The following is a 144179-nucleotide window of genomic DNA, read 5'->3' as shown; positions in this document are numbered from 1 at the left end:
GCCAATCGTGTGCTAACCTGTCCAATCCTAGGGGCGATGGAGGGCACAGGGAGAACCGTAGTGTTCGTGGTCGTGCTCAACGGGAATAAGTCCACTTTTGCTTCTCCAAACACTCGCCATATACGGCTCACCGTTTGGGGATGCAAATTCCATTACACTTCCTCCAGGCTCCTGTCTTGAGAGCAAATCCGCTCTGAAGTTCAAGTGCCCGGGTACATGAACCGCTCGGATCAACAGAAATCTGTTCTGAGACCAAAGAAGAATATTCCTCGCCGGCCTGCCAGGGAGCGAGAGCATAATCCTCCCTGCTGATTCAGATACGAAACAACTGATCAGCAGTCTCGAGAAATATTGGAGAGCAAAAAAAACTGCCAGCCATTCCATCCTGTTTATATGCCAGCCGGATTGTGTCCATACTCTGTGAGCTGGGTGTCCTTGACAAACAGCTCCCCAACCCGTCTTCATGGCAAAAACAAATCCCCAACCGGACTCCAGTTCGAAGGAATTTGTTTGAGATCCAAAGTTTTATTGTCATAACACACCTCCGTGTCACCGAAATTGTTTGATGCGGGAAACGATGAAATGGGCACATGTGAAGCAAGCCCAGACGGATTACAGGGGGATGCTGCTGCCATTAGACCCAAAAGTCTGAGGCACAATCTCACCGTCACTGAGCGACCTGCTTTTAAGTGGTGCAGGCATGAAGTGAGAGACTGAACGCGTGGCAGAGACAATATTGCCATCATCGCGTGAGAGTCCAAGTCTTTTCCCAAAAAGGTTATCCGCTAAGAGGGGATTAAACACTTTTCAAGAAATTTGTACGTAAACCCAGGCTGCTTAGATGATTCAGTACAAGATCCCGATGAGAGTGTGCTTGAGTCTGTGATTTTGCTAACATCAGCCAATCGTCCAGGTTATTTAATACTCAAAGGGCCTGGAGCCGCAACAGGGCCAGAACTGCGTCCATGCATTTACTAAATGTTCGAGGAGCAAAGGCTAATCTGAAGGGAAGAGCGCAAAATTGATACGCTTTGCCTTCTAAAGCGAACTTCCTGTGTCTCTTGTTGATCTGTGTAACCGCACTGGGTTGTACATAATAATTAAATCAAATTATATAGGGAATTTGGGTAATTAATCAGGAATATGATTAATTTATATATCATATTACAGTTGCATTAAAATGATTGAAGATGAAGAATAGGTCAATTGTATATATTAATAACTCATCACAAGGCAATGTAATTTACTCATTAATATTTCAATATTCTATATCTTTTACTAGAAATTAATGTAAATCAAACGTGGTTCGTCCAGCAAACGGCCGTAAGATTTGTTTTATTAATTCTCAGTAACGCTATCACTTCCTATAATTCCAGGACGAATAGTTTCTGGCCATGAAACCCTTCTCCTGTCCTTATAAAATTTATATTACTTAAAAGTAACAGATGAGCTTTGTAGTTAAGATCAGCATTTCATTGACTTCGTAACATGAGCAACTTAGACAGACAATCTGGAGTATATGGAATTTAATAATTGAACTAATAATACATCAACTATGATTTATACAGAGTAAATACGTGTACGACAATATATATATATATATATATATATATATATATATATATATATACAGTAAACTTTGTACAAGACATAACGCAATCCAAATGAGGGAGAGGGAGAGAAAGAGAATGAGAGAAAAGGCATGATAAATGAGAGCAAAGGCGTGATCAAAATCACGCCCTCAGTTATGTAAACCAACAGACATTAACCATTGAGAGACAACATAGAACTCAGATTATAGACAACTTTAGCAGCATTTAAGATCTTCATAGAGAATGAATACTTGCATGGGGTTCTCTTTGTGTATGCGAAAGCACGTGGGCGCGTAGCGTGCGTCAGTCTGGGCTTGTCCTCTCTGTGTCCGGGCTGCTGCGGAATCGCGCGATATTTGAAAGTTCAAAGAAAGCAATGTTTCAGAGTTCGTCTTCCTCGTGTGGAGAGGCGAATAAACTTAGTAAAGAAAATAAATAAAACACGAAAACGAAAGCTTCCGAAGGAGTCATGAGAATGGCTGTCCTCTCAGCCCCTGTGCTGAGGGGGACGGCGGCCGCGCAGCACGTACGAGAAGAGCGCGATCAGAGAAGAGAGAGCGAAGAGCGAAGAGAGAGAGGCTGGACCTTCCGGGGTCAGCTCTTATGGCTTGAAATGGTTCACGCCTCTGTTCGCGTGAACAACCAATGAACGTCCCCGATCTGAAGCGGGAAAACGTTCCTTTGTCTCTGTGGAAAAACCCACCCTAATAAATTAGGGTTTATCAGATTTCAACAGTGATATCCTAGCACGTTCATAATTCCAGATTAATACATTTTTCATTAATTTGCTTTAGATAAATGAGTTCGTCAAAGCATGACGATTACACAGACATCAAGAGTGACATATATAAATTATCAAAACATGAAGTTACATTTTAAATGCAGAATTACACACATTTAAAATTTGATTAACACATGATACAATTGCAGATACTCCAATTTGATATGGGGAGACATCTATGCACAAAAAGCGATATATTTTATACACTTAAAAGGGTGCTTTTCCCTTTCCTTATAGAAATTCCAGCGAGAGCTGGCTTCCCTGTTTCTCCCAGATTCAGAGTCATACAGTTTACGACTCTGGAGGAGTTGGGTTACAGCTCATGATTCCATTTGAGAAAGTTAAAATGAGGAGAAACCTTTCCTATTTACAAGTCATAATTATAATCCTCACATCACAGGATTAACCATTTTTATGCAATACACAAACCTATTCAAAATACACATTATTAAGGATTTACATGATGAGTGTAAGATAAAACATTTGTGGGTGTGTGTGTGTAAGTTGAAAGGCGAGTTAATTTCTTTTTTGAAGCTGCTCACGTGACTTTGGAATGTCTCATCCTGTGTCGTAAATAATTTAAATCCAGCCAGGCTGGCGCCAGGCCAGGCATTTAGCTTATAAGGAGTTGGGTTTATATGCTTGGATTCAAAATCTACAAACTTTGGGGTTTGCATTGTTTTAGATTCAACGAACCGTGATTCATTAGTTCAGAACCCATGAATCGATGACCTGCATATTCGTTACATCCCCCCTTTCCGTCGGATGTAGTCCCTGTGTGGACATCATCGGACGGCAATCATCAGGATGGGCAGATGACAGGAGAATCATGATGGTTGTGTAGCAGGTGGATCATGATGGTAGGTGGTTCCTGGAGCTGAGGATTCAGCTTGATGAGGTTCGGTGGTGTCTTTGACTTGGCACCCCCTTTCCGGGGATTCCATCGGAGACCTCCAGCCACGGCTGTTGTGAGTTTGGCTGTAGAGGTTTGCATCTCCTTGAGTCTCCTGTATAGGATGAAGGTCACGCCAAGGGTCAGGGCGGGACCAATGACAGTGGAGATGCGCCGTGCAGTGTCGGCAGCAGTCCGGGCTCGGACCGCAGATGACGGGTTCAGAAAGGGCTGTCGAGACAGTGCTTGGAGGGCTGTGTCGACGGGAGTAATGTCAATGTGTTGGGTGGCACCTTTCAGTACTTGAATCCACATGCTCTGGTTAAGCAGGTTGACATGGGTGGCCGTGTCATGCTGGTCGTAGGTCAGTGTAGCTGTGCGCACAGGAGTGTTGACGAGCCATCTGTCACCTACAATCTCTGCTTGCGTTTCTGTGGCTTGTGTACGAGGCTTGGCTTCAGCAGGGCAGCGTGTGTCGCTGACCAGGGGTTGAAACCCGCAGATTCCTTCAGCGTTGTGTCTGAGGAAGGGTTTGCTAAAGCAGAGATAATGAATGTCTTTGGTCAAAGTATACATGTGCAGGTTTGGGGCCAGGTACAGCTGTGTGTCGCTGTCGTGGTAGGCCACCACATCTGGAATGTGTGTCTTGGTGTGGGTGTTGCTTTTCCACAACCTGACACTGACAATGTCTTTATGTCTGTAGACTTGGCTTGACTCGCTGATGGGTTGGTTCAGGAGCACATTCACTTCTCTCTGTTTGGGGTTGACGTCCAGTAGGATGGTGCTATCCAGAGAGTTGGCCAGGTGTATTTGCAGCAGGTCAGCTGGCGTGGTGATAATGTAAGCCAGCACAGTTAGCACAAGGCTTAAGGGTATCATGTATGGTGGGGTTTTACCTGTTGTTAGGCTGTCATTGGAGGAGGTAACCTCCCACAGCATGTCTGTTGTTAGCGCTGTTAGCAGCTGAGTCTGGGTAAAGTCATTCTGGAAGACAGTAAACAGCGGTTTCGTGGAGTTTACGGTCTGGTTTGCTGCATTGACACTGGACATACCAATGTTAAATGTTCTGGCGGCAGCAGCGGCTCTGAGCAAAGCTCCCGGGAACTGTTTGGAGCGGTGGTGGTGTCCACCTAACTCCATTTGTGTAACAGTCACTTTCTCATGTTGGCTGAACATGTGTTTGACATCGGCCTCAGTGTGAGTGAGGGAGTCCTCTCTCCATCGGACACCTGTCCAGCTGTATTGGGTTACAGTGCTGGGGTAGTGTGCTCTGTCGTCGGTGATCAGGAGTCTCAGTGGTTCTCTCGGTGGCAGCTGTCCTCTCTTTGGCTGACAGCACAGCACTGCAAACCACAGCAGCATCCTGGTACAGATAACAGGTAGAGAGAGAGAGAAAGGGGAGGAAGAAACAAGCGAGGACTGTCTATGGTTGGACAGGGTAGTCTCTTTGCTTCGTGGGCGGCAACTGGGTTTAGCTCGCCCTGGCTCATGTTTTGCCACATTTTGCTGCTGGCATGACGCTTGCTTCAGTGTTTTGTCAGTGGCTCTGGTGCTGCGTGGTGCAGCACATGATGCGTCATGGAAATATATTGGCTTTATCCCCCTTTTGCTCCGTAGCATTACAAGCCCTGGCATTGTGATGTCAGACGGTGCACAAATCACAATGTTTTTCTGTGCACGCAGCATGTCCTTTGTATCATGCAGTGGTCTGGGGCTTTGTTTGTCAGTGATTATAGACTGGTTGCTAGGGTGGATGGAGGGGTCTGAGAGGTGGTAAAGCAAAGTCATTATGGAGGTTTCAGAAGCCTGCATGTCCGCTATGTTGGTCTTTGTAGACAACGGAGCCAGCATAAGCGTTTCTGAGGTAGGCAGTTTAGCTAGCAAAGTTCTTATGCTGTGTGTAATCAGTTCAACTCTGAATGTGGGTGGGTGGGTTGGGAGTGACCACAGCCTGTTGTTTAGTGTGCCAGTTTTGTTAATAGTGTCAGTTTGATCTTTTAAGTCCTTGTCTAGACTTGATAGCTTCGAGTGTCCTTTTATCTTCTTCCAGTACACAGTCATATTGTGTGTTTTTGTGATGTTATCACACTGCTGGAACAGGTGTTGGTGTTTGACTGGCTTGTTGTTTGCAGTTTTGAAACCATTCTGTTTACAGCATGGAAGATGGCACACGAAACTGAGTCTAGCATAGTTAGAGTCTGTACAGGCTTTGTTCAAACAGATGTTGAATTCAGCTGGTGAGTCGGCATAGTCGAACAGACACCTGTTGAAGGTGAACTGTCGGTTGCCAAGTGTAAATGCCAGTTTGTGTTGGTTTTCCGGGTGCACCGGAATGGTCCAGAATCCAGAGGCCACATCCAGCGTAGGGAGGATTGTGGCTCCTCTGATTCGGGGCATTTCTTGTTCCAGCTGTGTCTTCTGCCATTGTGACAGCGGTACCTGTTGATTCAGTTTCCTGTAGTCAATGGTGGGTCGCCCCTCGCAGTTAGTTTTGAGGGCGGGCCAGATGAGGGTCGAGTAGGTGCTGTTGCATGGATAGATGACACCTTTCTCCAGCATAGATTCGATGATCTCCTGCACTGGTTTGTGTGAGGCGATGGGAATCTTGTACTGTTTGACAGAAGTGGGAGGAGCATCAGGGTGCGTAGGTATGCGCACCGTGTGTAGGTTGGTAAGACCACAGTCTAAAAAGTCTTTGGCACAGGATTCTTTGAGCTTATAAAGAATTTGTCTGAGTCTTTGGCGATCTCTATCACTCTGAAGTGCATGAGCGTCTTGTAGAATTTGCTGCACTTGAGATTGACAACCTGTGTAAGGCTCCTCCGTCGGTGTGTCATCAGTCAGTTTGGTATTGAGAGTTGTAGCAGCTTCATCAGTCTCACTGACATTCTGGTGGGAAACTGTGTATACTGCAAGGTGTTGGTCATCTGTCAGATCCATTCTGCATACCTGGTCTTTGCTCACCAACATGACAGATGTGATGGTGACAAATTTGAAGGGTGCAGTGAACAATGTGTTGTTTGTACCTTCGGGTATCAGTGCAGGTGGAATGGGCTCAATGACAGGTAGTACAAGTTTAAAGTCATTAAAGTCATGGCTCACTAGCCATCACAGCCCGTAGGACTTGGGAATGTTAATGTCAGTTGCCATGCAGTTGTTGCACAGGATGTAGGCTATACAAGATGACACTTCAGTGAGGGGTGTGGCTTCAAGTGTGAGTCCGAGTTCCACACATTCAGGTGAGGAATGGAAGAAACCCAGCGTGTGGTTTAAGGTTTGACCACATTGCAGGTTGAGTTGAACAGTGACTCCTTTGGTGTAAGCTGGTATCACCGTACGCTGTTTGTTGACTAAGGTTCAGAGGCTTGAATTTGAACTTGGGCCACGGCTGGGTGCTGGGGTTCCCGTGACCTCTGTGACCTGACGGTCTGGCTCTGTGGGAGTTCCCGTGACCTCTGTGACCTGGCAGTCTGGTTCTGGCAACCTGTGTGGCTGGAGGGAAAGAGGTTCTCGCACTTGAGCAAAGTCTTTTAGCTGTTTGAAGTTCAGAAAAGGGTCAAAGTGGTCTAGCAGGTCTTTGTCGATGATAAATGCATGAGTGTTCATTGGTGAGACATACGTGGGATGTACTAGACTCATCAGACCGATTGTCACATAAATGGAAGCAACCTGTTCAAACCGGATGTCATTCTGGTTGTACGACTGTACATTCAGTTCACAAGTTTGAGGTGTAAGAGTTTGATCTTGTCTCTTAGCTTCAAATTGGAGTCTTTTGAAAAGGTGAGATGAGATCACCGTAAGGTTTAATCCTGTGTCGATCAGGTCTTCCATGTTCACTCCTTTTCGGCTCACCCCCTTTTCGACAAGGCTGTCCAGGAATGTTGGCATCAGGGCAGGTGTGACGATCGATGGGTGGTGAGGACCGGTCTTGTGTAGCTTGCTGCGAAGGCAGGTAGGCAAAACAGCATTTTCTGGTACCTTGTGTTTGTGGTACCTGGTGTGAGGACCTGTGCTGTCTCGTTCAGGGTGTGCAGCTGTCAGCTGTGGAGCTTGGGTGATGCGGTCACCTTGTGATGTGACAGCTAGCTCTGTGGTCTGTGGATGACGAGCAGTGTTTTGGGTGCTTGGCTCATACAGATGGCAGTTAGACAGGGTGTTGGTTTCAGTTCTTATGCTTAGACATAAGATGTCTGGTTCATCTTCCTTGTCTTCCTTGCGAGGTTTCATGTAAAGAAGCTCTTTCAGCACCCTCAGGATCTCTGCTGTCTCAGATGTGGCTGCTTTGTGTTTTTCTGAGGTGGGCTCAGGATTGAGCTTACCAGTGTCATGTCGAGAGTGGTTCCACTTCCGGCGGTCGGGGCTTTGTGTTCTGGACGGTGGGGATCGGCTCTTTTTGGGTTGCCGGTCCCAGAGTAGCTCGCTCTGGTGCGTTGGATGAGCACCACCACGATTGTGTTGCCCTCTGCTGGCTTGGAACGGTATTGACTTTCTGTAAGAATGTCTGTGACTGTGGTGTTGTAGGGCGCCATCTAGGGTTAACTCCAAGCAGTGCTCAGAGACAGATACTTTGGGGTTTTTCACAGTCTTTTCACAAATAGTCTTTTGCTTGGTGCAAGCTTTGTGGGCTAAGTTCCGTAACTCTTGTGTAGTTCTGTTACGTGGACACGCTGGGACTCTGAGATGAAAACTCCAACTGGCATGTAGGTTTCGGAGGAACAGAGTTTTAAGTTGACATCCTGTTCCATACCTGGTTCGTTGCATGCTCCTAAGTAGGCTTTTCTTAGCTGACTATAGAAAGTCTGTGGGTTTTCAAGTCGGCCCTGTTTGAGGTCCACAGCTATAAGGAGCCCATGGTCTGAGTCTGGATCAGAGAATTCAAGAATCAAAGTCTGTAGCAGTTGCTGGTAGTACGCTTTGACAGTCTCTGGTTGACGATCCAGAAAACAATGCACATCATGGCTTGACGTGATTTTTAACAGGTACAATGTGTTCACATCTGTCACGTTGATGACAGTTTGCAAGTGAAAGTCAAAGTCTTGTAAAGAAGCATTAACGTCATGTCCTCCTGCAGGATCAAGTTCTCTGTGAGCCGTGCAGGGTTTAATGGCATGCGTTCTCTGGAAGGGTTCTCCCCCCTCCGTTGTTGACAGGTGTTCTTGTAAGCTGGCTGGTGATTTCTTGAGCCGTGGGCTTACACCCCCTTTTTCAGCTCTGGGTTCTTGGCTGAAAGGGTTGGAGTGGCGGGCCGGGAGAAACTTTGTGCTGTGTGTTTCTCCGATGCAGCCACTCTGTAATCTGTGAGATTGTCTCAGTTCTGTGTGAACAGCTTCAAGTTCATATTGGAGCTCGTCTCTTTGCAGAGTAAGCTCGTTGATTTTAGCTCGGGCCGCTTGCAAGTGTGTTTTGCAAGCCCAGGTTTTATAGTCTCTTTCTTTTAGTTCAGTCTCTGCTCTTTTTAGGCGAGCGTCACCTTGCTGGAGTTTTTTTTGAGTTCTTTTCTGGATTCTCTCTCCAGCTGTTCTCTTTGATCTGTGTCGAGGCGAAGATCTTGCAGGGCATTGTGAAGTCTTTCCACTTCTTTCTGTAGCTCTGGATCTGTGTCGTCCCCTTTCTCGTGCTAGTTCTGGGTCTCGAGGACGAGCTGATCAAGACGACTCTGGGTTCGGGCCTGGTCCGTCCAGGCCTCCTCCGCTTGAAGCTTAAGTGTTGCTGCTTGCTGTTCAAGGTCGATGTTGCTCCCTTCACTGAGCCATGCCTGGGCGACGAGAATGTGAACGAGGCTTCCGAAGATCCTGGCGAGTTCTTTGTAGTAGTCTCTTTGAGTTGGATCGTGTGCCATCAGTTCATCTAGCTCGGTGTCTAGTTGCTCTGGGTGCTGCAGGTTACTGGCGTCCTTGGGCAGGAAGGGGGTTGTCACTGCTTTCAACCATGTCGAGAGGTGGTCCCCGTGGACTGCTGGACTGGATGACTGGAACATCCTGACTCACTGTCGGTGAGAGAAGCACAGCACACACACACACAAAACGACCAATGCAAGTTCGTTCTACGGTTAACGAGCTATATTCATACGGCTGTGCCGTTTATGAGAATTTTGGGGCTAACTGGTGCAAACAGTCAGACAGTTCAGTAGCCAATTAACTTGGGTCAACGAAGGACCTGAAATGGAGATTTGACAGGCAGTAGCCTAGCGGTTCGCGTGATGACACCGGCTGCTGGTTGTCACTCTATTTAGCTTCTCTGGTGGCTCTCACAGGTTACTGTCTCTATGTGAAATGAAAGAAACAAATCACAACAGAACAGAGGATAGAAAAAGATCAAAGTGAAATACAACACTTGAAATTAGGTAAAACAATAGTAACACAATGTGTTAGTGAGAATAAGGAGGCCTAAGCCTACTGCTAGATTTTAAGATAGTGCCAACAGGTGAGTGGGGCTATCTGAGTAGAAAACCTAGAAAGATGGTGCGGCTTGAAGAAGCAATGGGTCAAACACTTAAAATATATCCAGGGGAATATATAATATTCTGTGGCTTATAATAAGTGGATGGTTTTATCACATTTGGTTCACCTGGGTGCATTGAAGTCATTCAGGTGGAAACCAGTGGCTTGGTCAACCTCTCCAGCGCTTCCCAAACACTCAACCGCAGTGTCCCCGGCCCTCCGTTACTCTGGCGCTGCGCCCTCTCAGACAGCTTGTGACTTTTAGCACAACCGGGCAACACCAAGATGTCAAACGCCAGACAGCACTACAAAATTGGGCTGTTCCCTAGAACCCTCTCTTAAAAGAGAGTGGCCCCGGTTTAGGTACTGGTCCCAGAGATTGTGTCGTGTGTCGGCTGGACTGATTGACTACCGTTGGAGTGCCAAATTGCTGATGTCTTGGCTGCGTGCCGCAACAGACAGGGATAAGAGGAACCGAGTTTCACTCACAGCCAGTGTCGGTAACACCGGTCGGGCAGCCTTGCTCACTGGAGACCTGAGATGACTGTCCAATCACCAAGGGAGTTCTACAATCAAATACACAAAGGATGAACAAAGAAACTTAAAGTTAATTAAGGTTTGGTTTGTTTAGCATCAACTGAGTAAATATATATGTAGAAATGAGAGGTAACAGCTTTACCTAATAATGATAAAACAAAAAGGGCTTTACCTAATAATGATAGAACAAAAGGGAATTATGATAATGATGGTAATTATCAAGAATATCTTAAGCCAAAAGACAGAAGAAAAATAATAAGAATCAAAATAAACGACAGGAATGAACCACGGGAGAAGAAGTAGCTGGTTTTCACCACAAGGGGCGTACTGCCTCTCCGTGCTTAACCTGGTGAGCCGAAAACTTAAAAATTCAAAACTGGTTTAAATCAAAATTTAAAATAAGCATGTGAGACGAATTAAAAGGAAAATCTGAATAATATCCTATAATAACCAATGATAACAGTAATGTATCATTAATAATTATGAAATTAATCAGAAAGGGTAAAATAGACGTGCAATTCAAAACAGAATTGAAAGAGAGCAAAGAGCTTTTAGTTGATATAACAGGAGACTGCCACTAGATGGCTTACCTTCTAAGTGGGTCAATCAGTTTCCACTATTACACAATTACATTTTAATTCAAATCATGTTTGAACCAAACTCAAAGTAAATGTAAACAGTCTGAAATTGTCTAACCTGGAATAATATTCGCATGAGCAAGGCTGTAAATGCAAATAATTATTGAGAATTTAGACTATAGTTCAATAAATCACAGGGGGAATAGAGATTAGCAATTAGAGCGCATTATCTGAAACGGCCACGGGATGGCCGACTTGCACTCATGCAAGCTGGAATCAGAAGGCAGGGCGTAATTTTGAACTTCTAAACAAAAACCCACCTCTGGTGTTTAGTAAGCGGAATTACAGCTGACTTCAATGTGATCTAATCTCTGTGCGCTCGTCAGGCTGATTCTCTGCATTAAAATCACAAGTAACAAACAGAAAAAGTTTTATGACCTTTTGTGGTGCTATATACTGCACAAGAGTGTAAGGACAGGATTCGTTTCACTGCCAAGACACAAATGTGAAAAACAGGAATTTTTACATCTGTTGAACTCCCATAAACATTTATCAAAATAGCACTTATGATTTGAATGTTTTAGGTTTAGAAATCGGGTAGCTAAGCCAATTTTGGACCAGGAGTTTTTATCGTTTATTTTTGAATATCACTGTGGTTCACCACGAATTCAATAACGATATTTAATAAGCAAGGCCTTTTTAACTGAATCAGAGGAACATCGCTCATGTTCAGATTTACATGTTGCAACTAATAAAAGATTTCTTCATCTTTTAATTATTCAAATTAAAAATGTTCTCACTGTAAAAAGATCTTGGTCTTTCTTAACAGGAGACTTTTTAAAATTTTTACTGCAGTTTACCTTCATTAAAATAACAGTGACTATACTGTTAAGTTTCTATAAATACCTAACGTGCTGACTGATCAGCTTTTGCCTCAGTCAGTTAGGGGTGAGTTCGCGTCTTGCGACTTCTCACAAGTACAGATTTCATAGCGCGCGTGCAGAAATTATTAATAACCATATACACAGATTGAACTGGATTGCTCACAAAACAAAGTTTGAAATGGTCGCGTTTCTCCACCAAAACTGTAACCGCACTGGGTTGTACATAATAATTAACTCAAATTATATAGGGAATTTGGGTAATTAATCAGAAATATGATTAATTTATATATCATATTACAGTTGCATTAAAATGATTGAAGATGAAGAATAGGTCAATTGTATATATTAATAACTCATCACAAGGCACTGTAATTTACTCATTAATATTTCAATATTCTATTCTTCATATCAATTATTGTGATATCTTTTACTAGAAATTAATATAAATCAAACGTGGTTCGTCCAGCAAACGGCCGTAAGATTTGTTTTATTAATTCTCAGTAACGCTATCACTTCCTATAATTCCAGGACGAATAGTTTCTGGCCATGAAACCCTTCTCCTGTCCTTATAAAATTTATATTACTTAAAAGTAACAGATGAGCTTTGTAGCTAAGATCAGCATTTCATTGACTTCGTAACATGAGCAACTTAGACAGACAATCTGGAGTATATGGAATTTAATAATTGAACTAATAATACATCAACTACGATTTATACAGAGTAAATACGCGTACGACAATATATATATACAGTAAACTTTGTACAAGACATAACGCAATCCAAATGAGGGAGAGGGAGAGAAAGAGAATGAGAGAAAAGGCATGATAAATGAGAGAAAAGGCGTGATCACAATCACGCCCTCAGTTATGTAAACCAACAGACATTAACCATTGAGAGACAACATAGAACTCAGATTATAGACAACGTCAGCAGCATTTAAGATCTCCATAGAGAATGAATACTTGCATGGGGTTCTCTTTGTGTATGCGAAAGCACGTGGGCGTGTAGCGTGCGTCAATCTGGGCTTGTCCTCTCTGTGTCCGGGCTGCTGCGGAATCGCGCGATATTTGAAAGTTCAAAGAAAGCAATGTTTCAGAGTTCGTCTTCCTCGTGGGGAGAGGCGAATAAACTTAGTAAAGAAAATAAATAAAACACGAAAACAAAAGCTTCCGAAGGAGTCATGAGAATGGCTGTCCTCTCAGCCCCTGTGCTGAGGGGGATGGCGATAGGAGCGTGGCCGAAAGGCCGCGCAGAGGGACGAGCAGCACGTACGAGAAGAGCGCGATCAGAGAAGAGAGAGCGAAGAGCGAAGAGAGAGAGGCTGGACCTTCCGGGGTCAGCTCTTATGGCTTGAAATGGTTCACGCCTCTGTTCGCGTGAACAACCAATGAACGTCCGCGATCTGAAGCGGGAAAAAGTTCCTTTGTCTCTGTCGAAACACCCACCCTAATAAATTAGGGTTTATCAGATTTCAACAGTGATATCCTAGCACGTTCATAATTCCAGATTAATACATTTATCATTAATTTGCTTTAGATAAATGAGTTCGTCAAAGCATGACGATTAAACAGACATCAAGAGTGACATATATAAATTATCAAAACATGAAGTTACATTTTAAATGCAGAATTACACACATTTAAAATTTGATTAACACATGATACAATTGCAGATACTCCAATTTGATATGGGGATACATCTAAGCACAAAAAGCGATATATTTTATACACTTAAAAGGGTGCTTTTCCCTTTCCTTATAGAAGTTCCAGCGAGAGCTGGCTTCCCTGTTTCTCCCAGATTCAGAGTCATAAAGTTTACGACTCTGGAGGAGTTGGGTTACAGCTCATGATTCCATTTGAGAAAGTTAAAATGAGGAGAAACCTTTCCTATTTACAAGTCATACTTATAATCCTCACATCACAGGATTAACCATTTTTATGCAATACACAAACCTATTCAAAATACACATTATTAAGGATTTACATGATGAGTGTAAGATAAAACATTTGTGGGTGTGTGTGTGTAAGTTGAAAGGAGAGTTAATTTCTCCTTTGAGGCTGCTCACGTGACTTTGGAATGTCTCATCATGTGTCGTAAATAATTTAAATCCAGCCAGGCTGGCGCCAGGCATTTAGCTTATAAGGAGTTGGGTTTATATGCTTGGATTAAAAAACTATAAACTTTGGGGTTTGCATTGTTTTACATTAAACGAACCGTGATTCATTAGTTCAGAACCCATGAATCGATGACCTGCATATCCGTTACATCTGATTATGAAAATATGCATCCTTCAGATCGATCGTGACGAACCAACTGTTTGGTTGAATCTAAGCCAGAATAGACTTTTGAATAGAATAGAATTTGCTCGTCCAGAGTGTAAGATTCAATTGGTGTAAATCCAACATTGGTCATAAACCGCCACCTCTCGTGTACAAAAATAGCGGCTGTATAGCCCCTTTTCTCAGCAAAGATGACATCTCTGCCTTATACAACATTAGGAAGATTAGACCCTTCCTGTCAGAGCAAGCTACCCAACTTCTTGTCCAAGCTCTTGTTCTCTCCAGACTGGTCTATTGTAATGCTCTCCTGACGGGCCTTCCTGCATGTAATATCAAGCTTCTGCAACTGAAGCAGAATGCAGCAGCGGGGGTCGTCGTCAATGAGCCAAAAAAAGCTCACGTTACTCCTCTCCTCATTAGGTTACACTGGCTACCAGTAGCCGCTCGCATCAAATTCAAGGTACTGATGCTTGCCTACAAGACGACCACTGGCATGGCACCAATATACCTAAACTCACTAGTTCAATCTTATGTGCCCTCCAGAAGTTTGCGCTCTGCAAGTGAATGACGCCTTGTGGTGCCATCACAAAGAAATTCAAAAACACTGACCTGTTCCTGGAGTTTGTCCAGCTGGTTGAATGACCTCCTAATCTCAATTCATACAGCAGAGTATTTACTCATTTTCGAGAAACATCTAAAGACTCAACTTTTTCGCCTGCACTTAACCAACTAATACTAGCACTTTTCATTTTCTTCTTGTCTTTTCCAAAAAAAAAAAAAAAAAAAACCTTGGCTATGCGTTCTGTCCTAGACTAACTGAGACTTGTCATGGCACTTGTATACAGTTGTTGTTCTTTAAATGTAATGTAAATGTAAATGTCTTGATGCAGCTCCACAATTTCCTTTGAATTGACAATCATGGGTATAATTCCGCGTAAAGTGAATGGTGTCCAAAACTGAATGGTGTATCAATAACGAATGGTGTATAACACCCATTGCGAAATGTCTGAGATGCTGAAATGTGAGAGTGTCTGACGGGGCGGTCATAGTGGTAGCTCGATCCATTGCTGCTCGGGGGAACTTTTTGGAGAGACAGTCAATGTTAGAGCGTAGGGACTGCAGTGATAGGGTTGGATGGATATTAGCCGCCCAACAGCGCTCTCAAGTGGAGGGCACAGTCCCTGACAAACAGCAGAAGGCCTGAGGACGAGAGGCTTTGCCGTCGAGCTCAATTCAAATTTTTTTTTGTCGCTGGTGAACCAGTTGTAACGGATATCATCGCTGTCCGATGAAAACCACGTATGTCCATTTTGCCGATTTTGAGATTTTTCGACGGATTGAATGTCCAGTTTCATTTCCATATACAGTATGCTTCACATATCTAAATGGCCAATGAAATGTTGTGAAATCATGTCATCTGATATTCACATATATCCATTTGGTGTCAAAGCTGTCAATCACACCGCGTATCTCCCGCCCTGTGGAAGCATCTCGCTGCTCTCGTGAAGTTTCATCGAAGCTCAGCACTGGATAGCCGATGTTTGTTTTTGACAACTGTTCTCAAGTTTATTATATATTCAGAACTATTATTTATCGGTAAATGATCTAGATGAAGTAATTGTCACTCAATATTTTTATTTATTTTTATATTTGTGAACCTGGCTGACGAAAGTACGACATTGAAGCTCTCCACAGTTTAGTTCTAATCTAGTTCTTCACAGATTAGTTTGCTTGCTAGTATGTAAATAAACTTGGTCTCATTGATAAGATTCGAGTCAGATTCTTAGTCAAACTGATCAAATTATAGCCTGTAATGCTACTGTCATGATTGTCACTAGAACATGACTCACTCATACTTCTATCACCGCTTGCCAGAGGTTGAGAATGTCCAGCACTAGATTTATCTTGCTACGTTTTTATTGTGAAGATGCACGGATTTCCGAAGTGAAGTGAAACAATGTTGACTGGGCATAGCGCTATAATTTTTTCTAATCTGTTTGTCTCCCTTCCTTCAGGATGTCGGTCTCTGTAAAGGAGCTGTGTGAATTGATGAATGTTAACTATGATAGGGCTGTTATTGAGGCGATTGCGAGGGTCAACAATGAGGAGGAAGGTTTGTAGGAAAATAGAATTGAGTCAGCCAAACAATTAAGTCTACATTGTATTCATTACTGAAATGTTAACTAGTTTTCCTCTCTGTCATTCTTAGATTCACTTGAAAGTGGCAGTTCTCAGACAGCTGCCAATGAGGGTAGGTACTTTAGGCTTAAATTATTTTCTCCCAGTAGCAGCTACCTATACAGCAACCTAAAGCCTATTGATGTGTTGCACATTAAGATGAAAGCCTGTCACACATGTTATTTTGGTTCCCTTGTACTAACCCATCAAATTGTATGTGGCTAAATTAAAACACTTTAAAGGGATAGTTCACCCCAAAATGATATTTAAGCCATGATTTACTCACCCTCAAGCCGTTCGAGATGCATATGTCAATCTTTTTTCAGACAAACACACTTTCAGTTATTTTAGAAAATGTCTTCAATCTTTCAGTGGTTATAATGTCAAGTTATGGGGTCCACATCGTTGAAGTCCCAAAATGTGCATCCATCCTTCACAAAAGTAATCCAGGGGGATAAACAAAGGCCTTCTGAGGGTAATCCGTGCGGTTTTGTCATAAAAATATACATATTTAAAACTTTATAAATGAAAATAACTGGGCTACGTCCTACGTTATACGCCAGCATCCATCTCCATGAACGAGCGCCGACCGCCACCGGAAGCCAGTTATTTTCGTTTATAAAGTTTTAAATATGTATATTTTTAATGACAAAACCGCAAGGATTACCCTCAGAAGGCCTTTGTTTATCCCCCTGGAGCCGGATGGATTATTTTTGTGAAGGATGCAGGCACATTTTCGGACTTGAAGCAGCCGGACCCCATTGCTTCACATTATAACCACTGAAAGATCTAAGACATTTTCTAAAATAACTGAAAATGTGTTCGTCTGAAAAGATGCATCTCGAACAGCTTGAGGGTGAGTAAATCATGGCTTAAATATCTTTTTGGGCGAACTATACCTTTTACCACAGAGAATTCAAAATGTATAGTTACTGTGCTGGTCAAAGCTACTGATGCCATATCAGTTCTGAATTATTCAAACATTGTAGGCTATTCAGTGTGCTAAATGCATTTTATCTTCATTGTTGTTAGATTCTCTGGAAAGTGATAAAGAAAATCATTCCGAAATAAGTAAGTATTCTTCTTCTTCTTTTTCTTCTTCTCAGATTAGACTATACTATAGCCTCCACCTCACATTAGTTTTGAGTAGGACTTAAAGACTAAAGCCCATTACTAATTACAAATCTAGCATATTTAATCAATTACCAGTCAAAATGAATGCAATCTTATATCTGAATGATGTGAACAGTGCATTCGTTGTACTAAATGTGTTCCTCTTTATTATTCTAAGATTCACTTGAACATGATCCAGAAAATGAGCCAGATGACACACCTGTCAATGAAGGTGAGTAACTTATTGTCATTATTTTTACATTTCTGTCAGCTACTAGTGGGCTCAGCTGAATGCGCACACACACACACACACACACACACACACACACACACACACACACACACACACACACACACACACACACACACAAACAAACAGCAATGCCAAACTTAAATGCATGCCTACACACTGACACACACACATATATCCACATATATCCATACATAGAATGAGGGGCCAATCTTATCTTGAACGGAAAAAAAAATAATTTGTCATCAAAGAAGAAAGAAAAATGGGCGGCCGGTGCAAATCTGTGTCCTGCAAGAAATCAAGCTAACTACACTGCTCCGAAATTGATAAAGGGAAGAGGGAGGAAATTTTCAAGTATTTTGGGGGGAAATTGGAATGGAAAGAGAGGAGAATGTATGTGAAAACATCGGTGGAAGTGAGGTGAATTCATCGTTTGGAGTGATGGGTGTGGCTATCAAAACAGAAATCTGGTCCTGAGCAATGCCCTCTTAAAGTTTGCTACTGAGAAAAAGAAACGTGTGACACAGAAGTACCTTGAAAGAGGTCACACACAAATGGATTGTGACTCTCAGCACAGTGTGATTGAGAGGAAGTTCATACATGTTCCAGCTGAGTATGCTGCAGTTATTCGAGAAGCTCGTTCCAGTCCAAAACCATAGGTGAAGGTGAAGTGACATTCGGCCAAGTATGGTGACCCAAACTCAGAATTTGTGCTCTGCATTTAACCCATCCGAAGTGCACACACACAGAGAAGTGAACACACACACACACTGTGAGCACACACCCGGAGCAGTGGGCAGCCATTTATGCTGCGGCGCCCGGGGAGCAGTTGGGGGTTCAATGCCTTGCTCAAGAGCACCTAAGTCATGGTATTGAAGGTGGAGAGAGAACTGTACATGCACTCCCCCCACCCACAATTCCTGCCGGCCCGGGACTCGAACCCACAACCCTTCGATTGGGAGTCCGATTCTCTAACCACCAGGCCACGACTTCCCCACTAAAATTCCCCACTAAAATTCCCCACTAAAATTCCCCACTAAAATTCCCCACTTGTATGTTGGTTACAGCTTTTTCCAAGACTTCAGCAAAGTCAACATCTGTAAGTCAGTCCAACCTGGTAGCAAAGTTGGAGATCCTACGGTGCATGACCTTCGAGCAGTCAGGTGTTTTTTGTTTTTTTTAACACACTTTTTCACAAATACATGAAACATTAGCCATATCATATTAAAATATTTGGTTTCATAAATCTAAACATGCTTTTGGTTCCCTCTTATCTCTGTGACCTATGTCCCACGACACCCCTCCCCCCTTCTTTTCTTTAATCTATCTATTAGATACAATGTGGATGGCAGTATGGAGTTTAAATTACTACACTCTGACAACTGGCAACCCTTCACATCCCCATCCCTGAGGAAGACGTGTGTCATCGTGGCCCCACTCTATACATCTGCCCCAAAAATTAAAACCCTGAAGTTCAAGCACCTTCAAGAACTGAAACATGTTTTACCCAAGGACTTTCATCCATTTTACAATGCACTTGACCATGAGTGATGCAATTTCACTACCTGGATGAATGGGCTGTCCTGACTTACTGATTAATTTATTAATTAAATGTTCTATTTATTGTGTATTGTCATGTAATTGTTTATGTGCATTGTTTCAAACCTGTATGGATTTCTTTTTCTGAAAAGAAAAGATATTTTGGAAAATGTCTGTAATCAAACAGTTGACAGACCCCATTGACTTCCATAGTAATTTTTTTTCCTACTATGGAAATTAGTGGGGTCCATCAACTGTTTGGTTACAAACATTTTTCAAAATATCTTCTTTTGTGTTCAGCAGAAAAAAGAAATTAATACAGGTTTGAAACAACTTGAGAGTGAGTAAATTATGACAGAATTTTCATTTTTGGGTGAATTATCCCTCTTAGGCCTGTTACTACTTTATAATTTCACCTGTAATGTCAGTATTAAGTCTGATTAGTTGGTACTGCTTGAATCACCTGAAGAATAAACATGAACTGGTAAATGGTGTTTACTGGAACTGCATCTTCATTTTCACTTTTCTTTTCTGCAATACATTGCCAAATAAACATGACTCCTGACGTACGTCTAGGAGTGACAAAATTACGGTAGGACTGTGCAAACAAAGTATCTGTCTAGCATTACCATGTCAGTGTATTGATTCATTGTCCCTTCATAGTTTGCAAGAGATATTTAATAAATGTATAAATAATATTAAATACACTAAGCGTATTTAATAAACTAAGACGTATGCTAGTTAATAAACTGAGCGTATTCATCTGTCAATATGAAACGCGACTTGGCCATTCTAATTAATGATCGGAAGAATGAGTATCGACCACCGTTACTGTAAAATATGCACGTATGTCCATTTAAACTCAATTTTGGTCAAATGTGGATTATATCATTACACTGGCAAGAATATGGTTACATTTAAAGATGCTGTACCAAGTATGACAACGCTACATTCAACTGCTTTTGGAAATAGTGTTTTTTTCACTTCCTGAAAAGTAACCGTTTTGGACACAAGTGAGTTTCATCGGGCAGCGACGATATGCAGTTCATCGATTCATTGGTTCTGAACTAATGAATCACGGTTCGTTGAATCTAAAACAATGCAAACCCAAAGCTTGTAGATTTTGAATTCAGGCATATAAACCCAACTCTCTCTAAAGTAAATGCCTGGCCTGGCGCCAGCCTGGCTGGAATTAAATTATTTACGACACTCTGGACGAGAAATTCCAGTCACGTGAGCAGCCTCAAAGGAGAAACGAAACACCCATTCCTAAACACACACACAAACTTTTCTTTACGCTCTTTATGTAAGTCCTTAATAAGATGTTTTTTTAATGGGTTTGTGTGTTGCATAGAATGGCTAATCCTGTTATGCGAGGATTATAAATTGCTGTCTTGTAAATTGGAAATGCTTCTCCTAATTTAATGTTCTCAAATAAGAGTCATGATTCTGTAACCCTACTCCTGACCAGCTCATAAAACTTTATGATCCCACTGGGAAACAGGACAGGAAAAATTCAGCTCACTGGTACCTTTTCTCAATGTATTCTAAACTGGTACCTTTTCTCAATGTATTCTAAATGTATTGAGTATTGCTTTTTGGTGCATTAGATGATTTCCATAATCAAAAATTGGAGTATCTACTATTTTATCGTGTGTTAATCAAACTTTAAATATGAATATAACGTTGTGTTTCTATCAGTTATATATGTCATTTTTGGTATCTGTGGAATCGTCATGTTGTGACCAAACTATCCACCTATAGGAAAGGTGTGTAAAATGTATTAATCTGGAATTACGAACTTGCTAGAATATCACTGCTGAAATCTGATAAGCCAGAACTTATTGGAGTGGTTTCCCAGATACAAAGGAAATTTTTCCCGCTTCAGATCGCGGACGTTCATTGGTTGTTCACGCATACAGAGGTGTGAACCAGTCAAGCCATAAGAACTGAAACCAGGAAGTTCCTCCCTCTCTTGCTCTTCTTCGCGCTCTTGGTCCGCTCTTCTATCGCCGTTGATCTCAGCATGGCGGCTGAGAGAAAAGCCTGTTCTCATGGCTCCCTCGGGAGCTTTCATCTCCGTTGTTTTCATTTCTTTTACTTACTAAGTTCCTCTCTACACGAGGAAGACAAATTCTGAATCATTACGTTTGTTGGACCTTTCAAATATTGCGCGATTCCGCAGCAGCCCCGGAAGAGAGGATCTAGTGCGGGTTGTATCCAAAAATTTGATTGATGAGGGTCATAAAAGCCATCTGTTCTGGACACCTGTTTGTACACCCCCCTCCCCTCCCTGTACAGCCAGTGACCTTAATATGAACTTATGAACCCAAGAAGGAATTTCGGTGGGGGGGAGAAGTGTTGGGAAGCTATGTGCTTTTTTTTAAACTCTGAAAAGGGCGAAATCATGAAAATGGTGTAAGGGAAGATTTTATTAAGGTTTTAAATACACAGTGTATTTCAAGAAAAAGGTTATAAACGCATAGCAGCAATGGAAACAATGTAATGATCGTTTTCGTAGTTGGAAAAGTGTAAAAACGTTGTTAAATTTGTTACAAATGAAATAAAAATAAAACTAGGTTAGAAAATAAAGAAAACTAGGTAATAGAGTTTTAGCATTTGTACCTTACCTCAAACTGAAAAAAAGAAACGAATGTAAAGCAGCGATACAAACCAGAAAAGTAGGAGTTTTGTCACGATGTTAGAAAAAGTTAAAACAAAAGAAAAAAGATGGTAGGCATTTACGCGGATCTAAAATAAAATACACCAGACAAGATACTTGTCAAATCTATGCAATACTTTACCACTAACTAAAATTTTAAAAAGCGAGACTGTTAGACGATAGAAAAAAAGATCCTCCGGCAGACTTGCGAAGCGTCCGTAAAACAACCTCACAGCACGAAGACACACTCAGAATGAGGTTCGGAATGCTCCGGAAAAAAAAAACCCACACCTACAGCGCTAGAGAGGGCCGGGCAGGAGGCGTGATAGCAGCATTAAATAGATTTAAATGTTACAATAATTAAACTAAGTAGTTTTTAATAAATAGACATCAGTCCTTAATTAGTGAAAACTTTATATCCGTTTAAACATATGGTCAGTTTTTACTTTTTAAATGATGTAGGCCTATACGATTTTTATTTACTTTTAGGCTAGTCTTAAAAAAAAAAAAAAAAAAAAAAAAAAAAAAACATAGTTGAAAAAGCGTTATTTTTTTTTAATGTGTTAAGTTAATTACTTTAATCTATGACTAGTCTAAATCTAGACTATCTCCGTCGATATATCTTTTATTTTTGTCAAGCTTAATTTCTCAAGCTGTCAATTTAATGTCAATTAACACACACACACACACACACACTTTCCTTCTGTCAAGCTTGTGTTGCGTTATCTAGTAAATAAACCAGACGTCATCTCAAGCACCGAAACGTGAATGTCTCCGCTGTCTGGCATCTGTGTGATTCCTGGCGCTTGCATATCAGTTACACATCAAGCGGTTGTAAAAACATCTAACGGGTTTTGAAATGCTTGTAACTGGCTTGTGAAACTAACTAATTTCAAAGGGTGTTTTTTATATATATATGATTTTTATTTTAATTACTTTTATCATTTTTATTCACAAGGTGATTTTTTAAACACAAATGCACACAGGTCATACAAACAAGCGTAGTCTACCTTGCTTTTTTCAAGACTCAATACACACACACACACACACACATGCAAACACAAATATTAAACAGGAATGAATGTGATATGTCAAGGTGTGCTTTTCTTGCCAAAGAAACTTTTACAATATTACAGGAAAGGGTAAATATCAGAGGTGTCAAGTAACGAAGTACAAATACTTCGTTACTGTACTTAAGTAGAAATTTAGGGTATCTATACTTTACTTGAGTAATTATATTTCAGCCGACTTTTTACTTCTACTCCTTACATTTTCACGCAAGTATCTGTACTTTCTACTCCTTACATTTTAAAAATAGCTTCGTTACTGCTATTTCATTTCGGCTGGTTTTCATTCCGGCTTGTAATCATTCAAAAAAAAAAAAAAAAAAAAACCTATCCAGATAAATCGCGCCATCCGGCATCATACCATTCCGACACCCTATTGGTTTGTACGCGATCCATCGCACCTGCACATTACACAAATCACATCACACTCTAGCAAGGACATAGCCAGTTTTGGGTTCGTTTATCAAAAAATATATTTCTTAAAAGTAGGGTTTGGTATGGAACCGGTATCCGATCGGTAGTCCTCTTAAATTTCATATGAAACCGGCGTCAGACCGGTCTCCTCTCCGTCTTTCAGCGCGCTCTTCAATCCGCAGACCGCGGCAGAGCAGTGCGAGCGGAAACAAACACAGAGGACACAAGGTGTGTGCTTATCGATAGATTGTTAGAATATCTGTATCTGTGCAGTTCTTTGTCATAAATACAGTTTACAAAAGGTCACGAGGGAGCAATCGGTTTCTCATCTTCTGTAAAGTTTTCGCTTGTCACCGCTCATCACAGCCGTATCCTCCAGCGAAAATCTAGCCCTTAACACATATGAACGAACACATACTTTAATTACACTTATTTAAATATACTTAATTTAATCATACATACTTTATACATACACGAGCTACAGTGCAAAAGTCTTAGGCACGTTAATATTTTCACTTAAAAGAATGGTGTTCGGCTATTTATATATTTGGTGTAGTGTGTCAGTAGAAAATATCAGTTTACATGTCCAAACATTCATTTTGCCATTGTCAAACTGCTTGTGCATTCAAAATCGCACTAGATTCTTATTAAAATTAATGGCAAACTGATATTTCCTATGGACACACTACAGCAAAAGATATAAATAACTGGCTTAAAACCCTTTTTTGGGGTGAAAATAAAATTTTTTCTTTTCCCTAAGACTTTTGCACAGTACTGTATTTTAAAAACGACATTGTTGCTACTTTATAAAGAATGACCATACAGTCAATCACAAAACTGATTAAAGACAGTGACAGACAGCACTCATTTTAACTAAATATCAGAGTGAGTGACAGAGATACAGTAGAAACATTACGTGTGGTTTTGTATTAAATAATGACCCAGATTGTGAAATACATTTATTAGCCTTAGAGTAAAGGAAGCACAACTTGAGAAATGAGAGCATCCAAGGTGAAAGCTATGGATTTATTTTAAATATTTGTAATGTTCTTTAAAGTTATCCATAGTTTTTTTTTTAGGTTCCTTTTTTTTTTAAGTATCGGTTCAGGCACCGTTTAGGCGCCGGTACCGTTTTAAAAGTATCGAAAAGGCACTGGACCCCACTTAAAAGTTATTATTTCTCACTGGCTCATTTACCAAATGGGTGCTTTCTCTTCGTCCTCCGCAAATTAAGCTACTGTAGGTAGTTCGGTAGCGAGAAGTTTTAATAAATTATCTTTTGCGATTGACGACGCGATTGACAATGTTGTGATAGGCTTTACCAACTTTGTAACTCGTTACCCCCCGAACACTGGACATAGCAGACGTATGTACCGAATACAAGAAGCTATCAATCAAGGAGGTATCAGGTTTGAGTTATTTTTTTATTTTTAGTTATTTTTGATTAATCACTTGGATTAATCATTCATTTTGACAGCACTATAATGTTTATTGTAAATAGACAACCATACAAGTGTAATTGTTACTAAGCCTGCACTAATGTTCTTGTCCATTGCCCTCGCAGATTCCTGCAGCTAAGCTTGGATGTACATTTACATTCCATTAAAGGTTATTGATAACATGCCTCTGAAGTTTGACTTTTTGCACCATAACAATACTTATAGGCAACTAGTCATCATATCTCTAGCTCTATGTATTTGCATTGTACTAAAATGCATTCATTTTCAATGGGCATATATGCGGCTGAAACAGGTAGCCTAGTGCATCCCAAATTTTTCAACATGAACATTTTAATATAACATTATAGTCATTATGGCCTTTAGAAAAAAATGTTTTTTGAGGAGGTGGGGTAGTGCACAAAAGGCCCCTGTGGTGCGGCCTAAGCTTTTGTTCTTAATGGCATTTTTTTTCCTTACATTACTTTTACTTTTATACTTTAAGTAGTTTTTTAAACCAGTACTTTTACACTTTTACTTGAGTAAAAAGCTTGAGTTGATACTTCAACTTCTACAAAAGTCTTTTTAAACCCTAGTATCTATACTTCTACTTAAGTAATGAATGTCAATACTTTTGACACCACTGGTAAATATTTCATCTCAAGTAGTGCGTAGAAACGCGTCTGGTGTCTTTGAGTTTACTTTTACGACCATGTCAGCGAAGATTGTAAAACATCTAAAGGTTTTTGGGGTTTAACACTCAACTGTAATCTAATTAGTTTTCCGGGGTTCTGGTGTTGTGCATTCAGTGATCAAAGGGTGACAATTTCAACTTTATAACTTAGGTCTCTGATCGCAAGCTTAGCTGAAAGTTCATCTACTGGTCAAAAGGATGTGAAATCTTTTAACAAGTCAGACCATAGAAAAATTCGAATTAATTTAGTTTATTTTAGTTACATTTATAATTTTATTAACCCCTAGATCTTTCAACCTCAACATAGACGTACTGAGAATGCAAACAAGTACACAAACACAACCATACAATCATAAACACACACACACACACACACAGATAGAAATGTAAACATACAGAAAACATAAACATGTAACCAAACAAATACAAAAATACACTCAAACAGGTACATAAATACACAAACAAACAAGCGTAGTCTACCTTGCTTTTTTCAAGTCTCAATACACACACACACACACACATACTTTCCTTCTCCTGCGCTTATGTTGTGTTATCTAGTAAATAAACCAGACATACGTAGTTAAAAGTAACCCCATTTAACAATATAGCAGGAAAGAAATATATCGTCTCAAGTTGTGCATCGAAACGTGTCTGTGTCGGCGTCTGGTGTTGTGTCATTTAACCGCCAAAACCCATCCAGCATACATCCCAATGTTAGGATTAACAAGACAGAGGGTGTTTTATATATATATATATATATATATATATATATATATATATATATATATATATATATATATATATATATATATATATATCGTTAGTTTTTTATTTTAATTACATTTATTATTTTTATTCACAAGGTGATTTTTTAAACACCGATGCAAACATTAATGCAGGGCTCAACACACACACACACACACACATACTTATGAGGTTTTTAACTTATTAAGACTTTGACTTATTGACTTTTGACTTATTAAGATCTTTGATTTCCAATGTGAGACGGAATCACTTTTAAACGCAAACGATACACAATACTTTGTGGGGAGAAACGCTAAACAGATATCATCGCATTGATTTTGGAATTGTTAAAAAACCAATGCATTTCAAACAATCAAAGTTAATGCCGTATCTACCCCGTCGAGATGAAAGACCGTCTTTACGCAGCAGGATATAAGATAAAGGCCAGATAGTGTCTGGCGTAGATCATGCCGGTAACAGATACATTCAGTCAAGTTGTAAAAATAATATACATAAATCAACGTGTATGGGTATTAAAGATTTATGTTATTAGGGTCTGCTCCACTGAAGTTTATTATATTTTAGAGGTGTTCTCAAGAGACGCCGACAGGGCTATCCAACCTTTAAAAACTAAAAGTTGTGTCATGCTCATTACCTGCAAATTATCTTCAAGCCGTGCTACATTACAAAACCAACAATAAACGAAAACAATGGCAGACAACTACCAGGGTGAGTTTATATATATATATATATATATATATATATATATATATATAAATGATTTAAATATATTTTAAAGTGAATATTTGTTTAATGTCTCGTGGATGATCTCTAGGTGGTTTTGAGAATCAGGATTTCGATGAAGGCTTGGAACAGATCCTTGAAGAGTTATGTGAGTATTTTCCAATTTTATTTTATTAACTCAATGTCTAATAATCACATCAATAACTTTTGCTATCATTCTTACAGTTGATGAGGGCGTGTTGTTTGCCTGTGATGAACCCGGAGCTGTTAATAACGGTAAGCCTTTTTCTCAATAAGTTAAAAATTAATGTTCACATAACATGATTAGACTACCAGATAAATAATAATAATGAGATATGTTTTTTGTTTATTTTTATTTTTTTTGACAGACGAGCAAGTTGTTGGCGACAATCAAGCTGTGAAAATTGCGCCAGAAAACGTTGCACAAGAGGTTATGATTAGTACCGAATCACCGCGTGATCTAGGACACATCACGAATCCCGCCCCCGCCGACGCTCTGGCTTACGAAGGAGCTTCTCACAATCTCCCAGATTTCTCAAGCGTTCGCACTGAAGCTAGCGTTACGTGTAGACCGCGCCACTCGGAGGGTCAGGGGGTAAAACGCTTGAGGCTACCGGAGCGGGAAACGGACGATATTCTAACCACCAGTCGTTTAAGGACTTCGGAGAATAACGGTATGTATTAAGGCAGAAAACTTGTTTGGAGAATTTCAACAGTTTCAACAGCGCATGAGCGGTGTACCGGGATGAACAAAATCTGTCTGTTAATGCTCTTACTCTGATCACGGAACGTTTAAATCTAATGCAAAGAATGTTATCAGATTTGTACCGGCGTGATCACCCTTGATATGTATTATATTGTTGTTTTATTATTATAATAAATTTTTTATTTTTTATTTTTGGCTTCGATTCGTTATTACCACCAAATATTTCTTGCATTATTGTTTGTTATTTCTTACATGTAGTATTGTTTTGTTCTTGGTAGTGAATTATCATTAGTTTCTTTCATTTATTTATATTGTTTGTTGTTGTTGTCATTGATTTATACCTTAGCTATTGCATGTTATTGTATCCCATATTAGGTGTTGTTTTACTTACGGAGAAAAGGTGTTTTGAATTTATACCTGCTGTATGTTTCTGTTTTTCGGTGTCAGTGTTTTCAGGAGTGTGTACGCTTGTCTTTAAAATAAAAAAAGGTGTGTTTTCGATTTAAAATAAATAAAAAATAATAATTCAAAATGAGTAGTAAAAGATGTCACGATGATTTACATACCCACACTTCAGAATATGATCAGAGACCATTAAGACCCAGATATGATTTTCAAAACAATACACAACAGTTACATGAAATTATTAACAATCATTTATAGATGTTACCGCCTAATCCTCTTAACATGATAGATTACACAAACTTATAGACGAACAACACGAATGGTTGGGTGCCGCTATAGACAGCGATGATCAGGTCGGTGCAGGACCTTCTAATAACGGTCCCTCAGGATATGATCCGACAGCTCCAGATATGGGTCTCAGTCGGTCTTACATAGATATACTGGTGAGAGAAGGAGGTAGTGTGGGTGATTTTACGATTGTCCCAAGACCTCGATTTAATGGATTAGAAATTCGCAAAACTTTAAATTTTCGTGAAATAGCAACAGATGATTTTGCCGCTTATAATATATTTTTACACGGCATTTTGAACGAAATTGTTACGCTTTCCAGATTATTAGCTGGTGAGGGGGGGTTTTTTAACATCTCTCTGCAAGGTGCAAGTCTACCCACAGATATTAATGCTGTTCTAACGCCTGATAACAATCACGACGTTAATGTATTTGTAGACCAAATCGAACGAACCGTTCAAAGCAATACGGATGTGAGTTTTGATACCGCTTTAGAGTTATGTGTCTCTGTAGCTCGAAACAAACAAGGTGGTGTTGGTGCGCGTAGGAAGTTGACAGACCTGGCTCATAATCAGGTCATACAGAAAAATAGAATGCATTTGTTTGCCCCCAAAAATTTCACAGACAATATGTGTTTTAGCATGTGCATAGCTCACTTTCTAAATCCACAGTGTACCGACGCAGAATTGATGACATTAGCCAGAAATATACATACTGATCTGGGGTACGATCCACAAGATAAAATTGCGTTGCATGATGTTTCTAAATTTGAAGCCTTTCTAGACTTGAAAATAGTTATCTTTCACAGATCTGATTCAGGTAAATTGGAAGTGTATAAAAATATGGATGAGCCGCATCACAAGACGTTGCATTTGTACCTGCATGAAGATCATTTTTATGGGATAAAAAATCTGAAAGGTTTCTTAGGTTACTCGTATGTTTGTGAGTACTGCTATAAAGGGTTTAATGATCGTAGTCTACATTATTGCAAATTTACATGTAATGTGTGTGCGAACATGTCTTGCTACACGCATCCGAAGAAATCGGTGCAATGCGATGATTGTTTGAGATACTGTAGATCTGATTTCTGTTACGAAATGCATAAACAAGCAAAAAGTGATGGTTCAAAGTCTCAGTGAGATAGCATAAAATACTGTGATAGATGTTACACACAGTACAGAACAAAATGGTCCAGTGATAAGCTATTAATGCACAAATGTGCACCATCCAGATGTGTGCACTGTGCCGAAGTTCTCATGGGTGAAGACCAGCACTGTTGCTATATACAACCATCCAAGCCTAGAGAACATAGCCAAGACTATATTTATTTCGACTTTGAGACGATGTATGAAGACGGCCGTCATAAGGCAAATTATATTTGTGCATCAACGCAAGCTGGGGATTAATTTTCGGCGGAAGGGTTAGATTGTGTAGATCGCATGATCAAGCATTTCAGACGACCGAAATTTTAGGGTTACACATTTATCGCACACAATTCATCGGGTTTCGACTCTTTTATACTGCTCGAGTATTTTACTAGTCAGGGACTAACTCCAAAAATCATACTCCAAGGCTGCAGACTTGTTTACATGTACGACCAAGCCTTTAAACAGAGATACATCGACAGCTATAGCTTCTTGCCCATGAAAATGTCAAAAATGACCTCTGCTTTAAACCTAAACACCAGCGAAAAAGGATTCTTTCCACATCATTTTAATCGCTTGCAGAATGCAAACTATATCGGCCCGTATCCATCAAAAGATTATTATGGATATCAGACAATGTCTGACGCTGAACGTGTGAAATTTGATTCATGGTACGAGGGCGTAGCAGGAGAGGTGTTTGACTTCAAAAAGCAATTAGCTTTGTACTGCAATAATGATGTTGTTTTGCTACGTGAAGGATGTATGAAATACCGAAAAGAGTTTATAGAATGTACAAACGTGGATCCTTTTGGATGTATAACATTAGCCGGATGTGCTATGAAAGTGTTCAAAACCCTTTTTAAACCAAAGACACAATTGCCTTAACGCACAAAAATGCCTACATCAATCAGTACAAATCTTACTCAAACCCTTCCATACAATGGTTGGAATACATTAAAGCACACAGAAATGTCGATGTTCATCATGCTTTAAATTATGGCGAAGCCAAATTTGAACCGTATCATGTGGACGGCTATTATGAGGCTGATAATGGCGATAAAATAGCTTTGGAGTTTTTGGGGTGTTTCTGGCATGGACATTGTTGTCGTTTTAATCCTAACGATTTGAATCCGGTATCAAAAACACCTTTTGGCCTGCTCAGAAGACAATCTGACAATAAGCTGAAAGTTTTGCGTGATACCTATAATCTCAAAGTGCACAAGATTTGGGAATGTCAGTGGGAGTCCGCTAAACAAAACGATACTAGTGTCATTGCATTTATGAGTAATTGTAATGCACCAGCGAGACTGAATCCTAGAGAAGCACTTTACGGAGGTCGCACGAATGCACTCCGCTTGTACCACGAGACCGCTGAGGGCGAGCGTGTGTCATATCTGGATTTCACATCTCTATATCCGTATGTACTGTCGTGTAAAACCTACCCTATTGGGCATCCTGAGATCATTTTAAAAGATTTTGAACCGGTCAAATCTTATTTCGCCCTTATTAAATGCAGTGTACTGCCCCCACGTAAACTACTGCATCCAATATTGCCTGTTAAATCCTCTCAGAGTAAACTACTATTTGCCCTGTGTCGCACCTGTGCTGAGGCACAGTATCAGGGTCAGTGTCACCACAGTGATGACGAAAGGGTCATTTCAGGAGTTTGGACCTCTGTCGAGCTCTCCAGAGCTATTGATAAAGGTTATTCGGTAATCAGAATTGAGGAAGTCTGGCATTTTCCACAGACATCAGACACTTTATTCAGCGGTTATGTTAAGACGTTTCTCAAATTCAAACAAGAGGCTTCAGGTTTTCCATCACACATAGTGACAGATGCTGAAAAGGAGTCTTACGTCAGAGATTATTTTGAGAAGGAGTGAGTTCAGCTCGACCTTGACAAAATAGCACTTAACCCCGCACGCAGATCTATAAATAAATATTTATTGAATTCGCTTTGGGGTAGATTTGGACTTAGGTGTAATCAAGCTACAGCGGAGCTTTTAACAGACCCTGAAGATTTCGCCCGCTATATCTTTGGAAACGGACGCATCATTAAACACTTCTCATTTGTGTCGGACACTGTGGCTTTAGTTCAATGGTGCTATGCCGATGAAGACCCCGCCCCCGCGAGTGATGTTAATGTGTTCATCGCAGCTTTTACCACGGCTTACGGGTGTTTGGAGTTATATGATCTCATGGATCAGTTAGGGCCACGTGTTTTTTACGTAGATACAGACAGCGTTATCTTTGTATCGAAAGATGGAGATTGGGTACCTAAAACAGGTGTATATCTTGGTGAATTGATGGATGAACTTGATGATGGAGATTTCATAAGTACTTTTGCGTCAATGGGACCGAAAACATACGCGTTTAAAACCACAAAAAATAAAGTAACTCTTAAAGCTAAAGGGATCACGCTGCATTCTGCTAATGCGAAAATTGTAACTCTAGAAAGCATGATATGCCTGATACAGGGATATGTAACATCACGTGACACCAGCCACCTGCTCACGCGCACAGAGACCATTGTGCGGAATAAAAAGAAGTTCACTCTGCATAATAGAGCAGTTTTGAAAAGATTCAAAGTGGTATATGACAAACGCGTGCTACTTCCTGATTACACCACACTTCCTTATGGGTACTAATGGTATTTCTAGCATACAAAATGTGTATGTTGAAGAGGATTTTGACTTTCGTTTCCAATATCCTTTCTCGGCCTTAGTCTCCGGGCCATCCGGAAGCGGAAAGATTGTTTTTGTCAAGAATTTATTGTGTAATGCACACAAGTTGATCAATGTAAAAATTGACAGTATTGTATTTTTATACAGTTGTTGGCAACCTTTGTATGATGAACTGTTGTCATAGTATGATATAAAATATATTGAAGGTATTCCAAACTCTTTAACTGATGAAACTTTAATAAAGCCTAATGTCAATGTGTTGATTATCTGTGATGACCTGATGTCTGAGGCATTTTCAAACGATGAACTCTCGCGAGCTTTCACACAATATGTTCATCATATACCATTTTCTATCATATTGATAACCAAGAATCTGTTTTTTCACGGTAAAACCAGTAGGACTATCTCTTTCAATACTCACTATCTTATTTTGTACAAGAGTCCGAGAGACTCGATGCAAATAATGACTTTAGGACGTCAGATTTACCCAGGAAACACAAAGTTCTTTATGGAGTGTTATAAGGATGCTACTAATCAACCTTACGGATTCCTTTTGATTGACTTTAAAGCTAAAACACCAGAGCGTTTACGTCTCAGATCAGAATTGTTTTCAGATCAACAGGTGGTGTATGTACAGAAAAGACTACGGTAAATACTGTTGTTGAAAATGAGTGATAGGCTCTGTAAAAACTTACCTCTTTTAAAACTATTATATAAGGCTTCACCGAGACAACGCCGCGTTATTTTACAGTCAGCGTCAGATCAGCTGATTCTATCCCTGTGTGAGATAGCTCTTAATGTACTTCAAGGTAACATACCTCTAAACACCAACCAGTTCTGGAGGTTAAAAAAGAAAAAACAGGAGATCAAATACGCCGCTAGTAAAAAGATTAACATCCAAAGAAAAAAGCGGTTGATTAATCAATGAGGCGGTTTTCTTGTACCTCTGTTAAGTGTGGCAATACCATTTATCACTAGTTTAATAACCTCCAGACAGCATTAGGAATGGAATATGCCGAAAAACTTTACCTAATCCCTCAGAATCAGATGAATAAATTAAGAACTGCCGGTGTTCGTGAGACAATTCAACAAACTGTGGAGAACGATTTAGATACGGCTATAAGAAACGTATTGCAGAGGAGTGATTTAGATTCGCATGGGAAGGCTAAACTTTATTCCAGCGTCTTACAGAGGTTTTTAACTATAGTAAAACAAGGTGATTTGGAGAGTAGTACTTTAACTCTTTCACTACCGAAAACGGACGCTATTCACGCCGATGAACCTGCAAATACACCTGCTAATACACCTGCTACTGCACCTGCCACCGCACCTGTTAGTGCAACTGCCGCTGCACCGTCGCATGATGAAAGCGAGGATCAGATTGTCAATGAAATCTTAAACAATGTGCCTCAAAGAAGTTTAAAAAACATAAAACTCATTCTGAATAAAATGTCTAATGCCAAACAAGTGTCTTCATGGACATCTTCTGGGGATTTTGTATTTAAAGGGAATGTAATCGTAGATTCACACATGTTGGATTTGGTTAAAAGTATAACGGCACCTCACACGTTCCGTGATGAATACAGACCGCGTGGTTGGGATGAATTTCTGGATGCTTTTTCAACTTTAAATATACCATTTTCCACTATCACGAATCCGCAGGTTAAACGCATGGTGAAACCCTTAAAAGCAAATCGCCTAACCCCATGAAAAAAGGGATTCGTAAAAAGCACACGTCAAAGACTATGCCACGATCTACTGCCACTGATGGACAGTTGTTTAATTCACCCTCACTCGATACTACTGCCTGGTTATCTTTTTAAATTATTATTATTATTATTTTTTTTTTTTTTTTGTGTGTAAATATGTTTTTGAAATAATTGTGTTGTGTTATGTATTAAGTTTTGATGTTAATAAAAAAGATGGAAAAGAGATCTGTCTATACATTGTCTTTATTTATACAGTACCACCATATTGTTAATACATTCAAGATTACATAGCATTTTATTTATTATTAAACATAAAATAATAGCACAGTTCTAGGCGTACTACAGACACCTTTTACAATTTTGTACACACTCAATACAATTAAATTTATCACAGAGAGAAGGTTTCAGTCTCTTTACAAATTGTGCAACCATATTATAATTTTTAATCAGATCATCATGATACATTTTAACAACATTTTCATAATCATAACCCTTTGACATGTGATACAGAAAAAACACACAATGTTGTCCACAAGTGTCTGATGTAAAGTCTTGAACCTGTTTGTTAGAGTATTGTACACAGAAAGAATTGTCTTTTTAAAAGGTTTGTACGGTCTTTGGAAAACGGTGGTCTTTTGGAGATCCTCCAAAGGTATCAAAAAAGCAGCTCACGCCATCCTTGGTTATGTAAATTGCTAACCAATGCAATCCCCATTTTGTGGAGGGGTCCGAGTTAAAAATAAGCATAGACGGGGTATTCTTTACGGTCACTTTGGGTAGATAATCACTGGGAAGCACTCCTAAAAAACTTGTATTGTGATCAATTTTATCCATAACAGACGTTAGTTGAACCGTATTCATTTTCCCTCCTCCTCAGTAATAATCCACTAACACCTGTCTTCGATTGGATATTTCAACAATTGAATCAAAAATCGCATATACGATAATGGTTATGGATTGTCTGAGAGGTTGTCTGAATCGTGCTTCTAGTCTAATATTTCCCGATTTAATTAGTGAAACAACATGATTCGAACAATCTTCATCAGGGGACAAATTAAAGGCATAGAGCGTGTAGCCGTTTAGAAAATCCTGACGATCTATTACAAGAGGTTGATTTTTAAGATGTCTTCCGGTAGCCGTCACGAGTTGATAAAAGTCCCTAACGGCTGATCCGCTTTCATATTCCGGTTGAAACGGTTTGGATGGAATTTGGACGCTGTCTTGATATAAAGCCAAAAACTCCAGGTTAAAATGTTTAAAAGCAAAGGGGTTTTTATCATACGCTCCTGAAAAGGCTGAATTTTCGGTCATTGCTAAAATTATTGATTTTGGTAGTGTACCGAGAAAAGGATTTTCTTGATTAGATACGCGAGAACCAGCTGGGATAGAAAAATTCTTCACACACACACGGTCTATGGGGTATTTAGCAGTAATGCCTAGAAGTGCCTGAGCATGCCCCAACCGGACTCCTGGTGAAACAGTAACTTTTTTGACAAAAAGAGATGCTGACACAATATTGAGTTTATAACCAACAGCATCATCTCGCATTGGGCAGAACTCATCTTTAGCTCTTGTCATTCTTATTTTTATATCTACACCATTCAACATTATTTTTCTGGAAGGAAAATGTCGCTGTGAATGGGGGATAGTAATTCTATCACATTACTAGCATTGGTAAATGCAGCTCTCTTCATTAACCCCGTATTTTCTCAAGCAGGGTCAGTAGCATCCATGTGACTCGGTGTATCTTTGTAGAACAAACCGGCTGAAAAGACACTTTCGAGTGTATCTTTTCCAAAATTAATCAGAGCTTCAATCAAACATCTGTAGGGGTAGGTAATGGAACTCTGGGTTAACAGACGATCCCCCAGAGAGACATCCACCTGTGAGAATATACATGCTCCCGGATAGTTTATTAAACCAACAGGCGATCCGTCTGGTATATTAGAACCGTCGGGTCCGGTTATTTTGAGTCTAGTGTATAAAAGAGTGTTATTAAGATCCAAATAATCCTCTCCCGTGCCAGCGATAAAAAATTCTAATGGTGATGAATCGGTTATTGCGGATAGAGGCGGTATTTCGACGTAAGTATTTTTTTCAATGGACGTCTGTGTCATGGGGATCGTGAATAAATCTAACTCTGATTTAATACACTCCTCGGACATGCGATGGAATAGAGCCATGTTTAGAAAATAGTGTTCAGAAATCTTTTGGTACGGACGGTTTTCTTTACACGTTTAGTGCAGGGACGCCGGTTACGTTTTGGGGCTGCGCGTTTGTTACTGCGACGTTTAGCTTTCTTCACACGGCCACTCCCCCTACGTAGACGCTCACCCGGTGGTTTAAAAGAACCTTGTTACATCACCATTAACCCGTTGCCATTTTGTCCATTATTATTATTATTGTCGTTATACGATCTTGATAAAGTGCTGGTCACAACATCGCTAGCTATGTTTCTAGCAGCAGTTTTTAGATGTGGTTTTACTATACTAAAACCTCTTTTCAACAGCGGTAGCGCCGTCCTAAAAAGAGATTTGAAGATGCCACCTATGCCTGCTCCGCCCGCGTATCCTGGTAACCCGTTACCCGCCTGGTTCCGGTAGTATGTAACATATCGCTCGGGATCCATAGTTGCGTAATAGTTTTGCTAAAACTAAAACTTATTTCACCGGTCTGAAGTGAAGTTTAGCCACAACTTTACCATACTTGAAACGCACGTGTTTGTTCTGATCGTCTTTAACCTCAATGCAGATATCTGTAATATCAGATTTATTCACAGGTGCGTAATGCGGCTTGTCGAATCTAACACTGACGCTGTCATTAGATGTACCGTCTATATGTACAGTTCTCAGTAGCGGTACGTACGAATCACCTACTGATTGATATTCGATCATATCACTGTATATGTACATGCTATAAAATGCACCTCTTATGTCAGCTTGATGCGGTGCGTATGTGACGACAGGTGCGCCGTCAGAACTATTTTCGGTGTGCTGTTTTGCAGTTCCTAGAGACACACCAGACTTTAATCCTAGAATAATAGCCAACTTCCCATAAAATATCAAAGATGTGTTTGTCGGTGCTTTTAGAAATATCCTGTTTTTGATGTGATCGTAACCAAGTGTGACTTTCGGTGGAAGGTTGGCGTTGATTTCTCTAATCAGAAATAGTACATCTTCATAATAACCCGGTTTTAACGTATTGCACACTTTAGATACATTTTGTAGATTTCTTTCTTTAATATAGATAATCACATCACTGTCATCTTCGTAATGCCTCTCATCATATCCCAGTATATTAGGGTTGGTGTTAATAATAAAGGCGGCATCCTCCTCAATAAATGTATACCAGGAAATAGGATAATAAAACTCGATTAAACCGACTTCCCATTGACCTTTGAGGTTCATACTTCTGGCTAGTCTCGTTTTGTAATTTGAGATACGATTGTCAGGGTAAACATCCATAGATGCATTACAAGGTAGCGTGATATAAAAGCCGCCCTCACTCATGGTGTAGTTTTTCACAAATGCTACTTATGACACCTCCGGTTGTTACTTTAATGGATTCTGTATGTCCACGATCTCCTTTTCTGTTAACCATGAGGAAAACTTAGTAGAACAGCCCAGCCACTTGACAAGACAAAGCACTTGGCGGCCACTCTTTTTTCGATCTAAAATCTTTTCTATTTTAAACGATTTGTCTTGGTTCACAATGATTTTTTGTAATTCTTTTTCATAAAAGCAACCGTCGATAACATCACCGTCATAATCTTGTAGTCTGTACTCTGGAGGGTTTCGTGGTATACGAGTGGCTATAGTGAAATATTCCTCGGTGTAATTCTGTTCATAACCCTTCGAAAATACACCTCTAACTTTTGAAACTCTAACTACATCCACTATTTTATACTTGAAGACAGGTGTTCCTTTACGTAACTTTCCATACAGATTATTGAACACATCTGTCTCATTTTCTTTATTGACGTCCAACGGTCGCATTTTAATACTTTTGTGATAACTGGTGTTATATCCTTCTATAAGATCTTGTAAGATATTGTAGTAACGCTTTGAATTGATAGCTGTTAAAAACCGCCACATAAATGATTTAAAAGTGTGATTAAATCGCTCCACACAAGACGATTTTACATCACTTGCTGTAGCAAAATGATGTATGTTATAATTTTTCATCAGTTGTTGGAAATGTTTGTTGAAAAATTCTGTACCTTTATTGGTCTGTAATTTTTGAGGTATACGGTTTTCTTTGAGTATAGAGTCGAATGCTTTCGTAACCTCTACACCTGTCTTATTCTTCAGCGGATGTACCCAAGCATACTTGCTAAAAACATCTATACATGTCAGTAAAAATTTGATACCGTCATTTTCTTTCGAAAAAGCAGCAAGATCTGCTTGAAACTGTACATCTTTTCCGTACACTATCACTCTATTCCGTTTGTATTTGATAGGTGCTGTCTTGTGTAATGTATAAGTGTCCTGAGATGCTAGCCAATCTGATATTTCTTTATCCTTCAGAGTTACCCCGTATTCCTGTAGTACACCGCGTTTTAATCGTTCTTTACCTCCCAAAGAACCAGGGTACGCTGGGTTGTAGTACACTTTTTTCATTAATTCAGACATCTTACCACCACTACTGTTTACACAAAACAATGACAGAGTTATTTAGGGTCAAAAGCTTTTTATTAGCAATCGTTGCAGAAGACACATACAAGTTCAATTTGATAGGTCATACATTATCTAATTATACATCATCTAGATATTGAAGGAATTTCACACACATTAAAATATTTTTAACAGTCATGCGTGGGTTATACGTGTTTGTGAGGCAGTGAGTTGTCATAACACACCACTCCTCCGACATTCCCCTCACAAATAACATTTGTTTTTTTAATTTCATTAAACGTTTATTGTCCACATAACATTCACTCTCATCATCTATAATCTTATACAATAAAAAATTTATTTCACTCTTAATTCTTTGTTTAAATATGAGTTTTCCCAGACAGTTTGTGCTGCAGAGGTTACCCATGTCCCCACGGTTAATCAGAATCAGCAGGTGTACTCTTCTTCCAGCTGTCAACAGCGTCGTAAATGGCCTGCCAGGAGTTCTGCCAGACCTTCCACTATGTACATCTCATCTCTGAGCTCACACAGAACACCATCGACAACACCCTGAATTCTTTGCTGATGCGGTGTTAAACCAAACAGTTTCAAGGTTTGTGCCAGAATGAGTTTCAGATCAGGTTTACACAATTTATGCGAGAGTTGTTCAAAACATCCCAGAAAATACTATGCAGGTGCCTCATAGAGACATGAATGTTGTGTTTGCGAAGGATGATCGACCTGACATCCGTAACAATCTTTCTTCAGCTGCTTGTCAAAAGACCAAGATCTCTCTGCAGTGAGAAAATTTTAATGTTAATAATTAAAAGACGAAGAAATCTCTTTTATTAGTTGCAATATGTAAATCTGAACATGAGCGATGTTCCTCAGATTCAGTTTATAAGGCCTTTCTTATTAAATATCGTTATTGAATTCGGGGTGAACCACAGTGATATTCAAAAATAAACGATAAAAACTCTACCCGATTGTAAACCTAAAACATTTAAATCATAAGTGCTATTTTGATAAATGTTTATGGGAGTCAACAGATGGAAAAATCCTGTTGTTTACATTTGTGTTTAGTGCAGTGAAAAGAATCCTGCCCGCTCTTGTGCAGTATCACCAAATCAGCGCTGACAGCGCACAGAGTTTAGATCACATTAAAGTCGGCTGTAATTCCGCTTACTAAACACGCAGTGGAGACATCAGCAATTTGGCTCTCCAAAGGTAGTCAATCTGTCCAGCCGACACACACCATGCAATCTCTGGGACCAGTACCTAATCCGAGGCCTAAAACGGGGGCCACTCTCTTTTAAGAGAGGGTTCTAGCGAACACCCCAATTTTGCAGTGCTGTCTGGCGGTTGACATCTTGGTGTTGCCAGGTTGTGTTAAAAGTCACAAGCTATTTGAGAGGGCACAAACGCCAGAGTAACGGAGGGCTGGGGACACTGCGGTTGAGTGTTTGGGGAGCGCCGGAGAGGTTGACCAAGCCACTGGTTTCCACCTGAATGGCTTCAATTCACCCAGGTGAACCAAATGTGATAAAACCCATCCACTTATTATAAGCCACAGAATATTAGATATTGCCACAGATATATTTTAAGTGTTTGACCCATTGCTTCTTCAAGCCACACCATCTTTCTAGGTTTCCTACTCAGATAGCCCACTCACCTGTTGGCCCTATCTTAAAACCTAGCAGTAGGCTTAGGCCTCCTTATTCTCACTAACACATCTTGTTACTATTGTTTTTATCTCATTTCAAGTGTTGTGTTTCACTTTGATCTTTTTCTATCCTCTGTTCTGTTGTGATTTGTTTCTTTCATTACACATAGAGACAGTAACCTGTGAGAGCCACCAAAGAAGCTAAATAGTAGAGCGACAACCAGCAGCCGGTGTCATCACGCGACCGCTAGGTTCCAGCCTGTCAAATCCCCATTTCAGGTACTTTGTTGACCCAAGTTCATTGGCTACTGAACTGTCTGACTGTTTGCGTCAGTTAGCCCCAAAATTCTCATAAACGGCACAGCCCGTACGAATATAGCTCGTTAACCGTAGAACGGACTTGCACTGGTCTTTTTGTGTGTGTGTTGTGCTTCTTTCACCTACAGTGAGCCAGGATGTTCCAGTCATCCAGTCCAGCAGTCCACGGTGGCCATCTCTCGACATGGTTGAAAGCAGTGATGACCCCCTTCCTGCCCAAGGACACCAGTAACCTGCAGCACCCAGAGCAACTAGACACCGAGCTAGATGAACTGATGGCACACGATCCAACCCAAAGCGACTACTACAAAAAACTCGCCAGGACCCTCGGAAGCCTAGTTCACATTCTCGTTGCCCAGGCACGGCTCAGTGAATGGAGCAACATCGACCTTGAACAGCAAGCAGCAACGCTTAAGTTTCAAGCGGAGGAGGCCTGGAAAGACCAGGCCCGAACCCAGAGTTGCCTTGATCAGCTCCTCCTCGAGACCCAGAACCAGCATCAAAGAGAACAGATGGAGAGAGAAGCCCTAAAAGAACTCAACAAAAAACTCCAGCAAGGTGACGGTCTCCTTAAAAGAGCAGAGACTGAGCTGAAAGAAAGAGACTCTAAAACCTGGGCCTGCAAAACACACTTGCAAGCGGCCCGAGCTAACATCAACGAGCTTACTCTGCAGAGAGACGAGCTCCAAGATGGACTTGACACTGTTCATGCAGAACTGAAACAGTCTCACAGATTACAGAGTGGCGGGATCGGAGAAACGCACACCACAGAGTTTCTCCCGGCCTGACACTCCAACCCTTTCAGCCAAGAACCCAGAGCTGAAAAAGTGGGTGTAAGCTCACGGCTCAAGAAATCACCAGCCAGCTTACAAGAACATCTGTCAACAATGGAGGGGGGAGAACCCTTCCAGAGAACGCAAGTAGTACCTATTCGGTAGCTTCTGTCATGATGATTTATGACTTTAACCTTTGACCTTTTGACAGGTTGAACTTCCGGTAACCTTGTGATGGATGGGCTGAACTTTCCGAAGTTAACCTAGTCATGGGTTAACCTATGACCCTTCCCATGCATCGATCATGTGGTTTTGACAGAAGCTTTTACCCTATTGCCCTAGTTAACCCTCTCGAGTCGATTAACGCGGATACGCGTTTTGAGTCATTTTCTCCTCATAACCCCGAAAAGAACTTAAATTACACTTTCAGTTTTAATCGTACAGATAAGAGCAATACATCAATAGAATCTGTAAAAGGGTCTACTTTTTTTGGATACAGACATAATAACAACAAAACTTTGTGCACTTATAAAATAAAGATAACAAACAAGGTGCGCTGTCTGTAGCCTTTGTCTGCGCTGATCTTCTTTTACAAACACGTCATTTAAATGAACTGTAACTCCATGAATACTCAACGGAGAGACATGAAAGCTTGACATGTGTATTTTTAAACTAAACAAGTGCCGCCGAAAACAGATATTCTGTGATAAAGTAATCCATATGAAAACAACGCGATGTCTGTTTTTCAAGTCTCCCTTCATTATATCTAATGTGACCATGCCCCCGCGCTGAACAAACTATTCAGATTCAAACTGAAGCGCGCGGCTTGAATACCCCCATAACAGAAGAAAAAGCAGCCAGACTGTTCAAGTTTTTTTATTTTACTGTTTGCTTCGCGATGAGAGGAATAAGACATAAATCACCCCAAAAAGATGTGATGTGGTTGAGGATTTGAGAAATGGAATTCCTCAGAAAAAAAAGAATGAAGCACTTTATTCAGCAGAGATCATAAACATGAGTAAGTCTCTTTTTATTTATTTATATACTTTTAAACATTTAAACATTTTACTAGTCAGACTTTTTCCAAATACTTTTTCCAAACTATAATTCCTGACTAAATGTATAATCAAGTGAAACATTATGAAGTTTCAATAACAATAAACAATACTATACCATTCAAAAGCTTGATGTAAATAATATAAATGCAACAAATAGATAACTGTAACAAATGTAAAAACAATGCTTTTCTTTCAATTTATTCTCCCTAAAAACCCAGAAAAATATTCTCAGCTCTTTTCAACATTAATAATTATGATGATAATAATAATAACAATAAATGTTTTTTTGTAGAAAATAAGATTGTTAAAAGGATTTCTGAAGGATTGTGTGACTGGAGTAATGATGCCAAACAATCTGTTTGAAAGTCAGCTTTGATTGTTTCTAATAAACTGTTTAACTGCTCCCCCAAGTGGATATTACATTATTTTGTGGGATAATTAAATATATTCTTAATTAAATACAAACATAAAATTATATACTTTTATTTTGTTCTCACATTCTTTCTTGTAACTCTTCCCTCTCAGTGGCACAGCTGACTGAGAGGCTCATTATGCAGCTCATTATGCGGCCCTTTGTCTTCTCAGGTGTAAATCACAATGATATTCATGATAGTTGACGCCTACTCGCATATGACTTTTACCAACAAAAAGTGTCTTAGAAAATTTAAATCAATATATTGTTTTCAGTGAGTGAGTAAACAAGATGATTTTCACATAATTTAGAGAGAAAAATTCTAGGCTACTAGCTCCAGTTCTCAAAAATCCTGGGAACCATTGTTCTTTATGTGTTTTTTTGCCTTATTCAAGTGTTTTAAAATTTTTAGTTTTTCACTAACCACGCATAATATTTTTTTTCTCAAAAACACAATCATGTACATACATGCATTTTACATATTATTACAGCACAGTTTGTGCTGATTACAGTGAGATTAGACTTTACCCATTTAGATATTTATAAGAAACTGAAAAAAGCACAAATTTCAGGGCATGACAAAACTTCTCCAGGCCCCAAAATTTGCTGGTTGTTTGAACTTTGTGCCAGTTAGCTTGTTTGAACTTTGTCCCAGTTATATGGGTTTTGCGTGTGTGTGTGTGTGTGTGTCCCACTCCCATTACATTCCTGAGCAGTATATAAATGGGATCGGTTATTTCACATTTATATATGTGACATTCAGTATAATTTATATAATCTAAAACAATTAAAGGTTAAAAAAAAAAGATTTTAGTTATTTCACATTTATATATAAAACATCCTATAATTTATATAACCTAAAACAATTAAAGGTTGAAAACACATTTTAGATATTTCACATTTATATATAAAACATGCTATAATTTATGTAATATTTATATAATTTATATCATATAATAATTATCATGCTAAAGTTGAAAAAAACATTTTAGTTATTTCATATATGTGACATTCAGTTATTTCACATTTATATATAAAACATTCTATAATTTATATAATCTAAAACTATTAAAGGTTGAAAAAAACATTTTAGTTATTTCACATTTATATATAAAACATTCTATAATTTATATAATATAATTATCATGCTAAAGTTGAAAAAAAAACATTTTAGTTATTTAATTTATGTGACATTCAGTTATTTCACATTTATATATAAAACATTCTATAATTTATATAATCTAAAACAATTAAAGGTTGAAAAAAAAACATTTTAGTTATTTCATATGTAAAACATCCTATCCTTTATATAATATACATAATCTAAAACAATTAAAGGTTGAAAAACATTTGAGTTATTTCACATTCATACATAAAACATCCTATCCTTTATATAATATACATAATCTAAAAGCAATAACAAATAACTAAGGTTGAAAAACATTCTGTTCTTTTAAAAAAGGTTATAAATGAAACGGTTATAAAAAATATACTGAAACCGACTGTTTCAGATAAAACAAGATCCATTTTTTTTAGGGAGCAGAAAGGAGTTGTTTTTTAGAGAGCAGAAGGAGCTGTTTTCACATCGCCTTTGATCCTGACCCTCTGTGTCCCCACTGTCTGCGTCTGCACGCTACACTTCACTCTTGTCCGAGTTTACTAACCAATCATAATATCTTTAAAGCCATTTCTTAATTAAAACCAAACGTATCTCACGAGGGAGTACCATGTTTTTGACAGTTTTCTCACGGTTCACCTATGAATTACGGTTGGTGCGCGGCTAGCACCTCTTGTACCCCTCTCTCTCCCTCTCATGCATTCATTCGTCTCCAAGTCTTATTTTCTTCTTTTAATGAATATAAACACATTATACATTCACAAACAATATAAAACAAAACATTTACATTAGTTTTAGTCATCACTAAAAATATACATTTTACCAGGATCGGAGAAAAAATATATAATTGAAGACAATGAAGAATATGGTCTATTGAGGAACCCGGGCGTGTCATTGACACAATTCAGTTAAATTCAATTCACATTAATCGTTGCAAAACATTTTCTACATTATATTTAAAACCTTTTCTATCCATCTTTATATCATATCATTTTCAAAAAGCTGTTTAATTATTTATTTTAACCATACACCTACCACCACACAATAAAATGCTGCACGCACGTACATTTTTTAATTAAATTTAGTTTTTTAAGCGATCTGAATTATGACTACCCTATACATTTAATCATAAACCGCACGTACCTTGTTACATCACTATAATATCCACACCGCTATACAAATTTGTATTTTGATAAACCATATAAACAAGCGGACATACGCATGAACATATCTAGTTAAAAAGAGACTTATCTCTGTTTTAAAGAATCTGAAAAAATATAAAATTATATATGACGGTATGTTACTAAACCAGAACATACATTTTAAACAAGTATTCATCATGTTTATAAAACACATTGTGGTTAAAGACATGTTACTAAACCAAAGCAAATCATTTATCATACATTTTTAATCATGTATTCAACATATACTTATACAACATATACAAACACGTTTTAAACATATTTTAAACAAAAACTGATCATAAACGCCGCCTTCTCAAAATTACAGACATGTACAATCACAATCATGCTGCTCACATATTATGGATATTCAGACTTTTAGCCATTAATACGTTTTAGGATAATGAAAAAACACCAATGTCTGGGGGATGCCAAAATATCTCCAGTCCCCTCAAAACCCGCTCAGACTCTATGGGTTAAAGAATATGGAAATAAATTATTATATAATGACATCATCATCCTAAAGCAATTCATTAAACAAAAAAAGTATAACTTAAAAAAAGATAACTTATTTTAAATGTGAATATATATAGCATAGTATATAAAATAAACATTTCTGATGATACATATAAAAAATATCCCTTACATTTTTTTTAGACCGGTGAGAGATGTCCAAACATGAATGAAATATCCCCAAAATAAAATAATACGACTTAAAAAATAAAATAAAATGTTTAAATCATAAACAGAATCTCACAGGTCCTAGTCCGAGTATTCTCCTGTATGTGAGACCTGTGGGGGTGCTTCACAGACCCCGCGCGGCGAGGGTGGAGTTCCAGACCGCATGATCTAAGTCAATGGGGTACATTATTTCAAAGCTAACATTAATGTAATGTTTTTTAATAATCAGTACCCCCACTACATCTGATGTCCGCTGTTCCTTAATTCAACAAAATAATGATATATACAGTGCTGTGCCTGAACGCGTTCATTGAACGATAGTTCATGAACTCGTTCATATTTTGGGCGAACGTGAACTGAACGTGCTGTATTAATGCCTGATGAACGTTACTGTGAACTCGTTCATTCTGGTGTCTGTTAACGGCACGCTCTCTCAGGTTAACTTCGTTCAATAGGGTGCCAGATTTCTATAGAGCCTTCCAGGCGAAATTCCGGCTAAAGCACACCGTAAACGGGTCTTAATATGTAGCGGAAAAACACCTAATCTGGCAACACCAGCCACCAGTGTCGCACCGCCGTCCGCCGCATGCGTGACGCGTCATCAAAAAAAACAGCAAACGACAGCAGCATGTAGCAAGAAGGCGTATGATCATTTAAAAGAATTTTATGATGTTTATGACAAGGTCGGTGAGAATGGGAGACAATGCATTAAAGCAACAATGGGGAAATGCTGTCCCCTCAATGCTAATGTAAACCCTGGTTGGATAAGGATTCAAAATTGGATATGAAGATGAAATCTGACGCATAGCTTCATTGTTAAAACTGATAAAATAATTGCTGTCTGTGATTCTATATGGGCTGTGGCAATAATTTTGAAAAATAATAGCTCGCAGCAACGTATGGAAAAAAAGAACTATGAACTAGTTCATTTTTGGAACTGTGAACTTTAGTTCAAAATGTTGTAGTTTGAACTATGAACTGAACTAGTTCATTTTAAAATTTGTGAATTGAACTTTGAACTAGTTCATGTAGAAAGTTAACTTTCCCAACACTGGATATATATTACCTAAAATATTTATATTTTTATATAATATTATATAATAAATAATTATTCATATCATATCATATATATGATTATATTATATTAGATGCGTTATGCATTAATCACTTTAGATTCTTTAAAGTTATTATTTTTAGCACGATCTTCAAAGTTTTTAATACCAGCTCTCTCTCCCTCTCTCTCTCTCTCTCTCTCTCTCTCTTTCTCTCTCTCTCACACACACACACAGACACACACACACACACACACACACACACACACACACACAATGAAACATGATGCCAAAGTCTTTCTGTATGTTTTAAAAATAAAAAATATTAATTTTTCTTTAAATCTATGCCGAGGAGCGCGTTTGTTTGTCACAGCATAGACTGTGAAGTTTAGATGAAGTTGATTTATCTTTTAGAAGAATTCTTTCAGAGAAAGACCCTCGATCGTATTCAACCATTAAAGATGGTTCAGGAGAGATGGGTTTCTGGACCCACGCATCCTAGAGATGTAATTTGAGAACTGTGCTTTGCCACGGTCGTAAACCTTTCACATATCTACGGTACTCTCAGACACAGAGCAGGAAAGACATTTTTTACAGGGCCTCTATTTAGAGGCCTCTATCCCGTTCCAAAATACCTCCATTTAAAAGCAAAAATAAAATATAAAAATGACCGCCTGTACATCTAACGGCTGTAGTTCTATTTTATAATTTTATATTAAAAGTATCCTTACTATCCATATTATATTCTTTATTTAAAACAATATATTTAACCGGCAGTATTCCCCCAACGTGTGTTTTCCATCAGTTGTTTGGCCTTCAGCCTTTTTACATAGTGCTTTTCATTTACAGTAAGATCGCTTTACACCAGTGTAATGAAAGTTAACTTTTCTTAAAGTTTATAGTTGTATTTTACTGTATCCGCATCTTTCTATCCTGTGGATTGTATGCGTTCTGTAAAATAACAAATATACATTTTGATTAAAGTCAGTAAAATAATTACCCCTACAATTTGAACATGTTTAAACACATTGTGTGTCACTAAAGCAAGGCACACCATCTATCGTCTTATTTTTTAAATAACCTGATGACCGGCATCGTCTCGTCATATAATCTATGCACCCGAGTGCTTTTCTTACAAGAGTAGAAAACTCTGTCTCTTTGGATGTGTTTCAACTATTATCATCATTTCCTTATGACCCAGATAAAGAGGTAATTAATTTTCTATGCGAGTGACACAATATACAGTTCTCATACTATTTGTGTAAATAGCCGTGCTAAAACATTTATGACTATTTTTGCAGGCCAGCAGATCATGTCAAGGATGTGTCACATCTAAGAATCACAATGTTTTGTAAATGACATTTTTCTTACACCTCGAGATTTAGCCGTATTTTGTTTGTCGGACCGTACGTTTTTATGCGATCTTTGTGCGGCGTCATCGTAATAGGAATAAATGAAAATTAAGAAATTAAGTTAAAGTTTTTCTCTTCGAGATATTTCTTTTAGCGCAACTTTGTGTCTGTCCAGAAAGTGTGATCGCATGTAGCATCGACGCAAAAATGAAGTCTAGCTGTTTTACACTTAAAACTATTACAACCTAAACAAATCAAAAGGTACACTCGTTTAAGTTTGAGAGTGTTAAAGTTTCCACACTCTTGTCGAGATACATTTTATCCATAACTTTTCGTGTATTCAAGCGACCAAACCGCTAAGAAAGAGAGTATGAAAACTAACGTTTACAACGCATATAGAATTCACAATACAATTGTTAAAGTATTTTTTTTTTATGTTGATTTGTAAATTATATTTTTATTACTCCGTTAGATTTAGTCATCGTGTTCTGATAGCAGATGACACAATTCACATTTTGTTTTAAGACTCCTGTAAGTTCATGCTAACTCTCACGTGGGAAAGAGAGCGAGGTGAGCGCATTCTATTTATTTAAGAAAAATTATTAAACATTTGCCCGAACTTTTTTATTATTTTGACAAAACACAACACGACGACATTAAAGAATGTTATCAGTTCCTACGGCCATCTTCTTTGATTCAAATAAAGCAACATCTCTGGTGTACGTGTGTATGTGCTAAACATCTCCACTTCTCCAGATTTGTTAGATGGGCTACCATTGTTATACAAACACATTTGAAAACTACGATGTTCTCACTTTTGTAGCGGTTATAGAAAAATGTTGTACACACTTTTGTATGTCATAATTCAGTGATTTTAGCTGTAATGAGCACAAAAGACAAAAATTGTCAATGTGTGACTTGATTATGAAACATGTATAATTTTATTTATTTATTTATTTTTTACCAGAGATAGTCGACCGATCTGTTTACACGTTGTTTTGCAGTTTTCTGATGAAGAGTTTTCTCTGACTGTGGTCAAACATACACTGCCTGTTCATAGGAATTTTACAGCATAAAAATATCGCCCCTACATGTAGAGCTCTTGTTCATATAGCTGATGACGACGTTCACATTTTACTCATCGTACTCGTTTGTTTCAACATTTCTGCTTGACATTAAAAAGTAATGTTAGTCACTAAACATTATGGGTTCGCGATAAATGAAATTATTGAAACCGTTGTCAATTTCATAATAGAACAAAACACGAGGGCCTGCCGAGATTTTCTTTTATGACTAGATAACTTGTGATGTCATCACTATTGTTTGTAGCGGTAATTTGATCATATTTATACCTACTTCAAAAAGTTCAATTTTTGGATTTTAATGATTTAGCATACGTCTTTATTCAAAGCGACCTACAATGAGTATGACAGAAGCATAAAAGTCGTGGATACTCTATCGGGGATAGAATGGACGGGAGTAGATGTAAGAGAAATATTAAAAAACAAACTTGTATCTGATATAAACTAGGATAGTATAATGATATAACATAAAAGATAAAATATTTTATGAAATCAAGCAGATTCACAGAGATATCGCGGCGTATGAACAAAGAGGTTGACGGCAAAACTAGAAAACAATCCGCGAGGCCTAGGAATTGCACTTAGTTGGTGAAAATAAGATAAGAATGTCAAAGTCCGTTTAAACAAATTTAAACAGAAAGAATGAGCAAAGTCCTGGAAGTATAGGATTGTACTTGTTTAGATTAGATTAGATTCAACTTTATTGTCATTATGCAGAGTACAAGTACAGAGCTAATGAAATGCAGTTAGCATCTAACCAGAAGTGCAAGAATATAGTGTTTTATATACATAAAAGTTAGGGGTGTAACGGTTCACAAAATTCACGGTTCGGTTCGATACAATACACTGGTGTCACGGTTCGGTTCGGTTCGGTACGGTTCGGTACGTTTTAGATACAGCAAAAAGAAAAAATTGGCAGATAAATTTCCTTGATTTTTTAAAACTAACAAAGTATGTTTTTTTTTTACATTGAACAATGATGGAGCTATTCTTTACCCATCTTCTATGGTGTTTTCTTAGCAGCATACTGTATAAAACAAAAACAGCTCCTTATAAAAAAAAAATGAAAATGTTATATTAGTTATGAACAAATACAAAGATGTAACTTTTAATATGGAACTCTATAACTCTTTATATTGAGTGTGTTTTACTCAATTGGTTCTCTATAGGGCTTTATGTTTTTTTGGAACAAAGCAGGAATTACGGTCTGTCTGAAATGGGCTCGTGAAGGAATATTGTAACGGGGCTCAATTACATTAAGCATGTTCTTAAAACCTACGTTTTCCACTACAGAGTAAGGCGCTCGCTCACTCAGTACGCGCTGAAGGCTCGTTGCAAAATGGCTAATGCGTTTAACAGACCAAAAATAGAAGATCCTCCAATAACCAACAGGTCTGGTGTTTGGGTGCACTTTGGATTCCCTGTAAGCTATAATGGTGATGATAGAATCAATGGTAAATAGTAAGGTCTCATATCCGTGGCTATAACGTAAATGTAGCCTACCAATCGCCGTGGTGATGTCTTTTGCCCTGTTTGAATCCGTTGGAAATGTCTGTCTAAATGCTGCGGGGATATGTTTCGTGTATGTTTCTCCTTTTTTCCGTCTTTTCCCAGATACTTACACACTAAGGTGATGTCGGCGTAAATGGGTTGACATGTTTCATGTTTTCCCGCTGGTGTTTTTTTTTTTTTTTTTGTATTCCCGCTGGTGTACCCTAGATGCGATATATCGTTGTTTTTTTATCCACCACTCTCTTGCCATCACCATTATAGCTTACAGGAAATCCAAAGTGCACCCAAACACCAGACCTGTTGGTTATTGGAGGATCTTCTATTTCTGGTCTGTTAAGCGCATTGGCCATTTTGCAACGAGCCTTCAGCGTGTATTACTGAGTGAGCAAGCGCCTGACTGAGTGGCCTAACATAAACATATAAGTTGGTGTTTTTTTCTTCTTCGGGGTGTCAGGGGCGTTGACTGTTACGTCGTTTGGGTTATTGGGCTACCTTGTTGAACGCATATAATTATATTTCAAAAAATTTTTTATTTTCCAAATATAATTAATTTGTCCAACGAACCGTTCGGTCCATAATGCGTACCGCGTATCGAACCGAAAGCCTCGTACCGAACGGTTCAATACGAATACGCGTATCATTACACCCCTAATAAAAGTGCAGAGTAAGTAAAGCTATGATATACAGAAAGTACAGTGTAGTTGCTATATACAATATTGATCAGAGTATATACAGAATATAAATATGAATGCAATGTAGGGATTGTATGTACATTATGAACAGAGCAATGAAGGATTATATATACATTATGAACAGCAGGAACGTGAAAACGGCGGTAATAAATACAGTCGAATGAGTGTGCAAAAGTATTGTTGAATGATGTATTATACGCAAAAAAAAAGTTGTGCAATCATATTTTTTGTAGAAATAGTTTAATGTGCTTGTACATTAACAACTTTAGACAGTTTATGATGTAATAGCTTTAACCATGTGCAGTTTCTTAGTGTAATGCGATGAGAAAGTGTGTGGTTTACAGTTCACTACGGCGTGATGAGATCTAGCGTCCATTAAACACGGCGAAGTCAAGAAATCTCGCAATTTTAGGGCGAAAGAGTTAGAACAAACATTTGTCTATGCGGTGTTAGGCTATATTGTTCTCATGGTCATTATAAAGTTTTGTATGTTTATTTTCATTTCAACATATTAATGAACGCTGTTACAGATTTTGTCTTAGTAACATGGAATACAATAGTTTGTTAAAAGATAATGCTATGTGCTGTTTGAGTAACACCGTCGTCTCTGATGCTTGAAGTTTTCACCGCTTACAGGCACCCCTCTAACCTAAAACTGTAACTCTATCATAATTATTTAAAATAACTGTAAACTTCATGCGCGACACCTATGTAACTGACTTAAACTAATACAGTATGTATGCTAAACAAAACATTTGCATTTGTTAAAAAATGAAGTGAATTAATAGATGTCAGAAACTGCTCGCCTCGTGTTTTCTTAAAGAAGAACGGGTTATTTAGATGTGACAAAGCGCAGTTCCAGTTGTAGTGCGGTTTCTGGATCAGACCTTAAGCACAATGAATGACTAAAACAGTCAAAATCATCCCGCCTCTCACTTAAATGAACGACTTATCAACAGCGGTTTATTTATTGAAATACTGTACAAGGACAACCAAACAATAATGTATACAGTAGTAGAAAAAAAAAAAAAGCTATTTACAGAGTTGCATTAAAACTTTCACAATAGTTTAGAATACTGGATTTCACTATTAGGTATTTGTTATTCTGATACACATTTCCTGTATAAAAGACTATATCTATAACCTTTTCAGGTGAATGTAGTGCAATCTTACTGAACTTAAACGTAATCACGTTACAACGAGGTGACATAGTCCCTCTAGCAAATCCGTCAAAAGTGGACAAAGCAGAAAAAATCTCAGCACACGGTAGATGGTAATGCTTATGACCAAAGGGGAGTATACATAGGCCTACTTTTTAATGTCAAGCGGAAATGTTGAAACAAACGAGTACGACGAGTAAAATGTGAACGTCGTCATCTGCTATATGAACAAGAGCTCTACATGTAGGGGCGATATTTTTATGCTGTAAAATTCCTATGAACAGGCAGTGTATGTTTGACCACAGTCAGAGAAAACTCTTCATCAGAAAACTGCAAAACAACGTGTAAACAGATCGGTCGACTATCTCTGGTAAAAAAAAAAAAATAAATAAATAAATAAAATTATACATGTTTACAAGTCACACATTGACAATTTTTGTCTTATGTGCTCATTACAGCTAAAATCACTGAATTATGAAATGCAAAATTGTGTACGGCATTTTTCTATAACCGTTACAAAAGTGAGAACATCGTAGTTTTCAAATGTGTTTGTATAACAATGGTAGCCCATCTAACAAATCTGGAGAAGTGGAGAAGCAAAGATGTTTAGCACATACACACGTACACCAGAGATGTTGCTTTATTTGTATCAAAGAAGATGGCCGTAGGAACTGATAACATTCTTTAATGTCATCGTGTTGTGTTTTGTCAAAATAATAAAAAAGTTCGGGCAAATGTTTAATAATTTTTCTTAAATGAATAGAACGCGCTCACCCCGCTCTCTTTCCCACGCGAGAGTTAGCATGAACTTACAGGAGTCTTAAAACAAAATGTGAATTGTGTCATCTGCTATCCGAACACGATGACTGAATCTAACGGAGTAATAAAAATATAATTTACAAATCAACATAAAAAAAAAATACTTTAACAATTGTATTGTGAATTCTATATGCGTTGTAAACGTTAGTTTTCTTGCTATACTCTCTTTCTTAGCGATTTGGTCGCTTGAATACACGAAAGGTTATGGATAAAATGTATCTCGACAAGAGTGTGGAAACTTTAACACTCTCAAACTTAAACGAGTGTACCGTTTGATTTGTTTAGGTTGTAATAGTTTTAAGTGTAAAACAGCTAGACTTCATTTTTGCGTCGATGCTTCATGCGATCACACTTTTTGGACAGACACAAAGTTGCGCTAAAAGAAATATCTCGAAGAGAAAAACTGTAACTTAATTTCTTAATTTTCATTTATTCCTATTACGATGACGCAGCACAAAGATTGCATAAAAACGTACGGTCCGACAAACAAAATGCGAACGACCGTCCAAAATCGTGATACGGCTAAATCTCGAGGTGTAAGAAAAATGTCATTTTCAAAACATTGGGATTCTTAGATGTGACACATCCTTGACATGATCTGCTGGCCTGCAAAAATAGTCATAAATGTTTTAGCACGGCTATTTACACAAATAGTATGAGAACTGTATATTGTGTCACTCGCATAGAAAATTAATTAGCGCTTTATCCGGGTCAAAAGGAAATGATGATAATAGTTGAAACATCCTTAGCCTGTACATTTCTTTCATTTTGAAAATCACAGCTGCTGGTGATTACAGTTTTTTTTTTTTTTTGTAAACCATTTAACATTACACGCTGCCTACAAAATAGTCAAAGCGTATGTTTTCTGTTCTAGGTAAGAACATTTACACCGAGTGTTATAGGCCGGGTAAATAATTAGAAAATAGTATTTCTGTCGAATGAGAAACGTTCAGTCGTACATTTAAAAAAAAATTCTGATGTAGAAATTATGTTTCTGCCAAACACATCCAAAGAGACAGAGTTTTCTACTCGGGAAAGAAAAGCACTCGGGTGCATAAATTATATGAAGAGACGACGCCGGCCATCAGGTTATTTAAAAAACAAGACGATAGACGGTGTGCCTTGCTTTAGTGACACACAATGTGTTTAAACACGTTTCAAATTGTAGGTGTAATTATTTTACTGACTTTAAGCAAAATGTATATTTGTTATTTTACAGTACGCATACAATCCACAGGATAGAAGGATGCGGATACAGTAAAATACAACTATAAACTTTAAGAAAAGTTAACTTTCATTACACTGGTGTAAAGCGATCTTACAGTAAATGAAAAGCACTACGTAAAAAGGCTGAAGGCCAAACAACTGATGGAAAACACAAGTTGGGGGAATACTGCCGGTTAAATATATTGTTTTAAATAAAGAATATAATATGGATAGTAAGGATACTTTTAATACAAAAATATAAAATAGAACTACAGCCGTTAGATGTACAGGCGGTCATTTTTATATTTTATTTTTGCTTTTAAATGGAGGTATTTTGGAACGGCTAAACAGAGGCCCTGCAAAAAATGTCTTTCCTGCTCTGTGTCTGAGAGTACCGTAGATATGTGAAAGGTTTACGACCGTGGCAAAGCACAGTTCTCAAATTACATCTCAAGGATGCGTGGGTCCAGAAACCCATCTCTCCTGAACCATCTTTAATGGTTGAATACAATCAAGGGTCTTTCTCTGAAAGAATTCTTCTAAAAGATAAATCAACTTCATCTAAACTTCACAGTCTGTCTTCACAGACAAACAAACGAGCTCCTCAGCATAGATTTAAAGCAAAATCAATATTTTTTTGTTTTATTTTTAAAACATACAGAAAGACTTTGGCATCATGTTTCATTGTGTGTGTGTGTGTGTGTGTGTGTGTGTGTGTGTGAGAGAGAGAGAGAGAGAGAGAGAGAGAGAGGGAGAGAGATTTTCAAACTTTGAAAATCGTGCTAAAATAATAACTTTAAAGAAACTAAAGTGATTAATGCATAACGCATCTAATATAATATAATCATATATATGATATGATATAAATAATTATTTATTATATAATATTATATAAAAATATAAATATTTTAGGTAATATATATCATCATTTTGTTGAATTAAGAAACAGCGGACATCAGAGGTAGTGGGGGAACTGATTATTAAAAAACATTACATTAATGTTAGCTTTGAAATAATGTACCCTATTGACTTCCATTGATCATGCGGTCTGGAACTCTACCCTCGCCGCGCGGGGTCTGTGAAGCACCCCCACAGGTCTCACATACAGGAGAATACTCGGACTAGGACCTGTGAGATTCTGTTTATGATTTAAACATTTTATTTTATTTTTTAAGTCGTATTATTTTATTTTGGGGATATTTCATTCATGTTTGGACATCTCTCACCGGTCTAAAAAAAATGTAAGGGATATTTTTTATATGTATCATCAGAAATGTTTATTTTATATACTATGCTATATATATTCACATTTAAAATAAGTTATCTTTTTTTAAGTTATACTTTTTTTGTTTAATGAATTGCTTTAGGATGATGATGTCATTATATAATAATTTATTTCCATATTCTTTAACCCATAGAGTCTGAGCGGGTTTTGAGGGGACTGGAGATATTTTGGCATCCCCCCAGACATTGGTGTTTTTTCATTATCCTAAAACGTATTAATGGCTAAAAGTCTGAATATCCATAATATGTGAGCAGCATGATTGTGATTGTAGATGTCTGTAATTTTGAGAAGGCGGCGTTTATGATCAGTTTTTGTTTAAAATATGTTTAAAACGTGTTTGTATATGTTGTATAAGTATATGTTGAATACATGATTAAAAATGTATGATAAATGATTTGCTTTGGTTTAGTAACATGTCTTTAACCACAATGTGTTTTATAAACATGATGAATACTTGTTTAAAATGTATGTTCTGGTTTAGTAACATACCGTCATATATAATTTTATATTTTTTCAGATTCTTTAAAACAGAGATAAGTCTCTTTTTAACTAGATATGTTCATGCGTATGTCCGCTTGTTTATATGGTTTATCAAAATACAATTTTGTATAGCGGTGTGGATATTATAGTGATGTAACAAGGTACGTGCGGTTTATGATTAAATGTATAGGGTAGTCATAATTCAGATCGCTTAAAAAACTAAATTTAATTAAAAAATGTACGTGCGTGCAGCATTTTATTGTGTGGTGGTAGGTGTATGGTTAAAATAAATAATTAAACAGCTTTTTGAAAATGATATGATATAAAGATGGATAGAAAAGGTTTTAAATATAATGTAGAAAATGTTTTGCAACGATTAATGTGAATTGAATTTAACTGAATTGTGTCAATGACACGCCCGGGTTCCTCAATAGACCATATTCTTCATTGTCTTCAATTATATATTTTTTCTCCGATCCTGGTAAAATGTATATTTTTAGTGATGACTAAAACTAATGTAAATGTTTTGTTTTATATTGTTTGTGAATGTATAATGTGTTTATATTCATTAAAAGAAGAAAATAAGACTTGGAGACGAATGAATGCATGAGAGGGAGAGAGAGGGGTACAAGAGGTGCTAGCCGCGCACCAACCGTAATTCATAGGTGAACCGTGAGAAAACTGTCAAAAACATGGTACTCCCTCGTGAGATACGTTTGGTTTTAATTAAGAAATGGCTTTAAAGATATTATGATTGGTTAGTAAACTCGGACAAGAGTGAAGTGTAGCGTGCAGACGCAGACAGTGGGGACACAGAGGGTCAGGATCAAAGGCGATGTGAAAACAGCTCCTTCTGCTCTCTAAAAAACAACTCCTTTCTGCTCCCTAAAAAAAATGGATCTTGTTTTATCTGAAACAGTCGGGGTTTTTTTATAACCGTTTCAATTTTAACCTTTTTTAAAAGAACAGAATGTTTTTCAACCTTAGTTAAATTGCTTTTAGATTATGTATATTATATAAAGGATAGGATGTTTTATATATGAATGTGAAATAACTGAAATGTTTTTCAACCTTTAATTGTTTTAGATTATGTATATTATATAAATGATAGAATGTTTTACATATGAAATAACTAAAATGTTTTTTTTTTCAACCTTTAATTGTTTTAGATTATATAAATTATAGAATGTTTTATATATAAATGTGAAATAACTGAATGTCACATATATGAAATAACTCAAATGTTTTTTTTTTCAACTTTAGCATGATAATTATATTATATAAATTATAGAATGTTTTATATATAAATGTGAAATAACTTAAATGTTTTTTCAACCTTTAATTGTTTTAGATTATATAAATTATAGAATGTTTTATATATAAATGTGAAATAACTGAATGTCACATATATGAAATAACTCAAATATTTTCTCAACTTTAGCATGATAATTATTATATTATATAAATTATATATAAATGTGAAATAACTAAAATGTTTTTTCAACCTTTAATTGTTTTAGATTATATAAATGATGGGACAAAGTTCAAACAAGCTAACTGGGACAAAGTTCAAACAGCGTGGGGAGGGTTTCATATAGCACAAAACCATACGTCAAAAAATATAATATAGAACTAACTAGGTCAATAGGGTAAAAGCTTCTGTCAAAACCACATGATCGATGCGTGGGGAGTGTTTCCTATACCGTAAAAACTACCCGTCAAAAACCATGATTTAGAACTAACTAGGGCAATAGGGTAAAAGCTTCTGTCAAAACCACATGATCGATGCGTGGGGAGGGGTTATAGGTTAACCCAAGAACTCATTCGGAAAGTTCAGCCCATCCATCATAAGGTCATCGGAAGTTCAACCTGTCAAAAGGTCAAAGGTCAAAGTCATAAATCATCATGACAGAAGCTACCCAATAGGTACTACTACTAACGCATGCCATTAAACCGGCTCACAAAGAACTTGACAAGCTAGCCAGAAGCAAGAAGCAAGATCCTGCAGGAGGACATGATGTTCACGCTTATTTACAAGACTTTGACTTTCACTTGCAAACTGTCACCAACGTGACAGCTGTGAACACATTGTACCTGTTAAAAATCACGTCCAGCCGTGATGTGCATAGTTTTCTGGATCGTCAACCAGAGACTGTCAAAGTGGACTACCAGTAACTACTACAAACTTTGATTCTTGAATTCTCTGATCAAGACTCAGACCATGGGCTCCGTATTGCTATGGACCTCAAACAGGGCAGCCTTGAAAACCCACAGACTTTCTATAGTCAGCTACGAAAAGCCTACTTCAGAGCATGCAACGAACCAGGTATGGAACAGGATGTCGACTTAAAAACTCCCAGCGTGTCCGCGTAACATAACTACCCAAGAGTTACGGAACTTAGCCCACAAAGCTTGCACCAAGCAAAAGACTATTTCTGAAAAGACTGAAAAAACCCACAATCTCTCTGAGATGTCGATGTAACCCACAATGTCTCTGAGCACTGCTTGGACTTAACCCTAGAGGGCGCCCCACAACACCACAGTCACAGACCTTTTTACAGAGAGTCATTACCATTCCAAGCCAGCAGAGGGCAACACAATCGTGGCGGTGCTCGTCCAAAGCACCAGAGCGAGCGCTCTGAAAGATTCTGGGAACGGCGACCCAAAAAGAGCCGATCCCCACCATCCAGAACACAAATTTCCGACAGCCGGCAGTGGAACCACTCTCGACATGACACTGGTAAGCTCAATCCTGAGCCCATGTCAGAAAAACACAGGGCAGCCACGTCTGAGACAGCAGAGATCCTGAGGATGCTAAAAGAGCTTCTTTACATGAAAACTCGCAAGGAAGACAAGGAAGATGAACCAGACATCTTATGTCTAAGCATAAGAACTGAAACCAACACCCTGTCTAACTGCCATCTGTATGAGCCAAGCACCCAGAACACTGCTCGTCATCCACAGACCACAGAGCTAACTGTCATATCACAAGGTGACAGCATCACCCAAGCTCCACAGCTGACAGCTGCACACCCTGAACGAGACAGCACAGGTCCTCACACCAGGTACCACAAACACAAGGTACCAGAAAATGCTGTTTTGACTACCTGCCTTCGCAGCGAGCTACACAAGACCGGTCCTAACCACCCATCGATCGTTACACCTGCCCCGATGCCAACATTCCTGGGCAGCCTTGTCGAAAAGGGGGTGGGCCGAAAAGGAGTGAGCATGGAAGACCTGATCGACACAGGATCAAACCTTAGGGTGATCTCATCTCACCTTTTCAAAAGACTCCAATTTGAAGCTAAGAGATCGAACTCTTACACCTCAAACTTGTGAACTGAATGTACAGTCGTACAGCCAGAATGACATCCGGTTTGAACAGGTTGCTTCCATTCACCTGACAATCGGTCCAATGAGTCTAGTAAATCCTATTTATGTCTCACCAATGAACACTCATGCATTTCTCATTGGCAAAGACCTGCTAGACAACTTTGACCCTTTACTGAACTTCAAACAGCTAAAAGACTTTGGTCAAGTGCGAGAACCTCTTTCCCTCCAGCCACAAAGGTTGCCAGAGCCAGACTGCCAGGTCACAGAGGTCACGGGAACCCCAGCAGCCAGCCATGGGTACACAGCTCCGACGGCAGACCAAGGCTCAAGTTCACTCCTCTGCACCTTAGTCAACGAACAGGGTATGGTGGTACCAGCTTACACTAAAGGGGTCGCTGTTCGGCTCAACATGCAATGTGGTCAAACCTTAAACCACACGCTGGGTTTCTTCCAATCCTCACCTGAATGTGTGGAACTCGGACTCACACTTGAAGCCACACCCCTCACTGAAGTGTCATCTTGTATAGTCTACATCCTGTGCAACAACTGCACGGCAACTGACAGCAACATTCCCAAGGCCTACCGGCTGGGATGGCTAGTGAGCCATGACTTTAATGACTTAGAACTTGTACTACCTATCATTGAGCCTATTCCACCTGCACTGATACCCGAAGGGACTAAAAACAACACATTGTTCACTGCACCCTTCAAATTCGTCGCCATCACATCTGTCATGTCGGTTAGGAAAGACCAGGTGTGCAGAATGGATCTAACAGATGACCAACACCTCGCAGTATACTCAGTCTCCCACCAGAACGTCAGTGAGACTGATGAAGCTGCTACACCTCTCAATACCAAACTGACTGATGACACACCGACGGAGGAGCCTTACACAGGTTTTCAATCTCAAGTGCAGCAAATTCTACAAGACGCTCATGCACTTCAGAGTGATACAGATTGCCAAAGACTCAGACAAGTTCTTTATAAGCTCAAAGAATCCTGTGCCTAAGACTTCTTAGACTGTGGTCTTACCAACCTACACACGGTGCGCATACCTACGCACCCTGATGCTCCTCCCACTTCTGTCAAACAGGACAAGATTCCCATCGCCTCACATGAACCAGTGCAGGAGATCATCGAATCTATGCTGGCGAAAGGTGTCATCCATCCATGCAACAGCACCAACTCAGCCCTCATCTGGCCCGCCCTCAAAACTAACTGCGAGGGGCGACCCACCATTGACTACAGGAAACTGAATCAACAGGTGCCGCTGTCACGATGGCACAAGACCCAGCTGGAACAAGAAATGCCCCGAATCAGAGGAGCCACAATCCTCCTTACACTTGATGTGGCCTCTGGATTCTGGACCATTCTGGTGCACCCGGAAAACCAACACAAGCTAGCATTCACATTTGGCAACCGACAGTTCACCTTCAACAGGTGTCTGTTTGACTATGCCGACTCACCAGCTGAATTCAACATCTGTTTGAACAAAACCTGTACAGACTGTAACTATGCTAGACTCAGTTTCGTGTGCCATCTTCCGTGCTGTGAACAGAATGGTTTCAAAACTGCAAACAACAAGCCAGTCAAACACCAACAATTGTTCCAGCAATGTGATAACATCACAAAAACACACAATGTGACTATGTACTGGAAGAAGGTAAAAGGACACTCGAAGCTACCAGGTCTAGACAAGGACTTAAAAGATCAAACGACACCCTTGCCAAAACTGGCGCACTAAACAACAGGCTGTGGTCACTCCCTACCCACCCACCCACATTCAAGGTTGAAGTGATTACACACAGCATAAGAACTTTACTAGCTAAACTGCCTACCTCAGAAACGCTTATGCTGGCTCCGTTGTCTACAAAGACCAACAAAGCAGACATGGGGACTTCTGAAACCTCCATAATGACTTTGCTTAACCACCTCTCAGACCCCTCCATCCACCCTGGAAACCACTGACAACCAATGCCCCAGACCACTGCATGATACAAAGGACATGCTGCGTGCACAGACCAACATTGTGGGTTGTGCACCCGTAGCTGGAGGTCTCCAATGGAATCCCCGGAAAGGGGGTGCCAAGTCAAAGACCCCACCGAACCTCATCAAGCTGAATCCTCAGCTCCAGGAACCACCTTCCATCATGAACCACCTGCCATCATGATCCACCTGCTACACGACCATCATGATTCACCTGTCATCTGCCTATTGTGATGATTGCTGTCCGATGAGGTCCACACAGGGACTTCATCCGACGGAAAGGGGGGATGTAATGGATATGCAGTTCGTCGATTCATTGGTTCTGAACTAAAGAATCACGGTTCGTTGAAACTAAAACAATGCAAACCCAAAGCTCGTAGATTTTGAATTCAGGCATATAAACCCAACTCTCTCTATACCAAATGCCTGGCCTGGCGCCAGCCTGGCTGGATTTAAATTATTTATGACACTCTGGACGAGAAATTCCACAGTCACGTGAGCAGCCTCAAAGGAGAAACGAAACACCCACATTCCTAAACACACACACAAACTTTTCTTTACGCTCTTTATGTAAGTCCTTAATAAGATGTTTTTCTATAGGTTTGTGTGTTGCATAGAATGGTTAATCCTGTTATGCGAGGATTATAAATTGCTGTCTTGTAAATTGGAAATGCTTCTCCTAATTTAATGTTCTCAAATAAGAGTCATGATTCTGTAACCCTACTCCTGACCAGCTCATAAAACTTTATGATCCCACTGGGAAACATTTTTTCTCAATGTATTCTAAACTGGTACCTTTTCTCAATGTATTCTACATGTATTGAGTATTGCTTTTTGGTGCATTAGATGTTTTCCATAATCAAAAATTGGAGTATCTACAATTTTATCGTGTGTTAATCAAACTTTAAATGTGTGTAATTCTGCATATGAATGTAACGTCGTGTTTCTATCAGTTATATATGTCATTTTTGGTATCTGTGGAATCGTCATGTTGTGATCAAACTATCCACCTATAGGAAAGGTGTGTAAAATGTATTAATCTGGAATTACGAACTTGCTGTAATATCACTGCTGAAATCTGATAAGCCAGAACTTATTAGAGTGGGTGTTTTCCCAGAGACAAAGGAAATTTTTCCCGCTTCAGATCGCGGACGTTCATTGGTTGTTCACGCAAACAGAGGCGTGAACCAGTCAAGCCATAAGAACTGAAACCAGGAAGTTCCTCCCTCTCTTGCTCTTCTTCGCGCTCTTGGTCCGCTCTCTATCGCCGTTGATCTCAGCATGGCTGCTGAGAGAACAGCCTGTTCTCATGGCTCCCTCGGGAGCTTTCATCTCCGTTGTTTTCATTTCTTTTACTTACTAAGTTCCTCTCTACACGAGGAAGACGAATTCTGAATCATTACATTTGTTGGAGCTTTCAAATATCGCGCGATTCCGCAGCAGCCCCGGAAGACACGAAAGAACACGCCTAGCTACAAAGAAACACGTTAATAAAGTTATAAATAAATAAAGTTAATAAATAAAGTTTGTCTATTACCTTATCAAGGTGATTTGATTCGTTGTTGTCTTTCAAGGGTTACTGTCTGTGAGTTTGCATAACTGAGCGCGTAATCATGTGATCACGCCTAAATCTCTCACCTCTCTCTCATCCTCTCTCACTCATCCTCTCTCACTCATTCTCTCTCTCTCCTTCATTTGGATTCTGTTATGTCTTGTACAAAGTTACTGTCTTTATTGTCGTACGTGTATTTACTCTGTGTGATTTGTAGTTTGATGTATTATTAGTTCAATTATTAAAAACCAATATATATTCATGATTGCCTCTGTCTAAACGCTCACATCACGAGTCAATGAAATGTCTGATCTTTAGCTACAAGCTCTTTACTTTTTAGTAACTGACATTTCATAATGATAGGATAATGTTTTCATGGCCAGAGAATATTTTTCCTTGAATTATAAGTAGTGATAACTTTATAGAAAGTTGATAAGTTAATCTTACGGCCGTTTGCTGGACAAACCACTGTATGATTTGCGGTAATTTACAGTAAGAGATATCACTATAATTGATATGAAGAATGGAATATTGACATATTAATGAGTAAATTACAGTGCCTTGTAATGAGTTATTGATATATACAATTGACCTATTTTTCATCTTCAATAATTTTTATGTAACTGTCATAAATTATATATATATATATATATATATATTAATCATATTCCTGGTTAATTATTAAAATTCCCTATATATCATTTGAGTTAATTATAATGTACAACCCAGTGCGGCTACACAGTGTATAAGCTCTAGGACCCCAGTCCTTACGAGGGGGTACCATAGGTGAAGGCTCCTCCCGTGAGGTGATCCATTGGCGGTGGGAGGATGTTGAACGCGATCACGCCATTGGAGATTGACGCCATTCAGTTTCTCTGGGTCTGCGAGGAATCAGCTGGTGGGAATGGGTGATTGCTGCTTCGCTGCCCTAAATTTCTCCACCACCGAGGTGACCGCCTCTCCAAACAGACCTTCCTTGGAAATTGGGGCATCAAAGAATAAGAATAAGCCAAAGGTGGCGCTCAACCATGAACGGCGAGATTTCCAGGCCGTGGTTGAGTTCGGCTTTAGATGTTCAGCTAGAGTGTCGTGCACCGTCGAAATCGTTGTATTACCGCGGTCCGCCATGTCAGCAATGGTCACGAAATCCACAACATTTAGTGATGCACGCCGATTAAGGCTGCTTCCAGGACTTGTCCAATCATAGGGAGAAAACTACTTGTGTCAGCCAGACCATTCTTGGAGTTCTAAGCCGCAGTGTGCAAAATTAACATATTATATGTTAATCAATTCTGCTGATTAGTGGGGGGAAGGAAGCGATTTAGAAAACTCTAGCGCATCACTGTCCTTATAGTCCAAGCCGTCACATCACCCCAAACCACCACCTTGTGGTGCACCTCAGCAACTGCAGAAGCATTAGAGAAATTTATACTCCCTAGCACAGAACTTTAGCTGTTAGGCTATCAAAGAGAGAACATCCAGAGAGGCTACAAAACATACCTCTCATGAGTGTTCCTCGTGATAAACCTGTTATACGGCTCCTTACCTTTGGTTGACTTATAACGTCCGCGAAGAGGAGTTGAACACTACTCGTATAATAGTTGCTGAGAATGTGAGATGCTTTCCTAGGGCACAGAAATGAAGGAAATGAAATCTGACCGAAATAACACACGGCACTCAGGTATACTATGCGTACGCATGCAGAAGGCAGTGCCAATCGCTATTTGGTAAATGAAATTGGTGGGATGGTATAGGTCTTCATACATTCGTCACACAGAGAGGTGTTCCCATACGGTGACGTCACCGCAGTATCAAAGTGACCAATGAAAGGAAAACCAGCTGTGCTAACAGAGCAGCCCAGGGTTCCACAAACAACTAATTTTAACGCATTACGCTACCATTTTGAAACATGACCCCATGTAACAGAAACACTGAAATAATTAAAACAATACAGTTAACACCGTGATCTCATTACGAAAAAAAAAACCAGACTGTTGCCCTTGCTTACCTGTTTGACGATGTATTGGTACGTGCATCAGGTACAGGTGAACTGGGCGAACTGAGTCTCGCTGGTGACATCATTGCCAATAAAGGTGATGCGTGGTATTTAGACGCATCTGCTCTCCACCGAAGTTAATTGGAAGGATTGGCGTATCATATGCACGCAAAATTGGACTTTGGCGTATGCATTACACACAGTTTGAAAGTGTAAAGTTTTGTTATTTATATGCAGATTGATGAGAACGGGTTGTCTGAGACCGTTGTATCTTTAGTTTTACTACTGAGTTTCTGTCCAAAGTTTTCCTCCTGTGTTCCCCCAGTGGCTGGCATTTCCTGGATACTTACCTAAAAGAAGACTATCATCTCTTCAGCACCTGCAAAGACCGTAAATACTAGTTACCTCACCATCTTAACTCTGAACTGCTGTAATCCTGATTTACTTACCTGCATAACTACAATTTACTGATCACTGGAATAAAACCAAAATGACAGCCTCTTGGCTGACATAAGATGTTTCTGATTTAGATATTTTACTTTATTTTATTTTATTTGATGTGATTCCCCCTCATATACTAGTTTCTTATTTATATTTACTATTATTATTATTATCTTATACCTTCACAATACTTTGGTGCTCTCTTGTGGAAGAAGGATAAAAAAAACATTCTGCCATAAGCCATCTGCCATAATTCTGCCTTTACAGCATAAATGCAAGAGAAATTAATAGAGCACTTGTTAGATAACAATAAATCAATTCAGTTTTACTCATCAAATGTTATGTGGCCTCTGGTTTTAGTCAGATGTCTAGTGGAGATATGAACTGTAAGTTCTCATTACAATGATTGACTGAAGAGAGTACTTAAAATGCATTTATATGTTATTCATTGTGTTCATTGTTTCTGACATTTTATCAGAAGCTTCCCAAAGAATGGATCATCATTTGATAAAAACAAAAAGAGGTACAGTAAAGATACTTCCTACATAAAATAAGTTTTGTAAATAGCATCCATACACACAAATAAGTTCACAAAAGCTACAGAAGCTAGAAACAAGTGAGAATGATTTTCATCAAGTCTCCAGTTTGAAAGTGATGCTAGTGCACTGTTGTTCAAATACAAATAAAACATTAAATAAAAGTATTCCAAGTATTGATCATAAAAAGGTATCAACAGTAAAAATAGCTTAAACAGTGCTTTATAAAATTAAGAAAAAAAGGTTGCAGCTAATCCCAGATGTGCTCACTATAATAACTGCCCAGTTGCAAGTGTGATTGCTTTTAAACAAATGTGTAGTAAATAGGACATTAATGTACAGTTACTTACATTTCAGACATAATTGGGATTATGTTAGCCATTAGCAATCATGCAAAGCTGCTTGTCTTATCAAATTAGAAGGCTGACACTTACTGAATAAAAACAAAATGCAACATAAATTACAATTCACAAGAAAATTCTCATATCCAGCACAGCAGGTCAGGTTGAGCTTCTTGCACACTGCAAAATCTACAACATCATAATTACTAAACTGTACCATAACCGTCCTATTTTCTTCATGTCTAATTATTACTATAACAGCAAACAATATTACATTTTTTATTGTGTACACTGATAGATTGGAAGTGCCTTCGAGTGTAAAAAAAAAAAAAAAAGCATGATACATTATATTTTTCTAAATAGCTTTGAAGATATAAACATTGAAACATTTTTTTTAAACCCTGAGAAGGCCCCCAATCATGTCAGTAATAAAATGTACAGATGTTTGATATTGCATTAAATATATTATGTCAAATGATAGAAATATGTCTTTTAGGACATAAATATAAAAAAATAAAGATCTCTTGATCGAAATTCTCCTGATTGAAATATCATAAATACAATTACTTGCTGTTTACTTTAAATTATTATCGTAGAAAATTACTGTATTTTTCCAGTGTAACCTTTTAAATGTATTCATTAAAATGCAAATATTACTCAAAAGCTTTGAGTATTTCAAGAAAGGAATTACATCCAGTGATGTGTGCATATATATATATATATATATGTGTGTGTGTGTGTGTGTGTGTGTGTGTGTGTGTGTGTGTGTGTGTGTGTGTGTGTGTGTCTGCAGTCTTAAATTTCTCTGATTGTTGGGCAATGGCCATCTTGAGGCCATGGACATTTATGATTTATGATATTCTAAATTCTGATAGATACTGATAGCTTCTACGTTCTGGTAAATTAAGTCCACATTGGTTCCGGTTCTTGATCGAATTATGTCATATGCACATTGGTGGAGGTAAACATACTGCTCCTGTTGTAGAAAACAGAAAAAAAGAAAAAACAGTGTCTGAGTATAAGAACTTACTTTGGCAGTTTCTTCACAGAACAAATGTCAACACCAATTTTTATGTAAATGTCATCTTAAAGAAATATTTTCGGTTTAGCTTGAGTTAAGCTCAATCGATAATTTTTGTTTCATAAAGTTATTTATGACAAATCATTTTGACTTGTTCCTCTTTCTTCCTACAAAAAAGCAACAGATATTATTAAAACAGCTTTAGAGTTAAAATAATACAATACATTCAACAGAATAATTTGGGTTTAGGATACATCATTGGTCCAGATAAGTGGTGTCAAACTCTGTTCCTGGTGGGCAACAGCCCTGCAGAATTTTGACATCCCTGTTCGTTGTCGTTCCCCTCACCATCTGAACCGGCTTAATCCTTCCACTAACTAAAGAAAGCATTCATATCAACAGCACCACCCCGCTCAAAAAAAAAACTGCTTTCCGCCAAGCAGAAGTATGATATTGGCAACTGGTCACTACTTAAGTAAGCACCACTGGCTTTAAGGTTCCCACCATTTGCTTCAGGTCATCTCATTGCAACCTGAAATACCTCTGCAGTGTCAAACCTTCACCAGGCCTGTTTGCCCTTGTTCTTCTCTAGATTGAATTTTAGTGATTTAGCTAACCTGGAATATGTTTAAGATGATGCATGATGTCCAGAGCTTTCTCCACTTATGCCATGTCCAAAGTACCTTGCAGCCTTCCAGCTGGAAAGCTCCTTCCACTGCCTATACACCTCATCATCTATGGTCACTTCTGCCAGCACTGAGACTTGAACCTACAACCTTCGGGTTACAAGATCAACTTTCTAACCATTAGGCCACAGTTGCTCTTTCTGCTCCTTCTGTTGTTTACCCATGGGTTCAGTAAAGAATCATCTGGCTCTGTCTGCTTTCCTACAGTAAAGTAAGTGCTTTTACAAAATTATAAGCCTCACATTTCTGCTCTAAAAGCTGGCTGCATTTACTTTCATTCTTTCAAGTGCCTCACTGTAACCTCTTTTTTGGGGGGGGGCAAGCTTAACATAATACTGATCCTCAGAAAACCTTACCTCAGTCTGCACCATAAGAGGCCTGTGCATGCGCATATCATTAACAATTCCATAGATGTCCACCATGCTCTCTCTTTCGATCTGGAAGATCAGGTGGTCAATAGCAATGAAGGTCCCTGTTCTTCCCACACCGGCACTAAAAAATATGAAGGTCAAATAATAAAATAAAAGTTTAAACTAACAAATGGCAAATTTGATGTTTGCATTGTAATATCAGTTTGTGAATGCTTGTTAATAGGAACTTACCTGCAATGCACCACAGTTGGAGAGTGGCGTGAGTATTGGTCCATGTGTTCTCTGACCAGGTGTCTGAAGTCAATGAGGACTTCAGTAGTCTGTGGAACTCCATGATCCGGCCACGCCGTGAAGTGAAACTGACGTACGTAGCGAGTTTCTGCTGTTTTCAACTACAGAATTATCCATTATATTATTGTAAAATATTACTGATTTAAAAATAACAACAACAAAAAATTCACACCAGTATACTACTAAAGGATTAAATGGAGATATCAGGTGCAGGAAGTGTTACTTTACATTTTTGATTCTTAAGTCTCTTATGGTCCAACTCTCCAGGTCTATCTCTGAGGTGGTTGTCACAGAGATGTTTTGATAATGATTAGTCCCAGATGGCCAGTACTTTTCACATTTCACCTGGAGAAAATGACAGAGTCCTGGTTATCTTTACAATTTACATTTTCACATTTTACCACTTTGCAGTGTGACTAGTAATATGTCACAATGGTTGCCGGCCATAGCCTCATATAGGCAGATTACTGACATGTAGCGTCATTGTGCTTAGGGCATCCCAAGTTCGAGTCCTGTCTAACTACTGTGCTATTGAATAAAAGGCCATAAAAATTATATATTATTTTTAAATAAAAATATTAATATTTCACAATGAAAACTTACTCGTCCCATCTCATTGCATCTGGTCAGCATCACTATGGTGAAGACATTCTTCTCCCAGACCATTCTCCAGAATTCATTCACTGTGATGGGCAGTGGACCCTGAGCTGCTATAAACTCTTTTCTTGAATTGTAGCCCTGTTCAAAAAAAAGAAAAGAAAGAAAGAAAGAAAGAAAGAAAGAAAGAAAGAAAGACATGCTTAGAATAAATAAATAAAAACGCTTCAGAAATTTTCACTTCTGTTTATATACTCACTGGGATGTAGTTGGCATTGATGTAATCATCAAAGGGACTACCACACACTGATAACTTCACTCTTGAAGCATCATCTGATGGAGGCAAACATTCAGTTGGTATCAGAAAGTAGTTATTATTTAAGAACTCAAAATTATGCATAAATAAGGTTTAAGGTTACATTGTAGCATCATCAGTGTTCGGAAGTAACTAGTTACATGTAACTAAATGACAAAATTTAAATGCATTCTAAACGTGTCATGGCATTATCACTGTCCCATAAGATAAAAATAAAAAATAAAAATTCTGGAAATTCTCAAAATTGTCCTGTGGTGTGACTGGCTCAAGCATGGTTCAATAAATTACAAAACAACAAAATTTTATAAAAGAAAGACAAAGGATTCTTTTTTTGTATATATATATATATATACCTCTCGCATAATTGTACAAGTGTCTATTTTAGCAAATCATTTCTTTCATACATAAATTTCTGAAAAACGTAGGACCTTGATACATTTTGTCTCTGCCGAAAACCATCTCCTCTGGTGTGTGACACCAAATCCTGATTTTAAATTGGCCAATTCCAGAGAAAACTTTCATTAGTTTATGGACCCTGTTCATGGTCGTGTTACTGAAAGAGATGACCAAAAAATGAAAATTCTGTCATCATTTTCTTACCCCGTTCCAAACCTGTATGAGTTGTTTTCTTATGTTGAACATAAAATAAGATGTTTTGAAGATTGCTGGTAATCAAATAGTTGGTGGTTGCCATTGACTTCCATAGTATTTGTTTGTTTTCAAACCCATGACATGTGCACATGATACATTTTTGTAACCACTACAAAAATTGTATGTTTTGTTGTCCTTTGGTGTGACCCCCCTAAATATATACAAGTGCTGTTTATATAATTAGTAAGTAAGTAAGTAAAGTTTATTTGTATAGCACCTTTCACAGACAAGGAAGGGTCACAAAGTGCTGCACAGTAATATAAAAATAGACAATAAAATAAAATAACAACTGTACAATTACATACCTAGTACAACACTACAATTATAAATTCCATAAAACTTCAGTAACAAAAAAATAATATTGTTAATTAAAAGCTTGTCCAAAAAGATGAGTCCATAAGTGTTTTTTAAAAGATTCCACAGAACATCTTGGTTACGTATGTAACCCTCGTTTCCTGAAGGAGGGAACGGAGACGTTACGAATGGGATCTCTCCCGAGAGCCCAATCACCTTCGAGTGGTACAAAACGAGCCAATGGTACACAAAGTACCTTGGTCTGCGGGATTTGCGGGTTTTGCATTCAAGTCTTCGCTGAGGAGCCGAGCCAGTGACCCGGCCGCTCAGCGGAACAACAATGTGGCAAGGGGACGTAATGTCTCCGTTCCCTCCTTCAGGGAACGAGGGTTACATACTTAACCAAGACGTTCCCTTTCAGTCGGTCACGTTCGACGTTACGAATGGGGTCTCTTACAAATCGCCACATGGCTGTCTTCCAGCGACCCGTGTGAGTGATAGCACCCTGTCGTGAGGCCAGCAGGAGTGAGGGCCCATAAAATACACAGAATACACTGGGTAGCATATTCCAGCTGGACGTATGCTAGCAGGCTGCCTGCCCGTGGGAGGACTACATCCAAAATAGTGCACGCATCCAGTCCGCGGAGTGGAATGGCGCAGCAAGCGGACTTACAATGAGCAGGTCCTTACTGGCCTGAAGGGGCGAGTACCCGGGAGGACACGGGTTCTACACAGAGATTATAAAGTCTCGCGAATGTGTTAGGTGTCGCCCAGCCCGCAGCTCTACAGATGTCTGTTAGCAAGGCACCATGCGCCAGCGCCCAGGAGGAAGCTCCACTCCTAGTTGAGTGAGCTCTCATCCCTAGGGGGCATGGCAGGTCTTGAGCCTGATAAGCCAGGACAATAGCATCCACTATACAGTGGGATAACCTCTGCTTGGAGACAGCCTTTCCCTTCTGCTGGCCTCCATAACAGACAAAGAGCTGGTCTGAGGTCCTAAGGCACTGAGTTCTGTCCACATAGGTGCGGAGCGCACGTACTGGACAGAGCAGCGCCAGGGCTGGGTCTGCCTCCTCCAGGGGCAGTGCTTGCAAGTTCACCACCTGATCCCTAAAAGGAGTGGTGGGAACTTTGGGCATGTACCCAGGCCGGGATCTCAAGATAACGTGAGAGTTAGCCGGCCCGAATTCCAGGCACGCTTCATCAACTGAAAATGCCTGCTGGTCCCCGACCCTCTTCACCAAAGCCAAAGCCGTCAGGAGCGCAGTTTTCAAAGATAAAAACTTTAGCTCAACTGAGAGCAAGTGTTCGAAGGGAGCCCTCTGCATTGCTGATAGAACCACTGCGAGGTCCCAAGAGGGGACTTGCTGAGGGCGAGGCGGATTGAGCCTCCTTGCTCCTCTCAGGAACCTGATGATCAGATCGTGCCTCCCCATAGACTTACCTTCAACAGGGTCATGGTGAGCTGAAATGGCGGCCACATAGACCTTGAGGGTGGAAGGAGACAGCCTTCGTTCCAACCCCTCCTGAAGAAAGGAAAGCACTGACCCAATCGAACATTTCCAGGGGTCCTCACGCTGTGAAGAACACCAAGTGACGAAGAGGTTCCTCTTCAAAGCATAGGCGTGTCTGGTGGACATGGCTCTAGCTGAAGTGATGGTAGCTACCACCTGTGGTGGCAAGATACCTAAACCTTCCGTGACCTGTCCAGGACCCACACATGTAGGTTCCACAGATTGGGATGTGGGTGCCAGAGGGTGCCCTGTCTGTGAGAATGAAGGTCGTTCCTCAGAGGAATTGGCCAGGGAGGGGCTGTCGCGAGGAGTACAAGTTCGGGGAACCAGGTCCGGCCGGGCCAAAAAGGCGCAACCATGAGGACCTGCTCCTCGTCCTCCCTGATCTTGCACAACGTCTGTGCAAGAAGGCTCACTGGGGGAAACGCAAACTTGCGCAGGCCCAGCGGCCAGCTGTGTGCCAGGGCGTCCGCGCTGAGAGTGCCCTCGGTCAGGGAGAAAAACAACTGGCAGTGGGAATTTTCTGGAGAGGCAAACAGGTCCACCTGAGCGTCTCCGAATTGTTCCCAAATCAGCTAAACTGACTGGGGGTGGAGTCTCCATTCCCCGGGGCAAGACTGCTGCCATGAGAGCTTGTCGGCTGCACGATTGAGCCTGCCCGGAATGTGAATGGCACGAAGCGACCTCAGATGCTTGTGACTCTGCAAAAGGAGATGGCGAGCGAGTTGCGACATGCGGCGGGAGCATAGACCACCCTGACGGTTGATGTACGCTATGGTCGCAGTTTTGTCCATACAGACCAGAACGTGCTGGTCCTTCTGCAGGGCCCTGAAGCGGTGCAGAGCAAGCCGTACTGCTAGCAACTCGAGGCAATTGACATGCCACTGAAGTCGGGGTCCTGTCCAGGAGCCCGACGCAGCATGCCCGTTGCACATGGCACCCCAGCCCGTGGCAGAGGCATCTGTTGACACAACAACATGTCTGGACACCGGTTCTAGGGGCACGCCGGCCCGTAGAAATGAGGGGTCCAACCATGGGGTGAAGTATCGGCGGCAGGCCGGAGTATTGGTCACTCGGAGTGTGCCCTGTTGCCATGCCCATCTCGGGACTCGGTCGTGAAGCCAGTGCTGAAGCGGTCTCATATGGAGTAGCCCGAGCGTTATGACTGCCGCCGCGGACGCCATATGCCCCAGGAGCCTCTGAAACAGTTTCATTGGAACCGCTCTCTTGCCCTCGAATTGTCTCAGGCAATTCAGCAGTGACTGCGCACGCTCGTTCATTAGCCGCGCGAACATGGCGACCGAGTCTATTTCCATACCGAGAAAAGAGATCCTCTGCACAGGGGAGAGCTTGCTCTTTTCCCAGTTGACCTGAAGACCCAGTCGGGCAAGGTGTCTGAGCACCAGATGCCTGTGCTCGCACAACCGCTCTTGAGAGTGAGCTAGGATCAGCCAGTCGTCGAGGTAGTTGAGGATATGGACACCTTGTTCCCTGAGAGGAGCCAGGGCTCCCTCCGCGACCTTCGTAAAGACGCGGGGAGACAGGGCCAGCCCGAATGGGAGAACCTTGTACTAATATGCCTGCCCCTCGAAAGCAAACCAAAGAAACGGTCTGTGTCGAGGATGAATGGAGACATGAAAGTACGCGTCCTTCAGGTCGATTGCTGCAAACCAATCCATCGGACGAATGCATTCGAAAATGCACTTGGGCGTTAGCATCTTGAACGGGAGTCTGTGCAGAGCTCGGTTCAAGGCACGCAAGTCCAGGATTGGTCGTAACCCACCTGTCTTCTTGGGTAATATGAAGTAAGGGCTGTAAAATCCGGACTTCAACCGAACCAGCGGGGTCTAGGGGACTACAGGCGTACCCACAGTGGGGCAGCGTGGTGGAGCAGACAGCATGGGAGGCATAGCGTCCCTTAGCAGAGGCAGAGTGCGGGCACTCGTCTGACTCCAAGTAGCAAAGAGGGCATGAGAAGGCGAAGCATTCTTGAGCCGGCTTTGCATGGAAACTGGCAAGGGGAGAGGAGAACGAGAGCGGCGAGGAAGCACATCGCCAACTGTCGTTAATGGCCTCTTAGGACCCGGAGGTAGAGGAAACAGCTCTTTTAGTGAAGGTTTGGGTACCACCGGCAGCAGGGCCAGTGGTGGAACAAAAAGAAAATGAGAACAAAGGATTCTCCCCCAGCCCTCCTCCGGGGAAGGAGTGGTCCTGCTACCATCTCCTGATGAGCTGACGTCTCCAACTCTGGGTCGCCCGTCTCAGGAACGCCGCTTGGCCTGGCGTTTGGCAGGCTTAGGGGCAGAGACGGGTTGCACCGCCCTTCTGCGGCCATCTCCTCGCTGCGGCCGGGGTGAAGGCTGCTGCTGTGGCCGAGCGGGAGGGGAGGAGGCCACAGGGGGGCGCCCTCGGCAATGAGCAGTCTGAGGCGGCTGCGCCGGCGGCAGGGTGGAGGCAGCAGTGGGCCGCCGGGGCAGGATGTGTCTGATGGCCTCAGACTGCTTCTGGGCGGCAGAGAACTGCTGGGCAAAGCTCTCTACCACGTCGCCGAAGAGGCCATCCTGGGACACCGGGGAGTTGAGGAACTGAGCCCAATCAGACTCCCTCATGTCTGCCAGGTTGAGCCATAGGTGGCGCTCCTGGACCACCAAAGTGGACATCACTTGACCCAAGGAGCGCGCAGTGACCTTCGTCGCCCAGAGAGCGAGGTCGGTAGCAGCGTGGATGAGAACTTACAGGCCTTGGAGGGCAGCTTGGGACCGCCACGCCAAACGGAGGCGCTCTGTGAACACAGTTGCATCGCAACAGAACGCTCCACCAGGGGAATCCCAGCATGCCCCTTGGCCGCCCCGCCATTGAGGGCAGTGAAGGCGGAGGAAGCACCAGAACGGTTTCGGGCAGTTAAAGGTGCCTTCCATAAACTGGTTACTTCCTGGTGCACTTCCGGGAAGAAAGGAACCAGAGGGGGGTGCTGGCGATCCGCATGAGCAGCCCCCAGGAACCAATCATCCAGCCTCGAGCGCTCGGGATAGGGCGGAGGATTCCACTCAAGCCTGATGCTCTCCGCTGCCCGGGAAAGCACGGCCCGTCAGCTCGGGATCAGACTCGGACAACGCTGGCACTCCCGAGGGAGGCAATGCAGCCGAATCCTCATCTCCCGAGGACTCAAGCCCGCCTTGTGATGCGGCGATCGACATACGATTCTCTTCGTGAACCCCGAATGAGATGTCAGGAGCCTGAGAGGGTCCAGCAAACTCATCCGGAAACTCAACCGGCTGCGACGTATGTGAGGGGGGTGTGGTCCGAGGAGATTGGCTCGTCAGGGAAGTCCACACAGTAACCCTCAGATCAACTTGGCCACCAGCCGAAGTAGCCCTCTTACGAGAAGAAGAGCTAGAACGGGGTGTGGCAGAGGGGACTCTATACCTTTCAAGGTAATCGAGTCTCAATCTCAACGCCGAGATGGTCATGTCCCCGCAATGAGAACATGAGCCATCCACGAACGCAGTCTCAGCGTGCTGGAAGCTCAGACACGTGACACAACGATCGTGGCCGTCACAAGGAGCGATGTATCGACCACACTCAGAAACACACGGGCGAAATGACATCTTTAAAAAGACGCAAATCGGCCCGTATCTCTTTTGTGAAAGAAATTTGCTCTTTCAGAGGTGTTGAAGCGCTCAGGGGAATGCGGGAGCTGTCGCAGGAAACCCAGATAAACCGCTGAATCGCACCGTCACACCAACACCAGCTCTTGCTTGTAGCACTCCGGTGAAAGCAGCACACGATGTGCTCAGCTCCGAAGCGAAAATTTGAATGCGAGTTGCTCGCGTTGCTCCTTTTATACCCGCTCTGCGGGGCAGAGCTCGCAATGCAAATCCCGCAGACCAAGGTACTTTGTGTACCATTGGCTCGTTTTGTACCACTCGAAGGTGATTGGGCTCTCGGGCGAGATCCCATTCGTAACGTTGACCGTGACCGACTGAAAGGGAACTCATAGTTCTCAGAGCTAAAGGGAGTAAGTTCAATAGCACTGGAGCCACAACACAGAAAGCACGGTCACCTCTTGTCTTAAGCCGTGTTCTGGGAACAATGAAAAGATCTTGGCCTGAAGACCTCAAAGACCGATATGGAGTATGTATATGTAATATATCCTGGATGAAAGAGGGTGCTTGACCATGCAAGGCTCTGAAAGTAATGACCAGAATTTTAAAATGCACTCTATACCCAACAGGAAACCAATGAAGGGCCTTCAGCACAGGAGTAATGTATGATCTCCTGCTGGTCCTAGTCAAAAGCCTAGCAGCTGCATTTTGTACAACTTGCAGTCAATCTATAGATGATTTATATTTAAACACGTGTACAAAACATTGCAATAGTCCAGTTGTGAAGAAATAAAAGCATGAACAAGCATCTCCATCTCTTTTTTTTTTTGAAACCATGGAAGGAAAATGCAAAATTGACTTTCATCAGAGAACATAACTGTTGACCACTCAGCAGCAGTCCAGGCCTTTTTGAAGCGAAACGCTTCTGAAGCTGTCTGTTGTTCAAGATTGGCTTGACTCAAGGAATGCGACAGCTGAAACCCATGTCTTGCATACGTCTGTGTGTAGTGGTTCTTGAAGCACTGACTCCAGCTGCAGTCCACTCTTTGTGAATCTCCCCCACATTTTTGAATGGGTTTTGTTTCACAATCCTCTCTAGGGTGCAGTTATTCCTTTTGCTTGTACACTTTTTTTCTACCACATCTTTTCCTTCCCTTCGCCTCTCTATTAATGTGCTTGGACACAGAGCTCTATGAACCGCCAGCCTCTTTTGCAATGACCTTTTGTGTCTTGTCCTCCTTGTGCAAGGTGTCAATGGTGGTATTTTGGACAACTGTCAAATCAGCAGTCTTCCCCATGATTGTTAAGCCTACAGAACTAGACTGAGAGACCGTTTAAAGGCCTTTACAAGTGTTTTGAATTAATTAGCTGATTAGAGTGTGGCACCAGGTGTCTACAATATTGAACCTTTTACAATATTCAAATTTTCTGAGATACTGAATTTGGGATTTTCCTTAGTTGTCAGTTATAATCATCAAAATTAAAAGAAATAAACATTTGAAATATATAAGTATGTGTGTAATCAATGAATATAATATACAAGTTTCACCTTTTGAATAGAATGATTGAAATAAATAAACTTTTTGATGATATTCTAATTATATGACCAGCACCTGTATGTATGTGTATGTATATATATATATATATATATATATATATATATATATATATATATATATATATATATATATATATATAAATTTGGACTAACCCAACTTTTGGGTTTAAAATGTAATTAAGAATTCAAGCCAATGGTCCATAATTGACCCAAAGGTTGGTTGAAATAACCCATATTTTTTAGAGTGTGTGTATGTATGTATGTATATATATATATATATATATATATATATATATATATATATATATATATATATATATATATATATATATAAACTGTATGTTAAACTACATAATCATGGAGAATGTGTCTTGCTTACTGCTAATAATAGGTTAGCTCAGAAAAGCAAGGTCATTAATTGACAGTAAAAGGCTGAAACGTCCATTGCTGTCACACTAGACGACAAGATCTCTTTAAAAAGCATTTGAAATAATAAAATAAGATTAGTTTAATATCTTTTTATTCTTTTTTACCATTTTTAATGTTCTTAAATGCAATAATTACAATAATAAAACTAATTTCTGGTGTTTTTACAGAAAACTTGTACTGTTATAACGTGTCATGAAAATAAGTATAAAATGTGAGGCATTGTTTTAGAGACAGATAGAATTGAGGGAGAGAAATAGGTGGAAAAGAGAGGGCACACAGAAAAGGAGGAGATCCTAAGAGGATGATGCAGAAAGTAAAATGAGGCCTTAAAAACATTAGCCATAAAGTTTTGAAAAAATAATTTGCATTTTAATGAATATAATTTGAATATAAATAGTATTTAGCTGTTCCACACATGCAGTGGGGGCTAGAAAAGTTTCAGTAACATGCTGATTGACTAAGAGAGTGAATTTTGTTAATTTAAAATTATTCATATTTTTGTTTAAAAAAATTGGTTTTGTTTGTATCAAAATTAAACATTTTTTCTCATTTGAGATGTTCAAAATTAAATAGAAATAATTTAATAACTACCATCTTTGCCCTTTAGTGTGACATAATGTCCTATGGTGCGACACACATAAAATAACCACAGATTTGTTTTTTATCTCAAAATATTATAATAATAATACTCACCTTAAAATGGTATAATTTTTTACGAATCATAGCAAAGTTTGTCTTGAAATTGTCAAGGGGAAAATGGTTAATTAAAATGTCATATTCAGTTAATAGCACCATATGAAAATAAGTGTCTAACAATGAAGATAAATCTCTCTCATGCTATTTACAGTCATGGCCACAAATATTGGCATCCTTGATAAATATGATGAAAGAAGGCTGTGAAAATTAATCTGCATTGTTAATCCTTTTGATCTTTTATTTAAAAAAATTACAAAAAGCTTACCTTTCATTGGATGATAAGAATTTAAAAATGGGGGGAAATATTGTTATGAAATAAATGTTTTTCTCAAATACACATTGGACACAATTATTGGCATCCCTAGAAATTCTTATGAGTAAAATATCTCTGAAATATTCCCATTCATATTCACAATTCTGAGCACTCCAGCATGATTACAAACATTAAATTATCCAGCCATGGTTCCCTGTTTCACAGAAATATAAAGAGGAGGGAAAACAAAGCCCAAATTCCCTTAATCATCCATCACAATGAGAAAAACCAAAGAATATATTTCTGATGTTATGCAAAAGATTATTGAGCTTCACAAATTTGTGAAGTGGCTTTAAGAAAAGAGCTAGATCAGTGAAAAGTCCCATATCCACCATCAGGGCAATAATAAAGGGGTTCCAATCAACAGAAAATGTTACGAATCAGCCTGGAAGAGGACATGTCTATATTGTCCTAATGCACAGTGATAAAGAGAGTTTAAGTGGCTAAAGACTATCCAAGGACCAAAGCTGGAGAATTGCAGAAACAGAGTCTTGGGGTCAGAAAACCTTAAAAAGAATTGTCAAACAGAACCTTTATAGGATTATAGGAGAAAACTCACAGCTGTTAAACTGGCAAATGGAGGTTTCAAAAATCATTGAATAAAACGGTGCCGTTAAACGTAGCCAATGTGCATTAGAGAAAAACATTTTCGAGGTTTGAGGTTATGGATCATGCCATGTCAAATTTGGACTTGCCATGGAAGCGGCAAAGTGACACCGAGAGGTCACCTCGATGAGCGTTATTTGTCTGACCATAGCCCTCCAGCCCAAGTGAGCCTTCCATTCTTGCCTGATTTACATGCAGAAGTTAGAAAAAAATGGAAGAGGCCATTTTCTTCTCGCATCCATCTGTTTCAGCATACAAGTTTTGCTAACATCGAGGCGATGCACGAAAACGGCTATGACGGTGCCCCCTGTAGAATATTTGCTGGCTAGCTCTCTCACTGTGGAGGAAACACCATCTCTTAAATCTCCCTCTTTGCCATTCAGGTAGCCAAGCTGCGTTGCACCACAGACCTCTCTCTCCATGGGTAGGTCTATGATGGCCATGGTGGTAACGGAGAGACATCTGTGGGTGAACCTGGCAGACATGGGGAGGAAAGAAAGGGGCTTTCTTCTCGATGCTCCAGTCTCGTCTTCCGAACTTTTCGGTACCTCATCAAGAGTCAAGGAGTCCAGAGTCAAGAGGCATTTTTTTGTCATTTGCATAGTTTACACTGGGGAAAACGGGGCATTGAAATGCTTGTGACGAGGCTCAGTCATACAGTGACAATAACAAGAAATAAAAGACATAGACGTACGTGGAGAGCACTGAGATTTTTGAGTGACTTAAGTGCCCATAGACAGAAAGACATGGACAGAGCATTGTATACAAATAAGTTTCAGTGACAGATATAATATAGGTAGTCAGTGTTAAGAGTTATAGTGTTCATAAGTAGTCCTGATTTACTAATATGATTACTGGGGTAGAACGGTGTTTAAAATGCAGAGTAACACAGAGCTACATGAAAGAAAATTAAAGTGGAAGTGCAGATGCAATAAATAAACTTAAGAGCAGCACACATTCAGATGTATTCCTGAGTAGAGCAATGTCCAAAATGTCATTATAGATTGTCACAAAGTAACATGAAGGAATATTAAAAAGTGGCAGTGCAAGTACAATGAAAGTAAACATAAGACCAGCATGTATTCCGTTTTTAGACGTTTTTAGATGGAGGACAGCTGATTGTTAAGTAGTCTGATGGCTTGAAGATAGAAGCTGTTCTTCAGTCTGGTTGTGCATGATCGGATCGATCATAAGCATCTGCCAGATGGCAGTGTGGCAAACAGGTGATGAGCAGGGTGAGTGTGGTCCTTGATGATGCAGCGAGTCTTTCTCAAGCTGCGAGTCTGATAGATGTCCTGTAAGGCTGGGAGTTTATGTTCAATTTTGAGCTCTGCTGTTCTCACCACTTGCTGAAGAGCTTTGCGGTCCAAAGAAGAGCAGTTGCCGTATCATAGTGCAGCGGTAGAAATTTTACATAATGTTAGAGGAGATGCCAAACCTCTTTAGCCTCCGTAAGAAGTAGAGACGCTGACGGGCTGTTTTCACTATGGTCTCTGACTGTAGGCTCCAGGAAAGATCCTCAGAGATGTGAATGCCAAGGAACTTGTAGCTCTTAACTGTCTCTATTATTTCTCCATTGATGTGAATGGAAACATGACCCTCCCTCTGTGACTTCCTGTAGTCCACAATCATCTCCTTGGCCTTGCTCGCATTTAGAGAGAGATTGTTATCAGCACACCATGCTGTGAGTGCATTAACTTCATTTCTGTAGAATGTCTCATTGACCTTAGTGATGAGTCATAGGATACTTGTATCATCAGCAAATTCGAGGATGATGTTGGAGCTGTGCTTAGCAGAGCAGTTATAAGTGAACAGGGAGTACAAGAGAGGACTGAGTACACATCCCTGTCGGGCACACAAGTGAGGAGGATGTGTGATTGCCATTTCTAACCACCTGGGGTCTGCCAGTCAGGAAGTCCAGGACCAAGTTACATAAGTGACTGTTAAGACCCATATCTATCAGTTTGGCTATGTTTGGTAGGTGTTAAATGCAACGCTGTAATCAACAAACAGCATCCGCACATAGATGTTTCTTCCCTCCAAGTGTTCCAGGGAAGAGTGCATGGCCATTGCTATGGTGTCATCAGTGGATCTGTTAGACTTGTAAGCAAATTGTAATGGGTCCAAGGTGTCAGAGAGAGAGGAGCAGATGTGGGATTTTACTAGCCGTTCATGATGACTGATGTCAGTGCTACAGGGCAGTAGTCATTCAGGCAGGAGACAATTTTTGGGGGGAATAGGGATGATGGTGGTTTGCTTGAAGCATGTGGGGATCACTGTAAGTCTCAAGGAGAGGTTAAAGATGTTGGTGAAGACATCTGCTAACTGGACAGCACAAGCCCTCACAACACGGAGAGTCATTCGATCTCAGGGGAGCAGTGTGTAGATAACACTGTAAAATCAGTGCCCCAGCGAGTGTTAATCATAAAGCACACACCTTCACCTCTGCTCTTACTGGAGTTTAGCAATCTGTCATGACGAAAAATGCAGAATCCAGGAGTTGTAATGGCCATATCGGGTACTTCTGAGTGTGACCACATCTCACAGAAAGCCAGAACGCAGCAGTTAGGAATGTCCATGAACCATGAACACACACCCAGAGCAGTGGGCAGCCATTTATGCTGTGGCGCCCAGGGAGTAGTTGTCATTCAGCAACAGCAACATCTTAAGACACCAGACTCACTGAGTTCTGGCCTTATTACCAACTCATATATTTTGAGTTCTCTGTGTTTTTCCCCAGAGCGCTCCAGCATTAGTTCCACAGATAGATTTGATGACTCTCAAACATATTGTTTGAGATGCACCAATCCATCTATGAGCTGCTCAATCAGAGTACCATGGGAGCCCCTTCTTAGAACAGTATTTCAAAATCCATGTTATGGTAAGTGTCCACGTGAAGTCTTTGCACACTTTCTGAAATCCACACTGTGGTAAGTTCGCACACTAGTGCTCTTCATTCTTTCTACAATCCTTTATGGTGAGGGCTTCGCACGGTTGCTTTATGCCCTTTCTTAAGGTGGTAAAAGCCACATTCATCTTGGGCGCCACTCCATTTATGTATCCTCGGATACCTATTTAAACAGGGTGTTGCTACTAGGGATTTGTTGAGACAGCTCCTTCAGCAAGTTTATGCGAGAGTAAGTGGTAGCCCCTGTGTGACAGGCAAGACCTTGTATAATTACTGGGTTCTTAGCCGTATCCCTTTAAAGGAATCCTTCCTGATTCCAAGCCTTTAGCTCTACCCCAGGCCGAGGCCCTTACAAATAAAAAACTGGGTATGTAGCTTAGGACTTTGGCCATAAGGGATAATGTCATGGACAGCCATCTAAACGTCCCAGGGGCAACTCCCATGGAAATGGTAGAGTTGGTACTTAGTTTTTGCCATGATTCTGGGCTGCACTCCCCTCAGCATGACGGCATGGGTATACTGTTCCACATAGCGCCCTCTAGAGGATGCAGTTCAAAGATCCCTTGAAAGTGAACGTCTCCGGTTACAAATGTAACCATGGTTCCCTGAGTAGGGAATGAGACACTGTGTCCTCTAGCTCCCTGCCATGCTTTGGACACAAGCTTCAGATGAAGAAGTGAATGACGTGTTTTCCTGGCGCTTATTTATAGTCGCACCGGTAGTGAGGCCATTGTTTTTTTTCAATGTATGCTTCAGACACAAGTCACAACGAGGTGTTCCCCCAAAGCACCCCCTAGAGGATGCAGTGTCTCGTGCCCTACTCAGGGAACCATGGTTACATTCATAATCTGAGACGTTTTTGTTGCTGTTGTTGATTTCTTTTACTATGTCACACGATAGGACAAATATATGGTACCATTACAAAAGAGGTTACATCTAAAAAAAAATTCACATACACACATATCATAATTTGTTATCTGTAACATATTACATTTCCAAAATAGCCTTCCCAACACTGAGTGTCATACCCATCATGTTCTGTTATACTGCAAGCACTTTTTTTTTATTTTGATCATTTTTGTCACTTATTGTCTGTATACATTTCCTGTTCATTAATTTCTTATTTTTCTTTATTTCTGATTGTTATCACCTGTGTCTAGTTTAGATAACCATACTGCATTCTCTGTTCTTAATTTTTGTTTATTTCTTTAAACCTACAGCATGCAACTTTTGGCCCTCTAGTGGTTGCCAAAATAAACTATGCATCTTGCAGGAGAACTTTATTTTAGTTGTGCTTTGGCGCTGCGCCTCAGGAAATTAAATGAAAATGTATCTGACTTTGTGCAATGTGACTTCAGTGTGAATAGTCTGGGTACAATCCCGTTAGAGATTGAAAGTCTGTGATTGGGGAAAACTCATGCAAACATTTTAGTACAACATCCAACAGTCAGTCTACTCACAAGGTAGCACATTGCTGTAACGGTTCTTTGGCTTGTTTTCAACAGCCAGGGCAATGTTTTTTGACTGTGCCGTTCCAACAGTTTTCAACTCCTGCAACAACACAGCAACACTTTAGATCTAGGTTTAGAAAATGCTAATTTCTTAATGAATTTCTAAATGAAGTCCAGAGTAAAACTTTTTGAGAATATTGTCAGTGGAAGAAGTGTGTAAATAAAAAAATACATATTTGTGTTTCTTATGTGTACCTCATACTCTTCTGCAAAACCACAGTTGGAATCCTTGTGTTTCTGCTTAAAGTACTCTTCATAATCTTCTATCCTCAAACCAATATTACTGTGTACCATAATAAAAACGTATAAAATATACAATAATGTGTAAAGAATCATGTTTCAACATTAAAAATGAATAGATTAATAATAAAACAGTTACTTACACTTTATTTCTGGAAATAGAAGGGAAATGTATGCATTAACAATTTTAAGTTTGTCAAATAAATATTTCACTATAAATATATCAAACAAAGTTACCTAATGGTTTGTATAGGAATGTCGGGACATTGTTTTTTGGTTTGTCTGTAACAGAGAGTAATAAAGAAATTTTACTAAAATTAATCTGAACTTTTGTATCTTGAAATATATCCAGTATGTACTTCTCTGATGACACTGGCAACTCACCGCCTTGAATAGAAGAAGAGAATGAGAGTGATGATGAAGAGAAAACAGAGCACTGCCAAAACTATGCCAACAATCATTGGAGTGTTAGTCGGAGGGGAATCTACATGAGAATTTGATAAGTGTTATTATTACATTATTAAGCACATTCCTGATGAAGAAAAGCAGTAATGTATAAAAAATGTTATCAGAATAAAACCTTGTTTCAGATTCTCTCAGATTAAACATTCAAGTCAGAGCTCTTACTGGTATACAGTGAAATCTCATTGGCTCTTCCCTCTGTCACATTATCAGCTGCAACTGCAAACAGTTTGAATGTGTACTGTGCTCCAGGAGTCAGATCATTTATTTTGATGGAGGTGTTTTCAGCAGTCACATTCTTATCTTCATATTGTACACGATAATGGGAGCTCTGACCATTCGGTTTAATCCAGTTAAGTAAAACAGAGGATGTTGTAATATCAACAGCTGTGAGGTTCATTATGACGTCAGGCTCTATGAGTGAAAATAACAGACATTTGGGGATTAAAATATGACTCCTAAAATTTATATATATATATATATATATATATATATATATATATATATATATATATATATATATATATATATATATATATATATTAGGGGTGTAACGTTACGTGTACAGGGCTTTCGGTACGGTGCACTTGTGTACTGAATGACCAAATGCAATATTTTGTGCTTGGAACATAGGTACATTTTTGTGTTTCCAAACGAACATATTAAGTGGCGGAAGTCTCCGCGTTCAGCGCAAATCCCACCCTGCATCTGATTCTAAGGCCGGTGACACACTGTCTGTGTGGCATGACCGTGGCGTTTCTGCTGCGTGTCAGTTGCGTGACGGCTGCTTCGCGTTTTCTGTGTCTTTACACACCAGAATCGTGCCTGGCGCGGCGATGGTGCGCTGCTGCTACTGTAGTTGACATAGAGGGAGGCCGCCGACAGACCAGGATCTTGTCTTCATGACAACAATATCTATACTTCATGTTGAGCATAAATATAAAGCCTACTGATAAAGGACACTGTCAGCAGTATTGACGGCAAAATAGACTGTTTGACAGGTGCAATATGCCAGTGTGTCACCGGCCTAAGGTTTTCAGAAGGAATCACGCGAGTGTGAACATCACTACAACTAGGAAAAAAACGATTGTAATTCAAACGCAGCTCCCGTCGGCATTTAAACAGACCTTTGCTCTTAATTCCGATCGGTCCAACGCAATAACGAAATCTGAGAAGGTCTAAAAACTGAAACTGTTGATGCTACAACTTTACACTTTGGAAAAGTTATATATTTTTTAAATATGAGCAGGCCTACAAGCTGGGATTGGTAATGCTGCACTGTAATCATAGTTATTGATTTATATTTTTCATTATATTTTATTATATGATATTGGTTTGAGACTGAGAGTATTTTATTTAGTGGAGAACTTTGCAGCAGTATTAAATTTTATATATATATATATATATATATATATATATATATATATATATATATATATATATATATATATATATATATATATATTTTTTTTTTTTTTATTAAAAAGTATTTTAAAAAAGTGTAAACAAATTGTTAAAATAAGTTTATAGTAATAAACAACCTGCAGTTTAATGTTTCCATTTCTTTCCCTTACTGTACCGAAAATGAACCAAACCGTGACTTTAAAAACGAGTAACGTACCGAACCGTGATTTTTGCTCACCGTTACACCCCTAATATATATATATATATATATATATATATATATATATATACATATATATATATATATATATATATATATATATATATATATATATGTGTGTGTGTGTGTGTGTGTGTGTGTGTGTGTGAAAGTAATCAGTCAATAATAAGAGTTTCTGGCCAGAAAAATTAGGAAACATTTAATTGGAAAACATACTAGTATATTTTGAGGTAACCATTGATTCTCCATCTGTTGAGTTATCTGCTGCAACAGCTGTGATGTTTAATGTGTAATTGACTCCAGCAGTCAGACCAGTGATGTTATAGGAAGTGTTTGTAGTTGTTGAATTTCCATTTGTTTTATCACCCATCCACTGAATTTTAAAGAAAGATCTATTTCCATCTGGTTCATTCCATGTCAGAAACATAGATGATGTTGTGATTTCAGTAATTTTGAGATTCCTGATCACACCTGGCTCTGTGTGGGGAGAGAAGAGCAATTAATAAATGTTGATGAAAGGGGTATTGAATAAAATATGACTGTAAAAATGAGTAAGTATGAATGGTGCAATTATAAATTGATAAAACAGTTGTAATAAGGCCAGGACTCAGCGAGTCTGGTGTCTTAAGATGTTGCTGTACAGTTTACTGCTCAATGCAGGTAAATATGAAATGGTTTCAAGGATGAAGTTTCAGCAGATTCTCTCAGATTAAACTTTCAATCAGAGCTCTTACTGGTATAGAGTGAAATCTGATTGGCTCTTCCCTCAGTCACATGATCAGCTGCAACTGCAAACACTTTAAATGTGTACTGTGCTCCAGGAATCAGATCATTTATTTTGATGGTGGTGTTTTCAGTAGTCACATTCTTATCTTCATACTCTACACAATAATGGGAGCTTTGACCATTCGGTTTAATCCAGTTTAGTAAAACAGAGGATGTTGTAATATCAACAGCTGTGAGGTTCATTATGACGTCAGGCTCTGTGGGTGAAAATAACAGATATCCGGGAATTAAAATATGACTCCAGAAAACGTAATGTAGTGAATGTATGTATGCATGTATATGTATAGATGTATATGTGGAAGTAATCAGTCAATAATATGAGTTTCTGGCCAAAAAAATCAGGAAACATTTAATTGGAAAACATACTAGTATATTTTGAGGTAACCACTGATTCTCCATCTGTTGAGTTATCTGCTGCAACAGCTGTGATGTTTAATGTGTAATTGACTCCAGCAGTCAGACCAGTGATGTTATAGGAAGTGTTTGTAGTTGTTGAATTTCCATTTGTTTTATCACCCATCCACTGAATTTTAAAGAAAGATCTTTTTCCATCTGGTTCATTCCATGTCAGAAACATAGATGATGTTGTGATTTCAGTAATTTTGAGATTGCTGATCACACCTGGCTCTGTGTGGGGAGAGAAGAGTTATTCATACACGTTGATGAAAGGGGAATTAAATAAAGTATGACTGTAAATACGAGTAAGTATGAATGGTGCAATTTTGTATTGATAAAACAGTTGTAATAAGGCTTAGGACTCAGCGAGTCTGGTGTCTTAAGATGTTGCTGTACAGTTTACTGCTCAATGCAGGTAAATATGAAATGGTTTCAAGGATGAAGTTTCAGCAGATTCTCTCAGATTAAACTTTCAATCAGAGCTCTTACTGGTATACAGTGAAATCTGATTGGCTCTTCCATCGGTCACATTATCAGCTGCAACTGCAAACACTTTAAATGTGTACTGTGCTCCAGGAGTCAGATCATTTATTTTGATGGAGGTGTTTTCAGTAGTCACATTCTTATCTTCATATTCTACACGATAATGGGAGCTCTGACCATTCGGTTTAATCCAGTTTAGTAAAACAGAGGATGTTGTAATATCAACAGCTGTGAGGTTCATTATGACGTCAGGCTCTGTGGGTGAAAATAACAGATATCCGGGAATTAAAATATGACTCCAGAAAACGTAATGTAGTGAATGTATGTATGCATGTATATGTATAGATGTATATGTGGAAGTAATCAGTCAATAATATGAGTTTCTGGCCAAAAAAATCAGGAAACATTTAATTGGAAAACATACTAGTATATTTTGAGGTAACCACTGATTCTCCATCTGTTGAGTTATCTGCTGCAACAGCTGTGATGTTTAATGTGTAATTGACTCCAGCAGTCAGACCAGTGATGTTATAGGTAGTGTTTGTAGTTGTTGAATTTCCATTTGTTTTATCACCCATCCAATGAATTTTAAAGAAAGATCTTTTTCCAACTAGTTCATCCCATGTCAGAAACATAGATGATGTTGTGATTTCAGTAATTTTGAGATTGCTGATCACACCTGGCTCTGTGTGGGGAGAGAAGAGTTATTCATACACGTTGATGAAAGGGGAATTAAATAAAGTATGACTGTAAATACGAGTAAGTATGAATGGTGCAATTATGTATTGATAAAACAGTTGTAATAAGGCTTAGGACTCAGCGAGTCTGGTGTCTTAAGATGTTGCTGTACAGTTTACTGCTCAATGCAGGTAAATGTGAAATGGTTTCAAGGATGAAGTTTCAGCAGATTCTCTCAGATTAAACTTTCAATCAGAGCTCTTACTGGTATACAGTGAAATCTGATTGGCTCTTCCATCGGTCACATGATCAGCTGCAACTGCAAACACTTTGAATGTGTACTGTGCTCCAGGAGTCAGATCATTTATTTTGATGGAGGTGTTTTCAGTAGTCACATTCTTATCTTCATATTCTACACGATAATGGGAGCTCTGACCATTCGGTTTAATCCAGTTTAGTAAAACAGAGGATGTTGTAATATCAACAACTGTGAGGTTCATTATGACGTCGGGCTCTGTGGGTGAAAATAACAGACATTTGGGGATTAAAATATGACTCCTAAAATCATAATGTAGGTAATATATATATATATATATATATATATATATATATATATATATATATATATATATATTAGGGGTGTAACGTTACGTGTATTCGTACTGGACCGTTTCGGTACAGGGCTTTCGGTACGGTGCACTTGTGTACCGATTGACCGAATGCAATATATTGTGCTTGGAACATAGGTACATTTTCGAGATTCCAAATGAACATATTAAGTGGCGGAAGTCTCCACGTTCAGCGCAAATCATGCCCTGCAGCTGATTCTAAGGCCGGTGACACACTGGATGCATGGCGTGACCGTGGCGTTTCTGCTGCGTGTCAGTTGCGTGACGGCTGCTTCGCGTTTTCTGTGTCTTTACACACCAGAATCGTGCCTGGCGCGGCGATGGCTCGCTGCTGCTACTGTAGTTGACATAGAGGGAGGCCGCCGACAGACCAGGATCTTGTCTTCATGACAACAATATCTATACTTCATGTTGAGCAAAAATATAAAGCCTACTGATAAAGGACACTGTCAGCAGTATTGACGGCAAAATAGACTATGTTTGACAGGTGCAATATGCCAGTGTGTCACCGGCCTGAGGTTTTCAAAAGGCATCACCCGAGTTTGAACATCACTACAACTAGGAAAAAAACGATTGCAATTCAAACGCAGCTCCCGTCGGCATTTAAACAGGCCTTTGCTCTTAATTCCGATCGGTCCAACGCAATAACGAAATCTGAGAAGGTCTAAAAACTGAAACTGTTGATGCTGCACTTTACACTTTGGAAAAGTTATATATTTTTTAAAATATGAGCAGGCCTACAAGCTGGGATTGGTAATGCTGCACTGTAATCATAGTTATTTATTTATATTTTTCATTATATTTTATTATATGATATTGGTTTGAGACTGAGAATATTTTATTTAGTGGAGAACTTTGCAGCAGTATTTTATTTCTTTATATATATATATATATATATATATATATATATATTATTAAAAAGTATTTTAAAAAAGTGTAATCAAATTGTTAAAAAAAAGGTTATAGTAATAAACAACCTGCAGTTTAATGTTTCCATTTCTTTCCCTTACTGGACCGAAAATGAACTGAACCGTGACTTTAAAACCGAGGTACGTACCGAACAGTGATTTCTGCGTACCGTTACACCCCTAATATATATATATATATATATGTGTGTGTGTGTGTGTGTGTGTGTATGTGTGTATATGTGTGTGTGTGTGTGTGTGTGTGTGTGAAAGTAATCCGTCAATAATAAGAGTTTCTAGCCAGAAAAATCAGGAAACATTTAATTGGAAAACATACCAGTGTATTTTGAGGTAACCACTGATTCTCCATCTGTTGAGTTATCTGTTGCAACAGCTGTGATGTTTAATGTGTAATTGACTCCAGCAGTCAGACCAGTGATGTTATAGGAAGTGTTTGTAGTTGTTGAATTTCCATTTGTTTTATCACCCATCCACTGAATTTTAAAGAAAGATCTATTTCCAACTGGTTCATCCCATGTCAGAAACACAGATGATGTTGTGATTTCAGTAATTTTGAGATTCCTGATCACACCTGGCTCTGTGTGGGGAGAGAAGAGCAATTAATAAATGTTGATGAAAGGGGTATTGAATAAAATATGACTGTAAAAATGAGTAAGTATGAATGGTGCAATTATAAATTGATAAAACAGTTGTAATAAGGCTTAGGACTCAGCGAGTCTGGTGTCTTAAGATGTTGCTGTACAGTTTACTGCTCAATGCAGGTAAATGTGAAATGGTTTCAAGGATGAAGTTTCAGCAGATTCTCTCAGATTAAACTTTCAATCAGAGCTCTTACTGGTATACAGTGAAATCTGATTGGCTCTTCCCTCAGTCACATGATCAGCTGCAACTGCAAACACTTTGAATGTGTACTGTGCTCCAGGAGTCAGATCATTTATTTTGATGGAGGTGTTTTCAGTAGTCACATTCTTATCTTCATATTGTACACGATAATGGGAGCTCTGTCCATTCGGTTTAATCCAGTTTAGTAAAACAGAGGATGTTGTAATATCAACAACTGTGAGGTTCATTATGACGTCAGGCTCTGTGGGTGAAAATAACAGACATTTGGGGATTAAAATATGACTTCTGAAATCCTAATGTAGTGAAGATTTATATATATATTTGAAAGGAATTAAATTCAATAATATGAGTTTCTGGTCAGAAAATTAGTAAACATTTAATTGGAAAACATACTAGTATATTTTGAGGTAACCACTGATTCTCCATCTGTTGAGTTATCTGTTGCAACAGCTGTGATGTTTAATGTGTAATTGACTCCAGCAGTCAGACCAGTGATGTTATAGGTAGTGTTTGTAGTTGTTGAATTTCCATTTGTTTTATCACCCATCCACTGAATTTTAAAGAAAGATCTATTTCCAACTGGTTCATCCCATGTCAGAAACATAGATGATGTTGTGATTTCAGTAATTTTGAGATTGCTGATCACACCTGGCTCTGTGTGGGGAGAGAAGAGTTATTCATACACGTTGATGAAAGGGGAATTAAATAAAGTATGACTGTAAATACGAGTAAGTATGAATGGTGCAATTATGTATTGATAAAACAGTTGTAATAAGGCCTAGGACTCAGCGAGTCTGGTGTCTTAAGATGTTGCTGTACAGTTTACTGCTCAATGCAGGTAAATGTGAAATGGTTTCAAGGATGAAGTTTCAGCAGATTCTCTCAGATTAAACTTTCAATCAGAGCTCTTACTGGTATACAGTGAAATCTGATTGGCTCTTCCATCGGTCACATGATCAGCTGCAACTGCAAACACTTTGAATGTGTACTGTGCTCCAGGAATCAGATCATTTATTTTGATGGAGGTGTTTTCAGTAGTCACATTCTTATCTTCATATTTTACATGATAATGGGAGCTTTGACCATTCGGTTTAATCCAGTTTAGTAAAACAGAGGATGTTGTAATATCAACAGCTGTGAGGTTCATTATGACGTCAGGCTCTGTGAGTGAAAATAACAGACATTTGGGGATTAAAATATGACTCCTAAAATCCTAATGTTGTTAATATATATATATATATATATATATATATATATATATATATATAAATATTAGGGGTGTAACGTTACATGTATTCGTACTGGACCGTTTTGGTACAGGGCTTTCGGTACGGTGCACGTGTGAACCGAATGACCGAATGCAATATTTTGTGCGCGGAACATAGGTACATTGTCGTGTTTCCAAACGAACATATTAAGTGGCGGAAGTCTCCACGTTCAGCGCAAATCCCGCCCTGCAGCTGATTCTAAGGCCGGTGACACACTGTCTGTGTGGCATGACCGTGGCGTTTCTGCTGCGTGTCAGTTGCGTGACGGCTGCTTCGCGTTTTCTGTGTCTTTACACACCAGAATCGTGCCTGGCGCGGCGATGGTGCGCTGCTGCTACTGTAGGTGACATAGAGGGAGGCCGCCGACAGACCAGGATCTTGTCTTCATGACAACAATATCTATACTTCATGTTGAGCAAAAATATAAAGCCTACTGATAAAGGACACTGTCAGCAGTATTGACGGCAAAATAGACTATGTTTGACAGGTGCAATATGCCAGTGTGTCACCGGCCTAAGGTTTTCAGAAGGAATCACGCGAGTGTGAACATCACTACAACTAGGAAAAAAACGATTGTAATTCAAACGCAGCTCCCGTCGGCATTTAAACAGACCTTTGCTCTTAATTCCGATCGGTCCAACGCAATAACGAAATCTGAGAAGGTCTAAAAACTGAAACTGTTGATGCTGCAACTTTACACTTTGGAAAAGTTATATATATATTTTAAATATGAGCAGGCCTACAAGCTGGGATTGGTAATGCTGCACTGTAATCATAGTTATTTATTTATATTTTTCATTATATTTTATTATATGATATTGGTTTGAGACTGAGAGTATTTTATTTAGTTGAGAACTTTGCAGCAGTATTTTATTTCTTTTTTTTCTTTTTTTTAATATATATTTTATTAAAAAGTATTTTAAAAAAGTGTAAACAAATTGTTAAAAAAAGTTTATAGTAGTAAACAACCTGCAGATTAATATTTCCATTTCTTTCCCTTACTGTACAGAAAATGAACCGAATCATGATTTTAAAACCGAGGTACGTAACGAACAGTGATTTCTGCGTACCGTTACACCCCTAATATATATATATATATATATATATATATGTGTGTGTGTGTGTGTGTGTGTGTGTGTGTGTGTGTGTGTGTGTGTGTGTGTGTGTGAGTGAAAGTAATCCGTCAATAATAAGAGTTTCTAGCCAGAAAAATTAGGAAACATTTAATTGGAAAACATACTAGTATATTTTGAGGTAACCACTGATTCTCCATCTGTTGAGTTATCTGCTGCAACAGCTGTGATGTTTAATGTGTAATTGACTCCAGCAGTCAGACCAGTGATGTTATAGGAAGTGTTTGTAGTTGTTGAATTTCCATTTGTTTTATCACCCATCCAATGAATTTTAAAGAAAGATCTTTTTCCATCTGGTTCATCCCATGTCAGAAACACAGATGATGTTGTGATTTCAGTAATTTTGAGATTGCTGATCACACCTGGCTCTGTGTGGGGAGAGAAGAGTTATTAATAGATGTTGATGAAAGGGGAATTAAATAAAGTATGACTGTAAATACGAGTAAGTATGAATGGTGCAATTATGTATTGATAAAACAGTTGTAATAAGGCTTAGGACTCAGCGAGTCTGGTGTCTTAAGATGTTGCTGTACAGTTTACTGCTCAATGCAGGTAAATGTGAAATGGTTTCAAGGATGAAGTTTCAGCAGATTCTCTCAGATTAAACTTTCAATCAGAGCTCTTACTGGTATACAGTGAAATCTGATTGGCTCTTCCATCGGTCACATGATCAGCTGCAACTGCAAACACTTTGAATGTGTACTGTGCTCCAGGAGTCAGATCATTTATTTTGATGGAGGTGTTTTCAGTAGTCACATTCTTATCTTCATATTCTACACGATAATGGGAGCTCTGACCATTCGGTTTAATCCAGTTTAGTAAAACAGAGGATGTTGTAATATCAACAACTGTGAGGTTCATTATGACGTCAGGCTCTGTGGGTGAAAATAATTGACATTTAAGGGGTTAAAATATGACTTCTGAAATCTTAATGTAGTGAAGATTTATATATATTTGAAAGGAATTAAATTCAATAATATGAGTTTCTGGCCAGAAAATTAGGAAACATTTAATTGGAAAACATACTAGTATATTTTGAGGTAACCACTGATTCTCCATCTGTTGAGTTATCTGTTGCAACAGCTGTGATGTTTAATGTGTAATTGACTCCAGCAGTCAGACCAGTGATGTTATAGGTAATGTTTGTAGTTGTTGAATTTCCATTTGTTTTATCACCCATCCAATGAATTTTAAAGAAAGATCTTTTTCCAACTAGTTCATCCCATGTCAGAAACACAGATGATGTTGTGATTTCAGTAATTTTGAGATTGCTGATCACACCTGGCTCTGTGTGGGGAGAGAAGAGCAATTCATACATGTTGATGAAAGGGGAATTAAATAAAGTATGACTGTAAATATGAGTAAGTATGAATGGTGCAATTATGAATTGATCAAACAATTGTAATAAGGCCAGAACTCTGATGTGTTTAGATGTTGCTGTACAGTTTTCTGCTCAATGCAGGTAAATATAAAATGGTTTCATCAGATTCTCTCAGATTAAACTTTCAATCAGAGCTCTTACTGGTATACAGTGAAATCTGATTGGCTCTTCCATCGGTCACATGATCAGCTGCAACTGCAAACACTTTGAATGTGTACTGTGCTCCAGGAGTCAGATCATTTATTTTGATGGAGGTGTTTTCAGTAGTCACATTCTTATCTTCATACTCTACACAATAATGGGAGCTCTGACCATTCGGTTTAATCCAGTTTAGAAAGACAGAGGATGTTGTAATATCAACAGCTGTGAGGTTCATATATATATATATATATATATATATATATATATATATATATATATATATATATATATATATATATAATATATATATGTATATATATATATATGGAGTGTAACGTTACATGCATTCGTACTGGACCGTTTCGGTACAGGGCTTTCGGTACGGTGCACGTGTGAACCGAATGACCGAATGCAATATTTTGTGCGCGGAACATAGGTACATTTTCTTGTTTCCAAATGAACATATTAAGTGGCGGAAGTCTCCACGTTCAGCGCAAATCATGCCCTGCAGCTGATTCTAAGGCCGGTGACACACTGTCTGTGTGGCATGACCGTGGCGTTTCTGCTGCGTGTCAGTTGCGTGACGGCTGCTTCGCGTTTTCTGTGTCTTTACACACCAGAATCGTGCCTGGCGCGGCGATGGCGCGCTGCTGCTACTGTAGTTGACATAGAGGGAGGCCGCCGACAGACCAGGATCTTGTCTTCATGACAACAATATCTATACTTCATGTTGAGCAAAAATATAAAGCCTACTGATAAAGGACACTGTCAGCAGTATTGACGGCAAAATAGACTATGTTTGACAGGTGCAATATGCCAGTGTGTCACCGGCCTAAGGTTTTCAGAAGGAATCACGCGAGTGTGAACATCACTACAACTAGGAAAAAAACGATTGTAATTCAAACGCAGCTCCCGTCGGCATTTAAACAGACCTTTGCTCTTAATTCCGATCGGTCCAACGCAATAACGAAATCTGAGAAGGTCTAAAAACTGAAACTGTTGATGCTGCACTTTACACTTTGGAAAAGTTATATATATATTTTAAATATGAGCAGGCCTACAAGCTGGGATTGGTAATGCTGCACTGTAATCATAGTTATTTATTTATATTTTTCATTATATTTTATTATATGATATTGGTTTGAGACTGAGAATATTTTATTTAGTGGAGAACTTTGCAGCAGTATTTTATTTCTTTTTTTTTTTTAATTTTATATATATTTTATTAAAAAGTATTTTAAAAAAGTGTAAACAAACTGTTAAAAAAAGTTTATAGTAATAAACAACCTGCAGTTTAATGTTTCCATTTCTTTCCCTTACTGGACCGAAAATGAACCAAATCGTGACTTTAAAACCGAGGTACGTAACGAACAGTGATTTCTGCGTACCGTTACACCCCTAATATATATATATATATATATGTGTGTGTGTGTGTGTATGTGTGTATGTGTGTGTGTGTGTGTGTGTGTGTGTGTGTGTGTGTGTGTGTGTGAAAGTAATCCGTCAATAATAAGAGTTTCTAGCCAGAAAAATCAGGAAACATTTAATTGGAAAACATACTAGTATATTTTGAGGTAACCACTGATTCTCCATCTGTTGAGTTATCTGCTGCAACAGCTGTGATGTTTAATGTGTAATTGACTCCAGCAGTCAGACCAGTGATGTTATAGGTAATGTTTGTAGTTGTTGAATTTCCATTTGTTTTATCACCCATCCAATGAATTTTAAAGAAAGATCTATTTCCAACTGGTTCATCCCATGTCAGAAACATAGATGATGTTGTGATTTCAGTAATTTTGAGATTGCTGATCACACCTGGCTCTGTGTGGGGAGAGAAGAGTTATTCATACACGTTGATGAAAGGGGAATTAAATAAAGTATGACTGTAAATATGAGTAAGTATGAATGGTGCAATTATGTATTGATAAAACAGTTGTAATAAGGCTTAGGACTCAGCGAGTCTGGTGTCTTAAAATGTTGTTGTACAGTTTACTGCTCAATGCAGGTAAATATGAAATGGTTTCAAGGATGAAGTTTCAGCAGATTCTCTCAGATTAAACAATCAATCAGAGCTCTTACTGGTATACAGTGAAATCTGATTGGCTCTTCCATCGGTCACATGATCAGCTGCAACTGCAAACACTTTGAATGTGTACTGTGCTCCAGGAGTCAGATCATTTATTTTGATGGAGGTGTTTTCAGTAGTCACATTCTTATCTTCATATTCTACACGATAATGGGAGCTCTGACCATTCGGTTTAATCCAGTTTAGTAAAACAGAGGATGTTGTAATATCAACAACTGTGAGGTTCATTATGACGTCAGGCTCTGTGAGTGAAAATAACAGACATTTGGGGATTAAAATATGACTCCTGAAATCCTAATGTAGTGTATATATATATATATATGAAAGTAATCAGTCAATAATATGAGTGTATGGCCAGAAAAATTAGAAAACATTTAATTGGAAAACATACCAGTGTATTTTGAGGTAACCACTGATTCTCCATCTGTTGAGTTATCTGCTGCAACAGCTGTGATGTTTAATGTGTAATTGACTCCAGCAGTCAGACCAGTGATGTTATAGGTAATGTTTGTAGTTGTTGAATTTCCATTTGTTTTATCACCCATCCACTGAATTTTAAAGAAAGATCTATTTCCAACTGGTTCATCCCATGTCAGAAACATAGATGATGTTGTGATTTCAGTAATTTTGAGATTGCTGATCACACCTGGCTCTGTGTGGGGAGAGAAGAGCAATTCATACATGTTGATGAAAGGGGAATTAAATAAAGTATGACTGTAAATATGAGTAAGTATGAATGGTGCAATTATGAATTGATCAAACAATTGTAATAAGGCCAGAACTCTGATGTGTTAAGATGTTGCTGTACAGTTTTCTGCTCAATGCAGGTAAATATAAAATGGTTTCATCAGATTCTCTCAGATTAAACTTTCAATCAGAGCTCTTACTGGTATACAGTGAAATCTGATTGGCTCTTCCATCGGTCACATGATCAGCTGCAACTGCAAACACTTTGAATGTGTACTGTGCTCCAGGAGTCAGATCATTTATTTTGATGGAGGTGTTTTCAGTAGTCACATTCTTATCTTCATACTCTACACAATAATGGGAGCTCTGACCATTCGGTTTAATCCAGTTTAGAAAGACAGAGGATGTTGTAATATCAACAGCTGTGAGGTTCATATATATATATATATATATATATATATATATATATATATATATATATATATATATATATATATATATATATATAATATATATATGTATATATATATATATGGAGTGTAACGTTACATGCATTCGTACTGGACCGTTTCGGTACAGGGCTTTCGGTACGGTGCACGTGTGAACCGAATGACCGAATGCAATATTTTGTGCGCGGAACATAGGTACATTTTCTTGTTTCCAAATGAACATATTAAGTGGCGGAAGTCTCCACGTTCAGCGCAAATCATGCCCTGCAGCTGATTCTAAGGCCGGTGACACACTGGATGCGTGGCGTGAGCTTGGCGTTTCTGCTGCGTGTCAGTTGCGTGACGGCTGCTTCGCGTTTTCTGTGTCTTTACACACCAGAATCGTGCCTGGCGCGGCGATGGCGCGCTGCTGCTACTGTAGTTGACATAGAGGGAGGCCGCCGACAGACCAGGATCTTGTCTTCATGACAACAATATCTATACTTCATGTTGAGCAAAAATATAAAGCCTACTGATAAAGGACACTGTCAGCAGTATTGACGGCAAAATAGACTATGTTTGACAGGTGCAATATGCCAGTGTGTCACCGGCCTAAGGTTTTCAGAAGGAATCACGCGAGTGTGAACATCACTACAACTAGGAAAAAAACGATTGTAATTCAAACGCAGCTCCCGTCGGCATTTAAACAGGCCTTTGCTCTTAATTCCGATCGGTCCAACGCAATAACGAAATCTGAGAAGGTCTAAAAACTGAAACTGTTGATGCTGCACTTTACACTTTGGAAAAGTTATATATATATTTTAAATATGAGCAGGCCTACAAGCTGGGATTGGTAATGCTGCACTGTAATCATAGTTATTTATTTATATTTTTCATTATATTTTATTATATGATATTGGTTTGAGACTGAGAATATTTTATTTAGTGGAGAACTTTGCAGCAGTATTTTATTTCTTTTTTTTTTTTTTTATATATATATTTTATTAAAAAGTATTTTAAAAAAAGTGTAAACAAACTGTTAAAAAAAGTTTATAGTAATAAACAACCTGCAGTTTAATGTTTCCATTTCTTTCCCTTACTGGACCGAAAATGAACCAAATCGTGACTTTAAAACCGAGGTACGTAACGAACAGTGATTTCTGCGTACCGTTACACCCCTAATATATATATATATATATATGTGTGTGTGTGTGTGTATGTGTGTATGTGTGTGTGTGTGTGTGTGTGTGTGTGTGTGTGTGTGAAAGTAATCCGTCAATAATAAGAGTTTCTAGCCAGAAAAATCAGGAAACATTTAATTGGAAAACATACTAGTATATTTTGAGGTAACCACTGATTCTCCATCTGTTGAGTTATCTGCTGCAACAGCTGTGATGTTTAATGTGTAATTGACTCCAGCAGTCAGACCAGTGATGTTATAGGTAATGTTTGTAGTTGTTGAATTTCCATTTGTTTTATCACCCATCCAATGAATTTTAAAGAAAGATCTATTTCCAACTGGTTCATTCCATGTCAGAAACACAGATGATGTTGTGATTTCAGTAATTTTGAGATTGCTGATCACACCTGGCTCTGTGTGGGGAGAGAAGAGTTATTCATACACGTTGATGAAAGGGGAATTAAATAAAGTATGACTGTAAATATGAGTAAGTATGAATGGTGCAATTATGTATTGATAAAACAGTTGTAATAAGGCTTAGGACTCAGCGAGTCTGGTGTCTTAAAATGTTGTTGTACAGTTTACTGCTCAATGCAGGTAAATATGAAATGGTTTCAAGGATGAAGTTTCAGCAGATTCTCTCAGATTAAACAATCAATCAGAGCTCTTACTGGTATACATTGAAATCTGATTGGCTCTTCCATCGGTCACATGATCAGCTGCAACTGCAAACACTTTGAATGTGTACTGTGCTCCAGGAGTCAGATCATTTATTTTGATGGTGGTGTTTTCAGTAGTCACATTCTTATCTTCATACTCTACACAATAATGGGAGCTCTGACCATTCGGTTTAATCCAGTTTAGTAAAACAGAGGATGTTGTAATATCAACAGCTGTGAGGTTCATTATGACGTCAGGCTCTGTGAGTGAAAATAACAGACATTTGGGGATTAAAATATGACTCCTGAAATCCTAATGTAGTGTATATATATATATATGAAAGTAATCAGTCAATAATATGAGTGTATGGCCAGAAAAATTAGAAAACATTTAATTGGAAAACATACCAGTGTATTTTGAGGTAACCACTGATTCTCCATCTGTTGAGTTATCTGCTGCAACAGCTGTGATGTTTAATGTGTAATTGACTCCAGCAGTCAGACCAGTGATGTTATAGGTAATGTTTGTAGTTGTTGAATTTCCATTTGTTTTATCACCCATCCACTGAATTTTAAAGAAAGATCTATTTCCATCTGGTTCATCCCATGTCAGAAACATAGATGATGTTGTGATTTCAGTAATTTTGAGATTGCTGATCACACCTGGCTCTGTGTGGGGAGAGAAGAGTTATTCATACACGTTGATGAAAGGGGAATTAAATAAAGTATGACTGTAAATATGAGTAAGTATGAATGGTGCAATTATGTATTGATAAAACAGTTGTAATAAGGCTTAGGACTCAGCGAGTCTGGTGTCTTAAGATGTTGTTGTACAGTTTTCTTCTCAATGCACGTAAATAAGAAATGGTTTCAAGGATGAAGTTTCAGCAGATTCTCTCAGATTAAACTTTCAATCAGAGCTCTTACTGGTATACAGTGAAATCTGATTGGCTCTTCCATCTGTCACATGATCAGCTGCAACTGCAAACACTTTGAATGTGTACTGTGCTCCAGGAGTCAGATCATTTATTTTGATGGAGGTGTTTTCAGCAGTCACATTCTTATCTTCATACTCTACACAATAATGGGAGCTCTGACCATTCGGTTTAATCCAGTTTAGTAAAACAGAGGATGTTGTAATATCAACAACTGTGAGGTTCATTATGACGTCAGGCTCTGTGAGTGAAAATAACAGACATTTGGACATATATATATGGAGTGTAACGTTACATGCATTCGTACTGGACCGTTTCGGTACAGGGCTTTCGGTACGGTGCACGTGTGAACCGAATGACCGAATGCAATATTTTGTGCGCGGAACATAGGTACATTTTCTTGTTTCCAAATGAACATATTAAGTGGCGGAAGTCTCCACGTTCAGCGCAAATCACGCCCTGCAGCTGATTCTAAGGCCGGTGACACACTGGATGCGTGGCGTGAGCTTGGCGTTTCTGCTGCGTGTCAGTTGCGTGACGGCTGCTTCGCGTTTTCTGTGTCTTTACACACCAGAATCGTGCCTGGCGCGGCGATGGCGCGCTGCTGCTACTGTAGTTGACATAGAGGGAGGCCGCCGACAGACCAGGATCTTGTCTTCATGACAACAATATCTATACTTCATGTTGAGCAAAAATATAAAGCCTACTGATAAAGGACACTGTCAGCAGTATTGACGGCAAAATAGACTATGTTTGACAGGTGCAATATGCCAGTGTGTCACCGGCCTAAGGTTTTCAGAAGGAATCACGCGAGTGTGAACATCACTACAACTAGGAAAAAAACGATTGTAATTCAAACGCAGCTCCCGTCGGTATTTAAACAGACCTTTGCTCTTAATTCCGATCGGTCCAACGCAATAACGAAATCTGAGAAGGTCTAAAAACTGAAACTGTTGATGCTGCACTTTACACTTTGGAAAAGTTATATATATATTTTAAATATGAGCAGGCCTACAAGCTGGGATTGGTAATGCTGCACTGTAATCATAGTTATTTATTTATATTTTTCATTATATTTTATTATATGATATTGGTTTGAGACTGAGAATATTTTATTTAGTGGAGAACTTTGCAGCAGTATTTTATTTCTTATTTTTTTTTAATTTTATATATATTTTATTAAAAAGTATTTTAAAAAAGTGTAAACAAACTGTTAAAAAAAGTTTATAGTAATAAACAACCTGCAGTTTAATGTTTCCATTTCTTTCCCTTACTGGACCGAAAATGAACCAAATCGTGACTTTAAAACCGAGGTACGTAACGAACAGTGATTTCTGCGTACCGTTACACCCCTAATATATATATATATATATATGTGTGTGTGTGTGTGTATGTGTGTGTGTGTGTGTGTGTGTGTGTGAGAAAGTAATCCGTCAATAATAAGAGTTTCTAGCCAGAAAAATCAGGAAACATTTAATTGGAAAACATACTAGTATATTTTGAGGTAACCACTGATTCTCCATCTGTTGAGTTATCTGCTGCAACAGCTGTGATGTTTAATGTGTAATTGACTCCAGCAGTCAGACCAGTGATGTTATAGGTAATGTTTGTAGTTGTTGAATTTCCATTTGTTTTATCACCCATCCAATGAATTTTAAAGAAAGATCTATTTCCAACTGGTTCATTCCATGTCAGAAACACAGATGATGTTGTGATTTCAGTAATTTTGAGATTGCTGATCACACCTGGCTCTGTGTGGGGAGAGAAGAGTTATTCATACACGTTGATGAAAGGGGAATTAAATAAAGTATGACTGTAAATATGAGTAAGTATGAATGGTGCAATTATGTATTGATAAAACAGTTGTAATAAGGCTTAGGACTCAGCGAGTCTGGTGTCTTAAAATGTTGTTGTACAGTTTACTGCTCAATGCAGGTAAATATGAAATGGTTTCAAGGATGAAGTTTCAGCAGATTCTCTCAGATTAAACTTTCAATCAGAGCTCTTACTGGTATACAGTGAAATCTGATTGGCTCTTCCATCGGTCACATGATCAGCTGCAACTGCAAACACTTTGAATGTGTACTGTGCTCCAGGAGTCAGATCATTTATTTTGATGGAGGTGTTTTCAGTAGTCACATTCTTATCTTCATATTCTACACGATAATGGGAGCTCTGACCATTCGGTTTAATCCAGTTTAGTAAAACAGAGGATGTTGTAATATCAACAACTGTGAGGTTCATTATGACGTCAGGCTCTGTGAGTGAAAATAACAGACATTTGGGGATTAAAATATGACTCCTGAAATCCTAATGTAGTGTATATATATATATATATGAAAGTAATCAGTCAATAATATGAGTGTATGGCCAGAAAAATTAGAAAACATTTAATTGGAAAACATACCAGTGTATTTTGAGGTAACCACTGATTCTCCATCTGTTGAGTTATCTGCTGCAACAGCTGTGATGTTTAATGTGTAATTGACTCCAGCAGTCAGACCAGTGATGTTATAGGTAATGTTTGTAGTTGTTGAATTTCCATTTGTTTTATCACCCATCCACTGAATTTTAAAGAAAGATCTATTTCCAACTGGTTCATCCCATGTCAGAAACATAGATGATGTTGTGATTTCAGTAATTTTGAGATTGCTGATCACACCTGGCTCTGTGTGGGGAGAGAAGAGTTATTCATACACGTTGATGAAAGGGGAATTAAATAAAGTATGACTGTAAATATGAGTAAGTATGAATGGTGCAATTATGTATTGATAAAACAGTTGTAATAAGGCTTAGGACTCAGCGAGTCTGGTGTCTTAAGATGTTGTTGTACAGTTTTCTTCTCAATGCACGTAAATAAGAAATGGTTTCAAGGATGAAGTTTCAGCAGATTCTCTCAGATTAAACTTTCAATCAGAGCTCTTACTGGTATACAGTGAAATCTGATTGGCTCTTCCATCGGTCACATGATCAGCTGCAACTGCAAACACTTTGAATGTGTACTGTGCTCCAGGAATCAGATCATTTATATTGATGGTGGTGTTTTCAGTAGTCACATTCTTATCTTCATATTCTACACGATAATGGGAGCTCTGACCATTCGGTTTAATCCAGTTTAGTAAAACAGAGGATGTTGTAATATCAACAACTGTGAGGTTCATTATGACGTCAGGCTCTGTGGGTGAAAATAACAGACATCCGGGAATTAAAATATTGTCCCTTTGGAATTATAAGGTTCTATCTGACATGTCTGTCAAAATTGAGTTATTCACATATTCTTATTCTGTGTCTATGGAAGCATATGAGTAGCATTATTCAATTTGGGATGTAATATTCAAAATGACAATGCAATATGTAAAATGACAATGCATTTCTGTATTTACATTTACATTTTCCAATACATTTGTGCAACGTTTGGTGCAAAATGAAAATGAAAATTAAATGACAATTTTCATTTGCCATTTCATACACAATTTTTAATATGTAAAATGAATACTAATTTTAACGCTTTATAAGTTGCAAAATGAAAATGAAAATGTATTACAGAAATGATTAGATATGTCTAACATGTTCAAGCAAAAACTGTGGCAAAATGATCATTTAAATGCTATTTTTCTTAGATGCATTAACTCTCACAGTCAAGACACTTACGATTGCATTTTCATTCAATGTCCCGCAATGAATGTAGCAAAATTCAATGTGCACATTGAAAATGCATTCCGAGCCAAACACGTCTCCGCCCCCTCGCGCCATGTCAATCACTGCGTGAACAAGGCGGGGCTTGCAGAAGGTCAGAGACTCAAATCTCAAGAAGAGGATTCAAGTGAGAGAACATGGACAAGACAGTTGGTGCATGTACGTTTTGATAATTTCGGTTTATGGCTTCAATATTTCATTCGCACTTGTGGGCAGAGCTGAAACGCTGCTTTCATCTGATTGGTCGAATCGCTCAACCTTCAGCTCGGTCTTTTCATTCTTTCAGGCAGAATAAGAGTCAGTGCGAGTGAAGCACTGTAATGTCTGAAACTACACTCACTGTTAATTAGCATAATATTTTAATCAGATGTAGCTGGGCACATAATTCGTGCTGCTGCGACTTGCAAGAGACCCCGTTAAATTATTTCTAGGTTGTATACTGTATTGTATAAATATTGTCCCAGTGATAAAAAACAGTGCAAATAGTTCTGTCTCCTTGGATAACAGTGAAGTGGAAATAAATATAGTTAAATTTATGAAATAAAATTAAATAGGATTTTTTGGGAAGGTAAGTCTGGCCAGTTATACAGCAACACGAGTCAGACGAGTCTGAAGATCTGAGCTGAATTTGGTGAAACATTAAAGTTCTAGTCTGTGTCAATTACTCTCATAATAAATAATAATAATAATGTTACCCGTATTTTTCGGTATAAGTTGCATCAGTCCAAAAATACGTCATGACGAGGAAAAAAACATATAAGTCGCATTTATTCAGAACCAAGAGAAAACATTACCGTCTACAGCCGCGAGAGGGCGCTCTGGGGTAGGCTACAGGAGCACTGAGCAGCATAGAGCTAATTTTACTATTTTTATTTAGAAATGTAACTATATTAATTTTTACAATTATTTATTAATGTCACACACACATACCTAGTGCCTTATGACTTAAAATATGAGAGTGGTAAATGTTACAGACATGGAACTGTTCAGTCTATTATTGATTTTTATTTCCACTTCACTTTTTTCCAAAGAGACAGAACTATTTGCACTGTATTTATCAGTGGGACAATATTCATGCAATACTACAACCTATAAATAATTTGCAGGTCTCAGCAGCATGAATTATGTGCCCAGCTACATCTGATTCAAATATTATGCTAATTAACAGTGAGTGTAGTTTCAGACATTACAGTGCTTCACTCGCACTGACTCTTATTCTGCCAGAAAGAATGAAAAGACCGAGCTGAAGGTGGAGCGATTCGACCAATCAGATGAAAGCAGCGTTTCAGCTCCACCCACAAGTGCGAATGAAATATTGAAGCCATAAACCGAAATGATAAACCGAAACGTACACGGACCAACTGTCTTGTCCATGTTCTCTCACTTGAATCCTCTTCTTGAGATTTGAGTCTCTGACCTTCTGCAAGCCCCGCCTTGTTCACGCAGTGATTGACATGGCGGGAGGGGGCGGACACGTGATCGGCTCGGAATGCATTTTCAATGTGCACATTGAATTTTGCTACATTCATTGCGGGACATTGAATGAAAATGCAATCGTAAGTGTCTTGACTGTGAGTGTTAATGCATTTAAGAAAAATAGCATTTAAATTATCATTTTGCCACAGTTTTTGCTCGAACATGTTATACATATCTAATCATTTCTGTAATACATTTTCATTTTAATTTTGCAACTTATAAAGCGTTACAATTAGTATTCATTTTTACATATTAAAACTGGTGTATGAAATGGTAAATGAAAATTGTGTTATTTAATTTTCATTTTGCACCAAACGTTGCACAAATGTATTGGAAAATGTAAATGTAAATACAGAAATGCATTGTCATTTTACATATTGCATTGCCATTTTGCATATTACATTCCAAATTGAATAATGCTACCCATATGCTTCCATATGTGTCAAGGTATTTACATTATGTGAAAGATTTTTTAATGTTGTGTACATTATGGGACTTTTTATTTAAAAAACAATAAGGTTCTATCTACATAGTGGAATGGAACACAAAAACTTTGAAGCTCAATATCTCAAAACTACTCGGAATGCAGATAGAACATTATAATTCCAAAGGGGAAGATATGACTGCAGAAAACCTTATGTAGTGAAGATTTATATATATTTGAAAGTAATCAGTCAATAATATAAGTTTCTGGCCAGAAAAATCAGGAAACATTTAATTGGAAAACATACTAGTATATTTTGAGGTAACCACTGATTCTCCTTCTGTTGATTGATCTGCTGCAACAGCTGTGATGTTTAATGTGTAATTGACTCCAGCAGTCAGACCAGGGATGTTATAGGAAGTGTCAGTAGTTGAATTTCCATTTGTTTTATCACCCATCCACTGAATTTTAAAGAAAGATCTATTTCCAAATGGTTCATCCCATGTCAGAAACACAGATGATGTTGTGATTTCAGACACTGTTAGATTTATGATCATGTTTGGCTCTGTTTGGGGAGAGAAAAGCTTTTTTTATGTTCAATCGGGACAAAAGTGAAATACATACAATACATACAAGGGAAATTAACTTGCAATTGATTAAAATGGGGGAACGCATTATTTTTATAATATACTTTGGAGCACAAAACAGATATTTTATAGCTTTGCATTTAGTCACTACTATATATCAAGAAAATTAGATTTTATAACTCTACATGTGAATTGTGAGATTCAGACAGTTTCTCCTTCTGTTTGTTGATCTGCTGCCACAGCAGTGATGCAGAATGTGTAATTGACTCCAGCAGTCAGACAAGTGATGTTATAGGAAGTATAAGTACTATTTTTATTTGTTTCATCATCAGTCCAGCGAACTTAAAAAAGATCTATTTTCAACTGGTTCATCCCATGTCAGAAACACAGATGATGTTGTGATATTTTTCACTCTGAGATTCCTGACCACATCTGGCTCTGTGTTTACAAGGAAGAAGCATGTCATAATTGATGATTTGAAAAAACCTTCACACAAGACACGAGCAAAGTAGAAATACATAAAGGATGGAATGTGAACTAGTGGGCCAAATTAACTAACAATAGACTTGCAGGGCTAAGGCATAATTTTGATATTTATTGTTTAACATGAGCTTTGTATGATATTTCTACTAAAAAAGAAAAAGCAGCATAAAAGCGAACTTGAAGTGAGAATAAGTCTAGTGCTTTTACAAATTACTTGAAAAACATATTGGTGGATCAGAAATCAATATCATGTTTAATCCTATTTTGAGTTCAGAGACTCTTAATTTTTAGGTTTTCTCATTCCGTTAATCCCAGTTTCCACCTTCATGTATTTTGGTACCTGCTTTGTTCGTTTCAAGGTTTCTAAAATTGTTCTCAATTTTTTTTTTTTTAATTTCTTAATTGATTAGCCCTGCTTGTTCTTTGTTTCCCGCCCTCATTTGCCCTTTGTATTTATACCACCAGTTCTGTTCTTTTCTTTGTCTTTTCTCATCTTTGGATTATAAGATGTGTATGTGATGAGTTGGGTGGGACTGAGAGCCATGAAAACAGAGCGAGGCTGGTGGAGTAATTGAAAATGAGCAACACCTGCACCACTCACCGGTCTAGAGTACCATGGAGGAGCTCCGGAAGGATAAAAGGAGGAGTAACAACAGGGAAGAATGAGAGAGGACCAGGGGCCTGTTTCAGAAAGGATGTTAAGTGAAAACTCTGAATATGTTAACCCTGAAATGAGGGAAACTCTAGGTTTTCTGTTTCAGAATCGGAGGTTTGTCAAACCCGAGAAAGCAGGGTCAAGCCGTTTCTGAAAGAGAGGTAACTTTAACTCAGAGTCCGTTACCATAGTAACTTTCTCTATGAACCTAACCTGGTCAGGAGCAGGTTTTCTTCTGTAAACACAGTTTGTTTCGCTCTCCTCCCCCTTTTCAAACACTTCATTGAGGCACGCTGGAAAAATGCTCTTCTTACCAAGTGCCCCCCCCACCATCCCAAAGATTGATTTTCAATATAAGAAAATTATATTAGATACTTAGTCTTGTTTCCTAGGGGTATCTAAATTAAGTGCATTTTACTTAAGTAAAATTATATGCCAGTGTGGTAATAATAATAATCTTAATGCAAATGGAAAACAAGATTATTCTGATTGTCTATTACTAAGTGCAAATCTACTGTAGCTCCGCCCTCCATCGACACATAAGGTTAAATACGACACATGTGAATAACGGCTTCAGTGGTGTAGGCAGTAATGTTTTGGGCATGGAAAACAAGCTTTTAACGCGATTGATTGGGTTAGAGTCCGGCTTTTGCCGAGCTCGTTCTTCTTACTTTTCCCATCACATGTCACATTAGAATTTATTTTCAATAAAAATGAACAAAATGTTCTAAAAGTTGAAGTAAAGTGCCTAACGAGTGTTTAATAATGATACAATGATTTATAGTTGTAATAAATATAATCATTTACAATCTGTACAAAGCCTATCGAGCGCAGGCTGATGCAACATCAGACCAATGATGATGCTTCGCGCCCTCCATGCCACTTCCCGCCGAAATGGGTGTGGCCCAGCCCTATAAAGGGAGCTCGAAAAGGCTGACTCACCTGATTTATTTCATCGCCGAAACGAACCAGAGTGAATCGTATGCACGGCAGAGAACGCAGTACTTGTTCCCTCTTCTAGAGAGAACCGAGGTTACGTTAGTAACCGAGTACGTTCTCTTACGAGAGTTCTCTCGTACTACGTCTTAGCTAAGACGCAACGGGAACCCAATGTAAAGCGCCGTGCGTGCAGAGATCACACCCCAATAAACCTGGAAACGACGCCCAGGATTTACAGTGCACAATCACCCGAGGGACTCACAGAGAGTCCTAGAACAGGAGGCGGGAGACCCTCCGTCCCATATCTAGCAGCGTCCGTAGACGCGGCAATATGACATCACATAATCAAGGCAAGGCCTGACCAATGTGGTAATGTGGATCTTACGCAATACTGCCCATATAACAGTCGGCAGCGCATAGCGCTTGCGATCTCAGAGTTCCAATCAGGACCCTGATTCAACTATACCGACAACAGCTTTGCTTGCAGGGCGGGAACCTCTAGGTTATAGAACCTGATAAATGTAGACGGCGAGGCCCATCCTGCTGCCATACATATATCCTGTAAGGAGATCCCACTAGACCACGCCCATGACGAGGCAACGCCTCTTGTGGAGTGTGCTCTGACGCCCAGAGGGCACTGAAGGCCCCTGGAAGCGTAAGCTAACGCTATAGCGTCAACAATCCATCTGGATAGGCTCTGTCTCGAAACAGCCATTCCCTTGGAACGTCCACTGAACGAGACAAACAGCTGCTCAGTCTGTCTAAAGACAGCAGAGCGAGACACATAAGTTCTTAAAACCCTAACGGGGCAAAGAAGACTCGAGTCTCCATCCTCTTCTGACATCGACAGGGCAGACAGGGGAATAACCTGAGCCCGAAACTGTGTGTTGAGGGATTTCGGCACATAACCGTGCCTAGGTTTGAGCATGACCCTTGAGTCATTAGGCCCAAACTCCAAGCACGTCGGGCTCACCGAGAGCGCGTGCAGGTCACCCACACGCTTCACTGAAGCGAGAGCCAACAAGAACACTGTCTTGAATGACAGATATTTGAGGCTAATCGTTTAGATAGGCTCGAAAGGGGAACCTTTCATGGCCTCCAAAACCGTTGAGAGGTCCCATACAGGGACTGACGGAGGTCTGGGAGGATTCAACCTCCTAGCTCCTCTAAGGAAGCGGATTACCAAATCGTTCCTTCCTATTGACTGACCGAGCGTTGTCTCAGAAAATACTAACCACTTCGAGGCATATAGCCGTCGAGTCGACGGAGCTCTAGCCTGAGTGATAGTATTTAGCACTCCCACTGAGAGATCAGCGGGTAACCGTTGAGCGCCCACACATGGAGGGACCACAACTCCGGTTGAGGGTGCCAAATCGAGCCCCTGGCCTGCGAGAGGAGGTCCCTCCTCAACGGCACTGGCCACGGGGCAGTGTCTGCTAACTGCATCAAATCTGGAAACCATGGTTGGTTCTTCCAAAGTGGTGCTACAAGCTTTACTGAGCATCTTGTTTCCCTCACCCGTTCTATCACCTGTGGAAGGAGGGAGACGGGGGGAAAAGCATAGAGTGGGCAGCGCGGCCACCTTTGTGACAGCGCGCTTTCGTTCTTGGAAAAGAACGCGGGGCAGTGAGCGTTTTCGTGGGATGCGAAGAGGTCCACTTTCGCCCTGCCAAATCTCTCCCACAGCAGCTGGATTGTCTGTGGGTGTAGAGACCATTCGCCCGTGGGAATGTTGTTTCTGGACAGTCTGTCTGGACCCAGATTCTGTAGCCCAGGCACATGAACTGCTCTCAGCGAGCGCAAGTTGCGCTGAGCCCAAACCAGGAGGCGTTCCGCCAACCTGTACAGGTTTCGGGACCTGAGACCGCCCTGGCGATTTATGTAGGACACCACAGACATGTTGTCCTAACGGACTAAGACGTGGTGGCCCTTGATTCGGGGACAAAAGCGCGTCAGCGCGTTCTCTACTGCCAGCATTTCCAGACAGTTGATATGTTGGAGCTTTTCCCGTTCTGACCACAGGCCAAAGAACGGTCTGCCCTCGAGCAGCGCTCCCCATCCCGAAGTGGAGGCGTCCGTCGACACCATTTTCACTTTCGAGGAAGTCCCCAGGCTTACACCTGATTGGTACCAGTCGTTCGCTGTCCAGGGTTTCAATGCTGTAACACAGCTCTGATTGACCTTGAGATGCAACTGACCGGATATCCACGCTCTCGGGGTACTCGTGCTTTCAGCCAGAACTGCAAGGGGCGCATGCGGAGCAGGCCCAACTGAAGAACTGGTGATGCTGAGGCCATGAGACCTAGCATCTTCTGAAATTCTCTGAGCGAGAAGGTCGCGCCGCAGCGGGGAGAGCTCGCTGCGCGCTGAATGCCCAATGCGCGCTGTGGCGACAGCCGCGCCGTCATGGAGCGTGAGTCCAGAGCTATACCCAAAAACAGTATCGTCTGACTGGGGTTCAGCGAACTCTTCGTCCAGTTGACACTGAGACCAAGTTTCTCGAGGTGATGGAGTAAAATGGCCCTGTGTTCCATGAGCTCTGATCGTGATTGAGCCAGAATCAGCCAGTCGTCCAAATAGTTCAGCACTCGCATGCCTCTGAGTCTGAGAGGAGCGAGCGCTGCGTCCAAGCACTTCGTAAACGTACGAGTAGCCATGGACAAGCCGAACGGCAGGACTGTATACTGGTATGTCTGGCCCTCGAAGGCGAATCTCAAGTATCGCCTGTGACGTGACGCTATCTGTATTTGAAAATACGCATCCTTCAGATCTATCGACATGAACCAGTCTCCTCTGCGAATATGCGCGAGGAGTCTCCTGGTTGTAAGCATTTTGAAACTGCGTTTCGCCAATGCTTTGTTCAGCTGTCTTAGATCCAGTATGGGTCTGAAACCCCCGTCTTTCTTGGGCACTAGAAAGTATCTGCTGTACAGCCCCCCTTCGCTTTGAGCTTGAGATACAGGCTCCACAGCCCCTTTGCTCAACAGTTTTGATATTTCGGCTCGAAGTAGGTGTGCTACTTCTGTTTTGACCGTAGTTTTGACGCGCGCTAAAAAGCGCGGAGGGCGTCGAAAAAACTGTAGCGAGTAGCCTCTCTTTATAATGTCTAGCACCCAATCCGAAACCCCTGGAAGCGCTGACCATGCCTTTGCATGAATGAAGGGTTGGATGCGAAGCGCGCTTTGTTGGCTGGGCAACGGCAGCGCTTCGATGTGCTGTAACATGGGCGTTATGCCTGTGACATTTGAGGTGGGGAGCGCGCTGATCACAGCGGGCAGATCGCTCGTCCTCGACCCCTCCACGGTGCTTAACCGAGTGAGGGAGGGCTGAGCAGGTCCCGTGGGACTCGTGCTGTCTGTGAGTAATTGTGGGCTGGATGCTTGGAGGAAGTGCTTGAATGCTTGCGACGCTTTCTGGTCCAACAAACTCGTTGACAGAAGATCCGAAGAGGCCAGCGGGAGTCAGCGGGGCGTCGAGGAACGCAGTGCGTTCAGACTCTGCCATGTCTGAGAGCGTCAGCCACAGATGCCTCTCAGCCACCGTAGCGGAAGCCATAACTCGTCCCATGGCCTGTGCAGCGGATTTAGTAGCACGAAGAGAGAGATCCGAAGCACTCCTCAAATCCGCGAGACAGATAGCCTCAGGTCCCATCTCGTCCAGCTTACGGAGGAGATCACCCTGGAATATCTGCAGCGTGGCCATGGTGTGTAGTGCAGACGCAGCCTGCCCAGCAGCAGAAAAGATCCGCGCGAGCAGAGATGACGTCATGCGGCAGGCTTTAGATGGCAACATCGCTTTCGTCCGCCGTCCAGCAGAGGGCGGGCAAAGGTGCGTCGCTATCGCCTGTTCAACCGGCGGAAGTGACTGGTAGTTCCTGTTTTTAGCATCATCCAGTGTGGAGAATGCTAGTGAGACAGACGAACGAGTTCGCGCTGAATATGGAGCGTTCCAAGCCTTTGCCACCTCTTCGTGAAGCTCAGGAAGAAATGGGGCGGGCTTTGAGTTCAGAGAAGTACGCTCATTCGAAAGGAAACTACCATCCAGCCGAGAACGAGAGGGGGCCGCTGGTGCAGACCACTCGAGGCCGAGGCTCGTTGCGGCCAGCGTGAGCACTCGCATCAGCTCCTTCTCGATGTCAGCTCATCTGCTGGGCTTCTGAGCAGAAGGCGCGAGATCTCCGAAGCTCACCCAGCCCTCACTGCCCGAAGCTAGCAGAGAGCACGTGTCCTCTTCCCTCGACGCGGCCCTGAGATTGACTTCCTCGGAAGATGCGGCGGCAGACAGCTGACCATCGGGAAGCGATGCAGGGGAGGCCGGTGAAGCAGGGCGAACCGGCGAGCTCGGTTGAGCTGGAGACGGTTCCGGAATCCGCTGGAAGTGGCGCTTTTTACGGCGCCGCAGCACAGCGGAGAATGCAGGCTCAGAGAAAAAGCCAAGCGAGTCCTCAGAGTCACTATTGGCAACAGCTCGCAGTGAGGGCATCTGCCGTCAGCGAGCGCGAGCGCTGCATGATCTTCACCCAGGCAGGAGAAACAGATGACGTGATGGTCTCCCTTGCTGAGTGGGGCTCTGCACGAGCCGCAAGAAGGCATCTTTAAAAAGACGCAGCTCTTTTACAAGTGTGTGTCGCAGGGCGAACACACACAGGATAAAAGGAATTGAAAAGGATATGGGCGCCGGAGAGCGCAGCAGGAACGGCAGTGGAAGGCGGCGTTGGCCAGCAGCTTCAGGAATGGCTCGTCCCGCTGAGATGCTTATCAGACGACGCGTTGCTTCTTCTCGTGATCAACGATGCGTGAGCTTCGCTGAAGAGATGAAAAATCAGGTGAGTCAGCCTTTTCGAGTTCCCTTTATAGGGCTGGGCCACACCCGTTTCGGAGGGAAGTGGCATGGAGGGCGCGAAGCTGATGCAACATCATTGGTCTGATGTTGCATCAGCCTGCGCTCGATAGGCTTGTGCAGTTGCCGCAGAGCAGCCAATGAGCGAGCGAGCCGTCTCACCTATGGCTGTGTGCTGCTGCAAATGCGCTTTACAATAATTCAAAATTAAGGATCATTTTTGCTTCAGTGTATCGTGAAAAGAGACTTTTCCCGTAGCGTCTTAGCTAAGACGCAGTACGAGAGAACTCTCGTAAGAGAACTAGCATCTCATTTTTATTTACACTTAACCTGTTGCAAAGAACTGCTACTTTTACATGGTAAATAGAATATATCCTGAATTTCACTGTACATTTTTTCTGTAAATAGCATCTAGAGTTACTTGCACTTAGCCTACTGTAAATAGGTTATATTGCTAAGAAAGTATGTTAATTCCACTTAGTGTAAATAGCAACTGCCGTATTATTCTTACTCTATTGGCAGATCATTTACAAAAAATAAGAAAAATGCACTTAAAATTATATTATATATTATAATTACTAATATTATTATTAGTATTTATATATATATATATATATATATATATATATATATATATATATATATATATATATATATTGCCCATAAGATATCATAAAATGATTAGCTATTAGTTCATTAATCTATCGTTCTGCCAATTTTCACCTGTGATATTATAACATTGATAAGAAATACATTTGTTTTGAGTCTGAAGTATGCTGATGGCTTTTTGGCGGGAGCTGTTGCCATGGTGAATCGTAATATCGGCGCTCCATTTTTAATAGCTTTTTATAGTTATGGTGCACATGCTTAGCTCAGAGTCAGTCAATTTAGAGTTGATTAAACCAACTCATTTCAGCTGTTCTGTAACCGAAAACTCAAGAGTTTCCCATCTCAGGGTAAGTCAATTCAGAATTCATGTTTAAACTAAGAGTTGGTTGAACCTCCTTATTGAAATGGGCCCCTGGCCTGGGTATTATTTTGTGTTTTGGTTTTGTTTGTGTGCAGAAGTCATCCGGGAGGGGCTGTCATGCTCTTTTGTGTTTATTTTGTTAATAAAGTTTTATTTGAATGTTCATTAGTTCCCACCTCTTCTACACATGACTACGAATGGTGTTGCATTAGTGCAGGTATTGCTCTTTTTCAATTACTCCACTGGCCTCGATCAAATTGCCTTCCCCTGGCTCTTGGCCCCGCCCAACTCATCACAGTGTAGTGCAAAACATGTACTTTATAAGTTTGCATACTGGGAAATTGTGAAATGCAGATAGTTTCTCCTTCTGTTTATTGATCTGCTGCCACAGCAGTGATGCAGAAGGTGTTACTGACTCCAGCAGTCAGATCAGTGATGTTATAAGAAGTGTTAGTAGTTGTTGAATTTCTGTTTGTTTTATCATCAGTCCACTGAAGTTTAAAAAAATGATCTATTTCCAACTGGTTCATCCCATGTCAGAAACCCAGATGATGTTGTGATATTGGTCACTCTGAGATTCTCGATCACATGGCAGCAGTGTCCAGTGTGATACCTTTTGGCCTGCTGTACATGAGACCTTTGCAGTGGTGGCTTGGGACCAAAGGGCTTTCCACGAGGGACAACCCAATACTTAGACTTGTGGAAGAAACTATCACAGGGTTCCTGTCACAGGGCCCTGTGTTGTGGGCTCCTTGTTGTCTTGTAACGCTAACAACAGATTTCTCCCTCATGGGCTGGGGAGCGGTCATAGCCGCCCAAGGTCTGTAGGGAATGCCACCATCTCATATGGCACATAATTTGCCTGGAGATGCTGGCCGTGTTTCAGGCTCTGAAACAATTTTACCTAGACTTAAGAAGTGTGGTCTCTCACCACGCACTTTCACCAATTGTGTGGATGCTCTGGTTCCTCTGAGATTTAAAAACTCATTTAAAAACTCATCTTTTCAGACAAGCATACTCTCTTTAATTTTTTATTTGTTTTGACTGTAAGGACACCACCCTTTCTCCTATTGTTTTTAAATAGTTTTATTATGTTATTATATTGATTGTTGCTGATTCAATGTTTAATGGATTGAGTGTTTTATTGTTGCTTTTGTAAGGTGACCTTGAGTGTTGAGAAAGGCGCCTATAAATAAAATGTATTATTCCATCCATCCATCCATCTTCTACCGCTTATCCGGGGCCGGGTCGCGGGGGCAGCAGTCTAAGCAGAGAACCCCAGACTTCCCTCTCCCTAGACACTTCCTCCAGCTCTTCTGGGGGGACACCGAGGCGTTCCCAGGCCAGCCGGGAGACATAGTCTCTCCAGCGTGTCCTAGGTCTCCCCCGGGGTCTCCTCCCAGTGGGATGTGCCCGGAACACCTTCCCGGGAAGGCGTCCAGGAGGCATCCGGAACAGATGCCCGAGCCACCTCAGCTGACCCCTCTCGATGTGGAGGAGCAGCGGCTCTACTCTGAGCTCCTCCCGGGTGACTGAGCTTCTCACCCTATCTCTAAGGGATCGCCCAGCCACCCTGCGGAGAAAGCACATTTCGGCCGCCTGTATCCGGGATCTTGTCCTTTCGGTCATGACCCAAAGCTCATGACCATAGGTGAGAGTAGGAACGTAGATTGACCGGTAAATCGAGAGCTTCGCCTTGCGGCTCAGCTCTTTCTTCACCACGACAGACCGGTACATCGACCGCATTACTGCAGAAGCTGCACCGATCCGTCTGTCAATCTCCCGTTCCATCCTTCCCTCACTCGTGAACAAGACCCCAAGATACTTAAACTCCTCCACTTGAGGCAGGAACTCTCCACCAACCTGAAGTGGGCAAGCCACCCTTTTCCGACTGAGGACCATGGCCTCGGATTTGGAGGTGCTGATTCTCATCCCAGCCGCTTCACACTCGGCTGCAAACCGTCCCAGTGCATGCTGAAGGTCCTGGCCTGATGAGGCCAACACGACAACATCATCCGCAAAGAGCAGAGACGAAATCGTGTTGTCACCAAACCTGACCCCCTCCGGCCCCTGGCTGCGCCTAGAAATTCTGTCCATAAAAATGTATTATTATTATTATTATTATTTATTTATTTGCTTCTTTTCCATTTTGCATTTACTTGTACTTTTACTTTCAATAATTAAGTACATTTTAGATTTAAAAAATATTTTTTGTACTGAAGTACAATAAATATCACACATTTTAAGACTTTTACTCAAGTAATATTCTAAACGGTGATTCAACTTCTACCAAAGTCATTTTCTGGTAAGATAACTGTACTTTTACTTGAGTATGACTTTCAGGTACTTTATACACCACTGATACCTGCTTACTATGACCCTCTTCGTGGTCAGTCATTGGGGGTGAAAGGTGTTGGTATAGGCTTCTTTTATTCTGCGAGGCCAGGAGAAGTACTGCTCCAGACTCTCAGGTGCATCTATCTTAGCTGTGCTCGCATGACTTTACATAAGACAGGCATTTGTCAGTATGGGGACATTCTCATTCTCATTTCCAAAGCGTTTTCCACTGCAGCCTGAGTCCCCCAAGTGGAACGTCCCAGGTTATGTATGTAACGTTGCGTTTCGTTGCCATATTTCCTGCATCCCTGTGAGCAACTTGCTTCAATTTATCAGTACCTAACATTGCTCGTTTCAAATGTGCTTTTAAGCTCTCTGGTCTCTATGTCACCTCATCTGTCACGTTTCTCCATTCAGTTGGACTGATTTTACATGTGATTCAGAGCGAGGACACACAGGGGCATTCACAAAGTGTTTTCCGATGCAGCGTCTCGTTCCCTCGGGGAACCATTGTGTAATGTATGTGTAATGTATGTACTATTGTGTATCAGCCTGTCATAATTCTGTGATAAGCCTGCCCTCTAGTGGTGACTCATATAGTGATGTATTGAAGTTAATAGTTCAGGGTAAAAACATTTGTCTGCTGTGTATCATTCATCTGCCAGCATACACAACACATGGTTACATACGTAACCTGGGATGTTATTACCCACCTCTAGTCAAAAGTCAATTAGTATTGTTAACATACTTTTTTAGCAAGAAACAGATATTTTATAATTTTACGTACTGGTATATTGTGAGATGCAGACAGTTTCTCCTTCTGTTACTTGATCTGCTGCCACAGCAGTGATGCAGAATGTGTAATTGACTCCAGCAGTCAGACCAGTGATGTTATAGGTAATGTTTGTAGTTGTTGAATTTCCATTTGTTTTATCACCCATCCACTGAATTTTAAAGAAAGCTCTATTTCCAACTGGTTCATTCCATGTCAGAAACACAGATGATGTTGTGATGATGTTCACAGTGAGATTCTTGATCACACCTGGCTCTGTGTGGGGAGAGAAAAGTAAATGATATGTAGGGGTGGTAAAATAAATTACAACAGATGTATGAATTATACAATTATGATTACAGTAACTTCAGATTGAGATTATGTGCCTGCTCTTGATTGCAATGATGGTTGAATAGATTTAAAAGCCTACTGTCTTATTATTCTAATTTAATTAACGAAATAAATCAATTCAAAATAAATGTAAGAATTTAACATTAAAGATGTTGAATATAAAGACCCTATATAATAGGGTCCACCACCTATATGGGGTGGTGTTGGCGCAGTGATTAAGACACATACCTTTGGTGTGAGAGACCCGTGTTCGAATCCACTGTGAGACACCAATGTGTCCCTGAGCAAGACACTTAACCCCTAGTTGCTCCAGAGATGTACGATATATAGCAATTGTAAATCGCTTTGGATAAAAGCTCAGCTAAAATGAATAAATATATGAATAAATATAAAGTGCCCCTGGAAATCAGTTTGAGGGGAAGCCATTTCCTATGAGAAAGTTCAATTCTAACACTGATGGCAATTAATATGAAAATAATCTTCATCTCTGGCTATATTGTTTAAAGTGTTATTTATAGTTGTGATATCTTCATGTTATTAAGAGCAAACTTCTTTTATTATATTTAATATCATAATTGCTATTTAACATTACCCTTAAATTGTTGATTATGCTGGGGATGCTGCATATTAATTTTTTCTTTATGTGTGTATTACTTTACATAATGACACATATTGTTCCAGTTGAGGTTATTTGTTGGCTCTCAGCCACCTAATTCATAATCTGGGTACATTCTTCATTTCTTTGGCTTTTTTAAATGTGTGGTATTGCAAATTGCCATCTCAGATGAGTTCACCTTCTTCAATAATCATGACAAAATTCCACTAATATTAATTTTCTATCTATGATAGTTCAAATTCACACATTATCTTAAACTCAGCATACTGTACTGTCTGAGATGAAGTACTTTTGCATCCTTAGAACTATATATTTAAAAATGAAGATGGCAGATAATTCATAATATAACATACTGGTATAGTTTGAGATGAAGAAAGTGTCGCTGACTCCAGCAGTCAGACCAGTTATGTGATATGATATGAAGTGTGTACGTTTTACATTCGTTCGTTATTCGAGTGTGGATAAAAGTTAGTTGAAATGGCTTCGGTGGTGGTTTTTTTCAGGAATCTCCTTCTGAAGAACTGCTTTCATTGTATACATAGGAGCAGTTGTTGCAGATAGCAGAGTTTTATAAAATAGAAATAACTTCTAAGGACAGGAATTTAAAGGAAACTTTGCGGAGCATACTGAAAAGTAATAAAGAAAAAGAGTTGGAGTTCGAAAATGCATAATTAGAGTTAAGAAATCGTGAATTGGATCATGAGTTTGCATTAAAACGAATGGTATTAGAAATGGCTAATAAGAAGGCTGCGGCTGTCTCTGAATTTGATGTGGGACGAAATCGGAGGATGGTTCCTCCTTTTTGCGAAAGGTATGTTGAGAAATACTTTAGTCATTTTAAGAGAGTTGCTTTTACTTTAAAGTGGCCTGCAGATTTTTGGTGTTTATTACTGCCATGTGTGATCACTGGTAAGGCGCAAGAAGCTTACTCCACCTTGACTATTGACGAAACAACAGATTATGAAACCGCGAAATCCACAATTTTAAAAGCCTATGAATTAGTTCCGGAGGCATATAAATAGCGATTCAGACATTATGTAAAACTTTCTGGTCAGACTTATGTGGAGTTTGCGCATGAGAAAGAGATTTTGATTGATCGATGGTGCGCGTCTAAAAAAGCTGAAAGCAGAGAACAGTTGCGACAACTGATGTTGGTGGAAGACTTAAAAAATGTCTTGCCTGCTGTTCTATCTTCGTATTTATATTAAATGAACAGAAAGCTGAGACACTTCACAACGCTGCTATGTTAGCTGATGACTTTGTGCTGAAGCATAAGGTAGCATTTAAGGAGAAGTCATGGGGCCGATCTCCTGTTTCTTCATCAGTCTTTAGTTCAAAAAAATCATTTGGCAATAAAACATGCGTTCCTTCTGATGACAGGGCTTGCTTTTATTGTAAAGCTTTTGGACATTTGATTGCAAACTGTCCCGTTGTTAAAAAGAAGTCTATCCCAAAGTCTGTTGGTTTGATTTCAGGTGATTTTCCTTTGAAATCTGTTCTTTAGTCTGACTCCATGATTCAGCCCGAGAAGGCTGGATATGGGCCATTCCTGAATAGTGGAACTGTGTCCGTGTCTAGTTCTAGTGAGTGTGTGCCAGTTAGCATCCTCCGAGATACTGGGGCTACTTTGTCATTCATTTTGGAGGGAGTATTACCATTGTCTGAGAAGACTGCTACTGTTACTTTTGCTCTAGTTCGAGGTTTTGAAATGGGAGTTCTAGAAGTTCCATTACACCGTATTCACTTGAACTCTGAATTGGTGTCGGGGAACGTGATGGTATAGGTGTTCATTCATTTGCCCATTCCTGACGTAACTTTCATCCTGGAAAACGATTTAGCTGGAGGCAGTCCACATGAGTTATTCAAATGTGCAACCTGTGAAAGGTTCTGTAAAACCTGTGAAAGGTTCTGTAAAAATTTGCAACTGTGATTTCTTCCCTTACCGATTTGCTAAGTCCTAAGCCATTGTTTCACTGGTCAGACTCATGTCAGAGTGCTTTTGAGAATGTTAAGTTCTTGTTGATTTCAGCGCCTGTTTTGGTGGCACTGGATCACTTAAGACCTTTTAGTCTTGCAGTGGATGCGAGTGACGTGGGCGCGGGAGCTATTCTTCAGCAGAGGGGTTCTGATGAGGTAGAACACCCTGTCTGTTACGTGTCAAAGAAGTTTGTTGCTGCCCAAAGGAATTACTCAACTATTGAGAAGGAGGCTTTGGCTTTAGTCCTCGCAATCTGTCATTTTGAAGTCTATTTGACTTGCTCTCATTCTATTGTTGTGTATTGTGGTCACAATCCGCTTCTTTTTTTTTAAATTCAATGCGCAACACTAATCAGCGTCTTATGAATTGGAGTTTGACGTTACAACCATATGACCCCGATATCAAACACGTTCGAGGTAAGGATAATGTGGTGGCTGATGCCCTGTCCCGGGTGGGTTAGGGGCGTAAACTAGAAAGGTAATATAAAGGGGGGGTCACATTTGGGGGGGTTGAAGGTGTTACATATTTATGTATTTGTGATTCGTTTGTTCTAAGTTATGATCTGTTTGTCCTCTAGGGGAAGAGTATGTTGTGTCTGTTTTATTAGGGACTGATTGCTGGCACCTGTGGATCCTGTATGTTTGACATAAGAAGTCCAAGCGGCCAAATCTGTGTGGCGGGCGGGGTGTTTGGCAGCGACTCTGTGTGCCTTATTGTTGTGTCTTACCCCCATAATTTTCCTATCGTTGTGTGTATCATTTTGATAATAAATTCCCTATTGTACGAGCTGTGTTGTCTATGTCCTCTCCTGTGCTATGGCTGCGGTCGTAACATTCCCCATTAGCTAGGGGTGGGTGATATGATACAAATATATAAAAAAGATATATATATATATATATTTAAATATTTTTAAATATCATATCAAATATAATTTAAATATCATGATTTTAGTACAATTCTTTGTCATGGTGGTTTTTCTATTTTGCAAGCAGTTTGAGCATCACAGCCAAACATATTTCCCTATTATAAAGATAAAAGCCTTTTAAGGTAACAAAATATATAAAACGTATGGCGGATATTTAAGTGAATGGGTAAAGATAAAAAAAAAGTTTTTCAGTGAAGCGTATTGAGTGATTTCTTTTCTGTGTGTTTGGTGTTTTATTAACATTAAAGGAATAATTCACCCAAAATTAAAATAGTGTTTTAGTTTTTTATACCTTTATGTACTTACTCAAAAGTTGTTTTAAACCTGAATGAGTTTCCTTCTTTTGCTTAACATAAACGCTATTTTAAAGAAGGTAGGAAACCAAACAGTTGCTTGTCCACAGTGACATCCATAGTATTTTTTGGACTTGGTCAAAGTCAATGTGGACCAGCAACTGTTTGGTTACACAGATTCTTCAAAATATCTTCTTTTGTGTTCAGCACAAGAAAGAAATTAATATAGGTTTGGGACAACATGTGAATGAATAAACAATGACAGAAATAAAATTTTAGGGTGAACTATCCCTTTTATTAAAGTCGGCAGCATGAAGCCTGCTGTCCCTTTAAGACAGGGAACTACATACTCTAAACTTTTCTACTGGTGGCACTTGAGCTACTAACTTTTTCAGTTACTGGCGCAAAACATGATTTGGTCGCACAAATTATTTATAGTAAGCCGCTCTGGATAATAATGAAAAATAATGAAACTGTATTGCATACAGATGTGCTTTTTATTTTACTTGCCATCTTTTAAACCACATTACTTCTTGTTGTATTTCTTACAGTACACACAGTGCATTGGTACCTTAACCCAGGGCCGCAGCTGGGGTTAGAGGGGCCCTGGTGCAGGTTTTACATTGGGCCCTGTCTGAAATGGTTTAATTTGTACTGTATTTATTTATTTGTGCTATTTACACAATGGTTACATTTTTTTTAAGTTTGTTTTCGTTAATTTAAAATAGCACTGCATAGTCTTCACTGTAAAATAAAATACACAGTCAAACCAAAATGTATTCAGACACCTTCAACAACGCTCACATTATCACAGTTTATTTGCTATAGTTTAGAATTTAGAATGACAAGAACTCACGGTTAAACTGTGTCAGAACAAATTCCTCTTGATAATGTGAGATAACTTTGACAGAAAGATATGTAATGGAATCAACCAAAACTTCAGACAACTGTCAGTATAACAATATTTACACAACTATCAATACTTTGTTGAACAGTTACCAAGCAGGGAATGCTTAATTTTGTTCAGTCTGTGGTGTGAAAAGGTTGCATTAGCAATTAAAGAAAGCAATACATGGTCAGGTCCCTAATTTAATATTTTTTTTTTTTAATAAATTTTACTGATAGTCTACAGTATGAATAATTTTTGGGTATAATATTTCACAGATCACTGTATTTTGCTATACTCACTTACTGCATAAATGAACTAGTGTCCTGCAGCAGTCCTGCTTTTTCGAAAACACACTTTCCAAGACGGGTATTTTGACATATTTTGTATGTATCTGTTGTCGGTACAAAAGCAAGAAGACTTTGAGACACGTCTCTGTGTGCGCCCTGAACACCAGAACACCACAACACCGCGGTTCTGAATTGAGCTCTTTCGCTTTTCGCTCTTTTTTTCTGTTTGTTTAAACTGTGATTTGTATTTGTTCATTCAGGTGCAGGAGGACGCTAACGTCCTGAAGGAGAGCTCGGTTCAGTGTTGCTGTCCGTGAGACGCGGCTCTGTCTCGTGTACACTGAACACAGCGCGCGAGAAACCAGCTACTCAATTCAGCTTTCCCGCATCTTGTGTTTGAATGCTTTAAACTCTTTTGAATGTTAAAATTGGCAAGCCAACTTGATGTGTTGAATGCTCGGAGCACGTTATAAAACGTATTCTTAAAATACACATTTCTGTTTTAATAAATGCTCATATTAAATCATAGTATAACACATAAGTAGGTACAAAATTAATCAGTGATACATTTGCGACCCCATAAAAATTAGGGTCGCAATGGCATTTCAAAAGGTCGCATATGGGACCATTTTGGTTGCAGTGTAGTTACCTGCTTTAAGACTAGCACACATCTGGAAATCTAAAAATGAAGTCCTTAGCAATGCATATTACTAATCAAAAAAGTTTTGATATATTTACAGTAGGAAATTTAAAAAATATCTTCATGGAACATGATCTTAATATCCTAATGATTTTTGGCTTATAAGAAAAATATATAATTTTGAGCCATACAATGTATTTTTGGCTATTGCTATAAATATACCCCAGCGATTTTAGACTTGATGACATTTAAGTATACTTGACTTATACTTAGAAAAAAGTCTAAATATATTTGAGCTATAGCTACTTGTGCTCTTGGAATCCATGTTTTCATTGTTATATGGTAGGGGGCGCAATTACACATCTTTTGTACAGAATTTCCGAAACACATGCGAAGAAGAAACCGAAACAACAGATGATTCCACATGTAATCTAACACAAACATCAGACATAAAACGGCACCAAAACTGTGTAACATGATGGAATAAAATGCCAAACCTCGAAGAGGTAATGATTTTGGGGTGTTGATCAACATCTACGTTTGGATTATCATTCGTCAGTTTGTTCTTAAATTACAGAACTTTATGACAAAATTCAAAATGGCCAATGCCCCCAAAATGGCTGACCTGAGAAAATTTGATACGATTCGACTTGGCAAGACCCACCGAATCTAAAGAGAGTTTTGTGACTTTTGGTCAAACCATTCAAAAGTTATAAGCAAAAATATACATTTTTCATATCTCCTGACCACTAAGTTGAACTGTGACGAAACACTGCAGGTAGTCTCAGGTCATGCTAGTTATAACACTCTTGCGGAGATAAAGCCTCACATGCATTTTTGCATGCTTTTCGTAGAATTTGTTCACTTGGTTTTCAAGAATGGTTGGACAAATCAACCTGAATTCCATAACTTTTTGCCGGCATGGTCTGTACAAGATCTAAGCCAATTTTCAATTGAAAATCGGACTAACCGTCTGGGACGAGTTCTAAAAAGTCTGGTTTTCAAACATAAAAAAAAACTAAACCTTACATTTTTTTTATTCATGAGCCAAGGATTCAGAGGAAAAAATAACATATTGGCATAACATTTTTGAAACTTTGAACAAGTGGTGGTGCTTGAGAGTTTGAGTTAGAGACGTCAAATTTCCTATGGTTAGTTTTTAGACTGTCCTCTATCAGTGTGACAAATTTCACAACTTTCCTGTAAACGTTTCTAGGGGCTGCCATAGACGCGATGGCGGAAGAAGAATAAGAATTACACCAACTTGACACTTGGTCCCTAATAATATGCTAATTTTTTTTATACTGCATGGAATTGATCTTACTAATACAGATATTGTACCTCAAAGTAATGATATTACTGACCACCACCTTGTATCGTGCATGCTGCATATTATTGATATAATCTATATGACTACACGTCATTTTCAGGGTAGAACGAATGTTCCAACCACCAAAGACACATTCCCAGATAACCTGCCTGATTTGTCTCAACTGCTTTGTGTATCCATAAATGAATTAGACTAAATAATTGATCAAATTAAAAAAGGTTAGAGAAAAACTTACTACGCAATTGTACAACAGTAATATTCATTCTCTCAAGCAAATGAAGAAAAACTGCAGTGCTTCACAGCTATAGGACAGGAAGAGCTAAATAAACTTATCACTATATCTAAAACAACATTTATTAGATGCTGTACCCACTAAATTACTGAAAGAGTTGTTACCTGTAGCAGAAGAATCATTTTGGAATATTTTTAACTTATCATTATTTTGAGGTCTCATCCCAAAATATTTTAAGCTAGTGGTTATTAAGCCTCTATTAAGAAACTACATCTAGATCCTAGTGAACTAAATTACAGACCCATTTCAAATCTCCCATTTATGTCTAAAAGTTTAGAAAATGTTGTGTCTGCTCAATTATGTTCCTTCCTGCAAATAAATAAATAAATACTGAACAAAATTATAAATGCAACACTGTTTTTGCCCCCATTTTTCATGAGCTGAACTTTTTGAGCTGACTTTTTCTATGTACACAAAAGGCCTATTTCTCTCAAATATGAGAACAAAGGAACATACCCCCAGAGCCTGCGAGAGTGGGGGCGCAAGATGGCTCTATGACTGACAGCATGGTTACAGACTTAGGAACGGACATGACTACGAGTAAGAACACGGCACATGAGATAACCACAGCAGAGGTTGGACACTCTCTTCAAGTGTGCACTTGTGGCGGGGCGAAAATAACATCATACAGGGGGTTGAAGACCCACCAAGGAAAGAGAGGGTGCTTGAGAGAACAGAAACAATGACCTCGCATTGATCATTACTTCTTACGAAGTAACCAGTCAAATCAGTCGATTGAAGCACAGCGACAGGAAAAAAAACAAAGTTCGCAGAGCATCAGCACCATTGTTACTAAGGAGGATAATGCAAGCACAGACATGTCGGTGGAGGAACCCACTCAACCACAGAGACCCCCTAAGGAGGGAAAGATCAAAGGGCACAGACCAAGAGTGAAGTGGCCCAAAGCTGTTGAAAAGAAAGAGTGGGAAATAATCAATAACGACTTGACAAGAATCCTGGAGAAAAAACTGGAGAAGATGGGTGACATCATCTACCAATATGGAGAAGAGCGCTTTGGAGTAAATGCAAGGAGAATGGACAAAGCAAAACCAACACCAGCTAAATCTAGAAGGCAGCAAGAGATCAATATGCTGGTAAGAGAGAGAAAGCAGTTGAGAAAGCAGTGGAAGAAGGCCTCTAATGTTGGGAGAGAGGGTATCATGCTACTCCAGGGCGATATCAAGTGTCGGCTGGTAACCTTGCGAAGAGCAGAGAACCTGAGCAAACGTCGCAAGAATAAGGAACATACAAGAACAAGGTTCTATAAAAACCCCTTCAAGTTCGTTAAAGATCTCTTCGCTAAGGAAAAAAGTGGAATCCTCAAAATTCCAAAACAGGAACTATGAGAGCATTTGGAAACCGTTCTTTGTGACCCAAAAAGGCACGAACAAATAACTATCCCACATGACATCCCACCTATTCAACCTCCTGAATTTGATCTAGAGACTGGCCCTCAAAAATGGAAGGAAGTAGAGAGTATGGTATTGCGCGCAAGATCAGAGTCAGCCCCTGGGCCGAATGGAATACCATATAAGCTCTACAAGAACACACCAGATGTCCTACACTATCTTTGGAGGCTCATGAGAATAGTGTGGCAGAAAGGAATAATACTTAAGGCGCGGCGAAGGGCTGGAGGTGCCAAGCAGGGACAATGGACGAGGTGGCAAGGCCTGAAGAGGAGAAAGCTTAGCTGGAGGGAGCTCTGGGAAATGGAGGCAAGTAACATCAGCTTCATCATCAGAGCCACGTATGATGTGCTCCCATCTCCAAAAAACCTCAAACCATACCCCAGTGGTATGGTGTGGACCCAACCTTTGCCCTCTGTCCAACTCACGCGACTCTTAAGCACATCTTGGTCGGTTGTAAAACCAGCGTCACACAAGGTCGTTATACCTGGATACATAACCAGGTTCTTAAGAGTTTGGCAGAAGCTATTGAGAGCCAGCGGAATACCATCAACTCCTTGCCCCTGAGAGCAACCAACTGCGTAACGGCCCCAACCTTCATCTGAGAGGGAGAGAAAAAGTCCAATCATTCCCCTATTAAATTAGAAACTGGACAGCTTGCTATGGCTCGGGATTGGAAGATGCTGGTCGATATAGGCAAGCAATTGATTTGTCCACCTGAGATTGCAGCTACTACTCTTAGGCCAGACATGGTTCTTTTGTCCCCTTCATTGAAATCTGTTTATATCACTGAACTTACAGTCCCATGGGAGAGCTCAACGAGTGAGGCATATGAACGCAAGAAGCTGCGCTACATAGAACTGGCAGCAGATGCTCAACAACGAGGATAGAAAGCAAAAGTCTATCAGGTTGAAGTTGGATGCAGAGGTTTTGTGGCTTCATCTTCCATCAAACTGCTGAAAGACCTTGGCATCCATGGACAGGCACTGCGACAGACAATTAGATCGATCTCCGAAGCGACCGAAAGAAGCAGCCAGTGGATATGGATTAAAAGAAAGGACCCTTGTTGGGGTCAAAGAGTATCTATATGACCTAATAAATCACAAATAACCCACTTGAGAATCAAGAGCACAATCATCCATGAGAAGTGCAAACAGGGTAAAAAGTCAGTTTGACTCAGAGAAGAGGACGTTTCCAGCCTTGCATAGTCCCGTGGGTTATGTAAACAACTAGGCAACTTTCATAATTGGGCATGGGACACAAGCTCAGGTTTGATCACCCTGTAGCTGGCCACCTTTGATGAGGGTGTCTACTGTTGAAAGGCCGAAACACCCCCTGATTCAAAGGTACACTACTGACGATGTGTCCCGAAATTTGCATCTTTCCTAATAGTGAAGTATAGCTCCCACTCTCAACATCAAGGCAATCTCATGTGCATACCATCTATCGGCACAACGGACAGGTTACCATCTTGTCCTGTGTTTATGATATATTATCATTCACCTCACAGGTGTGGCATATAAAGATTCTGATTAGACAAGATTAGCAAGATTTTTGCACAGGTGTGCCCCAGGCTGGCCACAGTAAAAGGCCACTCTAAAATGTGGAGTATTACTGTATTGGGGGGTGCGAAAACCAGTCAGTATCTGGTGTGACCACCATTTGCCTCATGCAGTGCAACAAATCTCCTTCGCATAGAGCTGATCAGCTTGTTGACTGTGGCCTGTGGAATGTTGGTCCACTCCTCTTCAATGGTTGTGCGAAGTTGCTGGATATTGGCAGGAACTGGAACACGCTGTTGTATACACCAATCCAGAGTATCCCAAATATTCCCAATGGGTGACATGTCCAATGAGTTTGCTGGCCATGCAAGAACTGGGATGTTATCAGCTTCCAAGAATTGTGTAAAGATCCTTGCAACATGGGTTCGTGCATTATCATGCTGCAACTTGGTGATGGTCATGGATGAATGGCATAACAATGGGCTTCAGGATCTCGTCACGGTATCTCTGTGCATTCAAAATGCCATCGATTAAATGCACCTGTGTTCATTTTCCATAACATATGCCTGCCCACACCATAACCCCACCACCACCATGGGCCACTCAATCCAAAGTTGTGACATCAGCAAACCGTTCACCCACACGACACCATACACACTGTCTGCCATCAGTCCTGTACAGTGAAAACCTGGATTCATCTGTGAAGAGAACATTTCTCCAAAATGGCAGATGCTATCGAATGTGAGCCTTTGCCCACTCAATCGATTACGACACAAACTGCAGTCAGGTCAAGACCCTGATGAGGATGACAAGCATGCAGATGAGCTTCCCTGAGACGGTTTCTGACAGTTTGTGCAGAAATTCTTTGGTTATGAAAACTGATTGTTCCTGCAACTGTACGGGTGGCTGGTCTCAGACGATCTTGGAAGCGAAGATGCTGGATTTGGAAGTCCTGGGATGGTGTGGTTACCAGGGCCATAGCTGGGGTTTGTGGGGCCCCAGTGCAGGTTGTACCAAAGGGTCCTGTTTGAAATGCTCGTTCTATTTATTTATTTGTGCTATTACACGATGTTTAAGTTTTTTTCAAGTTTGTGGGTGTCCAGGTACAGAAACAAAATAAAAATTTTAAAATAGCACTGCATACTCTTCAATTTAAAAATTAAATATACATTCAAACCAAAATGTATTCAGACACCTTCAATATTTCTCACATTTTCACAGTTGATTTGCTATTGTTTGGAAAATCGTCATAACATATGACAATAACTTAGAGTTCAACTGTGTCAGAACAAATTCATTTTGATAATGTCAGATAACTTTGATAGAAAGGTGTATTACAATCAACCAAAACTTCAGACAACTGTTAGTATGACAATATTTACACTACTATCAATACTTTGTTGACCAATTACCAAGCAGTGCTTAATTTTGCTTAATTTTGTTCAGACTGTGGTGTGAAAAGGACTGTGGCATTAGCAATTCAGGAAAAGAAAAACACATAGGCAAAACATGGTGCTTTGAATGGTGCTGAATAATTTTATATATGACTGTGCATTAATTCTTGTTAAAACTACAAAGTAATTCAGTCAAGAGCAGTGAGGGAATTTCTTTCTTTCATTTTCTTGGATTAAAATTACAGCAGCTAGTAGCTAAATTTAGCGCGGTCACTTTAAGAGACAATAAAAGCATCCAATATAATGATACACATTTTTTTCTCAACGGTTAACTTTCACTTAAGACATAACATACAGTTTTTTCGAGCATACTTTCCAAGGTACAAGAGCAAAAAGAGGCAAAATTCGGTCTTAAATAGTTTCGAGACGCTTCTCTCTGTGTGAGCCCTGAAAACCAGAACACTGCGGTGCTGAATTGGGCTCTTTCACATCCTTTTCTGTTAGTTCAAACTGCAGATTTGATTTGATTTGATTAGATTTGTATTTGTTCGTTCAGGTGCAGGAGGAACTTCGAGGAGAACTTCGCAAAGGAGAGCTCGGTTTAGTGAGACGCGGCTCTCTGTTTGTGCACCGAACATAGCGTGCGAGTAACCGGCTACTCAGTTGAGCTTTTCCACGTCTTGTGTTTAAATGCTTTAATGTTACAATCAACAAGTGGCAAGGCTTAAAAACGTTAAAATGTTAAGGTCTCTTGACGACACGCAGTGGCCTGTCAACTGTTGTGAGCATCTTTTTAGGCTGGCCTCAGCCAGATGGTTGAGATCGTTGGGGGCCCCCCCTCAGCCGTGGGCCCCTATAATAATCACCACCTTTCACCCCACTAGCTGCGGCCCTGGTGGTTACACATGGTCTGCGGTTACGAGGCCGGTTGGATGTAATGACAAACAGCCCAAACCATACCCTGAAACCAGCACCACCTTTTTCAAATCCAGTGGTAAACCAACCATTTGAATATTTGATTGTGTATTGTGTGGGCCCATTACCTATGTCTAGAGCAGATAGTAAGTATTTGCTTACGATAATGTGTCAGGCAACTAGGTTTCCAGCTGCCTATCTGTTACGTTCAGTCACTACAAAGATGGCGTTAAAAGCAATTCATTGCTCTGTTGGGAATTCCTAAAGTCATACAAACTGACCAAGAATTTTACTTCAAAAGTATTTGCTCAAATATTAAAGAAGTTGCACGTTAAACATCAGAAAGCCAGTGCTTACCATCCTCAAAGTCAGGGGGCCCTAGAACACTTCCATGAAATGCTGAAGTCTCTGTTTAGATGGTATTGTAAGCATATGAAGGGTGACTGGGAAGAGGGTATGCCTTGGCTTCTTATAGCTGCTAGGGAAGCTTCTCAAGAAAGCACAGGGTGTAGTCCAAATGAGCTTCTGTTTTGACCTTCTGTGCAATTTCTAAATGTCCAATGTCACTTTTGTCTGAGGATTTTAAGGGTGTTGATCCACCAAACAATTTGTTGAATTATTTAAGTGACTTTTGCAGGAGATTGTATGAATCTTGTGAGCAGGCAAAAGTGAAGTTGGGGCATTCACAAGATAGAATGAAGCAGTTATTTGACCGTAGAGCAAGGTTTGAGTTTTTCAACCTGGTGATAGGGTACTTGCTTTAGTGTCTGTCATGGGTTCACCTTTTCAGGCAAAATTTGTAGGCCCTTATACAGTGTTACGAAAGCTTTCAAATTTGAATTATATGATTGAAACTCCTGATATTATTAAGAAGACACGTGTTTGCCATATGAATCTTTTAAAACCCTATTTTGGATGTAATATTGTTGAAAACACTAATTCTTTTTTAACTTTTAAGAATCCAGAAGGATCCAGAGTGAAACCTGTGTTTTTGGCTAGCACAAGAGGAAAAAAATCTTAAGAAGGTGTTCCTTCGGTGCCTGTTTACCGTCCATAATCCAAAAAATTTTTCATTCTTTACAGAACCCAAACCAGTGACTCATGAGATGGTATATCTTCCTACAAGGGCATCATCTGGATATAAGACATATTAAGGATACCGACAATGTGATTGCGGATTCTCTGTCACAAGTATAATTTGTGTTACTGTGATGTTGAGTTTGATCTTTTCCTCTTCTAGATTTCTCTCTCCATCCTATCTTTTCAACTAGGTGCAGAGGTTGATGAGTATTATTGGGGGAGGAGATGAGTGAGTTCTGGAAGATGCTGTGACATCGTTGTGATTTCGGAGTATATGTAGTGGAGATTTGTGTGGATAGGTATGTTTTATTTTTGTTTTCTGTTTTTTTAGTGTGTGTGTATCCCAGTTTAGTTAGTGTATGTGTGTGTTTGGGGGGGGGGGGGTAAATTTGAGTGGGGTTTCACTTCAGTATTCTGCAGCAGTCCTGGCATCCCACTGAAGACTAGATAGGCTGGGTGAAGATAGGCACCTTCCGGCTCTGAGCCGGCCGTGACACCTTTTAGATATTGGGTCTTAACAAACTTTCCTTTTGGCATCTTCATTTTAAGGCCCTATATGGTACGGTTTCAGAGATATTAGAATTTCAATATGGCTCCAGAAATAAATCATTAAATTGTTCACATTTTCATTAATTTTTCATCAATTCCCAGAGATATGAGGACCTCAATGAGGATCAACATTTAGATTGTTGAATATTACCCATTTTCAGTGTTCATAAAAGTGGTTATAATAACAAAACCATACATCAATAAAAAGCTTATTTATTCGGCTTACAGATGGTGTAAAAACCTTTATTTAAAAATTAATGACCCTTATGACTGATTTTGTGGTCCAGGTTCACATTTACTCTTAGTTAGTTGTCTATAAATAAAAATACTCACTTGAAGGAGTTGTTGTTTGAGACTCAGTTGAAGGAGAGCTTGTAGTTGCAAGAGCTGCTGAGAGAATGATTAAAATACATTAAATTGCTGTAATGTGTTTGAATGCAATACTGTATTGTTACTATTTCCTATCCCCCAATGTATATTTAACATGTAAAAGCTGATGTTTAATACTTGGGATCTGACATGAAATGAATTAACATATACTATATTAACAAGAAAAACAAATAAAATACAGATATATTTTTTTCTATTGACACAGTTAATCAGTTGTCCATGAATAAAAAATACTCACTTGAAGGAGTTGATGTTTGAGACTCATTTGAAGGAGAGCTTGTAGTTGCAGGAGCTGCTGGAATATTTAGATATGTGAAGATGTATATATATATTCTTTTTGCATAGTAAGATTTTTGCACTGCAAAAATTATCAAAATACAATAAATTGGTGTAATCTGTACGAATACAATATTGTTACTACTGTATTTCCTATCCACCAGTGTAAATTTAAAATGTAGATGCCTATGTTTGATAGTTGGAATTTGACATGAAATAAGTTATTATTATTATTACAATATACTACATTATCAATAAAATGAATAAAATATGGATATAATTTTCCTATTACTATATTTACTCTGTTGCCCATAAATAAAACAGTGCTTCCCATACATTGATTTATTTGTTGCGGGCTATCACAATATGAAAAACCGACCTCCACAAATAGATTTTTGAAGGCTTTGACTTTGTTGTATAAACATGAGCACTGCACATTTCAAAATCAAAACGTGGCGCTAGTGTTTGTATATTAATGGATATCTGAAGGAAACTTGACTGTCTTCAGGAAATTTTCGATTTCATTTCCTTTTCATCATGCCTGTAATGCGAGATAAAGCAGTGTTTGTGAGCACAGTGCTGCTTTGTGTACAGCCGTTACCAGAGAAACTTCTATTTTTACTCCCCCAAAACAGCACCTAGTGGCAAACTATGAATTTGCATTTTCATTTAGACCAATGTGAAAATCGGAGATGGGTATAACTGCAGCCTGAGGATCTCCAAATGGGGACAGATACTCAAAAATGTTGTGGGAGCTCCAAAATAGGGTTTGGATTCCTCCCATTGACAGAGAGGCACAAGACGAGCATGCACATTTATTCCCCCAATGCACTCCAGTGTAAACTCCATCCCACAACTGATTTTAAAGTTTTTAATGGTTGTGTCAATTAAAGTGTTGATTTCCTACACAATGCTACAAAAAATGCTAACCCCTAAACCTACCCCCACACCTGACCCTAACCACCTTAACCAGTGAAATTGAATGCATGGAGGGTTTGGCACTGAATAGCATGGTAAATAAATATGCTGTTCAGGAGATTAACAGTTAATAATATTATGCTATATGAGATTGTTCTGTAACTGCCCAACTGGACCTCACCGGACAATGGCACCTTTTTAGTTACACCCAGCGCCACTACCTTCCTACCCTGTGAATTTTGTGCCCTGGGATGCCCCAATTGCTTGGAACAAAGCGACAGAGTAAAATCTTTCCCCTGCACTGTGCTGGGACGGCTTGTGTGTGATTGCCGTTTACATCATGAAGCAGAGTTTCAAACTCCAGTCCAAACACCACTGGCCACAAGCTTTGGGCTCTTCTCTCAAGTAGAATATTTATTTATATATTATCACAAAATCACTTACTGTCCTTGACCAAATCGCTTTTGTAAAATAATGTATATTGAATTTATAGAGTGAAGACTATTCAGTCTATTTGTAGTCTATTTATTTTATACAATATAATATCTCTTATTCAGTGCTTTAAGTCTTTGTATGTCAATTGGTTTGGAATTATTGGAATTGGTAACAAGAATTATGAAAATGCATTGCATCAAAATTTTGATTGGATAAAAATCCTATTTTAAGCTATATATATCATTATTGTAGTAGCACCCTGTAGTAGTAAATCATACCCCCGGGCCAGTGAGGTCTTAATCCTCTAAGTGCCAAAGTCACAAAATTGCGACAAGACGTTATACTTAATAAAATAGACTGTAGGTGTAATATCTCATTTGTATTCCCTTCCACTAGATGGCAGACATGTAGTACTTTGATTCTAGACCAACATTACGTCATGTTCCTATTCAAACTGTTTGTGTCACAGTGTCTGGGTTGTGTCCCTGGGTTTCCACTAGATGTCCTCCTTTCTCACGGTGTCTGTCACCTTATCACTTCCTGTTCCCTTATTTGGTCACCTTCCTCCTTGTTTAGTAAATTGATTGTTCCCCACCTGTCTCCTGTTTCCCCTTTATCCTTCTGTGTATTTATACCCGGTCTGTCTGAGTCTGTGTTACAGAGTCCTTGTTTAATGTTAAATGTTAATTCATGTCCGTCAATGCCTTGCCTTGCCTTGCCTTGTTTATGTTATGTTTGGATTTACCGGTTTTGACCCTGCCTGGACTGTTTAACCCTTTGGATTTGCCCTTTAATAAAGTCACATACCTGCACTTGGTTCTCTCTCCTGTGTTCTCTGTAACACCGATCGTGACAGAAGGACTCCGTCACTGCAAGAGCCAGCGGTATGTCGGCTTATGTCTCCTCCCCAGCCACAGTGCGGGAGAGGAGTGGATTTGAAGGAACTCGCCTGGTGGTTTTCCGGGGAACCAGAGGAGGTCACCGAGGAGGGAGTGGTCGAGAGGATACTCAGCACCGCTCTCAACCAGGGCCGCCCTTCGACCCGGGGCTCGTGTGGGATGGATTAGAGCCACCGTCTCACCATGGCGGACGGAGAGGAGAGAGGAAGCGCACGTCCGCCACAGTGGCGTCACTGCCCATGATGGCCGCTAGTCCAGCGCCACGAGGCAGGATGGACGCCAACACAGCACCACAACCCAAGGCGATCACGAGTCCAGCGCCACGGTGCAAGATGGCCGCCAGCTCAGCGCCAACGCCCAAGAGGGCCGCTGACTCATTCTTGGATTATTTCGCTACGCTGTCCAAGATCCTAGAGATTCCCAAGACGGTTAACGTCATGGCTGCTGAGCCCGCGCCACAGCACAAGATGGCTGCCAGCCCAGAGCCACAGCACAAGATGGCCGCCAGCCCAGCGCCACAGCACAAGATGGCCGCCAGCCCAGCGCCACAGCACAAGATGGCCGCCAGCCCAGCGCCACAGCACAAGATGGCCGCCAGCTTGGAGCCACAGCACAAGATGGCCGACTCAACGCCTGAGTCTCCAGACAAGGTGTCACCGACTCGCCAACATAGAGGGCGGAGGAGGAGGAGACAGGCGTCTACCGTTCCTCAAAGCCCAGAGGACGTTCCCGAGGCGGTGCCCGATGCTGTTCCGGAGACCGAGGCGGTGCCCGATGCTGTTCCGGAGGCCGAGGCGGTGCCCGATGCCGAGGCGGTGCCCGATGCTGTTCCGGAGGCCGAGGCGGTGCACGATGCTGTTCCGGAGGCCGAGGCGGTGCACGATGCTGTTCCGAAGGCCGAGGCGGTGCACGATGCTGTTCCGGAGGCCGAGGCGGTGCCCGATGCTGTTCCGGAGGCCGAGGCGGTGCCCGATGCGGTTCCGGAGGCCGAGGCTGTTCCGGAGGCCGAGGTGGGGCCGGAGGCCGAGGCGGTGCCCGATGCTGTTCCGGAGGCCGAGGCGGTGCCCGATGCTGTTCCGGAGGCCGAGGCGGTGCCCGATGCTGTTCCGGAGGCCGAGGCGGTGCCCGATGCGGTTCCGGAGGCCGAGGCTGTTCCGGAGGCCGAGGCGGGGCCGGAGGCCGAGGCGGTGCCCGATGCTGTTCCGGAGGCCGAGGCGGTGCCCGATGCTGTTCCGGAGGCCAAGACGGTGCCCGATGCTGTTCCGGAGGCCGAGGCGGTGCCCGATGCTGTTCCGGAGGCCGAGGCGGTGCCCGATGCGGTTCCGGAGGCCGAGGCTGTTCCGGAGGCCGAGGCGGGGCCGGAGGCCGAGGCGTTGCCCGATGCTGTTCCGGAGGCCGAGGCGGTGCCCGATGCTGTTCCGGAGGCCGAGACGGTGCCCGATGCTGTTCCGGAGGCCGAGGCGGTGCCCGATGCCGAGGTGGAGGCCGTTCCCGATGCGGTGTCCGAGGCCGCTCCCGATGCGGTGCCCGAGACTGCTCCCGAGGCCGTGACCGAGGCAGTGCCCGAGTCCGTTCCAGAGGCGGTGCCCGAAGCCGAGGCGTCTCAAGTCTCCACAGGCAGTCCAGAGTCGAGTCAGGTTCCAGTTGACCCTCCAGAGGCGAGTCAGGGGCCAGTGAACTCTCCAGAGTCGAGTCAGGTGCCAGTGACCTCTCCAGAGTCAGGGCTAGTCACCGCTGATCCTCCGGAGTCAGGGCCAGTCACCGCTGGTCCTCCGGAGTCAGGGCCAGTCAACGCTGGTCCTCCGGAGTCAGGGCCAGTCACCGATGACCTTCCAGAGTCAGGGCCAGTCACCGATGACCTTCCAGAGTCAGGGCCAGTCACCGATGACCTTCCAGAGTCAGGGCCAGTCACCGATGACCTTCCAGAGTCAGGGCCAGTCACCGTTGAACTTTCAGAGTCAAGTCAAGTCACTGGGTGGTCTGCTGCTCCGCCCTGTTGGACTCCGGCATCGACCACAGGGGCGTGGTGGTCATCTGCTCCACCCTGGAGGACTCTGGCCTTGACCACAAGGGTGTGGTGGTCTTCTGCTCCGCCCTGGGGGGCTTCCGCTCTGACCACATGGACGTGGTGGTCTTCTGCTCCGCCCTGGGGGGCTTCCGCTCTGACCACACGGACGTGGTGGTCTTCTGCTCTGCCCTGGGGGGCTTCCGCTCTGACCACACGGACGTGGTGGTCTTCCGTTCCGCCCTGGGGGGCGTTTGCCCTGACCACACGGACGTGGCGGTCTTCTGCTCCGCCCTGGGGGGCTTCCGCTCCGACCACACGGACATGGTGGTCTTCTGCTCCGCCCTGGGGGGCTTCATGTTGTTTTTTCCTTTTGTTTTTGTGTTAATGTCTGTCCCTGTCCCTTTCTGTTAGTCTGGCCCTCCGTCCCTCCCCCTGAACCTCCTCCGGTCCTCCTCCCTCCTGGTCTTTCCGTGTTGTGTTTCATTCTGGTGCCTGTTCCCCATGTTTTTCTTTTCTGGCCCTCCGTCCCTCCCCCTGAGCATCCACCTGTCCGCCTCCCTCCTGGTCTGTTTTGTGTCTGTCGTGGAGCGTCTGGGAGCCGCTCCGTAGAGGGGGGGTTCTGTCACAGTGTCTGGGTTGTGTCCCTGGGTTTCCACTAGATGTCCTCCTTTCTCACGGTGTCTGTCACCTTATCACTTCCTGTTCCCTTATTTGGTCACCTTCCTCCTTGTTTAGTAAATTGATTGTTCCCCACCTGTCTCCTGTTTCCCCTTTATCCTTCTGTGTATTTATACCCGGTCTGTCTGAGTCTGTGTTACGGAGTCCTTGTTTAATGTTAAATGTTAATTCATGTCCGTCAATGCCTTGCCTTGCCTTGCCTTGCCTTGCCTTGTTTATGTTATGTTTGGATTTACCGGTTTTGACCCTGCCTGGACTGTTTAACCCTTTGGATTTGCCCTTTAATAAAGTCACATACCTTCACTTGGTTCTCTCTCCTGTGTTCTCTGTAACACCGATCGTGACAGTTTGAGGAAATAGCAGATCAAAGTGAGCTCTCATGTCATTGATGCGGAAGCAGTTCATTTCATAGCGTGCGAGTAAATGGTGAGATTTATGAGAATAAATTCGCCAAATGGCTAATACAAATTTATACCATGAGGATTTGTTGCAAATGTTGTTCAAGACATGAATAAAACTTTATGCCAGACCCCACTGGAATTGGTACCCTACGCAAACTGCATACTCTGCGTATAGTGAGCTGCGGTACTGTGGAGGACCACTGGTGGTTTTTACCATCCATAATCCTAAAGTTTTTTCATTCTTTACAGAACCCAAACCAGCGAATCATGAGATGGAATATCTTCCTACAAGGGCATCATCTGGATATAAGGCAAATTAAGGATACTGACAACGTGATTGCGGATTCTCTGTCACAAGTATAATTTGTGTTACTGTGATGTTGAGTTTGATCTTTTCCTCTTCTAGATTTCTCTCTCCATCCTATCTTTTCTCCTAGGTGCAGAGGTTGATGAGTATTATTGGGGGAGGAGATGAGTGAGTTTTGGAAGATGCTGTGACATCGTTGTGATTTGGGAGTATATGTAGTGGAGATTTGTGTGGATAGTTATGTTTTATTTTTGTTTTCTGTTTTTTTTTTTAGTGTGGGTGTATATCCCAGTTTAGTTGGTGTGTGTGTGTGTGTGTGTGGGGGGGGGTTATGTTGGGTTTTATTTTTTTTTTTGGTGATAAATTTGAGTGGGGTTTCACTTCAGTATTCTGCAGCAGTCCAGGCAACCCACTTAAGACTAGATAGGCTGGGTGAAGATAGGCACCTTCCGGCTCTGAGCCGGCCGTGACACCTTTTAGATATTGGGTCTTAGCAAACTTTCCTTTTGGCATCTTCATTTTAACGCCCTATATGCTACGGTTTCAGAGATATTAGAATTTCAATATGGCTCCAGAAATAAATCATTAAATTGTTCACATTTTCATTAATTTTTCATCAATTCCCAGAGATATGAGGACCTCAATGAGGATCAACATTTAGATTGTCGAATATTACCCATTTTCAGTGTTCATAAAAGTGGTTATAATAACAAAACCATACATCAATAAAAATCTTATTTATTCAGCTTACAGATGGTGTATAAACCTTTATTTTTTTTTTTAAATGACCCTTATGACTGATTTTGTGGTCCAGTTCACATTTACTCTTAGTTAGTTGTCTATAAATAAAAATACTCACTTGAAGGAGTTGTTGTTTGAGACTCAGTTGAAGGAGAGCTTGTAGTTGCAAGAGCTGCTGAGAGAATGATTAAAATACATTAAATTGCTGTAATGTGTTTGAATGCAATACTGTATTGTTACTATTTCCCTCCCCCAATGTATATTTAACATGTAAAAGCTGATGTTTAATACTTGGGATCTGACATGAAATGAATTAACATATACTATATAAACAAGAAAAACAAATAAAATACAGATATATTTTTTTCTATTGACACAGTTAATCAGTTGTCCATGAATAAAAAATACTCACTTGAAGGAGTTGATGTTTGAGACTCATTTGAAGGAGAGCTTGTAGTTGCAGGAGCTGCTGGAATATTTAGATATGTGAAGATGTATATATATATTCTTTTTGCATAGTAAGATTTTTGCACTGCAAAAATTATCAAAATACAATAAATTGGTGTAATCTGTACGAATACAATATTGTTACTACTGTATTTCCTATCCACCAGTGTAAATTTAAAATGTAGATGCCTATGTTTGATAGTTGGAATTTGACATGAAATAAGTTATTATTATTATTACAATATACTACATTATCAATAAAATGAATAAAATATGGATATAATTTTCCTATTACTATATTTACTCTGTTGCCCATAAATAAAACAGTGCTTCCCATACATTGATTTATTTGTTGCGGGCTATCACAATATGAAAAACCGACCTCCACAAATAGATTTTTGAAGGCTTTGACTTTCTTGTATAAACATGAGCACTGCACATTTCAAAATCAAAACGTGGCGCTAGTGTTTGTATATTAATGGATATCTGAAGGAAACTTGACTGTCTTCAGGAAATTTTCGATTTAATTTCCTTTTCATCATGCCTGTAATGCGAGATAAAGCAGTGTTTGTGAGCACAGTGCTGCTTTGTGTACAGCCGTTACCAGAGAAACTGCTATTTTTACTCCCCCAAAACAGCACCTAGTGGCAAACTATGAATTTGCATTTTCATTTAGACCAATGTGAAAATCGGAGATGGGTATAACTGCAGCCTGATGATCTCCAAATGGGGACAGGTACTCAAAAATGTTGTGGGAGCTCCAAAATAGGGTGTGGATTCCTCCCATTGACAGAGAGGCACAAGACGAGCATGCACATTTATTCCCCCAATCAGGGCCGGCCCGCGGCATAGGCAGTATAGGCAAATGCTAAGGGCACCACTCATCCATAGGGGCGCCAGAATGAGTGAACGAGTGAATTTTTTCTTTTTTTTTTTTTTTTTACATATTTTTTTTTATAATAGGCTACTATTTAAAAACCATTAATTCGAAATACTACCAAATAAAGCAAAAAAAAAAAAAAGTCCGGCTCTTCAATCTTCCCCCGCCCATCGAGTGCTTGAAGTGCGTCAGAAACAGAGCGCGTGCACGATCAGTTGTTGGTAATTTGTTGTGTAGCGTGCCCGACGCCGCATCCAATGTAGACAGCACTGCTTTTGTTAACACACAGCTCGTAGAAACGGGCCTGGCAGCTCGCGCCAGTTCTAGACACGGTGAAAGTTTCCTGATTGTGACGGAAGGGCGAATTTACATGACACATTATAAATGAGCATAGTCTGCGATAGATACAGTGCCAAAAAGAAGAGAAGAGGATAAAGACAGAGGTAAAGAGATGTAGTGAATGAACAATTTATTGCATAGGAGTAAGATACTATAATTTCATGGCAGTCATTTTTACCTTAAACTTAATGTTAGAAGTTGTTCTGAGTTCTGAGTTCAGTGTAAACTCCATCCCACAAATGATTTTAAAGTTTTTAATGGTTGTGTCAATTAAAGTGTTGATTTCCTACACAATGCTACAAAAAATGCTAACCCCTAAACCTACCCCCACACCTGACCCTAACCACCTTAACCAGTGAAATTGAATGCATGGAGGGTTTGGCACTGAATAGCATGGTAAATAAATATGCTGTTCAGGAGATTAACAGTTAATAATATTATGCTATATGAGATTGTTCTGTAACTGCCCAACTGGACCTCACCGCACAATGGCACCTTTTTTGTTACACCGAACGCCACTACATTTCTACCCTCTGAATTTTGTGCCACAAGCTTTGTGCTCTTCTCTCAAGTAGAATATTTATTTAAATAGCATATTTTATTTTATATTAACTACAATTAAAAAGACATTTATAAAGTTTAATTTTGAAATGTAAGTCACAGCCACAGCCAATGCTAAAAGTCTTTTAAAAGTCCTATTTTGGAGGTTCTGTTCAGTTACACCTACTTGGAGAATCAACTGATGGTTTTACTCAGCAAACACGCAAAGCTGAAACTGTGAACCAGTGTGTGTATATATACAACCCGGATTCCGGAAAAGTTGGGACGTTTTTTAAATTTTAATAAAATGAAAACTAAAGGAATTTCAAATCACATGAGCCAATATTTTATTCACAATAGAACATAGATAACGTAGCAAATGTTTAAACTGAGAAATTTTACACTTTTATCCACTTAATTAGCTCATTTAAAATTTAATGCCTGCTACAGGTCTCAAAAAAGTTGGCACGGGGGCAACAAATGGCTAAAAAAGCAAGCAGTTTTGAAAAGATTCAGCTGGGAGAACATCTTGTGATTAATTAAGTTAATTGATATCAGGTCTGTAACATGATTAGCTATAAAAGCTTTGTCTTAGAGAAGCAGAGTCTCTCAGAAGTAAAGATGGGCAGAGGCTCTCCAATCTGTGAAAGACTGCGTAAAAAAAATTGTGGAAAACTTTAAAAACAATGTTCCTCAACGTCAAATTGCAAAGGCTTTGCAAATCTCATCATCTACAGTGCATAACATCATCAAAAGATTTAGAGAAACTGGAGAAATCTCTGTGCGTAAGGGACAAGGCCGGAGACCGTTATTGGATGCCCGTGGTCTTCGGGCTCTCAGACGACACTGCATCACTCATCGGCATGATTGTGTCAATGACATTACTAAATGGGCCCAGGAATACTTTCAGAAACCACTGTCGGTAAACACAATCCGCCGTGCCATCAGCAGATGCCAACTAAAGCTCTATCATGCAAAAAGGAAGCCATATGTGAACATGGTCCAGAAGCGCCGTCGTGTCCTGTGGGCCAAGGCTCATTTAAAATGGACTATTTCAAAGTGGAATAGTGTTTTATGGTCAGACGAGTCCAAATTTGACATTCTTGTTGGAAATCACGGACGCCGTGTCTTCCGGGCTAAAGAGGAGGGAGACCTTCCAGCATGTTATCAGCGTTCAGTTCAAAAGCCAGCATCTCTGATGGTATGGGGGTGCATAAGTGCATACGGTATGGGCAGCTTGCATGTTTTGGAAGGCTCTGTGAATGCTGAAAGGTATATAAAGGTTTTAGAGCAACATATGCTTCCCTCCAAACAACGTCTATTTCAGGGAAGGCCTTGTTTATTTCAGCAGGACAATGCAAAACCACATACTGCAGCTATAACAACAGCATGGCTTCGTCGTAGAAGAGTCCGGGTGCTAACCTGGGCTGCCTGCAGTCCAGATCTTTCACCTATAGAGAACATTTGGCGCATCATTAAACGAAAAATACGTCAAAGACGACCACGAACTCTTCAGCAGCTGGAAATCTATATAAGGCAAGAATGGAACCAAATTCCAACAGCAAAACTCCAGCAACTCATAGCCTCAATGCCCAGACGTCTTCAAACTGTTTTGAAAAGAAAAGGAGATGCTAAACCATGGTAAACATGCCCCGTCCCAACTATTTTGAGACCTGTAGCAGAAATCAAGATTGAAATGAGCTCATTTTGTGCATATAATTTTAAACTTTCTCAGTTTAAACATTTGCTATGTTATCTATGTTCTATTGTGAATAAAATATTGGCTCATGTGATTTGAAAGTCTTTTAGTTTTCATTTTATTAAAATTTAAAAAACGTCCCAACTTTTCCGGAATTCGGGTTGTATATATATATCCCATAGGGGGGAAGCCCCATCACACATAGAGCTTATGTCTATGGGAAACACTGTAAAAATACTCACTTGAAGAAGCTGATGTTTGAGACTCAGTTGAAGCAGAGCTTGTAGTTGCAGGAGCTGATGGGATATTTAGAAAGTTTAAAACGTTTTTTTTTTTTGCACTGCGAGAATTATTAAAATACGTTAAATTGCTGTAATCTGTATGAATACAATATTGTTATTTCCTATCCCCAAATGTAAATTTAACACTGGTCTAGATGCTGATGTTTGATACTTGGAATTAGACATGAAATAAGCATTTATTAAAACAATATACCACATTATCAATATCCTTTTCCTATTACCACATTTATTTAATCATCCATGAAAAAAAAAACTCACTTGTTTGAGCGCTTGTTGTGGCTAGGGCAGCTGGGACATTTAGATTTAAAACAAAATTATAATTTAGGTAATGTTCATTGACATGCTTAAAAGAAAATGTCTTAATGTAATGCAATTGTGTATTGAAATAATTATTTACTGAAGAATGCATGACATTAAGTGTAAATTGCATTACATATTGTATTACAGTAATAGGATACAAATACTGTATATTAACTGGTGGGACTCTGATGTTTGATGCTCAAGAGGATATCACTTTAAATGTACTGACCTGTAGTAG

General features: G+C 39.9%; 1 protein-coding gene and 2 long non-coding RNA genes across 3 annotated transcripts; 1 reads left to right on the top strand and 2 right to left on the bottom strand.

Annotated features, from left to right (window-relative positions):
- The first annotated feature begins 26851 nt into the window (after positions 1-26851).
- On the top strand, positions 26852-41438 carry LOC132124596 (uncharacterized). Its single transcript, XR_009426789.1, has 3 exons — positions 26852-26973; positions 27051-27101; positions 41362-41438. It is a non-coding gene; the product is annotated as an uncharacterized LOC132124596 (long non-coding RNA).
- Positions 41439-65963: 24525 nt separating this feature from the next.
- On the bottom strand, positions 65964-88960 carry LOC132124826 (receptor-type tyrosine-protein phosphatase eta-like). The gene is made up of 15 exons (XM_059535973.1): positions 88726-88960; positions 87789-88037; positions 87270-87530; positions 86852-87100; positions 84659-84907; positions 84416-84515; positions 84269-84313; positions 83987-84119; positions 83741-83831; positions 69650-69723; positions 69397-69531; positions 69022-69138; positions 68734-68894; positions 68488-68623; positions 65964-67400 (listed from the first exon to the last, which is right to left on the bottom strand). The coding sequence occupies exons 1-15, from the start codon at positions 88958-88960 to the stop codon at positions 67269-67271; spliced, it is 2367 nt and encodes a 788-aa protein (XP_059391956.1). The 3' UTR covers positions 65964-67268.
- Positions 88961-106665: 17705 nt separating this feature from the next.
- Positions 106666-132771, bottom strand: LOC132124595 (uncharacterized). Its single transcript, XR_009426788.1, has 4 exons — positions 132715-132771; positions 117950-118210; positions 107125-107377; positions 106666-106917 (listed from the first exon to the last, which is right to left on the bottom strand). It is a non-coding gene; the product is annotated as an uncharacterized LOC132124595 (long non-coding RNA).
- Positions 132772-144179: the final 11408 nt, after the last annotated feature.

Source organism: Carassius carassius, chromosome 43 (genome assembly GCF_963082965.1).
Source record: "Carassius carassius chromosome 43, fCarCar2.1, whole genome shotgun sequence".
Classification (NCBI taxonomy): Eukaryota; Metazoa; Chordata; class Actinopteri; order Cypriniformes; family Cyprinidae; genus Carassius; species Carassius carassius.
The sequence above is the reverse complement of the archived record's forward strand: the minus strand, read 5'-3'. Positions and strand labels throughout refer to the sequence as shown.

Bases quoted from the DNA above. Each gene is read 5' to 3' on its own strand.
- LOC132124826 (XM_059535973.1), bottom strand. From the start codon at position 88,960: ATGAACCTCACAGTTGTTGATATTACAACATCCTCTGTTTTACTAAAC. The intron at 84,516-84,658 runs GTAAGAGCTCTG...ATTCTCATGTAG, and splicing joins TGAGATTTCACTGTATACCA to ATTCCCCTCCGACTAACACT. The intron at 68,895-69,021 runs GTAAAGTAACAC...ATAATTCTGTAG, and splicing joins GAGACTTAAGAATCAAAAAT to TTGAAAACAGCAGAAACTCG.